This window comes from Erpetoichthys calabaricus, chromosome 3 (genome assembly GCF_900747795.2).
Source record: "Erpetoichthys calabaricus chromosome 3, fErpCal1.3, whole genome shotgun sequence".
Lineage (NCBI taxonomy): Eukaryota > Metazoa > Chordata > Cladistia > Polypteriformes > Polypteridae > Erpetoichthys > Erpetoichthys calabaricus.
The window spans coordinates 9303698-9433925 of record NC_041396.2 but is presented as its reverse complement, the minus strand read 5'-3'; the positions used below and the strand labels follow the sequence as shown (position 1 = coordinate 9433925).

The following is a 130228-nucleotide window of genomic DNA, read 5'->3' as shown; positions in this document are numbered from 1 at the left end:
GCGGCACTTCTTGTGTAATTTTGGGCTATACAGAAATACATTGTATTGTATTGTATTGTATTGTATTGTATTGTATTGTATTGTATGACCGAACTGCCATGACATGCATGGTGATTCCTGTCCATCAAGCTATAGTGGTGAAGTAGATGTGTGGCAAAAAGGCAAAATGATTGCAATGAAATGGAAGGACAAATAAGACGTCTGCCTCCCAAGCATTGCTCACAATCAGCAACTGTCAATGTTCATGTTAGGAAAAATGTGGAGGTCACTAAGCCTGGTGCTATGGTAGGTTATAATAGGTAAGTGGCGTTGACCGTGCGTGTCAGGCACTAACATTCTACTGTATGTAGTTGGGCGAAATAATAGTACAGAAAAAAAAAAACAAAACAATATGCTGCTTGAGGTCCCAAGTGGGTGAAAAAACCCATTTAATTTCAACAAAAAGAAAGTAAAGGAGCAAAACTCAAGCACTTCAACGTGTGATCACTTGTCAATAAATAGTCATTTCAATAGATCGTTTTAGATGGGTGTAGTACTTGCTTTGGGTAGCGTAGAAGCCTGGTCAACATCTAAACTGATATGCCATCCTTCAGGAGGGTGGTCTCCTTTTATATCGGGTGGCTCAGAACAGGGGGGGCTCCTTTCATGTCGGTGCCTTCCAGTGGCAGTTTCTCAAAGGCTGTGAGAGAAGAAGAAGAGAAGTGGCGTGCCCCCCCTCATCCTAGGGTGGTATTACTTAATTTAAGAGAGCCTGGAAGATGACCCTCTGGTGTACATGCATGATGCCTGTCATGCAGCGGCAACATAAAAAAATATTACAAAAAAATCTTTCGATAGCTGCTTGAACAGTGTCTGTGTGTACTGGTGACCGTGTCAAGAAATGTCACACAAAGGACGTGTGGACACGTGACTTATATTTCCTACTTTGATTCTGCTAACATTTTGGTATTTATATGTTTCTCTGACACAAAATAACATTTTTTATTGATGAAAATTAAAATCAATCATTTTTTCTAAACCTCTGTTCTCTGCTCTGCTTTCTGCCCATTTTTGCTGCGCTAAGGAGGCTAACCAAAGTTGACTGGGACACAGACAGAGCAAAAACAACGATAGACTCTTAAGGTATCTTACACTCAGTGCCTTACCTGTCTGGATTGATACACATGATGCTTATAAAACCCTCTGTAAGAGAAATAAAGCATTAAAATAACATACTCTGATAAAGAAATGACCAACATTCTACTGAGGAATAAAATAATGAAAAAATAAATTAAAAATATCTGACTAAAAGTGTCTTCACTTGATAATATTAATAATAATAATAATAATAACAATTTTTTACATTAATATAATGCATTCCTCACTACTCAAAGTGCTTTACATAGTGAGTAGGGAGCCACTTCAACCACCACCAGTGTACAGTATCCACCTGGAAGATGCCATGGTGGCCATTTCTACTCCAGTATGAACAGCACACATTAGCTGTTCGGTGCTAACAGGGTGAGAGATAGTTAGCCAGTTAGGGGGCCAGCATGACTAGGCCATGGTAGCCAGTTTAATAAGGACATCGGGATACACCCTACTCTTTACGAAGGATCTTTTATGAGCACAGAGAATCAGGACCTCGATTTTACGTCTCATCCGTAGGACGGCGCCATTTTTACAGCAAATCATTGCTACTGTCACTGATTGCAGAAGATCACAGTTCCATATTTCCCATTTGCTTACAGAACCTTCTTCAAAGAAAAACTCATATCCTCCATGAGTCCTGATAATTATACACAAAGATATTGCACTCTTTCCACATTACACTCCACAGACATTTTCACTGTCTCTTATTATCTTCTTTTTCCATTGTAATCTGCAGTTTTACGCATCTTGTGCAGAATAACAAAATTGCTCAGTTATGCTGTAATAACATTGAATTGAACTGAAAAAAGAGCTAGCAGCCCAAGGGTAGGCCCGGCTAAATAAGTTAGTCCAGAAGAAGAAGAAGACTGGGGAGTGGAAAGAAAAGAATAAGTTAAAGGTAAGAGTCAGAGCACTGAAAGTTGGGACAATGACTGGGATGTGGAAGACATTTGCCAGATTTGATGGTATGACGAATGGTGCACATGGCCCAGTATGATGCCTGAACAGGGAGAGACAACCTATCAGGAATACATGCTCCCCCAATATGCTAGGTGGATGCATCCCTGGGCAACGCTACCTGTGCAGGCATTCAAAACATGCTTGAAACTGGAGCGCAAAAGGGAAGCTCTGTTGGGTTCCATGTGAGCAGCCAGGGGGTGCTGCAGTGACACAAGATTCCATTTGACCTGGAAGTGCTTCCATCAAGTTCTGCCCTGGCACCTGAAAGACTCCTGGGCCTAAGATAAAAGGAGGTATCTCATCCAGGTGAGTCGGTGTTGGGTGTGGAGGATGGACAAAGCTCACCTGGGAGGTATGGAGAAGAAGAAAGAGACAGAAGAAGAACATTGTTGTGTTTTGACTACAAATCTTTTATAAGGGATTTTGCACACATAAACCTTTTTATTATAAAGGGGTCTTGTGTCTGTGAGGTTGTGTCTGGAGTTTGGGGTGCTGCAACACTGCTTAGTGGTCACAATGGAAAGTGGTAAAGTGGGGGAGCTGTGTATGCAGGAAACGAGGTGGAAGGGGAATAAGGCAAGAGAATTGGGAGGAAACTTTAAATTGTTGTACAGTGGAGCAATGAACAAGGGAGGAAATGGTGCAGGTCTAGTAGTGTCCGAAGAACTAAAAGATAGTCTTGTCAGTATGAATAGGAGTGATAGGGTGATGAGTGTCAAGCTGGGCCTTGGTGAGACTGTAGTTTATGCATATGTGCATATGCTCATCATGAGAGCTGTGAAAAAGAGGAGAAGGACGTTATCTGGGTACAAGTAGATGAAGAGCTTAGCACAGTACAGGAGGGAGAAAAGGTGATTGTTAGTGGGGATTAAAATGAGCTTGTGGGAAAGAGTAGAGAGATGATAAAGAGGGGACATGGAGGGTGGAGATTTGGGGTGATAAATGATGAAGGGGAGAGGATAGTAGATTTTCCCATGGCATTTGATCTGATAATAGTTATGAGTATTTGATAATAGTCAGAGTAATGATTATGAAGCTGGAAATTGGAGATGTGATGATGAATATTGTTAGTGCATATGCCCCGCAAGTTGGGTGTGCAATGGAGGAGAAAGAAGATTTTTGGAGTGAGTTGGATGAAGTGATGAACAGTGAACCCAAGGGACAGAAAGTGGTGATTGGGCAGATTTCAATGGACATGTTGGTGAAGGGAAGAGAGGAGACGAGGAGGTGATGGGTAGGTATGGTGTCAAGGAGAGGATTGAAGAAAGTCAGAGGATAGTGGATTTTGCCAAAAGGATGGACATGGCTGTGGTGAATATGTATTTTAAGAAGAGGGCGGAACATAGGGTTACTTACAAGAGTGGAAGAAGATGCACATAGGTAGATTACATCCTATGCAGAAGAGTTGATCTGAAGGAGATTGAAGACTGCAAAGTGGTGGGAGGGGAAAGTGTAGTTAAGCAGCATAGGATGATGGTCTGTAGTATGACGTTGGAGATCAAGAAGAGGAGGAGAGTGAGGGCAGAGCCAAGGATCAAATGGTGGAAGTTGAAAAAGGAAGACTGCAAGGTTGAGTTTAGGGAGGAGGTGAGACAGGCACTGGGTGGTAGTGAAGAGTTAGTAGAGAGTTGGGAAACTACAGCAGATGCAGTAAGGATGACAGCAAGCAGGGTGCTTGGCGTGACATCTGGACAGAGGAAGGAGAAAAAGGAAACCTGGTGGTGGAACAGTGAAGTACAGGAGAGTATACAGAGGAAGAGGATAGTGAAGAAGAAGTGGGATAGTCAGAGAAATGCAGAAAGTAAACAAGAGTACAACAAGATAAGGCGTGTTATGGTGTATAAAATCTACAAATTATTCTCTATATTTTTATTATTATATTTTGCTCAATACCAACAAGATGAATTCAGATGTGTAGGACACTTGTATAGACATTATAATAAAAAAGGCACATCCTCTTCCCTTACACCTCACTTTTATAACAGTTGTTCACAGCATAGTGCTAAAATGGTTTTAAAGCCTGGGAGAGGAAGACTGAGCCGATACTTGAGGATATTAATTACTTTATGGATGGACATCTGGGACAACAATTTGGTTTACAGCCTGGGAAAGGAGGACATGCCGATGTTTAAGGCAATATCAAAAAACTTTATTATCAGGGAAAAGATAGATTAAAGAGTTTGAGCAAAATTCATCCATCATATTGACAGCCAACCAATCACGTGCATGCAACAATCATGTGTTGTGAAACCACGGCATGACATTTTATAATAAATATGCCTCAGAAGATGAGAAACAGTGATGATGGAACAGCAACGTCAGAAGAGAAAACAAAGACACGTATGACCAGTTTTCATCCGATCGTCAGTTAACATCATTGTCATGAACATCGATTGCTAAATAAAACGCTGCCCTGGGACATTCATCCTTGTCATCTGTAACTTTTTCATAAGCTTTTTCTAAAGACTATATATATCCAGACATTTGTATCAGTCCTATTTTCTGGTGAAATGGTGAAGTACAGGAGAGTATACAGAGGAAGAGGATGGCAAAGAAGAAGTGGGATAGTCAGAGAGATTGAGAAAGTAGACAAGAGTACAAGGAGATAAGGCGCAAGGTGAAGAGAGAGGTGGCGAAGGCTAAAGAAAAGGCGTATGATGAGTTGTATGAGAGGTTGGACACTAAGGAGGGAGAAAAGGACCTGTACCGATTGGCTAGACAGAGGGACCAAACTGGAAAAGATGTGCAGCAGGTTAGGGTGATAAAGGATAAAGATGGAAACTTACTCACAAGTGAGGAGAGTGTGTTGAGCAGATGGAAAGAATACTTTGAGAGGATGATGAATGAAGAGAACGAGAGAGAAAAGAGGTTGGATGATGTGGAGATAGTGAATCAGGAAGTGCAACAGATTAGCAAGGAGGAAGTAAGGACAGCTATGAAGAGGATGAAAAATGAAAAGGCTGTTGGTCCAGATAACATACCTGTGGAAGCATGGAGGTGTTTAGGAGAGATGGCAGTGGAGTTTTTAACCAGATTGTTTAATGGAATCTTGGAAAGTGAGAGGATGTCTGAGGAGTGGAGAAGAAGTGTACTGGTACCGATATTTAAGAATAAGGGGGATGTGCAGGACTGTAGTAACTACAGGGGAATAAAATTGATGAGCCACAGCATGAAGTTATGGGAAAGAGTAGTGGAAGCTAGGTTAAGAAGTGAGGTGATGATTACTGAGCAGCAGTATGGTTTCATGCCAAGAACGAGCACCAAAGATGCAATGTTCTCTCTAAGGATGTTGATGGAGAAGTTTAGAGAAGGCCAGAAGGAGTTGCCTTGTGTCTTTGTGAACCTGGAAAAAGCATATGACAGGGTGCCTTGAGAGGAGCTGCGGTATTGTATGAGGAAGTCGAAAGTAGCAGAGAAGTACATAAGAGTTGTACAGGATATGTACGAGGGAAGTGTGACAGTGGTGAGGTCTGCTGTAGGAGTGACGGAGGTGGGATTACATCAGGGATCGGCTTTGAGCCCTTTCTTATTTGCAGTGGTGATGAACAGGTTGACAGACAAGATTAGACAGGAGTCCCCGTGGACTATGATGTTTGCTGATGACATTGTGATCTGTTACCAATAGTAGGGAGCAGGTTGAGGAGACCCTGGAGAGGTGGAGATATGCTCTGGAGAGGAGAGGAATGAAGGTCAGTAGGAACAAGACAGAATACATGTGTGTGAATGAGAGGGAGGTCAGTGGAATGGTTAGGATGTAGGAAGTAGAGTTGGAAAAGGTAGATGAGCTTAAATACTTGGAATCAACAGTAAAGAGTAACAGGGATTGTGGAAGAGAAGTGAAGAAGAGAGTGCAGGCAGGGTGGAATGGGTAGAGAAGAGTTTCAGGAGTGACAGATGGGTATCAGCAAGAGTGAAAGGGAAGGTCTACAGGACAGTAGTGAGACCAGCTGTGTTATATGGGTTGGAGATGGTGGCACTGACCAGAAAGCAGGAGACAGAGCTGGAGGTAGCAGAGTTAAAGATGTTAAGATTTCCACTGGGTGTGACAAGGATGGACAGGATTAGAAATGAGTACATTAGAGGGTCAGCTCAGGTTGGACGGTTGGGAGACAAAGTCAGAGAAGGGAGATTGTGTTGGTTTGGTCATGTGCAGAGGAGAGATGCTGAGTATATTGAGAGAAGGATGCTAAGGATAGAACTGCCAGGGAAGAGGAAAAAAGGAAGGCCTAAGAGGAGGTTTATGGATGTGGTGAGAGAGGACATGCAGGTGATGAGTGTAACAGAACAAGATGCAGAGGACAGAAAGATATGGAAAAGGATGATCTGCTGTGGCAACCCCTAATGGGAGCAGTCGAAAGAAGAAGATTTGATTTAATAATAATTAACATATTTTTTGAAAAGAAAGTAAGTACACTTGTGAAATATGATTTTGGAAAGCCAAATAGACTTTCTAATGCATAGAAGAGATAAAGAATTGTAAGGTCATAAATGAGGAAAGTCTGTCAGTGCAGCATAAAGTGGAGGTGATGGACTGAAAGATCAGTATAGCAGGAGAATAAAACCAAAGCAAGCAGCACCAACAATAAAGTGGTGAAGATTTAAAGATGAAGAGGAGAAAGTTTGAAATGAAGTGCAGTCATGTGAGAGTGTGGAAAAATTCTGAGAGATTAATAGCAAAGTTGTATCACGAGCAGACAAAGAGATGTTGGGTAAGATGACAGGAAGGAGCCCACCTAGGGACAAAGATATCGTGGTGGATCAGAGAGGTGCAGAAGACAAAGAAGACAATCAGGGAGGAAGGAAGAGAAAGAAATGTATTGGCAGACAAACAAGGAGCCAAAGAAATCGGTGGGAAGATAGATAGATAGATAGATAGATAGATAGATAGATAGATAGATAGATAGATAGATAGATAGATAGATAGATAGATAGATAGATAGATAGATAGATAGATAGATAGATAGATAGATACTTTATTAATCCCAAGGGGAAATTCATAAGAGCCCAGGGACAGATTTTGGAGGAGATGTATGAAAAATTGGAGACAGAAGAGAGGGAAAGAGAAGAACGTCTGGAATAATGAAGATGAGGAACAAAGCTGGGAAGGATTTTAGGCAGATAAAGCAGATGAGCAAAATGGAGTCTGAAATGATCATAGGATCAAATATAGATGGAAGAGATACTGTGAAAAGCTTTTGAAAGAAGACAACCCAAAGGTGGTATTTGGAGTTGGTGTCCCAAATAAAGGAATAGTACCAAGAATAAGGAGGGAGGAAGCAAAGGAGGCATTACAAAGAATGAAAACTAGAAAGGCAACAGGATTGGATGATATAGCACTAGAGGTGTAGATGTGTTGTGGGAATCTGATGTTGATGATTCTGAACAGGGGAGAAAATGAGAGGAGTGGAAGAACGTTGAGATTGTACCCATTTATAACGAAAAAGGTGATATCCAGGATTGTGGAAACTACAGGGAGATAAAGCTTATGTCACACAGAATGAAAATTTGTCAAATTGTTAAAGAGAGAAGGCTTAGGGAAGAGACCAGCATAGGAGAGGAGCAGTATGGTTTTATGCCAAGGAGAGGAACGACTGATGCAGTCTTTAATGAGAAGCTCATTGAAAGCATTGGGAAAAACAGGAAGGTTTGCATATGGTGCCACGTCAAGAGGTCTGGATGTGCATGAGAAACAAATGAGTACCAGTATGAAAGGATTGGGCAGTAAAGGGAGCACAGCAGGAGAAAAAGTTGATGTGTCAGAAATGAGAATTTTGAGATGGGTGTATGGAGTTAAAACGGCAGACAAAATTAGAAATGAGACGATCAGTGATTGGAATGAACATGGGAGAAATATCTAAGAAGGCTTTGGGTACCCCAGCGGATAACTGCTGAGGTGGCTGGGATGAAAGCTGATTTTGGTTGACCACTCTTGTTGGTGTCCTCAATGCATTAGTCCATCCTCAGTACATGACTATTGATTGGTTCCTGTCTTTTTTTTCAGTATCTTTTTAAGGAGTGTCTCGTTTGGCCTTTGTCATTGGAATTTGACAAAACAGGCAGTTGCTGATGAGATGGCTGCATTAGAGGCTTAGCAGAGCATCACTAGAGAAGATCATCATCACCTGGTGAAGTCTATGAATCGCAGACTACAAGCGGTCATTGCATGCGACAAGGTCCTAAATATGACAGCTTTAATAGACCTGCCATTGTGGTTTCTCAAACATTATGATGCACTGAAATGGAGTGACCATGTAGAAAGTGTTGTCATTTCTACATGGTGTGACTGAAATGTATGCAAATACCCTAACATGAAAGTCTACAATGAGCATTTTTATCACATCTGAATTGTTTGATTTCTAACTTTAAACTGTAAAGCAGAGGGGAAAATCAAAGAAAAATGTGTCTTGTCCCAAAAATTATGGAGAGCACTAAATTTGCTTTTCTCTTGTCAAAAAATTCAAGGGAACACATTACAAATCAAAATGAGAAAAACATCTTACTTCTACAACGGTTCTCACTCAGAGGGGCCTGAAAGAGAATAATATGTGACTGATCAGAAGACTAAAGCATTGGACTTAGGTTTTCAATATCAATGATAACTTCACATGGTAATCACAGAGCATTGAAAATGAAATAAATTAAAAATAAAGAATCCCTGACTAGCACTCAGATGACTTGAAAGATGTTTACATCTACAGTATAAGAGAGAAGCTACTCCATGATGGGTCTCAGTGCATTTTAAAAGCTTGTGGTGATCAATCAGCTACCATTTTTGCTCACATTTTGAAGACTTCACTGATAGAAGCGATGTCCCTGCCTTCTGTGTAATAACAACAATTTCCCTTTCCAAAAGAAAACAATTAAATTCCTTGAGAAGCCGACATATTGAAAATTAAGTGAAATGTGGACTTCTGGAATATCATCAACAGGTCAATACATTTCCCGTTTACAGTGGATTCAGAAAGTATTCAGACTCCTCCACTTTTTTACATTTTGCTATGTTGCAGCCTTGTGCTAAAATCGTCTCGATTAATTTTTTATTCATCAAGCAACACCCAATACCCCAGAATAACTAAGAGTGAAAAATATATTTTGGCAAAGTTATTAAAAATACAAACCTGAAGTAGCACATTATTGTAAGAATGTATACCCTTTATTCAGTACTTAGTTGAAGAACCCTGGGCAGCAATTCCAGCCTGCAGACTTCTTGGACTTGCTACAACGAGCTTCACCACCCTATTTGAGGATTTTCTGACATTCTTCTGCGCTGATCCTCTCAAGCTCTGTCTGGCTGACTGAAGATCGCTGTCATTGTCCTGTTGAAAGTTAAACCTTTGTCCCAGTCTGAAGTCCAGAACACCCTGGAGCAGATCTTCATTAAGGAAATCTCTGCACTTTGTGTCAGCTTTAACTCAACCCTGACTTGTCCCCCATCCCCAACCCCACAGCATGATGCTGCCACCAGTCCATACTTCACTATTGTATTCACCAGTTCATGAGTGGTGCCTGGTTTCCTCCAAACATGATGCTAATCTTGGTGTCATTAGACCAGAGAATTTTATTTCTAATAGTCTGAGAGTCCCTTAGGTGCTTTTTTGCAAACACGAAGCAGGCTTCTGTCTGTCTACTCTGTCATAAAGTCCACATTGGTGCACTTATTTCATTCTGTTAGTTTCTGTCATCTCCACACATGTTCTCATCAGGCTCTTGGTCACCTCCCTTACTAAAGCCTTTCTCGTACAATTGCTCAGCTTCTCCAGGTGGCTCACTCTAGGAAGAATTGTGGTTGTTCCAAACTTCTTCCATTTAAACATTTTGATGGCAACTGGGTTCAAGGGATCATTCAATGCTGCAGAATTTTTTTCTAGCTTTCCTCAGAACTGTGTCAACACCATACTGTCTCCAAACTGTTCAGGTAAGTTCATTGGTTTTTCATTTTTTGATTTTGATATACTTTATTAATTCCCAAGAAGAAACTGTCTTTTCACACGACCTTTGGGGGTCAGAGTGAAGGGTGACCCATCGTACAGCGCTCCTGGAGCAATGTTTAGGTGAAGGGCCTAATGGAGTAGGATCCCTTCTGGCAGTAACACCATTTGATCTGGCAACCTTCCAGATACCAGTGCAGGTCCTTAGCCATGGGACCACCACTTCTGTTCATCTGTGGGACCTTTTATAGACATCTGTGTGTGCCTTTACTAATCAGTCAAATCAAATGAATTCACCACAGGCGGACTCCAAACAAGATGTACAAATAACTCAGTGATGATAATAAAATGAGGTGCAGCTGAGCCAGATTTCTAGTGTCATCGCAAATGGCCTGAATACTTGTCTCGATGTGAGATTTTAATTTATTTTTATTACATTTTTTAAAATGTCGAAATCATTGTTTTTGCTTTCATTCTGAGATACTGAGTGTTGCTTGATGTAAGAAAAATGTGATGCAAATGATTTTAGCAACAATAAAACAAAATGTGTAAAATGTAAAAAAGGTCCGAATACTTTTTGAATCCTCTGTACTTCTCACCATTGTGGAACACTTGGAGAATAAAGGCTGCTGTGCCAGACTACCATTAATAGAATTTAGTGTTTAAAGGATGTTTGGTATTTTCCAACTTGAATGTATTTCTTCACAAACATGATACAGACATGGACACATTTGTTGGTACCCTTCCAGCTCATTGATAAAGTGCTGTATTCCCCCTGAAAAGTGATGACATGTCCCCTGTGAATCTGCATGCCTTTGATATGTCATCAAGTAAAGTTTGAAAAGAGAATAACTGGTGCTTATTCAACAGCGATCTTCTAAAATGGTCTGGACACATTTGTTGGAACCCCTAGAAAAGACCCTAAATAATTGGATTCAAGTGGTTTTTCAAACTTCCTCTTTTCTTGAATGCGCACCACACGTCTCTAATCATGCAATCCCACATTCAGCCGATTTAAATGGAGAAAAATCGTCACTCTGCTGTTTGGCGTAACAGTGTGACACGCACTGAACATGGACCAGAGAAAGCAAAGGAGAGGGACGTTTGAAGAGACCAGAAAGAAAATGATAGACAAGCATGTTAAAGTCAAAAGCTAGAAGAGCATCTCCAAACAGCTTGATGTTCCTGTGACAACAATTGCACATATTATTAAATGTTTAAGTGTATAAGGTCCTGGGACTGTAGCCAACGTCCCTAGATGCGATTGCAAGAAGAAAATCAACCCCAGATTGGGCAGAAAGATAGTGAGAAAGGTAGACTAAAAACCAAGGACAGCGTCCAAAGAGATAAAAACTGAACTCCAACATCAAAGTCCATCAGTATCTCCTGGCACTATTTGAGTGACATTGGGCTCAATGAAAGAAGACCAGGAGGACTCCACTGTTGAACAAAAAACATAAAAAAGCCAGACTAGAAGTTGCATAAATACATATTGACAAGCCACTATGCTTCAGGGAGAAAGTCCTTTGTACAGATGAGACAAAACTGGAGCTTTATAGCAAGTCACTTCAGCTCTGTGTCCAAAGACAAGAAAATGAAGCTTTCAAGGAAAAGAACACCAGACCTACTGTGAAACATGGAAGAGGCCTGGTTATGTTTTAGGGCTGCTTTGCACTGTTCCCTGCACAGGGTGCCTTAAGTCTGTGCAGGGAACAATGAAATCTCAAGACTATCAAGATATTCTGGAGTGAAAATTACTGTCCAGTGTCATGAGAAGTCAAACAAAATTACACCTTTTATTGGCTAACTAAAAATATTACAATATGCAAGCTTTCGAGGCAACTGAAGAAGAGGCCTGAGTTGTCTTCACTTCTCACTACATTCATAATGGCTAACATGGTACAACACCCTACTGCCCAGTGTCAGAAAGCTCTGTCTGAGTCGCAGGTCCTGGATCCTCCAATAAGATATGGAGCTAAAAACACACAGCTAAACGCACCCAGAAACAGCAAAGAACAAAACATTGGACAATTCTCACGTTGCCATCTAGGAGCCCTGATTCAAATTCTATCAAACATCTGTGGAAAGTATTGAGACATGCAGTGTGGAGAAGACCCTTCAGGAGCAGTTTGAGTGGACCAAACAACGTGTGGACGGGTGCAGAAGCTGCTGGAATTGCTTGTTTGCAGTTGTACAACAGGTTAAGGGTCCCATCATTTCTGTCCATGCCTTTATCATTTGTGTTATTATTTGACATATTCTATTGAATTAAAACTCTAAAGCAAAGTCTGATTTTTGTTGTACACAGAATAAACAATGATTGTTGCCAATTAGTTTTGTCAGTTTCAAGTTATTTCAGAGACAATTGTGGGTTCATCTTTTTTCATAAAGGGGTACTGACAAATTTATCCATGTCTGTATATTTGTATTTACCATATGAAATTGTGTTCTGAAGTTTAGTGCTCTCTATATTATAAAAGAAATATCTTGCCCACAGTGGCCCTTTACATTGTAGTGTACAGGGCACGGAGGAAAAACTTAAAAACGTTCCAAATATGTTCATTTTCTCAAGCCAAGACATTTGTGAGTATTGACCCATGCCTTTCCTTGTTTGAAGAGAATATTTATGACAACAAAAGGGATCTGGAAATAATCGTTTTATCTCATATTCCTGGTATGTCATTTTCTTATGGTAAGGGTACATTTTCTATTCTCTTGTGCGAGTTCTCACATAAATACAAAAGTAAATTAAAATAAAACCAACCATGTGGTGTGAAAAGTCAACTTTGGTCTGTTGAGAGGAAACGACAACCAGGAACAGGTGAAATGATGTTGGGCAGGAAGAGTAAGCGGTGAGCCATCTCACATGGCTGGTCTTCTTTAAGGACAGATGATTCGCATAATTCCGGTGTTTTTTATTTGAAAGGGACATGTATAAACTATTTTGCAATGTGTGGGTAATCACAAGATGCAGATCAATACTTGACAATTATCTTAGCTTGAAAAATGGTCGTATTCTGTAGGTTTTTAAGAGTTTCCTTCATACCCCCCAGCCAACAATGTAAAGTGCCAAGTCATGTCAAGTCAAGTTGGGGAGCATGCACTGGTACAGTGAGTTGCCGCACCCACGACGAAACAACTCAGGATCCCGTTTTGCAACCCCCCAGGCAGACACGCGGTCCAGTATCACCCTCCGGAAATTACCCTCTATCTGCCGCCACCAGGTGTTACGTGGGCGACTCCTTGGCCTAGTCCAGCCACTCGGGTCCCCAACAATGAGGATCGTACGAGTCGGATCACCCTCAGGGAAACGCGCCACATGGCTGTAGTGATGTAACTGTTACTCCCTCACAATGCAGGTCATGTGCCTCATTCAGGACTCCATGAGCAGCCGCTCATTCGACACAAAGTCAAACCAACAGTACCCAAGGATTTTCCGGAGAGACACAGTACCGAAGGAGTCCACTCTTCATCACAGGTCACTGGACTGCGTCCAGCAACCATATAGCAAGACAGAAATCACCAGGACTCTAAAGACTTGGACCTTCGTCCTTTTGCATAGATATCGGGAGCGCTACACACCCCTTTTCAGCGACCTCATGACCCCCCATGCTCTCCCAATCCGTCTACTGACTTCATAGGAAGAGTCACCAGAGACATGAATGTCACTGTCAGGGTAAGTAAACCTCTCGACAAGGTTAACACTCTCTCCACAAACAGACACACTGCTGATGGCTGTGCCCAAGGGGTCATTAAAGGCCTGGATGTTGGTTTTTATCAGGACACTCACAAGCCCAGACACTCAGACTCCTCGCTCAGTCTCTCAAGCGCCCCAATCAGAGCCTGCATTGACTCCGTGAAGATCACAGCATCTTCAGCAAAGTCAGTATTAGTGAATCTTTCTTCACCAACAGATGCCCCACAGCCGCTGGACCCCACGACCTTGCCCAACACCCAGTCCATACAAGCATTGAACAGAGTAGGAGGAAGAACACACTGCTGACGAACCCCAGAATCAACTGGGAAAAACACAGAGGTCCTGCCTCCACTCTGCACAGCACTCAAAGTTCCAGTGTACAGGCCGGCCATGATATCCAGCAACCTCGAGGGAATCCTGCGAACCCTCAGGATGACCCACAAGGGCACCTCGATCAACTGAGTCGAACACTTTGCGAAAATCGACAAAGGCTGCAAAGAAACTCTGCCAATATTCGCGTTCGTAAAGTGCCAGTGTGGGCAAAATATTTTTTAGAAATTTATAGAAAGCACTTAATGTTAGAAGACAACTTCTTGTGCCAAATGCATGCACACCACGTTTGTGAAAAATTACTTTAACTTGAAAAATATCAAACTTTTCCTTTAACACCTTACTACCAGCACTTTATGTGTCACTGGATTTTAGACGCCATCTGTGCTCACCGTGGAGTCCATCCTCACTGGTTATGTAACATGATGGCCTGGCACATGATCAGTCCATGGAGTTGTGTGGTCTGTAATGAAATTGTGGTGAGGCACAGATCACAGCGAGGGGATCACACCATTTCTAAACTGATTTTGAATCAATTTCCAAACCTTTCTGAACACACGTCTCCACTTTGTCATTATGGATTATGGAGAGTAGATTGATGGGCAAAATATCAAAACCTCTCCATTTCAGATATTAAATGTATGACGCAATAATGTGTACAGAAAGTGAACGGAGTCTGAACACAATCTGAACCCACTGTAACAACAAGGCAAATAAAATATGCAGATGTCCAATGTACACAAGTACTGCTCTCCTGCTAACTCCATAGTTGTTTATACAGTATATGAACTAAAAATTGAAAATCAGCAAGAATTTAAAAGCATTTCATTCAGTTAATTGTTGTGTCTGAGAAGACCCTGCAGTATTCATTTCAGGTTTAGAGTAAATCAACTAAACTGAGCAGAAATGTGGAGCATTAATACTCACCGCAGCCACCATTGCAACAAGCAGAGCGACGGTGGCGAGGAGGCAAACTGCTTTCACGGCAAACATTGTGATTGTCTCGGAGGTTGAGGTCTCAGGATCTCTAAACACTTAGCCGTGTTATGGACTTTTATATGTTTAGACAAATGCAAATACACCAATCATAAAATAAAAAAGTGATCTCACTAATTTGGATTTGTGTGTAAGGTGGGAACATAATAAATAATTTGGTTCTTTATCACCAATGCAGAAAATTTGACTATACAGGACCTGAAGGTAGTTTTATTAAACCACTTCTTTATTACACGAGTTTTACAAAGGAGAAAAAATAATACACTTTAAAGTGCAGAGGCGGCTTTTACATCTGAAAAGATCAAGGCAGAAACCTAAGGAACAATAAAATCAGTCAAAAAGCCTAAATAACTCAATTAGTATTAGATAAGGCTGTCAAATTTTTCAAAAGAGCAGTGGGCCTGACTGGAGTGGGAGCCGAATGTCCTGACCTGAGCAGTCGCTCAAGTGGAATAAACATCTGGCAGCACTCCTTGTGGTGTGCCATGCATAGCAGGGGGAGTTGTCCTCATTCTGTGACCAGTAGGGGACATTGCAGTACCCCAAACACAACCACAGTGACACAAGCCCCAGATTCATATAAAAGGTTTATTATAATAATTACCTAAACAAAGGACTTCTTTGTAGTAATAACCCCACCACAAGCACAATTCTCCTCTTTTCTTTTGTTCCGTTCCTCCCGGGTGAGCTTTACCCTCTTCCAGCCAACTCCAACTCACCCAGAGGAGGTCCAGCAGCTCTTTTCATCTTAGAGCCAGGAGTGCTTTCAAGTCTGTCACATTGCATCTAGGAAGGTCAGTGACAAGAGAGCCTGCAGCTTCTCCTGGTGGCACCCAAGGACCCCAACAGGGCTGCCCACCAAAACTGCAACTCCCATACAGCCCTACAGGTGTTGGAGTGGGAAGAACACCAGAAGGTATCCATCCATCCATTTTCCAACCCGCTGAATCCGAACACAGGGTCACGGGGGTCTGCTGGAGCCAATCCCAGCCAACACAGGGCACAAGGCAGGAAACAATCCTGGGCAGGGTGCCAACCCACCGCAGCCAGAAGGTATGGAATTTTTAATAAACGTATAATAATATTTTACTATGTATTATAAGTGCATATATTATACTGTATATATTGTGGCGGAGAGCTAGGGCCCTGATTATGGAAGGACCAAGGGGGAGAGTTTTTTCAAGCCCATTTCTGTAGGGGGCACATGGACATTTGCTGGGCCCTATTTGGCCGCACTTCTGCCACACCCGGAAGTGCAGCCGGAAGGAGATTGTTGGGCACCTGGAGTCCTCCCTGGCACCCTATAAAAAGGGGCCTTTTGCCATAAGTTGGCGGCCAGAGTTGGGAGGAAGAGAGCAAAGCCTGAGGAGGAGTGAAGGCCTATGGACTGGCGGCAAAAGGAACTGTATTATGGTCTGTGAGTATTGAGTGCTGTGTTGGTGATTTGTGTACTGTGGATCTATAAATAAACCGGGTGTGGTTGTTAAACCTGTGTCCTGCCTGTCTGTGTCGGGGTTAGGGCGGCTGTGCAAGCTGCAGGCTTCACAATATATATATATATATATATATATATATATATATATATATATATATATATATATATATATATATATATATATTTTGGGGGACTGCCAAGGCCTTTAATCAGCCAGGATGCCAGGACAGTTTCTCCCTGGGGCCGACAGAGGGCAGCCCCCTTGGTTTTCAGTGGGGCCACAATTCTTGAGCTTGGGAGCTCAACCCTACTGGGGGCCATGGTCACCACCAGGGGGAGCGTATGGACTTTTACAGGCCCCTATTTGCCAGAACTTCCAACACACCCGGAAGTGCTGCCGGAAAAAGCTCGTTGGCATCTGGAGTCCTTCTGGGTCCCCTATAAAGGGAGCCACTTATCACCACTCAATGACCAGAGTTAGGAGGAAGAGGAGAAAGCGTAAGGAGGAGTGGAGACGGAAGGACTGGCGGCATGAAGGGACTCTGAGCCTTGTGTGGTGTTGGTGTACTGTGCACAAGACTGTAAATAAAGTGTGTGCTGGGTGCAAAACCTGTCTCCTGCCTGTCTGTGTCTGGGTTTGCTTTCACAATATTTTTATATATACACACACACACACACACACACACACACACACATACATATATACTGTATATAGTAGGGGGTTCACCCCCTGCTCACATCATTCGCCAACCTCCCCGGCCTGCACTACGTGCCAGCCACTTCGCATCTCTGCCACTCGCGTTGTGAAGACGGGGGGCTGAACGTACCCTAAGGAGACGCGGTCGCTCCTCCGAAACTCCCTCTTAAACGGTGATACAATGGGAAACAAAGACAGTTTTTTTTTTACCTCCTGTTTGCTCGATGAGCTGCTGGTGTAGTGCTTCGAACATTTTAAAGCCTGTACAGCTGCTGTCCTACTCTTTGTCTTTTATTTCCGGCCCTGGGCATGGTTAAATTTCTTGGCACAAAGTCTTGTCTCGCGGGATGTGAGTTCTTGATATTTTTTAGTTTATAATCTAAAAACGGAATAAGAATCTGAAAATCTAACATCACATTAAAGTTCAATTAATTCTGAAAAGAATGATACTAAACAGGGCGGCACGGTGGCGCAGTGGGTAGCGCTGCTGCCTCGCAGTTGGGAGATCTGGGGACCTGGGTTCGCTTCCCGGGTCCTCCCTGCGTGGAGTTTGCATGTTCTCCCCGTGTCTGCGTGGGTTTCCTCCGGGCGCTCCGGTTTCCTCCCACAGTCCAAAGACATGCAGGTTAGGTGGATTGGCGATTCTAAATTGGCCCTAGTGTGTGCTTGGTGTGTGGCTGTGTTTGTGTGTGTCCTGCGGTGGGTTGGCACCCTGTCCAGGATTGGTTCCCTGCCTTGTGCCCTGTGTTGGCTGGGATTGGCTCCAGCAGACCCCCGTGACCCTGTGTTCGGATTCAGCGGGTTGGAAAATGGATGGATGGATGATACTAAACATATATATGTAGGTTTTAAAATAAGCCCAATTTAAAGCGTGGCAAAAAACGTGACATAAAATCGTTGCACTTATAGGCTTAGGAATTTATATGTAGAGAGTAGATATATATATATTGTGACAGACAGGGGGCGCTATCGCTCCCTTGAACCCTCAGATCAACCCTCAGACACCAGATAAAAGTCCAGATGTTTATTTGTTATAATAATAAATGTGCACAAGCACCTCCACCTCCACTATACTCAATAATAAATCACTAATAATCACAAATAGACAATAATCATAATCCTCCACACCTCCCAGCAGCTCAGTCACCCTTCCTCCCAACTCGGCTCGTCCGTCTGTGATTTCCCAGAGTCCTTTATAGTCCTTGACCCAGAAGTGTTTCTCTCCATCAGCCCATGTGACTTTCTATCACTTCCGGGTCAGGTAAAAACTTCTCCTTTTCTTCAGCCCGGAAGTATATAATTTCTTGTGTTCCTGTGACTTGGAAATACGTCCGGGCTATATGGAAAGTACAAGTCTTTGGGCCTCCCTGCAGCGTCCCCTGGTGGCCCCCACGGTATCCAGCAGGGCTTTGAAGAAAAACTCCAAGGTCCATGATGCTCTGCTGGAACTCAGGGCACCTCCACGTTGCCGGGAGGGCTCCATCTGGCAGCATGGGGGTATTGGCCAGGATGAATGGTATATATATATATACTTATATATATATATATATATATATATATATATATATATATATATATATATACTTATATATATTCTTATACAGTATATGAAGCTGTAACAGAATGAATTATTAAACATTAGGAAAAGCATTTACTGTAACTCAAGGATTAACTATATGTAACTTAAAGCTTAAGCACATGACATATCTGCCACCAATGTAATTTTCCAAAGGTCAGAATGATATAAATGAGTAACCAACACCACTTTAGAAAGCTGGGATAAACTGATGGAAAAGCCCATACACTTCTCCTATCAAGCATTGCTAAGATCAATGGGAGAGTCCTTCTAAATCCTTCTGGACTGAGATAGGTACCACTAACAAACCCACATCATTCTGTTGAAAAGATCTCTCAGCCAGGTCAGGAACCATCCATCCAAACCATGCCAGCCAACCTATGTTGTCTATTATTATATCACTAGACCCTATCTTCGAGCCCATGGTTTTATTATCAGTGCTATTGTGATGATACACATCTGTACTTGTCGTTCCCTGCACAGGACCACACGGTAATTGACTAGAATCTTTGCATGTCTCACTGATATAGCAACCTGGATGAAAAAACACCATTTTCATCTCATCCTGGCAAAAAAGACCTTGTTTCTCAGAGTCTGAGAGTCCTTTTGGTGCCTTTTTGCAAACACCAAGTAGAAATTTCTGTGTCTTTACTGAGAAGAAGCTGCTATCTGGCTACTCTTCCATTAAACTCAGATTAATGGAGAGTTGCATGAAGGTTTTTCTTCTGGGTGTTTCTTCCATCTCTACATGTGTTCTTTGCAGCTGAGCTAGAAAGGCCATTAGGGTTATTTTCCAAAGATTTCACAGTTCTCCTGGGTGGCCAACTCTAGGAAGATTCAACGTTGCTCTAAACTTCCTCTATTTGTAAATTATGGCTGCTGTTGTGCTCTTGGGCACCTTCAATGCTGCAGAATTTTGTGCAGCCTTATGCAGGTCTGAGCCTCGAGAAATCCCTGTCTCTAAGCTCTGCAGGCAATTCCTTTGACTTCATAGCCTTTTCCTTATCACCTGTGGTACTGTCTATAGGCAAGTGTGGGTTTCTCCTAATCATTTGCAATCAACTGAATTGACTACAGGTAGACTTCAGAAAAGGTGCAAGAACACCTCAATGATCATTATACTCCTTGGTTTTAACCCTGAGAGTGACTCGGGCTTGGAATTTTATGTAAGTACATTTAAGCCCGAGTCAGACATGGGGTGACATGTAATGACCTACTTTACTGTAGGATTTCTTACACTCAATCTTGCCCTTCTTACCTTCATAGTGGGAGTGGGTTCTCCTTTGGAGAATCGCTGCTAACACTCTTTGCAGTGAGGGGAGTGCACCTTAAAGAATGACTGTTGACGTCCTAATGGAGCTAAGTCATTGCTTACACAAACCAAACCACAGGAATCCATCACAAGACTCTTTGCCCATTTGCGTTTCACAATGTAAACACTATAACCCCAGGAGATTATGGGTCGTGACCCACAGATTAAGAAACTGTGCTTTACAATGTTGGTATGAATATCTCTCAGGGCCGCCTTCTACTGGATATATAACATCATACTACAAAAAATGTGAGTATTTCTAAACATTTTATAACTCATCATTATTCACAAGTGGGGTGGAGCCCTTGACCAAAACACAAAGGTGTATAAACGAGTAGCTGTAAAGCCAGTTTAGAACAAACTGAAGCTGAACCCTTAGTTGAATCATGCAATAGGGATGACTTACTGATCACATGTTGACACATGGGTTTTTAGACTGATGCATACGGAAGTGTATGACTAATACACCATGATATCTCTGGTGAATTTAGTTGGCTGAAGGTTCAGAACGGTGCAAGTAGCTGTGTGGCAAAAAGGCAGAATAATTGTGATTGAGTTCAAGGACAAGAAAGACATTAGTCCCCTTAGCACAGTTTAAATGTAGTCCTGTCCTACTTATTGTTGTCCATCATCCCCCAAAATACAATGAGTCTTTCTTAAGTGAATGAATTCTTGCTCTTTCTGGACTGTTTTGATTTGGTGCATCATGTTGATTTTCCTACTCACTCTGGTGGTCATATATGAGACCTGATCTGTACATCTGGCTTATCTGTTGCCAACAGTGTAGCAGTATAGCAGTGATCTGGGCCTCTGTGATCATAAAGTCTTACTTTTCACTGTCTCATATCCTCTTTCTCCTGTTATCTCTAAACGTAGTATTTCTTTCAGAAACCTTAAAAATATCTGTCCCTCTATCCTTGCTGGATTCATTTCTGTCTTCTCCTATTCCACCAACATTAGATAGTCTTGTTGACTAGTATAACTCAGCACTTCATTCAGCACTAGAGAAATCAGCTCTTTTAAAACATAAGGAGATTTCTTTTAAGCATTCATCTCCATGGTACAACAGAGAATTAAGTTATATGAAAGCAGCTGGCTGACACCTTGGAAGAGCGTCACGTAACTCTGGCCTCACTGTGCACATCCAGGCTTTCTCTGACCCCTAAAGGGCTTACAGGGATGCATTAACTGCAGCCAAGAACACGCATTATGGGCAGAATAATAGACAGTGGCCATGATAACCCAAGGGTTATGATTTCTGTAGTTAATAAACTACTTCAACCTGCATCTGTCCTGTTTACCTTCTCTACTCAAGTCTGTGAAAAATTCCTCCACTTTTTCTGTAATAAGATTAAAATTCTAAATAAATCCACTAACATAAATCCATCATCTCTTTATATCTTTCCCTGTCTTCCCTCAACATCCAGCTCCTTTTTTAAATTCTCACTAATCAACTCAGCATCTGTTAATGACCTGCTTTGTAAGATGACGCCGACCATTTGTGTACTGGAACCCATCCACACCATACTTCTTAAATCCTAACTTCATGCCATAATCCTAACTGTTAAAACAATAATCAATACATCCCTGGGCACTGGCTTTGTGCCAGTCACGGTTCAAATCAATTTTGTAACCCCAGTGATAAAAAAGTCTGATTTTGATACTGACTGCTCTGCTTCGGGTAACCAATGATTTGCTTATGGCAGCAGTCTCCTGACAAACCAACGTATTAATTCTGTCAGAGCTCAGTGGAGCTTTTGAAACTTTCAGACATGACCTTCTACTGTCCAGAATGGAGAACATGCTGGGTATCTCTAGCACTGCCCTCCAGTGATTTAAGTCCTGTCTGACTGATAGGCAAGAGTTTATTAGTCTTGGCAACAGAAGATCCAGCTCAGCGCCAGTCACACAAGGAGTCCCTCGGGGCTCTGTCCTCGGCCCTCTGCTCTTCTGTATCTTTTATGCTTCCCATTCACCATATTATTTGTAGCTTTGGACTGGATTGTCAGTTTTATGCAGATGATACTCAACTCTATTTCAGTCTTAAAAGTGTTAAAAGCTTTCTCAGCTCAAACTTGCCTGAGTGAAATTAAAAACTGGATGGAGCAGATCTCTTTAAAATTAAACTGTAACAAAACTGAACTTCTACAAATTGGCACTAAGGTGCAATTTAAGAAAATGAGCTCCTTCTCATTCACTCTTGATGATGATCTCATCAGACCTTCTTGTAATGCAAGGAATCTTGGTGTCATTTTTGATTCCTCCCTTTCTTTTTCAACCCACCCAACTTTCTTACTTTCACCTCTGCAACATACCTCATGTTTGCTCATTCTCCTCTTTTTCTAGCACTTGTCCCTGCTTTTTATCACATCCCACATCGATTATTGTAACTCCCTACTAGCAGGTACCACTTCTAATCTTACATTAAGGCTCCAGTGGATTCAAAACTCTGCTGCAAGAGTCCTGACATGGACCAGCAACAGCGAGCACATCACAGCCATTATGCTTTGGCTCCACTGGCTCCCTGCGTCTTACAGGATTGAATATAAAATTCTATTATTAACCTACAAAGCTTTAAATGGCCTCACACCGGACTACATCAGTGACCTTCTCCATCACTCTGCTCCTGTTCGCTCTCTAAGGTTCTCTGATGCTGGCCATCTTGTTGTGCCCTATACTAACCTGCACTCTATGGATCACAGGGCCTTGAAACTTTGGAAAGACCTCCCGAAATTAATGATATCAGCTGACTCCATTCATTCCTTTAAAAACAACTTAAAGCTCATCTGTTCAGGAAGTAACGTAACATTCTGCCCGTTTCTTTCTATTTACCTCTCTGTCCAGATGCTCAGGGTAATTTATGTGTGTGTATTGTGTGTATGATAATTGATGTGATTTGTTCAGGCTTTTCTTTTAGTATTGAATTTAATATTTTACACTGCTTCATATCTCCTGTATTTATCTGTTTAGTGTTCTAAGCAGAAATATTTGTATTCACTGTTACATATTCCTTTCTGTTTCAATAAGCACCTTGATCATGGGAAAGGAGTTATGTAAATTCTTCTTTGTTTTTCTTTTGGTTGTTCCTGTTAGGGGTTGCCACAATGGATCATCTTCTTCCATATCTTCCTGTCTTCTGTATCTTCTTCTGTTACATCCATCACCTGTACGTCCTCTCTCACCACATCCATAAACCTCCTCTTAGGCCTTCCTCTTTTCCTCTTACCTAGCAGCTCTATCCTTGACATCCTTTTCCCAATATACTCAGCATCTCTCCTCTGCACATGTCCAAACCAACACAATCTTGCCTCTCTGACTTTGTCTCCCAACCGTCCAACTTGAGCTGACCCTCAAATGTACTCATTTCTAATCCTATCCATTCTCATCACAACCAATGCAATTTTTAACATCTTTAATTCTGCCACCTCCAGCTCTGTCTCCTGCTTTCTGGTCAGTGCCACTATCTCCAACCCATATAACATAGCTGGTCTTACTACTGTCCTGTAGACCTTCCCTTTCACTCTTGCTGATACCTGTCTGTGACAAATCACTCCTGACACTTTTCTCCATCCACTCACCCTGCCTGCACTCTCTTTTTCACTTCTCTTCCACACTTCCTATTACTCTGTACTCTTAATCCCAAGTATTTAAACTCATCCACCTTCGCCAACTCTCCTACTTTCATCCTCACCATTCCATTTCCACCGCTCTCTCATTCACACACATGTATTCTGCCTTGTTCCTATTGACCTTCATTCTTCTCCACTCTAGAGCATATCTCTACCTCTCATCGACCTGCTCCTTACTATCACTACAGATCACAATGTCATCAGCAAACATTATAGTGAACAGGGACTCCTGTCTAATCTCGTCTGTCAACCTGTTCATCACCATTGCAAAAAAGAAAGGGCTCAGAGCTGATCCCTGATGTAATCCCACCTCCACGTTGAATGCATCCGTCGCTCCTACCGCAGACCTCACCACTGTCACACTTCCCTCGTACATATCCTGTACAATTCTTACATACTTCTCTGCCACTTCCGACTTCCTCATACAATACCACAGCTCCCCTCGAGGCACCCTGTCATATGCTTTCTCCAAGTCCACAAAGACACAATGCAACTCTTTCTGGGCTTCTCTATACTATCACGTCTGTGGTGCTCTTTCCTGTCATGACAATATACTGCTGCTCACTAATCATCACCGAGCTTCTTAACCGAGCCTCCACTACTCTTTCCCATAACTTCAGTTTTATTCCCCTGTAGTTACTACAGCTCTGCACATTCCCCTTATTCTTAAAAATCGGTACCAGTAAACTTCTGCTCCACTCCTCAGGCATCCTCTCACTTTCCAAGATTCCATTAAACAATCTGGTTAAAAACTCCACTGCCATCTCTCCTAAACACCTCCATGCTTCCACAGGTATGTCATCTGGACCAACGGCCTTTTAATTTTTCATCCTTTTCATAACTGTCCTTACTTCCTCCTTGCTAATCCATTGCACTGCCTGATTCACTATCTCCACATCATCCAACCATCTCTCTCTCTCATTCTCTTCATTCATCAACCTCTCAAAGTACTCTCCTCGCTTGTGAGTACGTTTCCATCTTTATCCTTTATCACCCTAACTTGCTGCACATCTTTGCCAGGTTGATCCCTTTGCCTAGCCAATCGGTACAGGTCCTTTTCTCCCTCCTTAGTGTCCAACCTCTCATAAAACTCATCATATGCCTTTTCTTTAGCCTTCGCCACCTCTCTCTTCACCTTGCGCCTTGTATTATCGTAGTATTTCCCACTACTTATCTTTACCTGTTTTCTCAAGGGTAAGTGTACTCATCATGTCCGTTATCGGGTTGGTCTACTTTTGCACTTTAAAATTATCACACACATACATAGCTATACACATACACACAGACCTTAACCACAACAGTGCCCCATAAATGACACACACACTGATTAACCTCTAGCACTTTAAACCAGACAAGTGCTTTAGGAATAACACAGCCTGTCACTCTCTCAGCACTTCAAGAGACTTACTTATTATCAGCACGAACAGCATACGATGTTTTAATAATATCTCAGACCCAAATATTACTTTTGGTCTACAAGAATACATTTAAACATACAAAGGCTCAGCATTCTTGACAATAGGCCATTTATCTGTCAAGAATGCCTTACTTTACATACTGTTCCCAACTATTGTGTGGAGCTCTCACCCTCAGCCTTAATACACCTCGCAGCACAAAGTTAGTGACAAATCTCTGGCTGCACCAGGTGCTCAAAGAAATCTTATTACTTCAATCACTCTATAGACATTAAGACAAAGCATAGAAAGTTAAAAGTAGCATGGTATTTATTACAGGAGTAATAATAATACCACTGAAACAAAGAATAATAGAAAATAGGACTGATAGAAAAGTCTGGATATATATAGTCTTTAGAAAAAGCTTACAAAAAAGTTACAGATGACAAGGATGAATGTCCCAGGGCGGCGTTTGATTAACAATCGATGTTCATGAAAATGCTGCTAACTGACGATCGGATGAAAACTGGTCATACGTGTCTTTGTTTTCTCTTCTGATATCGCTCTTCCATCATCGCTGTTTCTCTTCTTCTGACGTTGCTTTCAAATGAGGCATATTTATTATAAAATGTCATGCCGTGGTTTCACAGCACATGATTGTTGCATGCACCTAATTGGCTGGCTGTCAATATGATGGATGAATTTTGCTCAAACTCTTTAATCTATCTTTTCCCAGATAATAAAGTTTTTTGATATTGCCTTAAACACCGGCATGTCCTCCTTTCCCAGGCTGTAAACCAAATTGTTGTCCCAGATGTCCATCCATAAAGTAATCAATAGCCTGAGGTATCAACTCAGTCTTCCTTTCCCAGGCTGTAAAACAATTTTAGCACTATGCCGTGAACAACTGTTATAAAAGTGAGGTGTAAGGGAAGAGGATGTGCCTTTTTTATTATAATGCCAATACAAGTGTCCTACATCTGAATTCATCTTGTTGGGATTGAGCAAAATATAATAATAAAAATATAGAGAATAACTTGTAGATTTTATACACCATAACACCCCTTATCTCCTTGTACTCTTGTCTAATTTCCGCATCTCTCTGACTATGCCACTTCTTCTTCACCATCCTCTTCCTCTGTATACTCTCCTGTACTTCCCCATTCCACCACCAGGTTTCCTTTTCCTCCTTCCTCTGTCCAGATGTCACGCCAAGCTCCCTTCTTGCTGTCACCCTTACTACATCTGCTGTAGTTTCCCAACTGTCTTGTAATTCTTCACTGCCACCAGTGCCTGTCTTACCTCCACCCTAAACTCAACCTTGCAGTCTTCCTTTTTCAAATTCCACCATTTGATCCATGGCTGTGCTGTCACTCTCCTTCTCTTCTTGATCTACAACATCATCCTACAGACCACCATCCTATGCTGTTTAATTACACTTTCCCCTGCCACCACTTTGCAGTCTTTAATCTCCTTCAGATTGACTCTTCTGCATAAGATGTAATCTACCTGTGTGCATCTTCCTCCACTCTTGTACATCACCCTATGTTCCTCACTCTTCTTAAAATATGTATTCACCGCAGCCGTGCCAATCCTTTTTGCAAAATCCACTATCCTCCGATCTTCTTCATTCCTCTCCTTTACACCATACCTACCCATCACCTTCTGATCTCCTCTGTTCTCTTCACCAACATGTCCACTGAAATCCGTTTCAATCACCACTCTCTGTCCTTTGGGTACACTGTCCATCACTTCATCCAACTCACTGCAGAAATCTTCTTTCTCATCCATCAAACACCCAACTTGTAGGGCATATGTACTAACAACAATCATCATTACACCTTCAGTTTCCAGCTTAAAATGCAATATTATTATTATTGTTTTTATTATTATTATTAACTGTCAATGTTCATGTCAGGGAAAATGTGGAAATTAATAGCTTGGTGCTGTGGTAGTCTAAAATAGCACAATGGGCTTGTCGATCATTTGGGTCAGACACTGACATTCTACCCTCTCATGTGCAAACAGCAAAAAGATTATAAGAAAAGTGTGCAAAGAAACACACATCTACTGTACTGATGGTGACATCGGAATGTGTTAAGATCAATGTTCAGTTTGTTATTAATGATTGTTCCTAGATATTTGTATTGCTCTACCATCTTCACTGTCTCCTCTTTAATTATGGTTAAGACAGTGGATGGTGGGGAGCACCTGAAATTCACAACCATATCTTTTGTCTTAGAAATATTAAGTTGTAAATTAGAGTGATCATACCATTGTTCCATTTCATTGACAATAGTTCACTGTCTGTCTTCCTTATCTTGTAAAAGACTGAAAATGACAGAGGTCAGGTCAAGTTGGATAGCATTCACTGGTACTGCATGCTGCCGCAACCAACACACAACAAAACAGCTCGGGATCCCAGTTGGCAATCCCCAATGCAGACACACAGTTCAGTCCCATCCTCCAAAAATGATGCTAAATGGGTGTTCCTCTTGGCCTAGTCCAACAGCTCAGGTCTTCAAAAATGAGGATCCTGCGAGAAGGATCACACTCGGGGAATCACACCACATGGCCATAGTGCTGCAATTTACGCTTCCTCACAATGCTGGTAATGTGCCTCATTCAGGACTCCATGAGCAACCACTCATTCGACACAAAGTCAAACCACTGGTACCGAAGGATTCTCTGAAGAGACACAGTACTGAAGGAGCCAAGTCTTTGTCTCAGGTCACTGGATAACATCCATGTCTCACATCCATTTCGCAAAACAGGAAGCACTAGGACTCTAAAGACTTGGACCTTCGTCCTTTTGCACAGATATTGGGAGTGTCATACACCTCTTTCAAGCAACCTCATGACCCTCAATGCTCTCCCCATCAGTTTACTGACTTCATAGGAAGAGTCACTAGAGACATGAATGTTGCTGCCGAGGTAAGTAAACCTCTTGACGAGGTTGACACTCTCTCCACAGACAGACGTACTGTTGATGGCCATGCCTAATAGGTCACTAAAGGCCTGGATGTTGGTTTATATCAGGACACTCGCAAGTTCAAACTCTAAAAGTCCTTGCTCAGTCCCTTGAGAGCCCCAATCAGAGCTCCATTGACTAAGCAAAGATCATAGTATCATTGGCAAAGTCCAAATCAGCGAATCTTTCTTCACCAACATATGCCCCACAGCAGCTGGGCCCTATGACCCTGTCCAATACTCAGACCATGAAAGCATTGAACAGAGTAGGAGCAAAAACACACCCCTGACAAACCCCAGAATCAACTGGGAAAAACGCAGAGATTCTGCCTCCAGTCTGCACAGCACTCACAGTACCAGTGTACAGACTGGCCATGATTTCCAGCAACTTTGGGGGGATCCTGCGAAGTTTCATGATGTCCCACTGAAGTGCTTGAACACTTTACGAAACTTGAAAAATGCTGCAAAGAAACTTTGCCGATATTCACATTTGCGCTCAATGAGAACCCTCAGTGTTATGATGTAGACTTCTTAGGTGTAAAACCAGACTGCTCCAGTCACTGGTAGGTGAGCAAGTGATCATGGATCCTATTGAGGATGACTCAAGCAAGGACCTTCCGTGGCACTGGGAACATTGTTATCCCCCTGTAGTTGACACATCCAGGTGATTACCCTTCCCTTTCCAGATAGGGATGACAAGTCCCATTTTTCAGTCAGTGGGGTAGTGCCCCTTCTCCCCAAATTGAAGCAAATATTGTTTGCAATGCCACCCTGGAGAATTTCAACTGGATACCACTGATCCCTACAGCCTTCCCTACCCACAGCTGGTTCACCACCTGTGCAGTCTCAGTGAGATTAAGTGGTTCACAGCTAATTAGAAGATCATTCTCAAGAACCATGGACCCAGAGATGTCCAGCGTCCTAGCCGGAGGATCAGCTTTAAACAGAAAGTCAAATTAGCCAGCCCAGCGGGTCACAACTGTCACCCGCCCTAACTATGATTCTCCGAGGATGACATAATCATCTGCAAATTTCAGGACATGTCTATCCTTGTGTAAACTCCTGCAGTCATTTGTATACCTCCAGGATAAACAAAAGAGGAGATGAACAACAACCTTGTGGAGTGCCAAAAGGTGTACTTATCAGAGAAAGAGCCACTGACACTCACTCTTTGTGTTCTGTTTGTTAAAAAGTCCAGAATCCACTCCACCAAGTTAGGGTCCTAACAGAAATGATTTATACTTATCTCAACTAAAATGTGGGGCTGGTGTTAAAAGCTGACAAAAAGTTTATAAAACAGCAATATTTAAAAAAAAAAAAAAAGACAAAAACATTTTATTGAATTTATTAAAATCAATCAACATTCCATGTAAGCAAGTCAAATTTTACAAAATGTCAAACCCCACCCATCCTTCCAAGTGCTCATACAGTAAATTCAGATGTGCTGTTGTGGCGTCCTCCATGCCCCTCGTTGCTCTATAAGCAAATTGGTGAGGGTCCAGAAGAGCCTTAGTTTTGTTAAATATTAATTAACTGCACAAAGGATTTTATGATAAGAGAAGTTAATGCCACTGGTCTAAAGTCACTTAATGCTTTGGGGTGTGCAGTTTTTGCCAATGGAATAACAATGGCCTATTTAGCTGGGCACTTTTTGTAAATCCAAGGACATTTCAGATATGGAGTGGAATATTGGAGAGAGTTCCTCTGCAGAGTAGTGAAGCAGAAAGCCACTTATTCCGCATGGACCTGAGCTTTTTTTGATTTTTGTTCATATAAAGACCTTTCTGCTTAAAGAATAGCTGAGTCCTGGCTCCAATCCTCCGTCTGTTCTTTTGCTGACTTAATTTTAAACCAAAATCCTGTGTTTCAAATCTTGAATAGAACTCATTCAGGTTTTGTGCCAACTCATAGTCAATTTAGACCCCCGTCACATCGACGCAGTTTTTGTTTTTTGTATGAATGCCAGCCATTATCTTGATGCCACTCCATAATGAGCCCTGGTTATCAGTCCTCAGTTCATTCCTGTCCTTATACTTCAACTTTGCCTGATTTATTTCACGTTTCACCTCCTTCTGTAATTCTTTCTGTTCAGTTTTATATTCCATGTTGAAATGCTCTATCTTTTCAGGTTATTGATACTTTTAGATCTCTGGTAATCCATGGCTTGTCGTTAGAGTATACTGTATTCTGGCTGATTTTATGGGTATTACGATGTCCTCGCAGAACTGCATGTAACAGCTTACAGTGTTTATCAGGTCATTAATGTCAGCACAGGATTTTTCAAACATTAACCAGTCACTGCACTCAAAACAGAAGCACAGGCACTCAATAGAGTCCTCGTCCCAGACTTTCATTGTTTACTTTCTGGCTTTGCTCTCTTAAGGACGAGTTTATAGATTGGAATAAGATGGGTACAGTAATGATCTGATGAACCGAGTGGTGGGTTTGCTCTCAATTCATAAGCACCTTTAATGATCCCGCAGTACTGATCAAGCACTCAGTTGTCATGAGCTGGGCAAGTGACATATAGATAGATAGATAGATAGATAGATAGATAGATAGATAGATAGATAGATAGATAGATAGATAGATAGATAGATAGATAGATAGATAGATAGATAGATAGATAGATAGATAGATAGATAGATAGATTGATAGAACTTTATTTGACCCCAGGGGGAAATTTGGCTTTTTACAGAAGCTCTTTAAATACATACATAGATACATTCTGCTCAAAAAATTAAAGGAACACTTTTTAATCAGAGTATATCATCAAGTCAATGAAACTAGTGGGATATTGATCTGGTCAGTGAAGTAGCAGAGGGCCTTGTTCATCAGTTTCAGCTGCTTTGGTGCAGCTTTTGATTTGAGCCAGCACATTAGTCAGCCTACACACAAAGCAGGTCATACGTTATACTTAGTAATTACAAAAGGGCTAAAAGTTGATGTGAAGCAGATTATTGATATTGGTCTATCAGACCATTTTCTCTTACTATTTAATATAGAAATAATGATAGAAAATATTCACGAGAAGCATATTGTTAAAAAAAACTTCTTTGATTCATCAGCAGCTTCAAAGTTTACAAACATTCTAAGCAACCAGTCCGTTTGTAGTGCCTACTACAATAGTGAGAGTAATGTACATAGTAAGGTGGAAAATTTTAACACTACGGTGAGAGCTGCTGCTGACATAGTCACACCTGAAAAGACAGTTAAAAAATCTTCTAGCACTGTTACACCATGGAAGACTGCCATCCTTTTCTTCCTAATACATTACCATATCAGTCCATATCAGTAGAGATAGCCTGGTGGATTTTTTTTTCCCATTGAGATCTGATGTGTTATTAAAGTGCTCCTTTAAGATTTTTCAGCAGTTTATAAATAAATACATATATGCACACACTATGGTTTGAACACACACCAGATTGACTGAAAAGGAAAAAAAAAATCAAAAGAAAGAAAACTTGCTCAGTGACAGACCGTCATTTTTGAACCCCTGCTTCCTTTTTCACTGATGTCGTTCCATGACAGACCCATACAAATTAAAAAAAAAAATTATCCACTACATATTTTTTCTTTTTTTGCTTTTAATGTTTTTCAGTAAGCCAAAACTTAGGGTTAGGGAGGCTAAGGCTGAGGCTATGAATCAGTGTTGGTATCTGGAAGGTCTTTTTACTGCCAGAAGGGATCCTACTACGCTGTGCCCTTGAGAAAGGCCCTTAACCTGAAATTTGCTCCAGGAATGTTGTACAATGGCTGACCTGCACTTTGACCTACAAAGTCCATGCAAAAAGACAATTTTCCCTCTTGGATGATTAGCGTCAGTAGGCTTTGTGCCCTAGGAACCAAGTTACCCAAACTGTTCTTTAACATTTCGGTAATTATTTACTGCTCTGATGCTGAGCTTTCTGATCATAAAATAGGTCATTATGGTAGCAATTCACAAGAAGAATTCATAATTCATTGCAGAATTACAGTATCTGAGAATTCCTCTACAGTGCCTGTTTCTCTTGGATGATTTGGCTGAAAAACTAATCAGCACATCGTCATCTCATAACAGGCTTAAGTTTTAAGTTTGGTATTTTTTCATGCAGCTGTTTTAGCTCCTGACCATCCTCAAGATATTGTTACACACACACACACACACCCATCATCAAGATATCGATGCTTTTGGCATCAGGGTACCCTAAAACTTCAAGATCAATCGAAAACCAGAGATTGATATTTTTGATGAATCTGTGGGGGTGCATAGCAAACATATCGAGTTGTCTGCACCGTATGAAAGTTTTTGATTCATTCAGGTTAGCAAAACTCCATTTTTAAGGGCTCTGTGGTGAGTGGCTAAAACAGAACATTTTAAGCCACAAGGCTACCAACTTGACAGCTTTACTTCAGTTTGTGGTCCCGAGGGGGTCACCACACTCTGTAGGGCTGAAGTTATACAAGAATGATGTAAATAGTTCAGAACAATGAACCGGAATAAAATTTCAATTCAAAACCACATTAATAAAAATGAAATGGTGCAGCTTTACAAAACTCGCTTCAGGTCTTTAATGACACAATGAACATGAGCAATATTGAAATAAAAGGTCTGTGAGGAGGCCACAGTGGAAGCTGATGCAAATTCAGCAGTTGATTCTTTCTCTTACACCCTTGATGTTTTTTGCATCTTGTTGCTATCTACTGTACAATGTAACTGCGTTCATCCAAAATTACCAAAGTTCTGCAGCTTTTACTTTGCTTCATATGACAATTCTAGCAATAGTGTAACACATTTTCAAATAATTCCACATACCAAATGTGCTCATTATCAAAAAAAATAATAATAATAATTGCCTTTAATGTTCCCGTAGCACTGATCAAGCCCTCAGTTGTGATGAACTGGGCAAGTGATAGATAGATAGATAGATAGATAGATAGATAGATAGATAGATAGATAGATAGATAGATAGATAGATAGATAGATAGATAGATAGATAGATAGATAGATAGATAGAATTTTATTTGACTTCGGGGGAAACTTGCCGTTTTTACAGAAGCTCTTTAAATACCTAAATACATACACCGTTACATAAATAAATACATATATGCACACACTATGGTTTGAACACACATCAGGTTGAACTGTTATGATCAGGTCTATGTAATCACTGCTTTCTTCTTCACTGATGTCATTCTTTGACATATCACTACAAATTAAAATACAAACAATAACCATTATACATTTTTTCTTTCTTTGTTTTTAATGTCTTTCAGTAAGCCAAAACTTGGGGTTAGGGAGGCTAAGGCTGAGGCTATGAATCTGTGTTGGTATCTGAAAGGTTTCCAGTTCAGGTCTTCTTACTGCCAGAAGGGATCCTACTACGCTGGGCCCTTGAGAAAGGCCCTTAACCTGAAAATTGCTCCAGGAATGTTGTAAAATGGCTGAAAAAAAACATTCTAAGCAAAACAGCTAACACAAAAATAGATCAAAATTGATATTACAAAAAAAAGAAAAGTTCTTGTTTAAGGAAAATTCTGTTCAAGCTTATTTATCTTATTTCATTTGTGTGTAAGTTTGGTCATACAGTCATATTATTATATTATTATATAGCAAAATACCCGCGCTTCGCAGCGGAGAAGTAGTGTGTTAAAGAGGTTATGTAAACATATATATATACATATACATATACATATATATACATATCTACATATACACATATCTACATATACATATACATACATACATATACACATCCACATATACATATATATACATATACAAATTTACACATCTACATATATATACATATGTACATATATATACATATAAATATATACATATCTACATATATATACATATATATACATATATATATACATATACATATGCACATATATATATATATATATATACATTGAACACTCAGGTACCACTCTTCAGACCAGGTGAAAGTACAACAATATTTTATTTTATTATTGTACAGTAGTGCACAAAGCACTCTCCTCCACACTCTCATAAACACAATTCTCTCTATAAACCACAATCCTCCACTCCCAGACACTTAGCCCACCTTCCTCCCAGCTCAGCTCAGTGTCTGGGCTTACCCATAGTCCTTTTATAGCCCCCGACCCGGAAGTGGTTCCAAACCAAACCCACAAGTCCATTTCCTTCCGGGTCAGGGCAAACAGTCCTCCTCTTCATCCCGGGAGCACGTCGCTTCCTCAAGTCACGTGACTGACATGCACTCCCGGGTTATAGGGCATACAAGAGTCCATGAGGCCCTTCACAGCGACTCCTGGCGGCCCCCAAGGTATCCAGCAGAGCTGTGTATAGAAACTACAAAGTCCATGAGGCCCTGCTGGAACTCGGGGCACCCATATGCTGTCCGGAGGGCTCCTCCTAGCGACCTGGGGGTGAGGGCCGGACTGGAAAGCCGGCAATCCTCCACAATATATAAATATAGACATACATATATACAGTACATACATACATACATACATACATTCACACACACATATATATATATATATATATCAAGATACCCGCTATATATAAAGAGGTTATGTAAACATATATATACATATACATATATACACATATCTACATATACATATATATACATATATATATATATATATATATATATATATACACACATATCAACATATATATACACATACATATATACATATACATAAACACACACATATACATCCATCCATCCATCCATCCTCTTCATATATACATATATACATACATACATAGTGTGTTGTAACACGGGCTGTGATTGTTACATGGGAGGGTGATGACAAATCACAGCTTCCTGCTTTCTAATCGGGCCTGTGATTGGTGCTTTGACTGATGCCCAGATCCCACAGTATGTCCCCTTAGGAGAGGTGTTAGGCAAGTGTAATTGAATAGCGGTGTTGCAAGTTTAGCTTTACACCTGTTTTTAAGGCTTATTGACTGAAAGGGGCTTTCATGAAAAAACTTAGGGCTTTGCTACAGGATACACCCTCCACAAGTTAAGGAAGTAAAAATAAAGGTATATATTTCTGTTTTATTTAAACCTTTTAAGTTTGTATGCGGGCGGCATGGTGGCGCAGTGAAAGGTGCCAGTTAGGAGACCCGGGTTCGCTTCCCTGCGTGGAGTTTGAATGTTCTCCCCGTGTCTGTCTGGGTTTCCTCCGGGTACTCCGGTTTCCTTCCACAGTCCAAAGACATGCAGGTTAGGTGCATTGGCGATTCTAAATTGTCCCTGGTGTGTGAGTGTGTGTGGGTGTGTGTGCCTTGCGGTGGGCTGGCACCTTGCCCGGGGTTTGTTTCCTGCCTTGTGCCCTGTGTTGGCAGGGATTGGCTCCTGTATTTAGGATATAGCGGGTTGGATAATGGATGGATGGACATTTGTATGCATAGCCCTATTTGCCCGTTTTCGTTTTTTTTCTTTCTTCAGTAATATTTCAGCAAACCCGGAGCTTGTCAGTTCAAATCCTGGTACTGACACCACTGTGTGACCCTGAGGAAGTCACTTCACCTGCCTGTGCTGCAAAAAACAAAAGTAATGTAACAAATTGTACCTAAGATGTTGCAAGTTGCTGGAATAAAGGCATAAGTGAAATAGGTAAATATGTATTATACACATAGGAACTATTCAGGGACGCCTCTGCTACATCTGTTCCGGGGGAGCAGCCATGGACTGTTCAGTACCTCCCCCGGGACGCTTGGTGGCAGCCTCCCTGGCGGCCAATGATTCCCCAGTCCAACGCATGGCTCCATGGGAGATGGAGTCCTCCACAGCCTGGTTGGGGGCTCGGATGGCCGCCAGGGGGAGCTGCGCGGAGTCAGCAGCCTGACTGGTCATACCTTCAGCCCCACCCGGAAGGGCAATTAGGACCAGGTGGCCAAGCACCTGGATCGCTTCCGGGTGGGATATAAAAAGGGCCAGCCACCACCACTCAGGGAGCCAGAGTCGGGAGGTGGAGGACTAAGCCTGAGGAGGAGTGGTGGTGCTGAGGTGGAGAGAAGTGTGGTTTGTTGTGCTGTGAGTGTATTTGGGACTGTGTTGGGCCTGTGGGACACGGGGAAGGCGTGCCCCACGGCTGAAGAGAGAAATAAAAAAGTCTTTTATTTGAGTACGTGCCTCTGCCTGAGTCTGTGCCGGGTCGGGCGCTATATAGCGCCTTTTACAAAAGAAAAAAAAAACTAAAACAGCCAAATGGGGCTATGCATACGAACTTAAAAGGTTTAAATAAAACAGAAATATATACTTTTATTTTTACTTCCTTAACTTGTGGAGGGTGTATCCTGTAGCAAAGCCCTAACTTTTTTCGTGAAAGCCCGTTTCAGTGAATAAGTCTTAAAAACAGGTGTAAAGATATTGACAATAAGCTACGCAAACCCACCAAGACATGGAATCGTTTAAATCAAGTATCATTACATCTTCCTTTCTTAAAGAGAAGTAAGGTAGTACTTATAAGCTTACATATATATATCTATAGACATACATACATATATATATATATATATCTATATCTATATATGTATATGTATATCTATATATATCTATATCTAAATCCCTCGAAGTACTGCTTTTAAATTTTTATTAAGAAGAAAAGCTTTTTAAATTGAGGGAAAATATCCCAATAACAATTTGTTAAGGATCTGTTTTTTTGTGAAGCAGCCTTAACACAGCTTTTCCGCTGTTTTATAAACGAACGCCATATAAGGTCTTCCTTTTTCCTTGCTTTGCCAAGGAAGGAGCCTTTTTATTAAATCCAAGGGTTCTTCACTTTTTTTTTTTTGTTCGTTTATTACGATTGTTATAGTTCTCTTTGTATACCACGTTGTCAGATCAGCACTCCGGTTGTAATATGACCAAGCTGTGCAAGCTTACTGTTAAGAATGCAACGTATAGTTGTACAGGAGAAAAGCAATCTTGCCTCAAATCAATGGCAACCTTTTGTAGGTCTATGAACTTAATTTAAACTTTAGGTTTACACGGTGCTTTCTTTCCGAAGTACCTGCACTCATGAATATGTCTGTATGCGTCAGTCGCTCAAATCCCCGTGCTTCGCATCACCGAAGTACTGCTTTTAAATTTTTATTAAGAAGAAAAGAAAACCTTTTAAGATTGACGGAAAATATACCAATAACAGTTTGTTAAGGATCTGTTTTTTTGTGAAGCTGCCTTCACTCGAGTGATCACTTCGAGCTGACTTGCTGGCTAACCATAAGCGTTACTTGGTAGGTAACCACCCATACAATCAGATTGTGAATCAGACTACGAATGCCGTGAATGTAATTACCCCGATCTATATGCTGTCAAATAAACGAACCACACGCCGTGGCGCAATTTTAGGGGCTTCGCTTGTAGCGCTGACGTCCGAGGTTCGATTCCCGTAAGGGAGTGAAGTGAGTGGGTGGTTACCTACCAGGTAACGCTTATGGTTGGCCAGCAAGTCAGGTAACATCAGCCACGGTGCCTTCAGTTGTGAGAAGCAGATCATAGAATGGATGAAAATAGTTTACTGTCAAATAATGCAAAGAGTACGCGACACGTCTTTCCCCCTTATTCTTTGCTCATCAGGCGTACACACTCACTGCACTCGCTTACGGTAATCGAACCTCGGACGTCAGCGCTAGAGGGGCTTCGCAGCGGTGAAGTATTGCTTTTAAATTTTAATTAAGAAGAAAAGAAAACCTTTTTAAATTAAGTCTTAAAAAGAGGTGTAAAGATATTGACAATAAGCTACGCAAACCCACCAAGACATGCAATCGTTTAAATCAAGGCATGAGTCGAAAAACACCATCCCATAATATTAGTTAACGATTAACACATTTCTATATGTATTGTAAGCATACAATACAACTGATAATATGTTGCGCTTATTTATCTGGAGTACCGACATTTTTGCGCGTTTAACGGCTGAAATCTAACGTGGTTTCTGCGCTTCAGAATGAAAAGAGTTTGCATTTACCTTTTTAATAAAAGGTGAGCTTTGAAGCCTGAGAGATCACCCCGTAAATGCACACGTTTAATTGCACATGTGTTAATACTGTATGCTTACACAGTATTAAAAGACACTCAACAATTAACGTCATTTACCTTCGTTCCCGCGTTTGACTCGTGCTGTAAATCTCTTCCTCGTTTTCAGTTCACGTGATTACGTAGGAGGCGTAATACGTGAAGACGCGATACGTGACTCCGCCTCCTCCATTAGAGTATATGGACAAAAAACAGGTTCCAGTTATGACCATTACGTGTAGAATTTCGAAATGAAACCTGCCTAACTTTTGTAAGTAAGCTGTAAGGAATGAGCCGGCCAAATTTCAGCCTTCTACCTACACGGGAAGTTGGAGAATTAGTGATGAGTCAGTCAGTCAGTCAGTCAGTCAGTCAGTCAGTGAGGGCTTTGCCTTTTATTAGTATAGATTATTAGTTTGTATATCAGGAGAAGGTGAGAGCGGAGGATGCCATCATCTATATGCTACACCGATCCCTCTCCCACTTGGACAGAGGCAGTGGTGCTGTAAGAATTATGTTTCTAGACTTCTCTAGCGCCTTCAACACCATCCAACCTCTGCTCCTTAGGGACAAGCTGACAGAGATGGGATTAGATTCATACCTGGTGGCATGGATCATGGACTATCTTAAAGACAGACCTCAGTATGTGCGTCTCAGGAACTGCAGGTCTGACATTGTGGTCAGCAACACAGGAGCGCCACAGGGGACTATACTTTCTCCGGTCCTGTTCAGCCTATATACATCGGACTTCCAACACAACTCGGAATCCTGCCATGTGCAAAAGTTCGCTGATGACACTGCTATCGTGGGCTGCATCAGGAGTGGGCTGGAGGAGGAGTATAGGGACCTAATCAATGACTTTCTTAAATGGTGCGACTCAAACCACCTACAACTGAACACCAGCAAAACCAAGGAGCTGGTGGTAGATTTTAGGAGGCCTAGACCCCTCATAGATCCCGTGATCATCAAAGGTGACTGTGTGCAGATGGTGCAGACATATAAATATCTGGGAGTGCAGCTGGATGATAAATTAGACTGGACTGCCAATACTGATGCGCTGTGCAAGAAAGGACAGAGCCGGTTATACTACCTTAGAAGGCTGGCGTCCTTCAACATCTGCAATAAGATGCTGCAGATGTTCTATCAGACAGTTGTGGCGAGCGCACTCTTCTATGCAGTGGTGTGCTGGGGAGGCAGCATTAAGAGGAAAGACGCCTCACGCCTGGACAAACTTTCATTCTTTAATTTAATATTATTTATTGTATCAGTATGCTGCTGCTGAAGAATGTGAATTTCCCATTGGGATTAATAAAGTATCTATCTATCTATCTATCTATCTATCTATCTATCTATCTATCTATCTATCTATCTATCTATCTATCTATCTATCTATCTATCTATCTATCTATCTATCTATCTATCTATCTATCTATCTATCTATCTATCTATCTATCTATCTATCTATCTATCATGTGTAGAAAGATAAGCACAGTCAGAACACTGTATGCCATCTCCTATTTTCAAACTTATCTAACAGTCCATGCTAGCAGTGGGATGATTTCCTAACTGGCTTAATGAACACTCAGTTTAACAAACAGAGCAAAGAAAGTTCTATTTCATGTTAACTAATGGGGGTAAAAGACTAGACCATATTCATAGTAACTATGAGAAACTGATATTCTATTGAAATTAGGCAGACTATATGCAAATTTAATATTTAAATATTAGCTCTTACATACAAAATTAGTAAAATAAATTTTTAAAACCTTGGTGCCCCGTGTTAGCCACCATTCACCTAATGGCCACCCTGGCTCTGCTTACAACAGTTATTGCTGGTGTGAGTGTTAAAACTTCACTAACATTCCTCAATCTCTCTCATTTAGTAAGATTCACATATTTTTTTAGTAATGTAAAAGTTGAAAATGTTTATAAAAGTTTGATTTGAAATTCAGCAAATGGACTGTTTAACAGTATTCTGAGTCCACCTAACATGAATGACCCCAACTGACTTCTTAGGTTCTTTCCTAAGAGGTGGATATGAAAAAATGTCAAAACCAGTTACCTGTAACCTTTGACCTGTCTCACTGTCTGTGTTGTACCCTGTGGGACCCCCAGTGGCAGGCTGCTTGCTGACTGGGACTGTCTTTTATTTCCAAACCTTTACTTCAAGCTAGCTTTACCACCAATGAAGGACTTTCACCTGAGCATCCTCAAGTGCCCTTATGGGACTTCAAATAGATAAGGAATGGACAATGCAGCCTCTCAACAATGACAATAACAAAAAGACAAAGGCATTCAGTTTTAAGCTTTTAGTTTTAAATTATATTTGTTTTTTGGTGAAAGCAATAACAGCCACTACAGCACCCTCAATAATGTTTGGGACAAGGACACATTTTTCCTTGAATTCCCCTTCTGGGCAATCAAGCAATTCAGACCTGATTAAAGTGCACATTGCAGGCTTTAGTTTAAGGGTCTTTGCATACATTTCGGTAACAACATATAGAAATGAAAATGTTACAGGCCAAACCCGACTTTAGGACAAACTAGTTTAGACTAGGCCAAGCCAGTTTGTCTGAAGCCTGATAGGATGAATTGGTTTGACCTAGGAAAGTGTGATTGCAGGCCTAACTAGTTTAGACTAGGACAAATCAGTTTGTCCTGGGAGCTCTACATTAATTTCAGAATAATCTACTTTGGACCAAGTTCATCCTATCCATGGATGTTGGCCTGGGGCAGCTTTTGACTTAGTGATCGATATTATTCATAAGATGTTTTCGTTGACGTTCAGATGAAACGGTCACACTTTGTCTTCACTTTCTCCTGTTGCTCTTTTTTTATGCCGCTCTTTATTTTTCGGGTCTGTTGGACAAGCCATAGTTAGGATGTCTGCAAATAATTTAGCACCAGGTTCTCCACCAACGTGCAGTGCAGAAGAGGACAAAGGAGCGGCTGCTCATCCGGGCTGTTCCCCAACCCTGTCTCGAATAGCCCTTTGTACACAGAAAAATTTTCTAAGCACCGAACCCGAACAAACCTTCAGGAGGGCTACCAGGCCAACCCAGATTCTGCCCAGGCAGCACAGTTCTCCCCCAGGCATGACCAGCCTGGCCACGGCCCTTTAGGACTTCCGCTCCACGTCCCAGGACGCCTGATAACAGCCAAACTAGTAATATGCAGAAATATATCAGCTGTAACCAGACTTCCAAGAAGGGTACCAGGTTGCCCTTCTGACTCTGCAGAAAAAGGTGAGCCAAAGACCTGCCACTATGGCCACCAGCGCTCCCTTAGATGAACCATTTAGACACTTGTATTGCAGGAGGCTGCTGTAGGCCTTTCATTGGCTTTTGTTTCTGCATGCAGGTATAGCTCAGTGGAGTGAAGCTAAAGAAACGTTCACATCCAGCAGCTTCTGAGGTCAATGTGTACTGTAGATGCACGTGTGTACCATGGAAGGAAAAGAAAGTCAGAATATTAATACAAAAATGAAGATCTTTATTTAGGCTTACATGCTTGCTCCGGGCGGCACGGTGGCGCAGTGGGTAGCGCTGCTGCCTCGCAGTTGGGAGATCTGGGGACCTGGGTTCGCTTCCCGGGTCCTCCCTGCGTGGAGTTTGCATGTTCTCCCCGTGTCTGCGTGGGTTTCCTCCGGGCGCTCCGGTTTCCTCCCACAGTCCAAAGACATGCAGGTTAGGTGGATTGGCGATTCTAAATTGGCCCTTAGTGTTTGTGTGTGTCCTGCGGTGGGTTGGCACCCTGCTCGGGATTGGTTCCTGCCTTGTGCCCTGTGTTGGCTGGGATTGGCTCCAGCAGACCCCCGTGACCCTGTGTTCGGATTCAGCGGGTTGGAAAATGGATGGATGGATGAATGGTTGTTCCACAAGGCTTATTCTCATGTGGAAAAAGCTGGCAGCACTGTGTTTTTTGATTTCTCCATTGTTTTCAGTACCATCCAGACATCTCTGTTAAAGGGTTTAACAGAGGGTCTTGGTGCAAAGAGAATTGTCTGCATCTTAACATCAGCGAAACCAAACAACTGGTTATTGACTTTTGCTTCACCAAATAATCTCTACGTCTGATCACTATTCAAAGGGTGGATGTGGAGGTGGTCCACTCCTACAAGTACTTGGGGGTTCACATTAATGACAGGTTGGACTGTTCTCAGAACACAGTGGAACTATATAAGAAAAGACAGAGCAGGCTATTTTTTTCCTTAGGTGATTGTGTTCCTTTAAGGTGGGAAGTGAAATCCTTCACATCATCTATAAGTCTGTGATGACCTGTGTGATTTTCTATGCTATGGTGTGCTGGGCTGGTAACATCACCTTAAAAGAGGTCCACCGAATCAACACACTGGACCTCATAGAGGTTGAAACGAAGGAGAGAATTAAAACAAAACTGAGTGCCATTATGAACAATGCTGTACATCCTCTTTTTGACACACTGATACTGATGCTTTTCAGCTAACAAATTGCTCAACAGAAGTGAGTTAAGAAATGTGACTTTATACTTTATACCAACAGCAATATGTCTGCATAATGCCTCACTGTGACTATGACAGCCAAGTCAGAATTTTTCTTTCTTTTGAATTTTTCTTGCTTTATTTTATTTCCAGTAAGTGTTCAGGCAAAAGTGTGTGTGTATGTTGTGGCACGCGGCTGGGGGTGGTACCCAGCTGGGACGCCCAGTAAGACAGGAGGAGGGCTCGTGCCTCCTCCAGACCACGAGGAGGCGACCGCCCTGGTTATATTGAGGGCCACGGGTACAGGGCTTGGAAGCTCAAACCTGTAGGGGCCCATGGTCACAGCCAGGGGGCGTCCTTATGCCTGGAGGACCCGGGACCCCAGCACGTCCGCCACACGAGGAAGTGCTGGGGGGAAGAAGAGAGGGGACACCTGGAGTGCTTCCGGGGAGACAGCCAGCACTTCCGCCACACTGGGGCGTGTCCGTGGGAGATTGCCGGTGCACACCTGGAGCACATCCGGGTGGAGATAAAAGGGGCCGCCTCCCTTCATTTGGGGCTGGAGTCGGGTGGAAGAGGACAAGGTCTGAGAGAAGAGAGAAGGAGGCGGTCTGAAGGTACACTGTGGCTTTGGCCTGGACTGTTGGGGTGATTGGTGCTGCGGCACTGGGTTTGTGCACTTAATTAACTGTAAATAAACGTGTGTTGGACTTTTAAAAGATGTCCGTCTGTCTGTGTCCGGGCTATTTCCCACAATGTATTTATTTATTTATGTACCTATTTAGGTATTAGGCTAAGTGAGGGATGAGACAAAGTGCGGTTCAACATAACCCCCTATGATGAATAAAAAATTTGGATGGCGTTTTCCCTCGCCCGGACGCGAGTCACCGGGGCCCCCCTCAGGCCTGGAGGTGGGGATCGATGGCGAGCGCCTGGTGGCCGGGCCTGCACCCATGAGGCTCAGCCGGACATAGCCTGAAGAGGCAACGTGGGTTCCCCTTCCCATGGGCTCACCACCTATGGGAGGGGCCAAGGAGGCCTCCCTCCGCCTTCGGGTGGGGGGACGGGTCCTAACTGTTCTTTGTGCGTATGCACTGAACAGCAGTTCGGAGTACCCACCCTTTTTGGAGTCCCTGGAGGGGGTGCTAGAGGGCATATCTTCTGGGGACTCCCTCGTTCTGCTGGGAGACTTCAATGCTCACGTGGGCAATGACAGTGAGACCTGGAAGGGCGTGATTGGGAGGAATGGCCCCCCCAATCTGAACCCGAGCAGTGTTTTGTTATTGGACTTCTGTGCTCATCACGGATTGTCCATAACAAACACCATGTTCAAGCATAGGGGTGTTCATATGTGCACTTGGCACCAGGACACCCTAGGCCTCAGTTCGATGATCGACTTTGTGGTCGTGTCGTCGGACTTGCGGCCACATGTCTTGGACACTCGGGTGAAGTGAGGGGCGGAGCTGTCAACTGATCACCACCTGGTTGTGAGTTGGCTTCGATGGTGGAGGAGGATGCCGGTCAGGCATGGTAGGCCCAAACGTGTTGTGAGGATCTGCTGGGAACGTCTGGCAGAGCCCCCTGTCAGAAGTAGCTTCAACTCCCACCTCCGGCAGAACTTCGACCATTTCATACTCCCCGTAAAACCCCAAAGGTGCATCGGTCGGTTCAGAAAAATGTCTTTTAGAAAAGGCATCGGCTATTTCACGTATTTTCGAGTAAGAGGGATCGTCCATGTTGTGAAAGGCTTGTACAATGGCTTCGCTAATAGAATGTTCTTTTTCCAGTTCATCGACGGCATTTTGCACAAATGAATGAACCTTGTGAAAAGGCGGAAAGATGTTGAAGCAACCCAGAGTCTTTATGACCAGGCTCCTGAGCCATGGTTTGCGGAAAACAGTCAGAACCTCTTGAAAGCGGCCAACCCGATAAACAGAGTCAGGCTCAAACAGACACGTATGCTGCGTCTGGCTGGGGTGATCTATGAAACAGCCATGACAGGTGCTTTTTAGGTCCCGATCGACTATTATGTCCAGCAGAGCCGCAATCAAACTCTTCACCAGTTTCAGAGTCTTTCGAAGTGTTTGACCCAGGGGCCCGTCAGTTTGCTCAATGTCCATACTCTCATAATCAGCATGCCGGGACGATGGCTTCCATGCGGACAGAGCATCTACCAGGTTGTCCATGGCCTCTTCTTGCCGCATTGCCTGCACGGCTATCTCCTCAGCTCCCGTTAGGCTCCTCCGAGCATCCTCAGCAGGGACAAAATGGTCAGGTACTGTACGGTTCTCCAGGAGACAGTCCAGCCAATACATATCATCAGGGGCGGGTAACTGAGGTTCAGGCCAATAGATCTGGTCGTTTGAGGGCATCAGAAGATCCGGCCAAGACGGTGGGTCTGAAGGAGAGTTGTTAGGGACAGAGTACCCGGAGTTAGGTACGATGTCGTCGGGCCAAAACAGGCCGTCGCAGAGCGCCGTCTGTTCCATAGACCAACAGGTCTGATCAGGAGCGTAGCCGGCGGGGTGTTGGTTGTCACCCGACCAAAACACATCGTCGTCTGTCAGCATCTGGTCAGCAGCCGAGTAGCAGGGCTGTAGGTTAGTGTCGATCATCTCGTCGGGAGTAGAGTAGGCAGTGTTGGCTTGAAGGTTGGCCGGCCAAAAAAGGTAGTCAGCGGCGGACGTATGTTCCATACCTCCGGAGCTTGGTTCTTCGGAGCGCATCAGAATGTCGAGGACTTCTGCCACCTCAGAGACCGAGAGAACAGGGAGACGACCGGACCAGCTAGCACCAGCTTCAGTAGGGTAAGTATTTGAAGACATCTCGATAGGTTTTTAGGTTAATGTAGACTGGGGGGAAAAGATCTCTGTATTTATCCCCACTCACTTAGGGGTGGTTGCCTCCCAGTTTTCCTCCTCCTCCGAGCATGAATTATTCAACATGCTAAACTCCTCCTCCAATTTTCTTTTAATTCTTTCATCTGGTCAGACAGTTTCCCTTGGTAAATAGCTTCATCAATATTTGGCATAAGAGCTTTAAAAAAAGTCCAGTCTTTTATAGAAAAATTAATTTCAGTCACTCGCTCCTTTAGCACATTTTCTTTATCTTCCTCCTCTTCGTGACTGGCCTCGTTATATTCGGGAAGGATAGGCTCCTTCTTGGAAACAGCGATCGTGAGCTGTCCATCAGCATTTCTTTTCAACTCTACCCGGCACAAAGCACAGTTAGAGTCGTACCAGACTGAGCTGAAGCATGGTTCCCGTAACTCCCGTAACGTTCTTCTGGACACCCTGTTTGCTTTCTTAGGAGCGTTCACAAGACCGTCCATTCTGTTTGCTTTTGTGTGTCGTGGCGTTTTCACTGAATGTCTAGAATTTTATACAACAACTCTTTCGGCTCCTCCCACAGTTGGTGGTGAGAGACACGCCTCACCCCTAACCCTATAGGCGGATTGAGAGATAAAGGCGAACCTCAGGGGCGTGAGTATTGTTAATGGGGCGTGATAGGTGTCCGATTTACGAAAGACCCACCCTAAAAGGTGTGGTTTAGAGATGATCAATTATGACGGTGGGCCAACCCCGCATGGGCGGGGTATAGTTCATATTTTTTATAGTTTCATAAATTTTCATATTTTTATATTTTCATAAATTATATTTTTTATATTTTCATATTTTCATATTTTATATTTTCATATTTTCATATTTGGGGGCGGGGCTTAAAGGTCATAAATCAATCTAACACCTCCTTTGACAGTTGCTTTCTGTATGTACTACTTATCTCAGTGACATGCCATGAATAAAACGACTAACTGCAGTGGTCTCATCATCACAGATGCACTGCCAGAGTTTCATAACTAAAGTCACGTCAGTAGAGCAGCTGCGCCAGTCCTGATAGCACAACTTGTCCAGGATTCCCTTATCAGGTGCACAACGGGTTAATAAAGTCGGTCAGAAAGCCAAGAACATTGAGTTGTCTGCACTGTATGCAAGTTTTAATTTCTTCAAGTTAATAAAAGTCCATCTTTAAGAGCTCTGGGGTCAAATCCTGTACCTAGTTAATGCCCACCATTTCACATTTAATGTGTTTACTTCACTTTGTGGTCCTGAGGGGTTCACCTAACTCTATAGAGCTGCAGTTATAAAAAAAAATATGTAAATAGTCTAGGAGTGTGATCCTGAATAACACTACGTGTCACATACAGAATAATAAAATAAAAAGGTGCGGCTTCACAAAACTGGCTTTAGGTCTTTAATGACACAATGAAAATTAGCAATATTGAAATAAAAGATCTAAATGTTCTGTGGAATAGGCACAGTGTAAGCTGATGCAAATTCAGTAACATGTTCTTTCTCTCACACCATTGAGGTTTTTTCATTCTTATTACTGTCTGCACAATAAATAAAATAAATCGTAAAACGCTCGTGCCCCATGTCCGAGTGCTACGTTAGCCACCATTGCAGTTCACCTCAAGGCTGCCCAGACTTTAACCAACAGACTTCATTCTGCATCGTTTCTATGAAGCTTGAGCCAAGGTGTAGAGTTCTTTTTTTCTTTTTGCCTTTATTGTTTCTTGAACTGATAGATAGCCAGTTTAATGAATTATTTTTTTTCTTTGTGATTGAGCTTTAATTTAAAATTCAACAAACAGACTGTTTAATGTTATTATCAGTCCACCTAACACAAATGATACCAACTGAACTCTTAGGTTGTTTGTAAGTGGTGGATATGAAGAAAGGTCAACACCAGTTACATGTAAGCTCTTATTTGTCTCACTGTCTGTTTTACTGGGACTGTCTTTCATTTCCAAACCTTTACTTCAAGTTAACTTCACCATTAATGGTGGACTTCACCTGAGCATCTTCAAGTGACCTTAGCTAGACATGGACTTGACAATCCAGGCTTTTGTTAGGGCTAATACGAAATAGATAAAGGAATTGAGTTTTAAGCTTTTTCTTGTAAATTGTATTTATTTTCATTAAAATCAAAAACAGCAGATATGCAGAGATACACAAAATTATACAACATGGAAACTTTACATCTTTATTCAAGCCAACCAGAAGTAGTAAGATGCAGATGATCATTCTGATCCTAAGCATCTTCTTCTCCTACAAGTGATGTGCTCTCAAGCAAAGCAAAGACATGCAGATAGAGAGAGAGACAGAGAACTCTTTATCAGCTGAGAACGTGTCCTCATTACATTTACATTTACATTTACATCATTTAGCAGACACTCTTATCCAGAGCGACTTACAACAGTGCTTAGTAGTCTACGACTGTTCTTCAGTCTTTAAGGCTAGGATTAAATCTACTGTCATTAAACAAGTTACTGCTGACCAAGTTGTACACAAAACCATGCTAGAAGAAAATAATAGTAAGTTGTTAGTACTAGGAGTTAGTACAATTTTTTTTTTTTTTTTGAGAAAAGGGTAAAAAGAAGTATGGGAACTTTAGTCCCCCAAGTGCTGTTTAAAGAAGTGTGTCTTCAGATGCCGTTTGAAGACAGTGAAGGTCTCCGCTGTTCGTACAGCAAGAGGAAGTTCGTTCCACCACTGAGGAGCCAACACTGCAAAGAGTCTTGATGCATGTCGTCCTCTTCTTTTACGTAAGGGTGGTTCGAGACGAGCAGTGCTTGATGTTCTGAGAGAGCGAGAAGTGACATGCTGCTTAACCAGTGCTGATATGTAAGGTGGTGCAGTTCCAGTTTTGGCCTTAAAGGCAAGTGTTAGGGTTTTGAACCTGATGCGGGCAGCCACAGGGAGCCAGTGCAGGTTCCGCAGCAGAGGTGTAGTGTGTGAGAATTTGGGAACATTAAAAATGAGTCTTGCAGCTGCATTCTGGATCAATTGAAGTGGTCGTGTTGCCTTTAGTGAAAGTCCAGGCATCAGAGAGTTGCAGTAGTCCAGCTTAGAGATGACCAAGGTCTGGACGAGAAGCTGAGTAGCCTCTGTAGTGAGAAAGGGGCGGATTCTTCTGATGTTGTAAAGAAGATATCTGCAGGACCTGGAGAGGTTGCTGATGTGTGGAGAAAAAGACAATTCTTCATCTAGAGTGACACCAAGACTTCTTGCTGTTTTTGAGGGGACAATAACCGAGTTGTCAAAAGAGATTGCAAGGTCAAGATTCGGAGATGAGTTGCCTTTGATGTACAAGAGTTCAGTCTTGCTGGGATTCAACTTGAGGTGGTGGGATGTCATACAAGAGGAGATATCAGCAAGGCAGTTTGAGAGTTTATCGGGTTGAGACCTGCTGGTCATCTGGTGGAAAGGCGAGAATGAGTTGAGTGTCATCTGCATAGCAGTGGTAAGAGAATCCATGTCCAGCTATTACCTTCCCAAGAGAACCTTTGTATAAGGAGAAGAGAAGGGGTCCTAGGACAGAGCCCTGAGGAACACCAGTGGTCAGTCTTCGTGGAGCTGACTGGGAGCCTTGCCAGGCAACCTGATATGTCCGGTCAGCAAGGTAAGAAGCAAACCATTGCCAGACAGTGCCTGAGATCCCAAGACTAGAGAGAGTTTCCAGAAGTATCTGATGGTTGACCATGTCAAAGGCTGCAGATAGGTCCAAAAGTATGAGAACTGAGGACAGGTTGGTAGATCTGGCTGTGTGAAGTGTTTCAGAGACAGTGAGAAGTGCAGTCTCGGTAGAGTGAGCTGCTTTGAATCCAGACTGGTGAGGGTCAAGAAGGGCATTATTAGACAAAATGCAGATGATGATGATGATGATGATGATGATCCTCCAGCATCAGCTCCTCATCTCACCCAAACAGGAGAACAAACACACTTCTCACAACCCTGTGAATGCTTCAGACACTGTTGTCAGCAGCTCAAGGTTAGATAAGATCCCCAGCTAGGTAAACAGAATGAAAAAAATACCCTTAAAGTGCTGCTTCATGTTCCTGTTTCCCCAGAATGCAACTGCACTTCAGTTCATCTTGGCAAGAAACTCACAAAGGCCTCTTACTGGAACAGTGAAAAATATCTCCTATGCATAGACTGATATGACAGTGACTGTCCATCTTCCTATTTTAAATTCATGCAACATCTTGAAGCTCCTCAAATATGATAAAGTATGGGATGTGCAGAAGACGACAAAGCAATAACTTCTCCACTTCACAACAAGTAGTCCATTTAAAGCTAAGCATGTTTAGGTCTGGCGAGTCCTTAAAAAATTAAAATGTATTCTAATATACAAAAACAATGTGGACATATCTTGCAATAAAATGTAAATCTTTGTAGTTCAACTATATATTTCAAGATTATATTTGATCTATAAGATAGATAGATAGATAGATAGATAGATAGATAGATAGATAGATAGATAGATAGATAGATAGATAGATAGATAGATAGATAGATAGATAGATAGATAGAGTCATATGAAAAGGTTTGTGAACCCCTCTCAGCCTGCGTAATAATTGACTCTCCTTTAAACAAAAAAGATGACAGTGGTATGTCTTTCGTTTTCTAGGAACATCTGAGTACTGCGGTGTTTTCCGAAGATTTTTAGTGACGCAGTATTTAGTTGTATAAAATTAAATCAAATGTGAAAATCTGGCTGTGCAAAAATGTGGGTCCCCTTGTCATTTTGATGATTTGAATGCCTGTCACTGCTCAATGCTGATTACTTGCAACACCAAAATGGTTGGATGAGCTTGTTAAGCCTTAAACGTCATAGACAGGTGTGTCCCATCATGAGATATAAAGGTATTTAAGGTGGTCAATTGCAAGTTGTGCTTTCTTCCCTTTGACTCCTCTGAAGAGTGGCAGCATGGGATCCTCAAAGCAACTCTCAAAAGATCTGAAAACAAAGATTGTTCAGTGTCATGGTGTAGGGGAAGGTTACAAAAAACTATCCCAGAGGTTTAAACTGTCAGTTTCAACTGTAAGGAATGGAATCAGGAAATGGAAGGCCACAGGCACAGTTGATGTTAAACCCAGCAGGTCTGGCAGGCCAAGAAAAATACAGGAGCGGCATATGTGCAGGATTTTGAGAATGGTGACAGACAACCCACAGATCACCCTCCGAAGACCTGCAAGAACATCTTGTTGCAGATGGTGTATCTGGACATCGTTCTACAATTCAGCACAATTTGCACAAAGAACATCTGTATGGCAGGGTGATTAGAAAGAAGCCCTTTCTGCACTCACGTCACAAACAGAGTCGCTTGTTATATGGAAATGCTAATTTAGACAAGCCAGATTCATTTTGGAACAAAGTGCTTTGGACTGATGACACAAAAATGGAGTTATTTGGTCATAACAAAAGAGCTTTGCATGGCAGAAGAAGAACACCACATTCCAAGAAAAACACCTGCTACCTACTGTCAAATTAGGTGGAGGTTCCATCATCCTGTGGAGCTGGGCAGCTAGTTCAGGGACTGGGGCCCTTGTTAAAGTCGAGGGTCGGATGAATTTAACCCAATATCAACAAATTTTTCAGGATAATGTTCAAGCATCAGTCACAAAGTTGAAGTTACGCAGGAGTTGGATATTCCAACAAGACAATGACCCAAAACACAGTTGGAAATCTACAAAGGCATTCATGCAGAGGGAGATGCACAATGTTCTGGAATGGCCGTCACAGTCCCCTGACTTGAATATCATCGAAAATGGGATAATTTGAAGCAGGCTGTCCATGCTTGGCAGCCATCAAATTTAACTGAACTGGAGAAATTTTGTATGGAAGAATGGTCAAAAACACCTCCATCCAGAATCCAGACACTCATCAAAGGCTATAGGAGGACAGCATCTAGAGGCTGTTATATTTGTAAATGGAGGCTCAACTAAGTATTGATGTCATATCTCTGTTAGAGTGCCCACATTTATGCACCTGTCTAATTTTGTTATGATGCATATTGCATATTTTCTGTTAATCCAATAAACTTAATGTCACTGCTGAAATACTACTGTTTCCATAAGGCATGTCATATATTAAAAGGAAGTTGCTACTTTGAAAGCTCAGCCAATGATAAAGAAAAATCTAAAGAATTAAGAGGGGTTCCTAGACTTTTTCATATGACTAGAGATAGATTGATAGATAGATGTGAAAGGGATAAAGACTAATGGATCAACTGGTGGAGTTCATCTAACAAGGACAATTCAACCTGTAGTACAATATGTGACAATGGCAGTGCCCTTCTGGCATGGTCCCAGGTTAGATACCAGCAGAACTGCGAGTAACCAGTAATTTTGAAGAGTAGCCCTGTTGGGGACCCTGGGTGCCACCAGAAGATGCTGCCAGCAGATGACCTCCCTGTTTTGGAGTACATCTTTTTAACCCTGAAATGCTTCTGCTGTGCAGTACTATAGCATCAGAAGTACTCCTGGATCCAACGTAAAAGAAGGCGTCTCACCTTGATCAGAGAGTCAGAGTTGAGAGGCAGTGGGCAACCCTCACCAGGGGCCTCATGTATAAACAATGCGTACGCACAGAAATGTTGCGTACGAACCTTTCCACGCTCAAATCGCGATGTATAAAACCTAAACTTGGCGTAAAGCCACGCACATTTCCACGGTAACTCATACCTTGGCATACGCAATTTCTCTGCTCGGTTTTGCAGACTGGCGGCACCCAGCGTCAAAGCGGTGCTACTGTTCCTGTGTGATCATCCTTTCTTTATTAGACCCACATTCCTGACACAGCTTTATAAATACACTGAAATTAACTGCATATTGTTTATTAGTGTAATGCATCTGAGCGTAATTAACCTGTAGCAATATAATGGGCAAGGGAATAGCCATAGTATTCCAAATACCATAACTGCTTTAGCGTTGTTACTCTCAATGCATCTTCTTCTTCTTTCAGCTGCTCCTGTTAAGGGTTGCCACTGCGGATCATCTTTTTCCATATTACTCTCACTGCACCACTCAGAGTATTTATATCACTGTATCTGAGTATCTGAGTGTGAATCACAGCAGCAGATGATCGGAAAGAGAATTATCGGCATACAGTTTCAAGTACACAACCACAGCAAAAAGCGTCAAAGCCTATCCTGTACGGACCTCGCGTTTCAGAAACAGTTTCATCCCAAGAGCTATAAACGCACTCAATCAGTCCATCAAGTGCTCCTTGCAGAACTGTTTGGACTTATAAGTACAATCACCTCACTGTAAACTTACACTACAGTTATAATATTGCACAACCTGCGCTACTTTATAAAGCGCGTATGATGACAATATCATTTTTAAGATGAAATGCAGCAAAATATGTTGCTTATAGTATACAGATAAAACTTTAACTTCATTTAAATAATCTGTATTGTTAATAATTAAACATGTGAGGACACAGTGCCGCAGCGTATAGCTAGTTCAAGGATAGCTCCTGCCTTGCGCTGTATTCTTGCTGGTGCTGACGTGACACTGGAAGGATAGACGAATAGAATAATGAAACATGTCCCAAAATCATATAAAGTGGGACTAATAGCTCTGAACAGAAGTAGAAGAACAGTAACAGTGAACAACAGTGTTTAATTTAAAACTTACCTGTATAAAACAAAATGTGCTATTTATGGCTTGGACAAAAGGGAGCTGTTCACAACTAATATTCAGAGCTTCCTTCACCTGCCTTTGTAGTGCCCGGTGTCCCTGGGCTGAGCAGGTGCCCTAACAGAATGTCACACAGCCAGTCAGGAGAGAGGAATTAATGAGGAGGTCTGATGTTTTTGTGCTTCGTGCCCCGAATGCCAACTTTGTCAGATTCCTAGGAGGAACCTAGGTCCTCTCATTCCTTTTCCCCTTATTGATATTCCCTTTGAACGAGTCGGTATTGATCTCGTAGGACCATTAGAACCCTTGTTAAAAGGTTTTAAATATATTTTAGTCTTAGTAGATTATGCCACTCATTTCCCAAAGCTGTTCCCTTGCGCTCAGCTACTTCAAAAAATATCTCACAGGAATTAGTAGAGATATTCGCTCATGTAGGAATCCCCAAAAGGGTTTTAACGGACCAAGGGACTCCCTTCACTTCGGAGACGTTCAGGGAAGTCGCTAAATTACTCAAAATAAAACATCTACAAATGGATGGATTGGTAGAACGATTCAATCAAACTTTAAAACAGATGTTACACAAAGTAGATAACGATGATGGGAGAAACTGGGATCAGTTACTTCCTCTCATCTTGTTTGCATATCGGGAAGTCCCACAGGCCTCTACTGGTTTTTCCCCTTTTGAACTATTATATGGAAGACAGCCCCGTGAGCTATTGGATATGTTAAAAGAAGGTTGGGAAGAAGAGGTCCTTCCTACCTCAAACATACTGGAATATATTGAACAATTATGCGATGGATTAGAAAAAAATTACACCTATTTTAAAAGAAAACTTGGAGAAAGCTCAAGCAGCGCAGTCCAAATATTACAACAGAAACACCACCATTCGGGAATTTTTCCCGGGTGTTCGTGTAATGGTTCTCGTTCCAACTTCATATTCTAAATTATTGGCCCATTGGCAAGGGTCGTACAAAGTTAAGGAAAGAAAAGGACTCATTGATTATTTGTTTAAACAATTGAATTGTTGACCAAGTGAACGAGTATATCATATAAATTTGCTGAAACCGTGGAAGGATAGGGAAATCGATTCCTCCTCCGGACAGCCTAGTTCCCTTTTCATGTCTCATTCACACCTTAACTTCGGAGATGATTTGACCCCCGAACAACGAAAAGACCTAGAGATGGCTATCTTGTCTATACCAGAAGTTGTAAATGAGATACCAGGACGGACTGCTCTGATTGAGCATGATATCATTACTGACCCTGGGGTAATTGTCAGGGAAAGACCTTATAGGCTCCTGGAGGCAAAGAAGGCGGAAGCAGAGTTGGTAATTAGACGAATGCTAGAATTGGGGGTTATTGAGGAAAGTTACAGCCCCTGGTCTAGTCCAATTGTCTTAGTTCCTACACCTGATGGCTCATGGAGGTTTTGTAATGACTCATAAGCTTAATCAGGTCTCTAAGTTTGACGTGTACCCCATGCCGCATATTGATGATCTACTCGACTGGCTTGGGAGAGCACAGTTCCTAGCTTCTCTTGACATGACAAAAGGGTATTGGCAAATTCCCTTAACAGCCTCCGCTAAAGAAAAAAATGTGTTTAGTACTCCCAGTGGACATTGGCAATACAGGGTTCTTCCATTTGGTTTGCACGGAGCACCAGCAACCTTGCAACGTCTGGTTGATACACTACTAAGGCCCCACAATTCATATAGTGCCGCCAACCTGGATGATGTTGTCATTTATTCCGGCACATGGAAAGAACATGTAATGCAGGCTACTGCAGTACTTTCCACACAAGCGTTAGCAGGGCTTCGTATTAATCCAAAAAAATGTCACACACGTGCGATTACGAGGCAGTCAAAAAGCCTAAAGGTGAGTGAAACATCGCGAGATGAAGGGTTGTCACATGGTATTTGCCAGAATCTCTTCTCTCCACAGAAAAACCGCCATGACGTCATTTCCTGTCACACGAGCTGACGTCACTTCCGACACTTCCAAAAGACATCACTTCCGGTTTCATCAAACAACGTTGTTTCCGCTTCCTGTTGCAACGTCACCTCCTGCCAACCATTTCCTATTCCCATAATTCAACTCTGTATAAAAACGCCATTTTGTGAGATAAACAGTGTCAAATGTTACCTCTTTGGTTCTGTTTGATCATTTATTTTGCTACTTTGACCGCAGGACAATATACGGGGACGTTCCCCAGCACTTTGTTTTTGTGAACACTTCGTTCTTTATTTGAAGATTCTCCACAACAGTTAATCGGCAGCTCTAGTCAGGATATACTAAGATGAAGTAGTGAGTCTTCAGCCGGGATTTGAAAGCTGAGACTGAAAGGACATCTCTTATAGTAGCAGGAAGACCATTCCACAGTTTAGGGACTTTGTAACTAAAAGCTCAACCTCCCACTGTTATTTTATGAATTCTTGGAATCATAAGCATACTGGAATCTTGAGATCTTAATGTGTGCTCTGGTTTGTAAATAATAAGTGTCAGATAAGTAACCCGGACCTTGGCCATTTAAGGCTTTGTATGTTAAAAGGAGGATTTTGAAATCTGCCCTAAACTTAACCGCGAGACAGTGTAAGGATTTAAAAACTGGAGTTATGTACTTGTGTTTTCATATTTTTGTAATATTTCTTGCAGTTACATTTTGGATTAACTGGAAGCTGTATAAAGAACAACACCGCATTGCAGTAGTCAATCCAAATAGAAATAAATACATGATTTAATTTCTCAGTATCCAGCATATTTAGAAAACACCTTAATTTTCAATATGGAACAAATATATACAGTAAAAACATTCTAAAGTCCCTTCCTTTCAAAGATCCCAGAGTGCAGTTGGAAAAAGATTTCTCACTCAGTATTTCAGAAAAGGAATGGAAGGCAGCCATGCACAGAATTCACTCAGACTACATATGCGCAAAGCATACAATTATTCAACTTAAAATCTTTTATCGAGCACATCTGTCTCACTATAATTCTGGGCCAAAATCTTTAAATGCCTTTCAGACAGCCTTGGTGATACAATCCCTCCTAATCCACTTACAGCTGTGTTTGGTGGGCTCAAAGAGAGACTTAAAGTGGAGAAGGACAAACAAACTGTAATTGCCTTTACTTCACTATGAGCACGTAGCTGCAAAGTTGGAAAATCCTAGCCCAAATCTTTAAAGTCAGTGGACAACTGATGTAATATACTATTTGAAATTGCAAAAAAGTAAATTCTCACTTAGAAGATCTGTTTAATTTTTTTTTAAAACCTGGCAGGATCTCATGAATAACATTTTAGAATAAGCACTTAAATTGGGGAAAACTCTCTTAGAGTTTTATTCCAGCTGTTGGCCTTGGTCTCTTTCTCATGGGTGGGGACTGATTTGAACTTAGTTTTGTCAGATTTTATTTGATTGTATAGAATGTTGCTTGTTTTTAATAAATTCAATAAAATGTAAAAAAAAACTGATGAGCCACAGCATGAAGTTATGGGAAAGAGTAGTGGAGAATAGATTAAGAAGAGAGGTGCTGATTAGCGAACAGCAGTATGGTTTCATGCCAGGAAAGAGAACAACAGATGCGATGTTTGCTCTGAGGGTGTTGATGGAGAAGTAGAGAGATGGCCAGAAGGAGTTGCATTGTGTCTTTGTGGACCTGGAGAAAGCATACGACAGGGTGTCTCGAGAGGAGCTGTGGTATTGTATGAGGAAGTTGGGAGTGGCAGAGAAGTACATAAGAGTTGTACAGGATATGTACGAGGGAAGTGTGACAGTGGTGAGGTCTGAGGTAAGAGTGACGGATGCATTCAAGGTGGAGGTGGGATTAGATCAGGGATTGGCTCTGAGCCCTTTCTTATTTGCAGTGGTGATGGACAGGTTGACAGATGAGATTAGACAGGAGTTCAGTGGACTGTCATGTTTGCTGATGACATTGTGATTTGTAGCGAGAGTTGGGAGCAGGTTGATGAGATCCCGGTGAGGTGGAGATATGCTCTAGAGAGGAGAGGAATGAAAGTCAGTAGGAGCACCAAGACAGAATACATGTGTGTGAATGAGAGGGAGGTCAGCGGAATGATGAGGATGCAATGAGTAGAGTTGGCGAAGGTGGATGAGTTTAAACACTTGGGAACAACAGTACAGAGTAATGGGGATTGTGGAAGAGAGGTGAAAAAAAGAGTGTGGGCAGGGTGGAATGGGTGGAGAAGAGTGTCAGGAGTGATATATGTTAGACGGGTATCAGCAAGATTGAAAGGGAAGGTCTACAGGATGGTAGTGAGACCAGCTATGTTATATGGGTTGGAGACGGTGGCACTGACCAGAAAGCAGGAGACAGAGCTGGAGGTGGCAGAGTTAAAGATGTTAAGATTTGCATTGGGTGTGAAAAGGATGGACAGGATTAGAAATTAGTATATTATGAGGGTCAGCTAAGGTTGGACGGTTGGGAGACAAAGTCAGAGAAGGGAGATTGTGTTGGTTTGGACATGTGCAGAGGAGAGATGCTGGGTATATTGGAAAAAGGATGTTAAAGATAGAGCTGCCAGGCAAGAGGAGAAGAAGAAGGCGTAGGAGAAGGTTTATGGATGTGGTGAGAGAGGACATGCAGGTGGAGGGTGTGAAAGAGCAAGATTATGAGGACAGGAAGATATGGAAAAAGATGATCCACTGTGGCAACCCCTAATGGGAGCAGCCAAAACAAGAAGAAGAAGAAGAAAAGTTTAAAATGGAAAGAACAAGTGTAACCTACAAAGCATAGTATTGTTGACCATTAACATAGTGCATACAAGCCCACATCGACATTGTAAACTACTTAATCGAAAAAGACAGGTGGATTACGTAGTCTACTGTGGTAGCATATTTGGGTATCAGCCATGGAATTGCACATGCCACAGTTCATAATGACTTGGGGTTCTGTAGAGTTTCTGCAAAATGGGTAGACAAACAGCTTACTGATCTGTACAAGATAAACTCTTTCGATGAGTACGGTCGCACAGAATTGCATCAGCCCTATTTTTGCAGTGTTTGACATATATGGAGTCTTTTGTGAGAAGAACAGAGCCAGTGATATGCTGTTCATTCTTCACCACCACTTGTAATGATCTCTTCTCCTGGGCTGTGGTGTTCTCATACCAGACTGTGATCCATCCTGTTCATACTCTCTCAATTGGGTTGTGGTAGAAGCTCACCAGTGTTTGCTCCTGCATACCACAAGGAAACTAAAGCAGCTGCTGCACTTTTTTAATGATAGCAGTGGTGTTTTGTGACTAGTGAGTGGTTCAGCTGTTCCTTGCTGAATTTCAGAATCATTTCTTTAGTTTAGCTTATTTTCAAGGTGAGGTTGTTGATCCGACACCAGTTAGCCAAACTGTTAATCTCCTGAAGATACGTAGTCTCATTGTTGAGTGTAATGTGACCAATAACTGTTATGTCATCAGCAAATTTTATGAACACATAGATAAGAGACAGAGAGCTTTATAAGATCTGATGAAGATCTCATCAGGATAAGAGACAGAGATAGACAGCAATGTCAGAAAACAGAGACACATCAGAGAACAAGACAGAGGACACCTCATCTGACATACGGAGTCTGGAGAAGGAAGGTAATGCTCACCTGGGGAGGTGTGGAGGAAAAGAGGAGAAGAAAAGAAAAAGAAATAATTAATAATAAGATGCCGTGGACTCTTAAGACATGGTAAAAAAAAAGTATTCTATACAAAAAACATTATTGTTTGCACCTGGATATGTTGTTGCAGTGATTGTGTCCGAGGTGTGGGGCTTCAGTGACAAGTCTAGTGGCGACAGGATAAACATTCTTAAAACTGTGGGAATGACATTGGACTTCAGGAGGGCCCACCGATTATAACGTACCCTCTCCATACCTAACAATAATGTGCCAGTTGTAGAAATCTTCACATTTTTTGGATCTGTATTCACCCAGATTCCATTATAAAAAACACACTGCAGTGGATGTATTTCTTATGACAGTTGAGAGAGTTCAACTTAACACAAGAGGTGCTGATTCAGTTCTATACAGCAATCATCAAGTTGGTTCTTAGCTCATCCACTGCAGTGCGTTATGGATCAACAACTAAACATGGTGAAGCACAGACTACAACCAATCGTCAGGTCTGTGAGAAGATCACTGCCACTAGTCATCCCACATTACAGGACATGTCCTATTCCAGAGTCATATAGAAGGCAGTGAAAATCATTCCCGGCCTCTCACATGCAATGCCACAATCTTTTTGAACTTCTTCCATCTGCCAGGCATTTTAGGCTAATCTACATTAGAACAAGCAGCTATAAGGACAGTTTCTTTTCACAAGCCATCAAGTATACAAATGTTTAATTCAGCTGTCCTTCCTCAGTCTGGAAACCAACACACTCCCCAAAATCTTGCAATAGTCTTACATACACCGATCAACCACAACATTCAAACTACTGCCAGGGGAAGTGAATCACATTGATTATCTCACTCCAATGGTATCTGTCAAGGTGTGGAATACAGAAGGCAGCAAGTGAACAGTTCTTGATGGTGATGTGTTGAAATCAGGAAAAATGGGCAAGTGAAAGGATCTAGCTGGTTTTAACAAGGTCCAAATTGTGATGGCCGCACGACTCTGTAAAAGCGTCTCTGAAATAACAGGCCTTGTGGGGTGTTTCCAGTATGCAGTGGTTAGTACTTAGCAAAAATAGTCAAGCTAAGGACAACCGGTGAACTGGCAACAGGGTCATTGGCACCCAGTACTCATCAAAGCGAAGTCTAGTCCACCTGTCCCATCCTGCGTCGGAGTTACTGTAGCACAAATTGACGAGAAACGTAATGCTGGCCATGAGAGTACACAGTCAGAGCACACAGTGCATTGCAGCTTCCTGCGTATGGTGCTACATAGCTGCAGGCTGTTCACAATGTCCATTCTGATCCCTGTCCACCACAGAAAGCACTTACAGTGGGCAAGTGAGTGTCAGAACAGGACCATGAAGCAATAGTACAAAGTAACCTGGTCTGATGAAAGATGTTTTCTTTTAGATTATGTGGATGGCCTGGGGAAGAGATGGCAGCAGGATGCACTATGGGAAGAAGGCAAGCTGATAGAGGCAGTGTGAAGCTTGGACAATGTTCTGCTGGGAAACCTTTGGTCCAGGCATTCATGTGTATGTTACTTTGACATGTACTATCTACCTAGTGATTTTTGCAAACTACATACACCCCTTCATGTCAACGGTATTTCTTGATAGCATTGGCTCATTTTAGCAGGATAATGTGTCTTTCCACACTAAAAAAATTGCTCAGAATTGGCATTGGGATATGCTGGTGCCCTAGTCAAATCCTTTCCATGGAGGCCTCACCCTGCAACTTATAGAAAACATCATGGTGCCAGATGCCATGGGACATCTTCAGAGGTCTTGTGGAGTCCATTCCTCCATGGGTCGTAGGTGTTCTGGTGGCATGAGGGGGACATACACAATATTAGACAGATGGTGTTAATGTTGGGGTGATCAGTATATAGCAGCAGTTCATAACAAAGAGGAGGGGGATGGCAAGAGCTTCGAAGTCTGAGATACACTGACATTTGATTGAAGGATTGCCAATACATATAAAACACTACCAATAGGCAAAGTATAAAAATTGAGAAGTGTAACAGCCCACTTTAAGCCCTAGACTAAATTAGCAGATATAAGAACAGTTTACTCAGGCCATCTAGCTCACAGTTAATTCAGCTGGCCTGCTCAGTCTCATTACCACCACCCCTCACGTCTTGCTATATTCTTACATACAACTGATTCTTAATTCTAGATTTATTTCAGTGTTTCTTTCTCTGTCTTGCCCTTTGTATGCATTTTGTCACATTGGCTAACAAATTTGCACAATAATCAGTCAAGCAGATTTTATTCTTGAACTTAGAGAAACAAAACTGGAGCCATTGTTAAACACACAGACAACTTCTTTAGTGTTTCTGCTCCAGTGACAAATTCTTCAATTTAAGATATCTAAGGGCTTCAACACAGGTTTCTCAAGTGGATCAGAACAAGGATTTGCAGTTCTCATCCACATCTGAAAGACAGAAAAGTGAAACTATTAATGGGTAAGTTCCACAACTTTAAAGCTTCCTATCACCATGAGATATATGAGTTCATATAATAAGCTGGAGCTGCAGTTGTCTGAAGTGTTACATAATCACAATGAGGAAACCATCAGTATTACTGAAGGTCATGGAATGCAAGTGAATAGAAATGAGTCTTTAATCTTGTTTTAAACAGTTCAATTGTAGACGACTCCTTTATGTGATGAGGTAAAGAGTTTCACAGGCGAGGAGCAGCAGCTGCAAAAGCCCATATATTCAGCATCTCTTCTCTGCACATGTCCAAACCAACGCAATCTCGCCTCTCTGACTTTGTCTCCCAACCGTCCAACTTGAGTTGACCCTCTGTTGTCCTCATTTCTAATCCTGCCCATCCTCGTCACACCCAGTGCAAATCTTAGCATCTTTAACTCTGCCACCTCCAGCTCTGTCTCCTGCTTTCTGGTCAGTGCCACCGTCTCCAACCCATATAACATAGCTGGTCTCACTACCATCCTGTAGACGTTCCCTTTTGCTCTTGCTGATAACTGTCACAATTTACTCCTGACACTCTTCTCCACCCATTCCACCTTGCCTGCACTCTCCTTTTCACTTCTCTTCCACAATCCCCATTACGCTGTACTGTTGATCCCAAGTATTTAAACTCATCCACCTTCGCCAACTCTACTCCCTGAATCCTCATCAATCCACTGACTTCCCTCTTATTCAGACACATGTATTCTGTCATGGTGGGCATATCCATCTCTTCAGGGTCTACTCAACCTGCTCCCAACTCTCGCTACAGATCACAATGTCATCAGCAAACATCATAGTCCACAGGGTCTCCTGTCTAATCTTGTCTGTCAACCTGTCCATTGCCATTGCAAATAAGAAGGGGCTCAGAGCCGATCCCTGATGTAATACCACCTCCAGCTTGAATGCATCCATTACTCCTACCACAGACCTCACCACTGTCACAATTCCCTTGTACATATTCTGTACCACTCTTACATGCTTCTCTGCCACTCCCAACTTCCTCAAACAATACCACAGCTCCTTTCGAGGCACCCTGTCATATGCTTTCTCCAGGTCCACAAAGATGCAATGCAACTCCTTCTGGCCTTCTCTATACTTCTCCATCAACATCCTCAGAGCAAACATTGCATCTGTGGTGCTCTTTCCTGGCATGAAACCATACTGATGCTCACTAATCATCATCTCCCTTCTTAACCTAGCTTCCAGTAGTCTTTCCCATAACTTCATGCTGTGGCTCATCAGTCTTATCCCCCTGTAGTTACTACAGTCCTGCACATCCCCCTTATTCTTAAATATCAGCACCAGTACCCTTCTTAGATAGATAGATAGATAGATAGATAGATAGATAGATAGATAGATAGATAGATAGATAGATAGATAGATAGATAGATAGATAGATAGATAGATAGATAGATAGATAGATAGATAGATAGATAGATAGATAGATCTTTATTGTCATTGTCACTTTTACAAAGGAACAACAAAATTGAAGGTGCAGTCGACTAAGTGTGAGGAATAAGAGTTAAAAAGACAAAAAGACAAGAAGAGAGAAAATAATAACAAACCGAATAGTAATAAATATACAAATTGCACTTGTTGACTTAAGGTCTATATTGCACATTGGTAGAATGATACGGAGCAGTTTTATTCTGAGTTCAGGGCCATGATTGCTTTTGGATAAAAGCTGCTTTTAAGGCGGTTTCTCCTGGTTTTCATTGCTCTGTATCTCTTGCCCGATGGCAAAAGCTGGAAGAGGCAATGACCGGGATGTGATGAATCCTGTGAAATGTCTATTGCTTTTTTGCGGCATCGGGAGGTGTAGATTTGTTCCAGAGTGGGGAGGGTACAACCAATTGTTCTCTCCGCTGTCCTGACGACCCTGTGGAGCGCTTTCTTTTCTGAGGAAGTGCAGCTGCCGTACCACACACACAGTCCGTACGTGAGCACACTCTCAATGGAACAGTGATAAAAAGCAAGGAGCAGATTTTTTGGGAGATGGTTCTTTCTGAGAATTCTCAGAAAATACAGTCTCTGCTGCGCCTACTTCAGCAGCTCCTTGGTGTTGGCACTCCAGGTCAGGTCATCCTCCAGCTCAATACCCAGAAACCTGAACACCGGGACCCTCTCCACACAGGCCCAGCCAATGATGAGTGGCTGGATGTCAGTTTTGTTTTTCCTAAAGTCAGTAACAAGCTCCTTCGTTTTTTTGGTGTTGAGGAGCAGGTTATTGACTGTGCACCACTCTGACAGTCGCTCCACCTCGTCCCTGTATGCCAGCTCACCCTCCTTGCCCGAGATGAGTCCAACCACCGTTGTGTCATCCGCGAACTTTATAATCTTGTTGCTATGGTGAGTGGGGACACAGTCATATGTGTAGAGGGTGTAGAGGAGCGGGCTGAGCACGCAACCCTGCGGCGTCCCGGTGTTGAGGCTGAGAGCAGTGGATGTGTGGAGACCCAGCCTGACCCTCTGGGGGCGACCAGACAGGAACTCCAGTATCCAACTGCAGGTGAGTGATGGAAGTCCCAGATCTGCCAGTTTGGACACCAGTCGTTGTGGGAAGATGGTGTTAAACGCCGAGCTGAAGTCTACAAAGAGCAGTTTGGCGTAACTCCCCTGCTGCTCCAGGTGGGTCAGGGCAGCATGAAGGGCTGTGGCCACAGCATCCTCCATGGATCTCTTTGCTTTGTAAGCAAATTGAAATGGGTCCAGGCCTGCTGGCAGGCAGGCGATGATATGACTCCGCACCAGTTTCTCAAAGCACTTCATGATGACAGATGTGAGTGCCACTGGGCGGAAATCATTCAGACTGTTCGTGATGGATTTTTTCGACAGCGGAACAATGATTGAGGACTTGAGGCAGGATGGGACGGTGGCCTTCTCCACTCCTCAGGCATCCTCTCACTTTCCAAGATTCCATTAAACAATCTGGTTAAAAACTCCACTGCCATTTCTCCTAAACACCTCCATGCTTCCAAAGGTATGTCATCTGGACCAACGGCCTTTCCATTCTTCATCCTCTTCAAAGCTGTCCTTACTTCCTCATTGCTAATCTGTTGCACTTCCTGATTCACTATCTCCACATCATCCAACCGTCTCTTTCTCTCATTCTCTTCATTCATCAGCCTCTCTTTTTGGCTGCTGTTTACATTCCCCCACGAGCTAACTCCCCGGCAGCGCTTGGCAAACTCCATGACGTCATCAGCGCCTTAGAGATGGCTCATCCCAATGCTGTTTTAATTGCAGCTGGCGACTTTAATCAGTGCAATTTACGGACTGTACTTCCTAAATACCGCCAACACTTGAACATTCCCACCCGTGAGAAGAACACACTGGATCATATTTACAGCAACACATGCGGTGCATACAGCCCCCACTTCAGATAATCAGACCATGTCACTCTCTTCTTGTACCCAGCCTACAGATAAAGGCTGAAACAAACAAACCCTATCATTAAGCAAGTTAAACTTTAGACCCCAGAGGCTGAGAGCACCCTGCAGGACTGTTTGGCTCAGACTGGAATGTGTTTAGGGTTGTAGCCACTCTAGAGGACTCTTCTATCAGCATACAGGACTATGCTGAGTATGTGACTGGGTACATTAGCACCTGTATTGACAATTTCGTGCCCACAACACCAGACGGGTAGTTCCCCAACCAGAAGCCCTGGATAAACAGTCAGGTACGCCACATGCTGCGTGCCCGCTCTCTTGCATGTAGATCAGGCACTGAGATGGAGTAAAAAGCTGTGAAGTATGGACTAAGAAAAGCCAACACAATCTGCTCCACTGACAGTCTGCCGGATGATCTCAACACTTTCTACACCCACTTTGAGACATCCAGCAACAGCACAGAGTGGAAGCACACACACACCTGGACCAAACAACCCCCTCCCCTCCCACAACAGTCTCTTCAGGTCAGGTACACAAAGCACTAAGGAAGATCAACACCTGTAAAGCAGCAGGACCAGACAACATCCCTGGGTGGGCTCTCAGAGCATGTGCCAACGAGCTAGTTGATGTTCTCTGCTCCATCTTCAACCTTTCCCTCAGTCAGCGCATTGTTCTGCCCTGCTTTAAGACTACGATCATCGTTCACCTTGCTAAAAAAAGCCCACCCGCCTGCCTGAATGATTACAGGCCGGTAGCACTTACTCCAATCATCATGAAGTGTTTTGAGAGAGTGGTGCTGGCCCACATTCAGAGCAGCATACCGGACACTCTGGACCCCCTGCAGTATGCCTACTGGCCCAACAGGTCTACCTCAGATGCCATCGCGGCCGCACTACATCATTCCCTCTCCCATCTGGAGAAGAAAGACTCCTACATCAGGATGCTCTTTGTTGACTACAGCTCTGCCTTTAACACGGTTATCCCCCATAAACTCACCCATAAACTGTCTGCACTTGGCCTGCACCCCACCCTCTGTGACTGGCTCCTAGACTTTCTGACTGGCAGGCCCCTTTCTCTCAGGATTGGTAATAGGATTTCAGCCACCATTATCACAAACACAGGCACCCCACAGGGATGCGTCCTCAGCCCCATCCTCTACACCCTGTTCACCTTCAACTGTGTTGCCTACCTCAAAGATAACATCATCCTGAAGTTTGCAGATGACACCACAGTGATTGGACACATCACTGGTGGGGGTGAGGCGGCCTGCAGGAAGAAGGTGGACAGTCTGGCGTCATGGTGTGAGGACAACAACACCCTTAACACAGACAAGACGAAGGAGATGATAGTGGACGTGAGGAAGGAGAGGAGACCTCACAAGCCACTGTTCATCTGAGGGCTTGAAGTGGAGAGGGTGAACAGCATTAAACACTGTACCTGGACGTCTACATCAGTGATGACCTCACTTGGACACTTAACACCATACAGCTGGTTAAGAGGGCTCAACAGCAGCTGTTTCTTTCTGAGGAGGCTGAGGAAGTTTGGTATGTCGACTAAGATCCTCAGCAACTTTTACAGCTGCATTGTTGAGAGCATCTTGACCAGCTGCATCACTGTGTGGTATGGCAACACTACTGCTATGGACCGCAAATGCCTGCAGAGAGTGGCGAAGACTGCTGAGAAGATTACCAGGACCCCATTGCCCTCACTACAGAGCATCTACAACTGCAGAGTCCGCAGGAGAACTGCCTCAATCCTCAGGGACCCCACCCAGAGAACTGCCTCAATCCTCAGGGACCCCACCCACCCCAAACACGAACTGTTCACATTTCTACCCTCATGCAGGGCTTCCAGGCTAAACAACTCTTTCTTTCCCAAGGCCATTAGACTCCTAAATAACTGACTGGAGTTTATAACCATGGTCCACCTCATTCTATCTTCTTCATACAACTGTATTTGACTTGTCCATCACACACCTACCTGCACAATTACACTTTATACTTCTATTCTGTTTTTATACTTTATGCTGCCTCTGTTACTTATTATCTATCTGCTACTTATTATTTATGTTTATCTTTATACGTTGTGTGATAAGAAGTCACAAAAACCAGTATAAAGAGTTGGGGATTGGCCCCGTATATTGCTATGGTAAGTATAGCAAATTGGTCAAAACTGTTGTAAATTCAGATATTCGACCAAGTACAGAGGATTGAGGGTACTTTTATACGAAAATGGCTGCTGAATAATTAAGGAGGAAGTGATGTCATCACTGGAGGACTGGATGTGGCATGATCATCGTAAGCCGGAAGTGACGTCATCAAGGGATGACCGGAGGTGATGTCATCAATGGAAGCCGGAAGTGATGGGGAAGATGAAATAGTGGATGGACAGCCATTTTCTGGAATGTGAAGTGGTAATTGCTTATTTGTCTTCTTTGGTTCTGGAAAGTTAGAGAAAGAGATATCAATACCATCAAACAAGCCTTCATCCTTTATACCTTCACTCACCTCTGGGCTTGTTGACAGTCTCCTAAGCGCTCGTGTATGACAGTTGGTTTTGTCATTTGGTGTGGACAGCAAAGAAACAATTTCATTGTGCAGGGAAACGTGTTTCCTTACTGTGCACATGACAATAAACTTTGAACTTGAACTCTCAAATTACCCTTTCCATCTGCTCAATACATCCTCCTCACTTGTGAGTATATTTGTGAACTGGCGCAGTGAGTCTTTTCGACATCAGAATCAGAATCCCTTTTATTCACCAATGCTTAATTTGCAGGAATCTGACTTGGTAGATTTGGAGCTGCTTATAACAGAACACAACATCATATACAAATAACATAACTGGCACACTGCAAAAAAATGAAATCTAAGCCAAATGAAAAGTGTTTAAATCAAGACATTAAGTCTAATTGTCCTTATTTTAAGAATTATTGACTTATCCAAATGTTGTTATTTATGATTATTTACCTTACTTTAAGAAATCTTGTCAATTAAGTTTTGCTTGCCTCTTTGGCAGTTTTTGTTTGCTAAATACAAGTAAAACAACTCCAATTTAAAGTTGTTTTGTCTAGTTTTTGCATATGCATTTTGTGCACTGCATAATTTAAGAATAAGAAAAAAAGCTTGAAAAAAGTTGCAGAATAGTGCAGTTATAAAGCAGACATGCAAATGATGATGTGAGTGTGCAGTGTATATGTACATGCACACACATACATGCACACATACTGTACACACACACACCTTCATACAGAATATGACAGAACACATGAATACACAAAGAAGACGGCTAAATTACTGGTTTGAGAGGGCTATGGGTTTGGGAAAGAAAACATCTTAGTTTCTATTAGTTTTAGTTTGAATTGACCTGAAGCGTTTACCAGAAGTCAGTTTTTAGAAAATGTGATGACTGTGGTGAGATAAGTCCTGGTGATCCTTTTGACACGGTTAGAAGATGTCTACAAATGGATGAGTATAGCCAATTATTTTCTCAGTAGACCTCACAACATGCTGTAATTTAGTTTTGGAGTGTGCCATTGCTGAACCAAACAAAACTACAATGGAGAATGTGATTATGTTTTCAATTATGGCTTTGTAAAATTGTATTAGGATTGGCGGGGAGTTTTTTAATTTCTTTAGTTGGCATAAAACGTGCAAACGCTGCTCAGCCTTCTTAGTAATGGGAATGGTGTTAATGTCCTGGGTGAGAAGGTTTGTGATAGTTGTGTTTAAAAGTCTGAATCATTCATTTTTAGTGGGAGAGGTTGTAACTATTTGCAACAGTCAATGATCATTTCCACTGTATTGGTGGTATTGAGGACCAGGGGCCTCATGTATAACGCCATGCTTATAAGTCACACTAAAACATGGCGTACGGACAAAAACAGAAATGTGTGTACACACAAAAAAATCCAGATGCATAAATCTGTGCGTACACCAACTTCCATGTTCTTCCACTACATAAATCCTGGTCAGCGTGAAATGTAATGCATGTGCATGCGCCTACCGCCCCATCCCGACTCTTTCCAGAATTTTGCATATTTTAATATGCAAGTCAGTATAAATAGCCCTTTCCATTCAGTGTTTGGTTAAAGACAATGGAAAAAGTATGTGAAAAAAAGAAAAAGACAAAAGAAAAACATACTATTTGTTGGCTTAAGCAGTGGTATAAACAACAAAAGGGAGTCTTTCAAGTGATACAGAGTGCGAAGAAACTGAAAAATTCAAGTTCAGAAAGTCACACAGTGCCCAAAATAAAAAAGAAGTGGTCAGATATCAGAGTCGCCGTAAAAAGGTGAGTCGTTGTCCAAGTGTCATACGGAGGTGTATTACGCTACAGCAGGGGTCTCCAACCTTTTTTCCCAGATAGCTACTTTTACGAAATGTTTTCTAATGTTTATTCTCATAGTTTATTTCAACCCAAACAAACTGAATACGCTTGTTTTGACTGGATATTTACAAAATATTGGTGTCCACAACAAATATTTTGCATTAAAACATCACAAAAATATTTAGTTCACCTGCAAATGCACTTTGTATGCATTTTCTCACACTGTTGAATTAAAACATGAATGCTGTCAAAACAAACAATGCAATTACATATACACAGATATTACTTATTCATTTGTCATTTTGTTACATGTAACTGTTTCACTTTATTCACATGTCCAGTTGCATGTGTGATGTGTTTTTTAGTTAGTGAGAAGACTGGCACTGCAAGTAGTCAACAAGAGAGTTGTATGGTGGAGTGTAGCCACTTAGGTTCACTCTTATGGAGTCATTTAAATGTTCATCTGTCCGTCTTGTTCTGAACTTTGACTTCATGACATTCATGTCAGAAAAGGCAGACTCACAGAAGTATGGAGACCCAAACAAAGCAGACACTTTCAGAGCTGCTTGGTGAAGATTCTTATAGTTATCTGGCTCTGCTAAGCTCCAGAAATGCTGAGAATGCTGTTGAGACTTTAACTGCACATTATTTTGAAGGTTTACTAATATATAATATAGAAAATCAATATCTGCATGTCTGTATGTTTGTCTTTTCATGAGAGAACTACTTAACGGATAACTATAATTTGCTTGAACGTTTTGGCTGATTTTGCGATTTCTCTCATTTCGCTTGCAGTACCGATTTATTTGCGTGAATCTGAGATCCACGCAACTTGGAGTGCTCTCCTCTCTCACTCGCCAGCTTCGGGGCATGTACCTAAACTCCGGTTAGCTAGTGAACGACAGAACAATTGAATTCAACTTGGTTTGATATTTAAAATAAAGTGCTACTTAGGTCTTGATGAGTTTGTGTCCGGATATTTTTTTAACTGTAGGCCACATTGAAAAGATAGATTGCAATTCAGATAGATTTTTTGGAAAGATTGCCTAACCCTAATTTGACTAATAAAGTTTTCAAATTTATATAGGATTCATTAACCCTTTGGCGAGCTACTTGGAAAGGGGTTGCGAGCTACCGGGAGCTCACGAGCGACGTGTTGGAGACCCCTGGGGTACAGAGAAAAGAAAAAAAAATAGGGACACAGTGAAGAAAAGGTCAAAATGTCCAATTCAATCTTAAAATCATTTAATTTACTAGTTTCTCAAATCCCATCGTAACTAAAATAGGACATTAAATGTTTCGCATTCTATGTGTTCTTCTATGTGCTCTATGTGTGTGAATCACTATGTACTTCTTAAACGGGCTTTCTCTTACATAGATAGGACAAAGAATATATTTCATTCATGATATTACAGCTCTCTGAACAATTTAAATACTAAGATATATACTTCATATAATTTTCATGATGATAGGATTTAAAGCATGTATTAAACATGAGGGCATGGTGGCACATTGGTGGCGACATGCTGGCACCCCGTCCAGAGATCGTTCCTGCCTGCTGCTTTCTGTGCCGTGTGCGGCCCTTTGATGAAATAATTTATTGCAGCAGTAATGTCTCTTTCAAACGTACTAACCACCAGTTCCTGTCCTTCCTTTTCTTTCTCCAAGTAACCAATCGCCACACAATAAGTTCTTTAATAAATGTAAAACCATCTCTGAGCTTAGAACCTTTATGGAACAATGAAATATCTTTGTGTTTAATTATTCCATCCATCTATCCATCCAGGGTCACACCAGTCCCAGCAAGCATACTGTACAGCGCGAGGCAGGTACAATTCCTGGACTGGGTAGCAGCTCTTTGCTACCGCTTCGCCACCATGCCCATATGTTTATCAACAGTATACAATATTTAAATGAAGTTAAAAATGTATCTGTATAATGTAATATACATACTTTACTGCATTTCATTTTAAAAATAATATCAAGAGCGCTTGGAAATCTAAATCAATTTTTTAAGCCAGTCGTCATTATCTTTAAGTACTCTTTCTCATCTATTGAATTGAATTGAATTCCTTTATTGTTATTGTATGGTATAATGAGATTCACTATGCAAATCCTCCATAAATGCATTTTCCTATAAAATGATAAAGTAACAACAACAACAACAATAATAATAATAATAATAATAATAATATGATGATGATGATGATGATGATGATGATGATGATGATGATGATGATGATGAAAAACAAATATACTATACAGTATGAAAGCATAAGTGGCTCAGGATGTACAATATTACAACAGTAGTGCAAGTTTAAATTGAGGTAATTGAACTTATGTGTACAGTTCTACCGGGAGCACTTGATGGCCTGATTGAGTGCATTTAGAGTTCGATTAAACTGTTTCTGAACCACAGGGTCCATACAGAAAAGGCTCTGAAGCATTTGCCGTATGTGAGAAGTTCAAATAGGCTGTGCACAAGGCTGAGGCAGCGTGTAATAGATGCTGTATCCCGATAGTCCTCTTTCCGGTCAGCTGCTGAAGAGCTGTGATTCCACACTCAGATATAGTGGGTTAAAATACTCTGAGTGGTGCACTGAGATTAACAATGCTAATGTAGCTATGATATTTGGAATAGTTTGTCAATTCCATGGACCATTATATTGTTACAGGTTGATTACAATAAGATGCCTTAAACTAATAAACAATATGCAGTTAACTTCAGTGTATTTGATAAAGCAGCATCAGGGATGTAAATCTAAAAAATAAAGGCAAATCACACAGGAACAGTAGCACTGCTTTGATGCTGGGTGCCGCCAGTTTGCAAAACCGAGCCAGAAACTTGTGTACACAATGTATTGATCTGGCGTGAGAATGTGCATGGCTTTTCACCAAGTTTAGTTTTTATACATCGCGAAGTGAGCGTGGAAATGGGCGTATGCAACATCTTTGTGCGTATGCACCATTTATACATGAGGCCTCATGTTATTGGTAGCACACCAAGACACAAGATGAGACACCTCCTTTCAGTAAGCTGTTTCATTATGTTTAGTAATTAGACTAATAATGGTGGTGTCATCAGCATACTTAATGATTTTAATTGAAGGATCAGTGGACCTCCAGTCATTGGTGTACAAGGAATAAAGAAAAGGGGAAAGTACACAGGCACCTGTGCTAATATGGACATAGTTTGAGAGCTGGGAGACCCCACACAAATGTATTGCTTCTGGTTTGTCAGAAAACTGTAAATCCATTTAAAGATGGAAGGATTCAGTTCAGTTTGCAGAAGTTTAGTTTTAACAACAGTTCAGGGACAATGGCAGTAAAAGCTGAACTGAAGTCAACAGATAGTATTCATGCATAAGTTCCTTACAGTCCAGATACTCCAGCTCAAAGTGAAGCTCCATGTTGATGGCATCGTCCACAGATGTACTTGCTTCATATGCAGACTGGAGAGGGTCGAGATCAGTACCAGTAATGGATTTCAAATGGGTTAAAACAACGCTGAAACGCTGAAATATTTTCATTAGAAAGTGATGTCAGAGCAATAGGGCTGTAATCAGTGAGGCAGCTTATTTTAGCAGTTTTGGGAACAGAAATAATAACAGAAGTTTTAAAGCAATCAGATATGATGCAGTGTACAAGAGACGGGTCAAAGAATTCTGTGAAAAGAGGAGTGAGCAAGCAAGCAAAGTGTTTGAATGTTGCAGGTGAGACAGAATCAGGACCGGCTGACATGTTGCAGTTCTGTGTTACAAACAGGTTCCAGATGTCATATTCCTTGATAGAAAAGGAAGAAGAGGGGTGTGGCGTGTGTGAAGAAGTGGCTGGTGCCAAAACCATTTTAGAACGGGAGGAATAGAGGGATTGTTGATACTCAGCACCTTTATGTTCAAATCTACCTAAAACTTGTTACGTTTATCAGGGAGGGAGGAATCTGAGTAAGTAGTAAGTAGTGAGAGATGTCTTTTTGTGATTTGTAACAGACTGAAGACTTCTCCATACAAAGATCAAGTTTATTTTTGTGGTTTCATTTGGCATATCTTATTGCATTGTTTAGCCTGTTCCTGGCTTATTTGTAGGCATCTTTATCACCAGTTATAACAGCTTATTTTTTTACTTGATATGGTTCCTTAATTCCTTTGGTAAACTATGGCTTTCCTTTCTTGTAAATCACAAGTGTTTCGCTGGGAATGCAAACCCCTTCACAGAAGCTGATATATGAAGTAACAGCATCAGTCAGCTCATGAATGTTTTCACAAGCATTTTTAAAATTATCCCAATCAGTCCAATCCAAACGATATTGTAATGATTCAACTGACTTATCAATACATGAACATAAAAGATTTTCTTGCTGGTTTAACTAATGCTGCAGATAAGTGAATGATTGGCTCTCATAAGGACAAAGTTTTGAGGCTTTCCTTTGCACTGCGTACTATGAACAATAATGAGAATAGGACAAAACTCTTCCATGGTGAAATAACATTCAAGTCCACTAGATGGCAATCCAAGACTGCACATCAAAGAGAAAGTTAACCAAAGTAACTCAAACAAGTAAATATTTGTAAGGCTATACAGGAGCTGTTCTAGACATAGGTCTCCATCTCTGGTCAAGCAAGTCTGACCCCTTCCTTCCCGATGGCGGTTCTTTTATAGTAGGGGAGCAGAAAGGGGCAGGGCTACATTCTTTCTGGGGCCATCTTCTCAGAGCTGTGGAAGGAAGAACAGACAGACATGTTAGTGGCAGCCCCCCTCCTAGCTCTTTCAATGCAGCACTGCAAATTTATAGAGCTAAAGGCTCAGGAACTACCTGTTCACCGTGACATTGGAATCTTTCCGTGAGTGACAACATTGGAAGGGGTGTGTGATCCATCACCAGGGTGAACTCCCACCCCAGCAGGTAATATCGGAGTTGCGTAATCACCCACTTTATGGCAAGGGCTTCCCTTTCAATGGATGCTTACCTAATCTCCCGGTCCAACAGTTTCTGGCTGAGGTATAATATGGGGTATTCAGCTCCATCGACAATCTAACTCAACACACCTCCTAGGCCAGTCTCTGATGCATTGGTCTCAAGAAGGAAAGGCAGTGAGGATTTAGGGGTTTTTAATAAGGTTGCTGCTGTAAGGGTCGATTTTAAGTCAGTGAATGCCACCTCAGCATCAGGAGTCCATACCATTGTAAGGGGTACCCTTTTCTTTGTTAATAAAGTTAAGAGCACAACTGTTTCAGAGAATTTGGGCACAAATCTTTGGTAGGATCCAGCCAGCCCTAAGAAAGCTTGTATTTGCCTCTTAGTTAGTGGCCGGAGCCAGTCTTGAATGGCAGCAACTTTGGTCCACTGAAGCTTGATCTGCCTACCAACCACTACATACCCCAAGTATTTGGCTTCCGTCACCCCAAAGTAACACTATGCTGTATTGACCTTAACCCCCGCAGTGTGCAATGCATGGAGAACAGCTAAGACATGTTGCAGATGGTCCCATCAGTTATGTGAATATATGACTATGTCATCAATGTACGCCGCACTATAGGCAGTGTGGGGCCACAGCACTTTGTCCACCAGATGCTATGAAGGTCATGGGGGCCCTACAAAAGGAAGAACTCGATACTGCCAATGACCATTAGGAGTACTAAATGTTGTGTTTTCCCCTGAAGTCTGCCAGTAGCCTTTCTTCGTGTTGAGGGTTGAGAGATACCGGCATTCCCCACTTGCTCCCAGAGATCGTTCACCCTCGGCATGGGATGGGTGTCAAAGCAAAAGACTTAAGCTAATCTCCCGTCATGCTTAGAGATCAACATTATTGGGCTGGACCACAGGCTATAATTTTCTTTGATAACGCAGAGGTCCAACATCTGCTGCACTTCCAGTTTTAACTCTTCCTTCTTCACTTCTGGTAGGCTATAGGGGTGTTTCCTGACTACAACCCCACAATTCAGTCACAATGCTAATTAGACCCTTGTCCCAAACTATCTGTTTAAGCATATGCAGCTGTACAATTAACATCAAAATTTGAAAGGTAACATGCCACAGGTACCAGTACAACCACTTCTGCCCAAGTGAGAGCACATGTGCCACTGCATAAACTGTTCACAAACCAGCCTTTGTGGCCCTCTTTACACATTTGGGGTTGACTTAGTTGCCTCTTGTGCTTTCCTACGCATGGTGCAACTCTTGACTGCCATCAGCCTTTACCAGTATAGGCTGGCATCACCACCATGAGATATCAAAGCTATGCAACTCTCATCATTCCCCCTGTAGGCCACCCCTAGAGTTGTTTGCTCACCATATGTGTACTCGTTGTGCTAAATACCTCAGTTCAGAATTGGTCCACTGGTCCTCTGCTTGTACCACAGCTGACAACCTCAGCAGGGCTTCCTTATTTTCCCAATTAGACTATACCTAAACATCGGAGCCCATATGACTTGCAAATGTACCAGCTGCAGCTGCTCGTTAATCAGCCTACACATAAAGCAGGTCATACGTTAGACTTAGTAATTACTAAAGGTCTAAAAGTTGATATAAAGCAGGTCATTGATACGGGTCTATCAGACAATTTTCTTCTACTTTTTAATATAGAAATAATGATAGAAAACACTCATGAGAAGCATATTGTTAAAAAACGCTTCTTTGACTCATCAGCAGCTTTCAAACTTACAAACATTCTAACCAATCAGTCCGTTTATAGTGCCAACTATAATAGCGAGGAGAATGTAAATAGTAAGGTGGAAAGATTTAATACTAAAGTGAGGGCTGCTGTTGACTTAGTTGCCCCTGAAAAGACAGTTAAAAAATCTACTAGCATTGTTATACCATGGAAGACCCAAAGAGTGTCTGATTTAAAGAGAACATGCCGTAGAGCTGAGCGTAAATGGAGGAAAACTAAACTAACTATTGACTATGAAATATTAAAAGTTAAAATAACAGAATACAATAACACAGTCCGTCTTGAGAGGCGCTGCTATTTCTCTAAGATTATAAATAACAATGCTAGTAATCCCAGTCTTATTTTCGACAATTGATCATCTGTTAAACCAGGTAACTCAAACGAATGCCTCCTAAGTACTTCCAATAAAACCCGTGAGGCTATCGCTGTATTTTTCAATCAAAAAATTAATGATATTAGAAATAACATAGTATATCTCCCCAACACTAAGGATCCTCCTAAACCCCAGTACTCCATAATAAACAAATTAAAGTCTTTCACTAGGATAGATTTACCTGATTTACATAAAATAATTTCTCAAATGAAACCCTCCACCTGTGCCCTTGACCCAATACCAACTAATTTTTTCAAAGAAGTATCGGACGTGCTTATTGATAATGTTCTTGACATAGTAAATTCGTCATTAGATACGGGAGTCTTCCCAGACTGTCTTAAGACTGCTGTAGTTAAACCTCTACTTAAGAAAAATAATCTCGATCCCTCTGCTCTTGAAAATTACAGACCCATCTCTAACCTGCCTTTCTTAAGTAAAATTCTAGAGAAGGCAGTCATTATACAGTTAAATGAGCACCTCAATAAACATGCTATTCTTGATAAATTTCAGTCAGGTTTTAAAACAAATCACAGCACAAAAACTGCACTCGTTAAAGTAGTAAATGGCTTGCGGGTAAATGCAGACAGAGGCCATTTATCTGTTCTCATCTTCTTAGATCTGAGTGCCGCATTTGACACCATTGATTATAATATTCTTAAGAATCGCCTTAGTCAATGGGTGGGCCTCTCTGGCAGTGTCTTAAATTGGTTTGAATCCTACCTGGCAGGGAGAAAATTCTTTGTTAGTTGTGGTAATTACAACTCAAAGACACATGATTTTCTATATGGTGTTCCACAAGGCTCTATCCTGGGTCCGCTGCTCTTCTCAATCTACATGCTTCCATTAGGTCAGATTATCTCAGGGCACAACGTGAGCTACCACAGCTATGCTGATGACACACAGCTGTATTTATCAATAGCACCTGATGACCCCAAATCTCTTGATTCGCTAACACAATGTCTAACCTGTATGTCAGAATGGATGAATAGTAACTTTCTCAAATTAAATAAAGAAAAAAACGAAATCTTAGTGATTGGCAATAATGGATACAATGAGGCTATTAGAAATAAACTGGATGCATTAGGATTAAAAGTCAAATCGGAGGTAAAAAGCTTAGGGGTAACCGTTGATTGTAATTTGAATTTTAAATCGCATATTAATCAGATCATTAGGACAGCATTTTTTCACCTAAGAAACATAGCAAAAGTTAGACCTCTTATATCATCGAAAGATGCAGAGAAATTAGTTCATGCGTTTGTTTTCAGTCGGCTAGATTACTGTAACGCACTCCTCTCAGGACTACCCAAAAAAGACATCAATCGTTTGCAACTAGTGCAGAATGTAGCTTCTAGAATCCTTACCAGGAAAAGAAAATCCGAACACATTTCTCCAGTTTTGATGTCACTACACTGGTTACCTGTGTCATTCAGAATTGACTTTAAAATTCTGCTTATGGTTTATAAAGCTTTAAATAATCTCGCCCCGGTTTATATATCGGAAGGTCTGACACCTTATATTCCAAATCGTAACCTCAGATCCTCAACTGAGTGTCTCCTTAGAATTCCAAGAGCAAAACTTAAAAGAAGTGGTGAGGCGGCCTTCTGCTGTTATGCACCTAAAATATGGAATAGCTTGCCAGTAGGAATTCAGCAGGCTAATACAGTGGAGCACTTTAAAAAACTACTGAAAACACATTATTTTAACATGGCCTTCTCATAACTTCACTGTAATTTAATCCTGATATTCTGTATATCCAATTCATTATAATAACTATCCATCCATCCATCCATTTTCCAACCCGCTGAATCCGAACAGGGTCACGGGGGTCTGCTGGAGCCAATCCCAGGGCACAAGGCAGGAAACAATCCTGGGCAGGGTGCCAACCCACCGCAGGACACACACACAAACACACCCACACACCAAGCACACACTAACCTGCATGTCTTTGGACTTTGGGAGGAAACCGGAGCCCCCGGAGGAAACCCACACAGACACGGGGAGAACATGCAAACTCCACGCAGGTAGGACCCAGGAATTGAACCCAGGTCCCCAGATCTCCCAACTGCGAGGCAGCAACGCAACCCACTGCGCCACCGTGCCGCCCCTATTATAATAACTTTTCATTCAAAATCTGTACTAACCCCTACTCTCTCTTCTGTTTCCTTTTCCGGTGTCCTTTTGGTGGTGGTGTGCGCCACCACCATCTACCCAAAGCACCATGATGTTCCAACAATGATGGATGGATTAAAAGCCAGAAGTCTGTATGACCATCAGCATCAAGTGACTCCATGAAAACCCGAACTACAAAGAGGACTATTTCATTTATGTTAGGTAGAATGCCCAGAGGGGACTGGGCTGTCTCATGGCCTGGAACCCCTACAGATTTTATTTTTTTCTGGAGTTTTTTTTTGTTTTTTCTGTCCACCCTGGCCATCGGACCTTACTCCTTTCTATGTTAACTAATGTTGTCTTATTTTAATTTCTTATTTTGTCTTTTATTTTTCTTCTCTTCATTATGTAAAGCACTTTGAGCTACTTTTTGTATGAAAATGTGCTATATAAATAAATGTTGTTGTTGTTGTTGTTGCTTTCCTGAAATGTTCACCAATTTTCTTAGTATACATTTTCCTTAATAATAGTATTAATTATATTAACTATCCCACTTAATTAATTAATACCCAGAATGTATACTTTATGAACACAAAGTTAATCCCCTTATTTTGGCATTCCTAACTGGTTTGTTCAGTTTCCACCCCTTGAAATATACATTTTCTACAGTAATGAACAAACCTTTCCTATTAAACTATAGCTATTCTGACTAGCCTTCTTATTGCATGACTCATGGACGTGTTACTCACTTAAACCCCAGTAAGCGTCTTTTCCTTGCTGTCTCTTGTTCTTCTACACATCTTTGTCTTTAGTCTTTGCTTGTTGTCTTTTCCTGTTTCTTTTTTTCATTCCGCTATGAAGGCAGGTCTGCAAAATGGAAGGTGACAAAGCAGTTTCTGTCCATCTCATCTTTTGGTTGTTAAACCTGGTGCCAAAACTCAAACTTTGCTTCCTGGCATTCATTGGAACAGCTTGACCACACTGCCACTCTGCTCCAATGTGCTAGTGGTAACCCAATCTCCTGCATGTATTTTACTCTGCTAATTGCCTTCACTATTTATTACCTGCACAAACCCAAAGTCCGTAAAACCTTACAATAGAAGTTGCACTATTACAAAAGGCCAGAAAATGGAAACAGAAATAACTATTTTCCCTTTCCTGTCTTCCTGCGCTACCCTTATATTTTTTTCATTTGCCTGTGTCCTTTTTTATTTTTTTTTATTTTATTGTATGGTAACTGCTACCTGAAAGTGTGGGTTAAATCCTCTCCAAAATCCGAGTTCTAAATCCAGCATCTCTCCTAAAACTGACCTGTGTTCTTTACTAAAGACCAGTTCACTTTTCTCCATTTTATTGCATGGAGATTCATAGGCTGTCTTTTTAAACAACTGGTCAGTCAGGTTTCGAATTACTGAACCTAAGTGTGTGTGCTTTTTAATTACTGCTGGCCCCAGCACAGCTGTTAGGACCTTCACACCCCTGTGCATTCCTGACTTGCTGTCTGAGCTTGGAATCCTTCCTGCTGCACCATCCACCATCCTTTGTTCTTTGGATTGTCCTGATTCATTCAAACCAAATCCTAAACTGGTGAACCAACTCAACCATTCTTGCATTAGTACATTCAGACCATTCACACACAAGCACTCGAATTTCTTTTATTTCCACTGCTCCTTGTTTAAATTCCACACTTTTTTAAATCAGTATCCTTATGCCATTATCCATTTCATGCCCTCTAGTCAACAATTGCCATTCACACTCACCAGCTTCTCTGCCTTCTATCTGATTTCTTTGTCCTAAATCAAATTTCAGTTCAGCACTGGTTACCTTTCTTAACAGTGGTGAAATATCTATCGGTGTAGCATGTTCTTTAATTACTGGACAGACCTCAGAATCACCTCGAGATTGTGGTGCAGTGGAGAAAAATAATGGAAGGTAACACCCTTTCTGTTTTCCCTTCCTTTCATCTCTCTCCATCTCCTCACACTCACATTCTCACACTTTTTCTGAGCACCCATCTGTCTCAGGTAAGTCACCCACCCATGTTTTATGGTTCCAGTAAGATCCCATTACTATTGCCATAACTTTCACCATGGGTGGTTTTCTCTCCTTGTTCCTCCTGCTTTCTGTGCTTTCCACTTCAGCAGTGGGTGTTCTACACGCTAGCACTTCACAATTTTCACACCAACTGTTACATCTTTCAAAACTTCACACATTTCATTTTCACTTTCATTCACTTTGCTATTTTCTTTCTCACACTGATCTTCCTTATTACCAATAATACAAGATAGTAAACCTCTTATAACAGCAGCTGTCTTCTTTATACCTGATCTCTGTTTTCCTGATTTTAATCCTTCCAGCCCCCTTCCATTTTGTGGCATGCTCAGCTCAGCTTCTGCTTTCTCTACCTGCACTACAGGTTTGCATTTCCTAGCTTTAGCCTGCTTGCTTCTGCCACTCCACTGGAAGATGGCTGACTTTAATATAAATTTAGGCATTTCTGAGTCTACAATTATAATCTAATACAATTTGCCACCTTCGTTATGGGTTGGCCTACTTTTGCCCCTTTAAGCAAACATACACATACATACACCAAGATTCTAAACAAATAAGTGCCGTATGAATGATGCATGCATGTCCCATCACTCCCTAGCATTTTAACCACTTAAATGCCGTATGAATGACGCATGCGATGTTCCACCACTCTCTAGCACTTTAATTAGGGACTCACTACCACCAGCATTAACAAACATGCGGGTGTCCTCGTGACACACATGAAGTCTCTACACTTTGTTGGTTATATTCCATTCAGCAACCAAACAATGTTCACTTCCACCGCATTTGTACACTGGATGCCCAAAAATTCACATTCTCATTGTGTACATAAACACACATATACATCAACAGTATTTGCAAACAGGGTGCAAAACATGGTTACCCCAAAATCCTGCCCGACTACACCAATTGTTTTGTCTTGGTAGAGTAATATATATTGCTCTACTTTCCCCTATTGTATTATTAATATGTAGCCTTAGAATGCCTAATCTCACAGACTTACCACTGTTTATAAGGTATTATTGTATATAACTTATCCCCACCTTCCCTACTATATCTATAACCTCAGGCAATTAGATGTAGTAAAAAGACAAGCAGAAGTTAAGTTACAGTTTAAATAATGTATTATTGATAATATTTATAAATAATAACAAAATGCCAAGTATATTTGAATATTGGCAACCATACAACCTGATTAAATGGTGATATGTAGTTCAGGCGGCACACAGACTTCTAGTTATTTAAATGTCTCTAGTTAAGGCATCATTGGTGCTCAGCTTACAGCCACATGTCTGTTCAAAATGGCTGCTGAGCTGTGCTCTTCATTGTGTTGTCTTCATCACAGGTTAGCAAGAGAGATACTTCTTTCAGATGTTGGTTAGTAAGAGAGAGAGATTGTGAGGTTAAACAAGTAAATATATAGATGTTCTGTCCAACCCCGAGAGCCAATAGGACATCATGGTACTTAAAGGCCTCTGAGACAAGCCAATTCGAAACAGCCATACCTCAGACCAATGGGGGAATAGAACATCTTAATACCTGCCATCCCCAAGACCATATGTCTTTAAGTATTTCTTGCGGGGGTAGAAATGAATTAAACAAAGAAACACTAACCAAACCAGTTTAAGGCACATCTTCCCCCAAATCCTGTCGTAAAATTCAAAGAGGCTCAGTCGTAAAAGGGGGGGAAAACACGAATGCCTCACACCAAAGTAACACTAAATTACATTGCTTTGTCTAAAAATCAAATAAAGATACAAAATATTCATCAAGTTATATGTAAAATCTCACATCACAACATAGAGTAAATACTATATCATTGTTTGGAACACATGCATTTCATGTGTGTTCTGTGTCTACAACAATCTACACATTGTTAAAACAGAAATGTTTCTCATGTTTTAGTAATAATTGACAAAATGTAGACATGAAGTGTATAATATGTGAAGCCTGAAGTCCAAATATCAAATAAACACTTTCACAAAAGGTACAAGTATAACAAAACAAGTGTGCTTTTATTTAAGAATATACTCTAACTGCAGAAAAAGAACCCGCGTTAGGGTGTGACATTGACACGTCTTTAACCCGACTGTTTTGGTGGCGTAACAGTAAGAGCTGCTGACTGGTAATCAAGGGTAACAAGTTCAATCCCGCACAACTCCGTTTTGAGAAGTGAACTGCTTTTATTCTTACTATTTTAGAATAAAAACATACATTTGATTTAAGTCTGTAACAGCCGGTATAAATGTATGGTACTTATAAAGGTTAGCGTTGTTTTTTTTATTCAGTTTTATCTCCCAGTTACGTTCACACTCCCCCCGATCTGACAATGCTGTTTTCACATAAAGACATGCTATAGCAGAGGTGAACTCAGATGATAAGAAGGGTTCTACATCGGAGAAAGAATGAACGTCACACTTTTGCTATCGCTGTAATTTGTATATAAAAGCCATATCGAATGTTATTGCGCAGTGGTAGTGCTGCTGTCTTGCAGTAAGGAGACTGTGGAAGATTGTGGGTTCGCTTCCAAGTTCCTCCCTGTGTGGATAGCGCTTTCAGTACTGAGAAAAGTGCTACATAAATGTAATGAATTATTATTATTATTTACCTTGATTTATTTACTTACTTCCTACAGCGTAAAGTCACAAGTAGACTGCAGAGCTTCCCGTATACATATACAAATTACAGCGATGGCAAAGTGTGACGTGCATTCTTTCTCCGATGTAGAACACTTGTCATCATCTGAGTTCACCTCTGCTATAGTGTGTCTTTTTGTGAAAACAGCAGTGTCAGATCGGGGGGAGTGTGAACGTAACTGGGAGAATAAAACTGAATAAAAAAAACACTAACCTTTACAAGTACCATACATTTACACCGGCTGTTACAGACTTAAATCAAATGTATGTTTTTATTTTAAAATAGTAAGAACAAGAGCAGCTCACTTCTCAAAATGGAGTCGTGCAGGAATGAACTCGTTACCCTTTGATTACCACTCAGCAGCTCTTACTGTTACACCACCAAAGCAGTCGGGTTAAAGACATATCAATGTTGCACCTTAATGTGGGTTTTTTTCTTCAGTTATATTCTTGAATAAAAGCACACTTGTTTTGTTGTACTTTTTTTTTTTTTGTTCTTTATTTCGCCTTATACAATTTCTTGTATTAGGAATTTGTTAGTTTTCGCATACCCCTTGGGGTCAGAGCGTAGGGTCAGCTATTATACAGCGCCCCTGGAGCAATTACAGGTTAAGGGCCTTGCTCAAGGGCCCAGAAGAGCAGGATCTCTTTTTTGGCAGTGACGGGGATTTGAACCGGCAAACTTGCCAGGATGCCAGCACAGATCCTTAGCCTCAGAGCCGCCACTCCGCCCTACTTGTACCTTTTGTGAAAGTGTTTATTTGATATTTGGACTTCAGGCGTCACACATTATGTGCTTCATGTTTACATTTTGTCAATTATTACTAAAACATGAAAACGTTTCTGTTTTTACGATGTGTAGATTGTTGTAGACACGGAACACACATGAAATGCATGTGTTCCAAATAACATTAGGAATGTGGGTCACAGCATTGACTCAATGATAATCTACACAAAACCTCCATCTGCCATCGCTTTTAGGAATGAGAACCACGGGAGAGCACCAGGGTGACTCAGAAAGCTCAATAATCACAGCAGACAGAATCTTTTGGGAGATTTTCTCAGCAGTAGCTTGGCAAACCAGAGAATTGTGTCGTGGTCACTGTTTTATGGGAGGAACATCACACGTATCTATACAATGCTCTACCAAATGAGTCTGATCCATGTCCTCAGGAGAATTGGTTAATCAGTCACTGTATTTCAACAGGAGATCACACAGCTGCTGCTTCTGGCCCGTTGTCAGACCCTCCTGATTTGACAACCAAAGGAACTCCAAAGTGTTGTTCCAAGTGTTGGGAATACTCGTCAGAGGTAGTGCAGGGCTGGAAGCTGCCTGAACTGCCTGATGGCAATGTTTTTCTGGATACTGCTGTGGTCCTTGCTACACATGCATGGGCACCCCAGGAAATCGCAAGATACCCTGAATAAAATCCAGATGTTCACCGGTCCTCTGCAAAAAGTCCATACCCAGTATGCAAGGGTTATGTATAGAAGCACCCAGAACTTGCTGCGTTCATTGCTTGGATGGCGGTAATGACACATAGTCACACCTACTTGAGGAAAACCAAACTGGAAGGTTTATTTTGAATGAACAAAACAGCCCTCCAGATACATCCCAAACCTTTCTGTTTTTTTTTTGGCCACAGGAAACGCCTGATAAATGCTTTAACCGATCTCGATAGCTCAAAGTTAAAGTGCTAATAAAGAATAAGTAAAATACTAAAACTTGAGTATTAAGAATAAAATAAATGAGTTGGAATTGTATGTAGCTGCACCTAAGTTTGATGTAATAGAAATAACACAAACCTGGCTACAAATAGAGAAGAGCAGGAGAATAGCAAAGACAAGTACATATTATTTAGGAAAGACACGGAAAATAGAAAATGTGGGAGAGTCACCATTAATGTAAAGCAGTCGTCTACAGTTAGATGGTGAACCACAGCTTAGTGAGATGTTTGGAGTTGACAGGACAGCATTAGGGATCGAAGAATCATAGTGTGTGTTATAGACCCCCTGATGCAGACAATACTTTAAATTTACATGTATTTGATAATATTGGAAAGGTTTAGAGGTGGACATTAGGATTATTGACTCTAATATAATATATTTCACAATGTTTTAGCAGAGCAAAAATCTCTCTATTATAAAAGAAAATGTAGAGATGAGACTTTTAGCAAGAGATTTTTTCAAGTCCCGCCCTCCTCTCAACCATTTACGGTTAACGGCCCACGCCCTTGGTCCTCTCACCTCTCATTTGTGTGAATACTTTTGTCAGACACAGTTCCTGCTCTCTCAGCTCTTATGAATTTTTATGTTTTTGCAATTAAAGAAGACTTATTATGATCCAAATCTTATTGGAGAATTTCATCCTGAAGGATTATCAACAGAAGAAATGAGTACACGGGCAATCCTAGCCCCAAGAAACGATGAAGTCAAATGAATTAACACGAAAATTGTCGATCGTTTACACTGCAAATTGGTTAAATGCGTGTCAATAGACTATGCTGAAACAGTTGGTGGCGATTGTGTGGAAGATGAAAACATCAACTTACAATATCCTGTAAAATATCTACAACCATTAACACCGTCCGGTCTTCCACTGGCCTAATTACTGTTGAAAAGAAGGAAGTATCATAATGTTATTGCATAATTTATGTATGAGTGAGGTGCTATGCAATAGGACAAGATTAGTTGTATTCAAAATTGAACAATTCTGACATGTAAAATTTTAACAGGCGACAAGAAAGGTAATGTAGTACATCTTCTGGGGATAACATTAGACACCAAAGGAGATCTTGATATGCCGTTCGTATTAAAATGTTTACAGTTTCCTGTTAGAATAGCTTTTGCTATGACAATTAACAAATCACAGGGACAAACATTTGAAAAAGTCAGTTTATTTATTTGAGAGAAAGAAACGATATTCTCTCACGGGCAGTTATACGTTGCATTGTCATGACGTAACTCCAAACACGGAATTAAAATTTAAAGCGATATTGACGAAATGTTAATTCCAAATTTTGTTTTTGCTGAAGTTTTATAGTAAAAGTTTAAGTTTTAGTATTTGTAGGTTTATTTCAAAGACAAATAGAACAAAAACATATAACGCAATGAATACCTCTAACGTGAAACATAATTTTCTTTCAATATATTACATTTTAATATTTTTTGCTATGGTCGATTACTCCCTGTAATGTAAAATCGTTAGGTCTATTATGCATATGTAATAATTCCCATAAAAATAACAATCTCTTTAAATTGTGATCCACTTCCCCATACGCGAGCGGCAGTGCCGTGAAGTGGCTAATGTGTAGCGCCCACCCGGGGGTTGGCGAGCGAAACAAGCAGGGGGCAGTGCCCTCTAGTACAATTAAATTTAATTTTAGTAGGGCAAACTTTAAACAGATGCAGCAAAGCCTCGATAACATAAATGTAGAAAAGAGTTCAAGTGTGGAGGCAGTCAAGGAGATGTGGGGTAGGTTTAAAAAATGTTTTATGTATAATGGAGGACAAGATCATCTCAAAATTTAGAAGCAGTAAGAAATGAAAGAAAACTCTGAAGTACATACATAAGAAGCTAAAAATGAAGCTGCAAAAGAAAAACAGCTTAATTAAGTATATCAGACTAGTAACTCCAGTACTAACTGTAGATCCTATGAGCACAACAGTTAGAAAGAACATTAGGAAGGCAAAAAGGCAGTTGGAGGGAAAAACTTCAGAAAAAGTAAAAGATGGCCCATAGAAATTCTTTCATTATTTGAGTAGTTAACAGAACAGTGAAGGAAGAGGAGAAGAATATTAGGAATGCAAAAGGTGAGCTGGAATATAGAGAAAGTGAAATAGTAAAGGCTTTGATCTTGAACTTTGTTGAAGTTTTTGCATATGGTGAATTTGATAACCTACTAAAAGTAACAGGGACTACTAAGGAGATACTTAATGATTTGGAAATTGTAGAGGGAGAAGTGCTGCTAATATTAAATAGGCTGAATGCTAACAAAACACCAAGACCAGATAAAATTCATCCTCCAGTGTTTAAGGATGTTCATGAGTACATATATAATCCCTTGGTACAATTTTTCTTTTTTAAAAAAAAATTCCTAACAACTGGAGCAAAAAGTATGCATTGATCAGATTGACTCAAGTAACTATAAGCCAGTAAGCTTACTATGCATCACAGGTGAATTAATGATAGGAATTTTTAAGAAAAGACTGAGCAGCACATGTCTGGAAATACTCAACATTCAGGTGAGGGAGGTTGTGTTTTATTAATATGCCTGAATTGTAAGAGGAAGCTACAAGAGAACACAGTCAGAGAGGTTCATATTATATTGTTTAAATTGATTTTAGTAGGATTTTGAGAAGATACCACATGAAAAGCCAGCGATTAAATTAAAAGAAGCGGAAATTTAGTGTGCAGTCTGTAGATGGGTACAAAGTTGGCTCAAAAACAGAACGTAAAATGTAATGGTGAGGGGAACTTCTTCAGAATTAGGTGATGCTAAATGAGGTTTCCAGTAGAGGTCAGCTTGCTGATGCTACTGCTCTTCTTAATATATTTCAAAATCATCTGTACAGGAATATAATCGATAAGCTATTAAAACTTGTAGATGATACCATAGTAGGTGACAGTCAACGTTCAATCAGCTAAATTGTTACAGAGGGGACTTGGTCAGCATACTGGCTTGGGGAGTCCTGTGGCAGATTAATTTTAACATAAGTAATTGTAACAGATTAAATGTAGGAAGCAAAAATGGTAGATTATGTCCTGGGATACCCATCTGGGAACAGTTGTAAGATAACTTTGAGCACACCAGAATAACTAAAAGTCCTCAGAGTTGGTGAGTCACAAAGAGGATGTGCAGCATAGTTCATTATGGCACTCGTCATCTAACTCCATGGGGTCCAGAGTGCATCCCATAAATGAGCCTGCCCTTTTAATTAGCTTGATGATTTGGTGGGCCTCTCCTGAAGTTATGTTTCCAGCCCAGCACACCACAGCTTTGAAAATCTCACAGTCCATCACAGAGTTATAGAAGATGTGAAGGATGTCACTACCCACATTAGGATCCGGTGACTTCTGAATTAGAAATGGATCGAACAGGTTTAAGAATCGTTATGTTCTGTTCTGTTACTTGTGTAGTTGACGACCAATATTTGGGCAAACTCTTTTCTGGTGTAGAGCATGGAAAAGGAAAAGCAACAAGGCTGAATGAAGACTCCAACAAGCCCCTGGGTGACTTAGCTCCTTCACAGAGAGTTGATCATACTTTTAACAATGCAGCATGTGGACAGTAGCTTGTTTACTGCTGTATGGTACGTTTCATTCTTGATTTCTCCACACTTGTAGATAATTATCTAATGAAATGGGTGCGGGGATCTCCCGTGATCATTTCAACTCTCAGATACTTGATTGTTTCATCAAGCAGAAGAGGAGCTGGCTTTCCCACTCGATGATTTCAGCTCACAGAGATTCTGCTGTTGTGACATTGAGAGGAAGGGAGCTGGTTTTATTAAAAAGGCCTCATGCCATCACGCGTCCCTGGGTCTGTACCCTGAATCTGTTGATGGTAGATCCACCCTGGGAAATGGCAATATATACAGGCAGACAAGTATACTAAGAACAAACAAAGTGTGTTGAGCTGTATGGAATATTGGGGCAACATCGAAAAAAGAAGATGGTTTTGGCTGTGGAATGAGCCTTATGGACCTCTGTTTCTTGCTTCTAAGGCCAAAAAAAATCCTTTTAGTGAGTTGCACATTGCTCAAATTGTGAGAATGCATGCAACAGGAATTTGGCAAAACTTTATGTGAAAATTACTGTATATGCTGTCTTTTTTATCCCTAAAGCAGACATACTGAATTTTCCAAGAAGACAGTCAAGATCTTGGTCTGAAAGTATCTGCTTCTGCTGCTATCATCCTCATGATTAAAGAATGTTTGATATCTCCCTAAAGAATATTAGCACAAGGTGCTTACAGTAGTTCTTTAACAGCCATCAAACATGATAATTCTAAGGAAATTGTCTAAAATCAAAAGAATCCATGAGAGCCATCATGGCGGATTGACAAATCTATGTTATCAATCTGGATTGTCAATTGAAGACACAAGGAATAGGTATGCATGACTACTTTATTTAATTTGACTACATTGGGTTTTTAGTGATTAAAGTCTTCAGTGGATGCTTGATGTCCCTTCATCTGAGAAGATAAAAGAAACAAAGATGAATGAGCAGATTACAGCAAATGCAACAATTAAACATTCAGTCAAAGGACTGCAGGACGTCGAATGGATAAGAAGGACCAGTTGTCAGGAGAGGGGATGAGACTAAGGGGCAAAGATGGGTTATGACACACAAGAGAAGATTTTTAGCAAACATAAGTAGAAATTTCTGAAACAATTCACACAAAATAGAATTTGCCGAGAACGTAGGAAGCATAAGGAATTTGACAAACAAGAGGAGACCACTCAGTCCATCAAGCCCGTTTATTTAGCTCATCAGTAATCTGCTCCAACTCCGTGTGAAATGGACTCGATTCAGAAAGTATTCAGTCCCCTTCACTATCTGCTCACTTTATTGTGCTGTAGACTTCATTTTCATTGTGTAATTTTGCCACTTTTGCCCATCAGTCTACACTCAGTTACACAAAATGACAAAGTGAGAACATATTAATTAGAACGGTTTGCCAATTTTAAAACATCTAAACCTGAAATCTCTCATATTTTCCTAGAGTACTCAGACAATTTGCTGTGTCACTTCACATCGTGATCAAGTTCATCCTGGTTTGCTATAATGATCCTTGAAATGTGTGGAGAACTTGATTGGAGTCCATATGTGGCAAACTGACTGGATTGGACATCATTTAGAAAGGGACACATGTGTCCCTGTGTATAGAAGGTCCCAGAATTCACAATGCATGTCAGGACAAACACCAAGCCTTGAAGTCCAAGGATCTCTCTGTAGACCTCCACAAACAAATTGTGGAGACACATAAGTCAGGGCAAAGTTATCAAACCATTTCTAAAGCTGTGAGTGTTCAAAGTGACCTCATGAAATGTGAAATGCAAGAAATTGGGAACCACAGGACTCTTCCTAAAGCTGGACGTTCAGCTGAACTGATTAACCTGAGGAGAAGGGCCTTAGACAGCCATGAAAGCAAAATACCAATGGTCGTCTGCTGAGATGTGGGAACCTGTCAGAAGGATGAACACCTCGGCAGCCCTTCATCAATCAGACATTTATGGTAGAGATGCATTACTGAAGTCACTCTTGAGTAAAAGGCATATAACAGTTTAAAAGACTTTTGGAGAAACATTCTCTAAACTCATGAGATAAAAAACTGAACTCTTTTAACCTGCCTAATTCCATCCCTGTGGTGAAACATGGTGGTGGTATCATTATGCTATGGGGACAGGCAGACAGATTAGAATTGAGGTAAGGATGATTGCTGCGAGGTCCTTGAAGAACACCTGCTCCAGAATTCATGCCACCGCAGACCTTTCAGCATTACAATGACCTCAGGACACATCTCTGAGTGTTCTTGAGTGACCCATCCAATGCCCAGACTTGAACCTGGCAGAACATGTATGGATAGATTTGATGACGACAGATGATTTCCATCCAGTCTAATCAAGTTGGAAGGGATCTACCAGGATGAATGGGATGAACTGCCCAAATCCAGGTGTGCCAAGCTTGCAACGACTTACCCAAGAAGACTCAAACCTGCCAAAGGAGGCTTCTACAAAGTACTGAATTGAAGATTACAATTCTTCTATGAATCAGTTTTTGATTTTGATTACGTTTTCCAAATATTTCGGGAAACATGCTTCTGTTTTATTATTATAGATTATTGAGTGTAGACTGATGGGCAAAAATGCAATATTTATCCATTCAAAATGAAATCTGCAAAATAATAAAATGTGAAGTAAATGAAGGAATCTGAATACCTTCTGAAGATCATGTACGACACTCAGTTCTCATCTGAAAACAGTTCTTTCATTTTTAGAGTCAAAACTTACTGCCAGTAAGATCGTGAACTAAGAAAAGCAGAACAAATTTGAAGTGTGAACAAATGACTAGCAAAGACAAAGCAAACGTATTTGTGAAATGTGAAACAACAAACTAAAAATATTTAAAGGTGTCATTAGGAAAAAAGGAAAAGTGAGTTAACCTCCTTGGCATACACCCTGAGAATGACTTTGTCTCAGAATTCTATGTAACTACGCTGTCACACACGTACACATTGGAGGCGGATTAAAGGCTCATTGATCTGCAGGGTGGCACTGTACTAAAGCCTCTTCTTGTCCTTACAGACTGCATCTCTGTTGTTAGTCATTAGCACTAAACATAAGTAATATGATCATTATAATTTATTACTAACCCTCACCTATTCTGTTTCTCTTCTCTGTACTCACATGTGGCACTTGGTGCCACTGCCCACCCGACAAGTTGTTCTGCCTGCCTAAGGTAAAGTCATCTCTGATGGAGGTTCACAGGAATCGTCAGGTAGAGGGGTCCTTGACCCAGCACTGACTCAGCTGTGGAATGGCCAATAGGGAGAGGCAGCTTGATGGCCGAGATCTCCAGGACTCTGAACAAATCCAAGTCCTATTGTGTGGTATCATCTACTGTTGAATTCTGCTTTGTACTTGTAATATTTCTATTGCACTATAATTGAGGATTACTTGTGTTCTGTTCTGTGTATTGTATTGTATTGACCCCCTTTTATTGACACTCACTGCACGCCCAACCTACCTGGAAAGGGGTCTCTCTTTGAATTGCCTTTCTCAAGGTTTCTTCCATAGTTTTTCCCCTACAAGGGTTATTTTGTTTTGGAGTTTTTCTTCTTAGAGAGTCAGGGATGGGGGGCTGTCAAAGGGCAGGGCCTGTTAAAGCCCATTGTGGCACTTCTTGTGTGATTTTGGGTGATTTAAAAATAAATTGTATTATATTGTATGACTGAACCGCTGTGACATGCCTGGTGATTCTTGTTTAGTGAACACATCAAGCTGAGGCGTGGTGAAGTAGTGTGGCAAAAAGACAAAATGATTGCAATGAATTGGAAGGACAAATAAGACGTCTTCCTCCCAAGCATTGCTCACAATCAGCAACTGTCAATGTTCATGTTAGGAAAAATGTGGACGTCACTAAGCCTGGTGCTATGGTAGGTTACAATAGGTAGGCGGCGTTGACCGTGCGTGTCAGGCACTAACATTCTACTGTGTGTAGTTAGGTGAAATAATACTGCAGAGAAAAAAAAAAGGCTGCTTGGGGTCCCAAGTGGGCAATAAAAACATTTAATTTCAACAAAAAGAAAGTAAATGAGCAAAACTCAAGCACTTCATCTAGTGATCACTTGTCAATAAATAGTCATTTCAATCGATCGTTTTAGGTGGGTGTAGTACTTGCTTTGGGTAGCGCAGAAGCCTGGTCAACATCTAAACTGATATGCCATCCTTCAGGAGGGTGGTCTCCTTTTATATCGGGTGGCTCAGAACAGGGGGGGCTTCTTTCATTTCGGTGCCTTCCAGTGGCAGTTTCTCGAAGGCTGTGAGAGAAGAAGAGAAGTGGCGTGCCCCCTCTCATCCCAGGGTGGTATTACTTACTTTAAGAGAGCCTGGAAGAAGACCCTGTGGTGTGCATGCTTGATGCCTGTCATGCAGCGGCAACATAAAAAAATATTACAAAAAAATCTTTCAATAGCTGCTTGAGCAGAGTCTCTGTGCATTGGTGACCGTGTCAAGAAATGTCGCACAACGGACGTGTGGACACGTGACTTATTTTTCCTACTTTGATTCTGCTAATGTTTTGGAATAGATATGTTTGTCTAACACAAAATAACATTTTGTTTTGTTGATGAACATAAAAATCAATCCTTTTTTCTAAACCTCTGCTATCTGCTCTTCTTTCTGGCCATTTTTGCTGCTCTAAGGAGGCTAACCAAAGTTGACTGGGACACAGACAGAGCAAAAACAACGATAGACTTGAATGGTATCTTACACTCAGTGCCTTACCTGTTCATATTCAAACACTCGGGTTTTATGGTAAACCCTGTAAGAGAAGTAAAGCGTTAAAATGACATACTCTGATAAAGAAATGACCAACATTCTACTGAGGAATAAAATAAACAAAAAATAAATCAAACATATTTGACCCAGGAAATTAATCAACCACTAATACTACTAATAATAATAATATTATTAACAATTTTTTACATCTATATAGTGCGTGGGCGGCATGGTGACGCAGTGGGTAGCGCTGCTGCCTCGCAGTTAGGAGACCCGGGTTCGATTCCCGGGTCCTCCCTGCGTGGAGTTTGCATGTTCTCCCCGTGTCTGAGTGGGTTTCCTCCTGGCGCTCCGGTTTCCTCCCACATTCCAAAGACATGCAGGTTAGGTGGATTGGCGATTCTAAATTGGACCTAGTGTGTGCTTGGTGTGTGGGTGTGTTTGTGTGTGTCCTGCGGTGGGTTGGCACCCTGCCCGGGATTGGTTCCTGCCTTGTGCCCTGTGTTGGCTGGGATTGGCTCCAGCAGACCCCCCATGACCCTGTGTTCGGATTCAGCGGGTTGGAAAATGCGTGGATGGATATATAGTGTGTTCCTTACTACTAAAAGCGCTTTACGTAGTGAGTAGGGAGCCACTTCAACCACCACCAGTGTACAGCATCCACCTGGATGATGCCTTGGTAGCCATTTCTGCTCCAGTATGAACAGCACACATTAGCTGCTTGGTGCTGACAGGGTGAGGGATAGTTAGCCAGTTAGGGGGTGAGCCTGACTAGGCCATGGTAGCTAATTTAGCAAGGACATCGGGATACACCCTACTGTTTATGAAGGATCTTTTAAGAGCTCAGAGAATCTGGACCTCGATTTTACGTCTCATCAGAAGGATGGCACCATTTTTACAGCATTACACAAATCATCGCTACTGTCACTAAATGCAGAAGCTCGCAGTTGCGTATTTTCCATAGGCTTACAGAACCTTTTTCAAAGAAAAACTCATATCCTCCATGTGTCCTCATAATTACACACACAGATATTGCATTCTGTCCCTTATTATCTTTTCATTGCACTGTAATTTGCAGTTTTACACATTTTGTGCAGAATAACAAAATTGCTTATTTATGCTGTAATAACATTGAATTGAACAGAAAAAAAGCTACCAGGCTAAGGGTGGGCCCGGCTAAAGAAGTTAGTCCAAAAGAAGCAGAAGAAGAAGACTGGTGAGTGGAAAGAAAGGAATAAGCTAAAGGTAAGAATCAGAGCACTGAAATTTGGGACAATGACTGGGATATGGAAGACATTTGCCAGGTTTGATGGTGTGACGAATGGCACACATGGCTCAGGATGGAGCCTGAAGAGGGTGAAACAATCTATCAGGAATTCTTGCTTCCCCAATATGCTAGGTGGATGCATCCCAGGGCAACGCTATCTGTACAGACACGCAAGACATGCTGGGAATTGGAGTCTAATTTACTGTCGGTTTCCATGTGGCCACCAGGGGATGCTGCAGTGACACAAGATTCCATTTGACCTGGAAGTGTTTCCAACAAGTTCTGCCCTGGCATCCGAAAGACTCCTGGGCCTAAGATAAAGGGAGGCATCTCATCCAGGTGAGTCAGTGTTGGGGGTGGAGGATGGACAAAGCTCACCTGGGAGGTGTGGAGGAGTAGAAAGAGACAGAAGAAGAAAAAATGTGTTGTGTTTTGACTACAAAAAAAACTTTTATAAGGTATTTTGTACAAATAAACTTTTTTATTATAAAGGGGTCTTGTGTCTGTGAGGTTGTGTCTGGAGTTTGGGGTGCTGCAACACTGCTTAGTGGTCACAATGGAAAGAAGTAAAGTGGGAGAGCTGTGTGTGCAGGAAACAAGATGGAAGGGGAATAAGACGAGAATTGGGAGGAAGCTTTAAATTGTTGTACAGTGGAGCAAATGAACAAGGGAGGATATGGTGCAGGTCTGGTAGTGTCCGAAGAACTAAAAGACAGTATGTTCTTCCAGTATGAAAGAAGAATGTCAGTATGAATAGAAATTATAAGGTGATGAGTGTCAAGCTGGGCCTTGGTGAGACTGTAGTTTATGCATATGTGCATATGCTCCTCATGAGAGCTGTGAAAAAGAGGAGCTTAGCACAGTACAGGAGGGAGAAAAGGTGATTGTTAGTGGGGATCAAAATGGGCTTGTGGGAAAGAGTAGAGAGATGATAGAGAGGGGACATGGAGGGTGGAGAGTTGGGGTGATAAATGAGGAAGGGGAGAGGATAGTAGATTTTCCCATGGCATTTGATTTGATAATAGTTATGAGTATTTGATAATAGTCAGAGTGATGATTATGAAGCTGAAAACTGGAGGTGTGATGATGATTGTTGTTAGTGCATATGCCACGCAAGTTGGGTGTGTGATGGAGGAGAAAGAAGAGAAAGAAGAGAAATAAGAGCTGGATGAAGTGATGAACAGTGTACCCAAGGGACAGAAAGTGGTGATTGGAGCAGATTTCAATGGACATGTTGGTGAAGGGAACAGAGGAGACGAGGAGGTGATGGGTAGGTATGGTGTCAAGGAGAGGATTGAAGAAGGTCAGAAGATAGTGTATTTTTCCAAAAGGATGGACATGGCTGTGGTGAAGAAGAGGGCGGAACATAGGGTTACGTACAAGAGTGGAAGAAGATGCACACAGGTAGATTACATCCTATGCAGAAGAGTTGATCTGAAGGAGAGAGAAGACTGCAAAGTGGTGGGAGGGGAAAGTGTAGTTAAGAAGCATAGGATGATGATCTGTAGTATAACGTTGGAGATCAAGAAGAGGAGGAGAGTGAGGGCAGAGCCAAGGATTAAATGGTGGAAGTTGAAAAAGGAAAAGAGCAAGGCTGAGTTTAGGGAGGAGGTGAGACAGGCAGTGAGTGGTAGTAGAGTTTGCAGACAGTTGGAAAACTACAGTAGATGCAGTAAGGGTGACAGCAAGCAGGGTGCTTGGTGTGACATCTGGACAGAGGAAGGAGAAAAAGGAAACCTGGTGGTGGAATGGGTAAGTACTGGAGAGTATACAGAGGAAGAGGATGGTGAAGAAGAAGTGGGATAGTCAGAGAGATGCAGAAAGTAGACAAGAGTACAAGGAGATAAGGCGTGTTATGGTGTATAAAATCTACAAATTATTCCCTATATTTTATTATTATATTTTACTCAATACCAACAAGATGAATTCAGATGTAGGACACTTGTATAGACATTATAATAAAAAAGGCACATCCTCTTCCCTTACACCTCACTTTTATAACAGTTGTTCACGGCATAGTGCTAAAATGGTTTTATAGCCTGGGAGAGGAAGACTGTGCTGATACCTGAGGCTATTGATTACTTTATGGATGGACATCTGGGACAACAATTTGGTTTACAGCCTGGGAAAGGAGGACATGCCGATATTTAAGGCAATATCAAAAAACTTTATTTTCTGGGAAAAGATAGATTAAAGAGTTTGAGCAAAATTCATCCATCATATTGACAGCCAACCAATCATGTGCATGCAGCAATCATGTGTTGTGAAACAACGGCATAGCATTTTATAATAAATATGCATCAGAAGAAGAGAAACAGTGATGATGGAAAAGCGATGTCAGAAGAGAAAACAAAGACACGTATGACCAGTTTTCATCTGATTGTTAGTTAACATCATTTTCTTGGACATCGATTGCAAAATCAAACGCTAACCTCGGTCATTCATCCTTGTCATCTGTAACTTTTTCGTAAGCTTTTTCTAAAGACTATATATATCTAGACTTTTCTATCAGTCCTATTTTCTGGTGGAATGGGGAAGTACAGGAGAGAATACAGAGGAAGTTGATGACAAAGAAGAAGTGGGATAGTCAGAGAGATGGAGAAAGTAGACAAGAGTACAAGGAGATAAGGAGCAAGATGAAGAGAGAGGTGGCGAAGGCTAAAGAAAAGGCGTATGATGAGTTGTATGAGAGGTTGGACACTAAGGAGGGAGAAAAGCACCTGTACCGATTGGCTAGACAGAGGGACCGAGCTGGGAAAGATGTGCAGCAGGTTAGGGTGACGATGGAAACTTACTCACAAGTGAGGAGAGTGTTTTGAGCAGATACATTGAGAGGCTGATGGATGAAGAGAACGAAAGAGAGAAGAGGTTGGATGATGTGGAGATAGTGAATCAGGAAGTGCAATGGATTAGCAAGGAGGAAGTAAGGACAGCTATGAAGAGGATGAAAAATGGAAAGGCTGTTGGTCCAGATGACATAGCTATGGAAGCATGGAGGTGTTTAGGAGAGATGGCAGTGGAATTTTTAACCAGATTGTTTAATGGAATCTTGGAAAGTGAGAGGATGCCTGAGGAGTGGAGAAGAAGTGTACTGGTGCCGATATTTAAGAATAAGGGGGATGTGCAGGACTGTAGTAACTGCAGGGGCATAAAATTGACGACCCACAGCATGAAGTTATGGGAAAGAGTAGTGGAAGCTAGGTTAAGAAGTGAGGTGATGATTAGTGAGCAGCAGTGTGGTGTCATGCCAAGACAGAGCACCACAGATGCAATGTTTTCTCTAAGGATGTTGACGGAGAAGTTTAGAGAAGGCCAGAAGGAGTTGCCTTGTGTCTTTGTGAACCTGGAAAAACCATATGACAGGGTGCCTCGAGAGGAGCTGTGGTATTGTATAAGGAAGTCGGGAGTGGCAGAGAAGTACGTAAGAGTTGTACGAGATATGTACTAGGGAATTGTGACAGTGGTGAGGTCTGCGGTAGGAGTGACAGAGGTGGGATTACATCAGGGATCGGCTCTGAGCCCTTTCTTATTTGCAGTGGTGATGGACAGGTTGACAGACAAGATTAGACAGGAGTCCCCATGGACTATGATGTTTGCTGATGACAATGAGATCTGTACCGATAGTAGGGAGCAGGTTGAGGAGACCCTGGAGAGGTTGAGATATGCTCTAGAGAGGAGAGGAATGAAGGTCAGTAGGAACAAGACAGAATACATGTCTGTAAATGAGAGGGAGGTCAGTGGAATGGTGAGGATGCAGGGAGTAGAGTTGGAGAAGGTGGATGAGTTTAAATACTTGGGATCAACAGTACAGAGTAATGGGGATTGTGGAAGAGAAGTGACAAAGAAAGTGTAGGCAGGGTGGAATGGGTGGAGAAGAGTGTCAGGAGTTATTTGTGACAGACGGGTATCAGCAAGAAGTAAAGGGAAGGTCTACAGGACAGTAGTGAGACCCGCTACTGTATGTTATATGGGTTGGAGACGGTGGCACTGACCAGAAAGCAGGAGACAGAGCTGGAGGTAGCAGAGTTAAAATGCTAAGATTTCCATTGGGTGTGACGAGGATGGACAGGATTAGAAATGAGGACATTAGAGGGTCAGCTCAGGTTGGACGGATGGGAGACAAAGTAAGAGATGCAAGATTGTGTTGGTTTGGTCATGTGCAGAGGAGAGATGCTGAGTATATTGAGAGAAGGATGCTAAGGATAGAGCTGCCAGTAGTCATTGATATGTGACAAGGTCCTAAATATGACAGCTTTAATAGACCTGCCATTGTGATTTCTCAAACATTACGATGCACTGAAATGGGGTGACCATGTAGAAAGTGTTGTCATTTCTACATGGTGTGACTGAAATGTATGCAAATACCTTAACATGAAAGTCTACTATGAGCATTTTTATCACATCTGAATTTTTTGATTTGTAACTTTAAACTGTAAAGCAGAGGGGGAAATCAAAGAAAAATGTGTCTTGTCCCAAAAATTATGGAGAGCACTGAATTTGCTTTTATGTTGTCAAAAAATTCAAGGGAACAAATTACAAATCAAAAAGTAAAAAACATCTTACTTCTACAACCGTTCTTCTCACTCATAGGGGCCTGAAAGAGAATAATATATGACTGAGCAGAAGGTAAAGCATTGGACTTAAGTTTTCAATATCAATGATAACTTCACATGATAATCACAGAGCATTGAAAATGAAATAAATTAAAAATAAAGAATCCCTGACTAGCACTCAGATGACTTGAGAGATGTTCACATCTATAAGAGAGCAGCTACTCCATGATGGGTGTCAGTGCATTTTAAAAATGGTAGATGATCAATCAGCTATCATGTTTGCTCACATTTTGAAGACCTCACTGATAGAAGTGATGTCCCTGCCTTCTGTGTAATAACAACAATTTCCCTTTCCAAAAGAAAACAATTAAATTCCTTGAGAAGCCGACATATTGAAAATTAAGTGAAATGTGGACTTCTGGAATATCATCAACAGGTCAATACATTTCCCGTTTACAGTGGATTCAGAAAGTATTCAGACCCCTCCACTTTTTTACATTTTGCTATGTTGCAGCCTTGTGCTAAAATCGTCTCGATTAATTTTTTATTCATCAAGCAACACCCAATACCCCAGAATGACTAAGAGTGAAAAATATATTTTGGCAAAGTTATTAAAAATACAAATCTGAAGTAGCACATTATTGTAAGAATGTATACCCTTTATTCAGTACTTAGCTGAAGAACCCTGGGCAGCAATTCCAGCCTGCAGACTTCTTGGACTTGCTACAACGAGCTTCACCACCCTATTTGAGGATTTTCTGACATTCTTCTGCGCTGATCCTCTCAAGCTCTGTCTGGCTGAATGGAGATCGCTGTCATTGTCCTGTTGGTAGGTAAACCTTTGGCCCAGTCTGATGTCCAGAACACCCTGGAGCAGATCTTCATTAAGGAAATCTCTGCACTTTGTTTCAGCTTTCCCTCAACCCTGACTTGTCTCCCGTCCCCAACCCCACAGCATGATGCTGCCACCAGTCCATACTTCAGTATTGTATTCACCAGTTCATGAGTGGTGCCTGGTTTCCTCCAAACATGATGCTAATCTTGGTGTCATCAGACCAGAGAATTTTATTTCTAATAGTCTGAGAGTCCCTTAGGTGCCTTTTTGCAAACTCCAAGCAGGCTTCTGTCTGTCTACTCTGTCATAAAGCCCACATTGGTGAAATTATTTCACTCTGTTAGTTTCTGTCATCTCCATACAGGTTCTCATCAGGCTCTTGGTCACCTCCCTTACTAAAGCCTTTCTCGTACAATTGCTCAGCTTCTCCAGGTGGCTCACTCTAGGGAGAATTGTGGTTGTCCCATACTTCTTCTATTTAAACATTTTGATGGCAACTGGGTTCTAGGGATCATTTAATGCTGCAGGAATTTTTTTCTTGCTTTCCTCAGAACTGTGTCAACACCATACTGTCTCCAAACTGTTCAGGTGAGTTCATTGGTTTTTCATTTTTTGATTTTGATATACTTTATTAATTCCAAAGAAGAAACTGTCTTTTCACACGACCTTTGGGGTCAGAGTGCAGGGTGACCCATCGTACCCATGGAGTAGGATCCCTTCTGGCAGTAACACCATTTGATCTGGCAACCTTCCAGATACCAGTGCAGGTCCTTAGCCATGGGACCACCACTTCTGTTCATCTGTGGGACCTTTTATAGACATCTGTGTGTGCCTTTACTAATCAGTCAAATCAAATGAATTCACCACAGGCGGACTCCAAACAAGATGTACAAATAACTCAGTGATGATAATAAAATGAGGTGCAGCTGAGCCAGATTTCTAGTGTCATCGCAAATGGCCTGAATACTTGTCTCGATGTGAGATTTTAATTTATTTTTATTACATTTTTTAAGATGTCGAAATCATTGTTTTTGCTTTCATTCTGAGATACTGAGTGTTGCTTGATGTAAGAAAAATGTGATGCAAATGATTTTAGCAACAACAAAACAAAATGTGTAAAATGTAAAAAAGGTCCGAATACTTTTTGAATCCTCTGTACTTCTCACGATTGTGGAACACTTGGAGAATAAAGGCTGCTGTGCCAGACTACCATTAATAGAATTTAGTGTTTAAATGATGTTTGGTATTTTTCAACTTGAATGTATTTCTTCACAAACATGATACAGACATGGACACATTTGTTGGTACCCTTCCAGCTCATTGATAAAGTGCTGTATGCCCCCTGAAAAGTGATGACATGTCCCCTGTGAATCTGCATGCCTTTGATATGTCATTGAGTAAAGTTTGAAAAGAGAATAACTGGTGCTTATTCTACAGAGATCTTCTAAAATGGTCTGGACACATTTGTTGGAACCCCTAGAAAAGACCCTAAATAATTGAATTCAAGTGATTTTTCAAACTTCCTCTTTTCTTGAATGCGCACAACACGTCTCTAATCATGCAATCCCATATTCAGCAGATTTAAATGGAGAAGAATCGTCACTCTGCTGTTTGGTGTAACAGTGTGACACGCACTGAACATGGACCAGAGAAAGCAAAGGAGAGAGACGTTTGAAGAGACCAGAAAGAAAATGATAGACAAGCATGTTAAAGGCAAAAGCTAGAAGAACATCTCCAAACAGCTTGATGTTCCTGTGACAACAGTTGCACATATTATTAAATGTTTAAGGTCCTGGGACCTCCTTAGATGCAGTTGCAAGAAGAAAATCAACCTCAGATTGGGCAGAAAGATAGTGAGAAAGGTAGACTAAAAACCATGGACAGCGTCCAAAGAGATAAAAGCTGAACTCCAAGATTAAAGTCCATCAGTATCTCTTTGCACTATTTGAGTGACATTGGGCTCAATGAAAGAAGACCAGGAGGAATCCATTGTTGAACAAAAAACATAAAAAAGCCAGACTAGAAGTTGCATAAATACATATTGACAAGCCACTATGCTTCAGGGAGAAAGTCCTTCGGACTGATGAGACAAAACTGGAGCTTTATAGCAAGTCACTTCAGCTCTGTGTCCAAAGACAAGAAAATGAAGCTTTCAAGGAAAAGAACACCAGACCTACTTTGAAACATGGAAGAGGCCTGGTTATGTTTTAGGGCTGCTTTGCAGTGTTCCCTGCACAGGGTGCCTTAAGTCTGTGCAGGGAACAATGAAATCTCAAGACTATCAAGATATTTTGGAGTGAAAATTACTGTCCAGTATCATGAGAAGTCAAGCAAAATGACACCTTTTATTGGCTAACTAAAAAGATTACAATATGCAAGCTTTCAAGGCAACTGAAGAAGAGGCCTGAGTTGCCTTGACTTCTCACTACATTCATAATGGCTAACACGATACAACACCCTACTGCCCAGTGTCAGACAGCTCTGTCTGAGTCGCAGGTCCTGGATCCTCCAATAAGATATGGAGCTAAAAACACACAGCTAAACGCACCCAGAAACAGCAAAGAACAAAACATTGGACAATTCTGACGTTGCCATCTAGGAGCCCTGATTCAAATTCTATCAAACATCTGTGGAAAGTACTGAGACATGCAGTGTGGAGAAGACCCTTCAGGAGCAGTTTGAGTGGACCAAACGACTTGTGGACGGGTGCAGAAGCTCCTGGAATTGCTTGTTTGCAGTTGTACAACAGGTTAAGGGTCCCATCATTTCTGTCCATGCCTTTATCATTTGTGTTATTATTTGAAATATTCTATTGAATTAAAACTCTAAAGCAAAGTCTGATTTTTGTTGTACACAGAATAAACAATGATTGTTGCCAATTAGTTTTGTCAGTTTCAAGTTATTTCAGAGACAATTGTGGGTTCATCTTTTTTCATAAAGGGGTACTGACAAATTTATCCATGTCTGTATATTTGTATTTACCATATGAAATTGTGTTCTGAAGTTTAGTGCTCTCTATATTATAAAAGAAATATCTTGCCCACAGTGGCCCTTTACATTGTAGTGTACAGGGCACGGAGGAAAAATTTTTAATCTTTCCAAATATGTTAATTTTCTCAAGCCAAGACATTTGTGAGTATTGACCCATGCCTTTCCTTGTTTGAAGCGAATATTTATGACAACAAAAGGGATCTGGAAATAATCGTTTTATCTCATATTCCTGGTATGTCATTTTCTTCTGGTAAAGGTACATTTTCTATTCTCTTGTGCGAGTTCTCACATAAATATAAAAGTAAATTAAAATAAAACCAACCATGTGGTGTGAAAAGTCAACTTTGGTCTGTTGAGAGGAAACCACAACCAGGAACAGGTGAAATGATGTTGGGCAGGAAGGGTAAGCGGTGAGCCATCTCACATGGCTGGTCTTCTTTTAGGACAGATGATTCACATAACTCCAGTGTTTTTTATTTGAAAGGGACATGTATAAACTATTTTGCAATGTGTGAGTAACCACAAGATGCAGATTAATACTTGACAATTATCTTAGCTTGAAAAATGGTCGTATTCTGTAGGTTTTTAAGAGTTTCCTTCATACCCCCCAGCCAACAATGTAAAGTGCCAAGTCATGTCAAGTCAAATTGGGGAGCATGCACTGGTGCAGTGAGTTGCCGCACCCACGACGAAACAACTCAGGATCCCAGTTTGCAACCCCCCAGGCAGACACACAGTCCAGTATCACCCTCCGGAAATGACCCTCTATCTGCGGCCACCAGGTGTTACGTGGGCGACCCCTTGGCCTGGTCCAGCCACTCGGGTCCCCAACAATGAGGATCGTACGAGTCGAATCACCCTCAGGGAAACGCGCCACATGGCTGTAGTGCCGTAACTGACGCTCCCTCACAATGCAGGTCATGTGCCTCATTCAGGACTCCATGACCAGCTGCTCATTCGACACAAAATGTCAAACCAACGGTACCCAAGGATTTTCCGGAGAGACACAGTACCAAAGGAGTCCAGTCTTCATCTCAGGTCACTGGATAGCGTCCATATCTCAAAACCATATAGCAAGACAGAAAGCAATAGGACTCTAAAGACTTGGACCTTCAATTTTTTGCACAGATATCAGGAGCGCCACACACCCCTTTCCAGCGACCTCATGACTCCCCATGCTCTCCCAATCCATCTACTGACTTCATAAGAAGAGTCACCAGAGACATGAATGTCACTGCCAAGGTAAGTAAACCTCTCGACAAGGTCAACACTCTCCGCAAACAGACACACTGCTGATGGCTGTGCCCAAGAGGTCATTAAAGGCCTGGATGTTGGTTTTTATCAGGACACTCACAAGCCCAGACACTCAGACTCCTCACTCAGTCTCTCGAGCACCTCGATCAGAGCCTGCATTGACTCTGCGAAGATCACAGCATCATCAGCAAAGTCAGTATCAGTGAATCTTTCTTCACCAACTGATGCCCCACAGCCGCTGGACCCCACGACCTTGCCCAACACCCAGTCCATACAAGCATTGAACAGAGTAGGAGGAAGAACACACTGCTGACAAACCCCAGAATCAACTGGAAAAAACACAGAGGTCCTGCCTCCACTCTGCTCATCACTCACAGTTCCAGTGTACAGGCCGGCCATGATATCCAGCAACCTCGAGGGGATCCCACAAACCCTCAGGATGTCCCACAAGGGAAGCTCGATCAACTGAGTCGAACGCTTTGTGAAAATCGACAAAGGCTGCAAAGAAACTCTGCTGATATTCACGTTCGTAAAGTGCCAGTGTGGGCAAAATATTTTTTAGAAATTTATAGAAAGCACTTAATGTTAGAAGACAATTTCTTGTGTCAAATGCATACACACCACGTTTGTGAAAAATTACTTTAACTTGAAAAATATCAAACTTATCCTTTAACACCTTAGTACCAGCACTTTATGTGTCACTGGATTTTAGATGCCATCTGTGCTCACCGTGGAGTCCATCCTCACCGGTTGTGTAACGTGATGGCCTGGCACATGATCAGTCCATGGAGTTGTGTGGTCTGTAATGAAATTGTGGTGAGGCACAGATCATGGCGAGGGGATCACACCATTTCTAAACTGATTTTGAATCAATTTCCAAACCTTTCTGAACACACGTCTCCACTTTGTCATTATGGATTATGGAGAGTAGATTGATGGGCAAAAATGTCAAAACCTCTCCATTTCAGATATTAAATGTATGACGCAATAATGTGTACAGAAAGTGAACGGAGTCTGAACACAATCTGAACCCACTGTAACAACAAGGCAAATAAAATGTGCAGATGTCCAATGTACACAAGTACTGCTCTCCTGCTAACTCCATAGTTGTTTATACAGTATATAAACTAAAAATTGAAAATCAGCAAGAATTTAAAAGCATTTCATTCAGTTAATTGTTGTGTCTGAGAAGACCCTGCAGTATTCATTTCAGGTTTAGAGTAAATCAACTAAACTGACCAGAAATGTGGAGCATTAATACTCACCGCAGCCACCATTGCAACAAGCAGAGCGACGGTGACGAGGAGGCAAACTGCTTTCAAGGCAAACATGGTGATTGTCTCGGAGGTTGAGGTCTCAGGATCTCTAAACACTTAGCCGTGTTATGGACTTTTATATGTTTAGACAAATGCAAATACACCAATCATAAAATAAAAAAGTGATCTCACTAATTTGGATTTGTGTGTAATATGGGAACATAATAAATTATTTGGTTCTTTATCACCAATGTTGAAAATTTGACTATATAGGACCTGAAGGTAGTTTTATTAAACTACTTCTTTATTACACGAGTTTTACAAAGGAGAAAAAATAATACACTTTAAAGTGCAGAGGCGGCTTTTACTTCTGAATAGATCAAGGCAGAAACCTAAGGAACAATAAAATAAGTCAAAAAGCCTAAATAACTCAATTAGTATTAGATAAGGCTGTCAAATTTTTCAAAAGAGCAGTGGGCCTGACTGGAGTTGGAGCCGAATGTCCTGACCTGAGCAGTCGCTCAAGTGGAATAAACATCTGGCAGCACTCCTTGTGGTGTGCCATGCATAGCAGGGGGAGTTGTCCTCATTCTGCGACCAGTAGGGGACATTGCAGCACCCCAAACACAACCACAGTGACACAAGCCCCAGATTCATATAAAAGGTTTCTTATAATAATTACCTTAACAAAGGACTTCTTTGTAATAATAACCCCACCACAAGCACAATTCTCCTCTTTTCTTTCGTTCCGTTCCTCACGGGTGAGCTTTACCCTCTTCCAGCCAACTCCAACTCACCCGGAGGAGGTCCAGCAGCTCTTTTCATCTTAGAGCCAGGAGTGCTTTCAAGTCTGTCACATTGCATCTAGGAAGGTCAGTGACAAGAGAGCCTGCAGCTTCTCCTGGTGGCACCCGAGGACCCCATCAGGGCTGCCCACCAAAACTGCAACTCCCATACAGCCCTACAGGTGTTGGAATGGGAAGAACACCAGAAGGTATGGAATTTATAATAAACGTATAATAATATTTTACTATGTATTATAAGTGCATATATTATACTGTATATATTGTGGCGGAGAGCCTGGGCCCTGATTATGGAAGGACCAGGGAGGAGAGGTTTTTCAAGCCCATTTCAAGCCATTTTCCGCCACACCCAGAAGTGCAGCCGGAAGGAGATTGTTGGGCACCTGGAGTCCTTCCTGGCACTCTATAAAAAGTGGCCATTTGCTAGAACTTGGCGGCCAGAGTTGGGAGGAAGAGAGCAAAGCCTGAGGAGGAGTGGAGGCCTATGGACTGGCGGCAAAAGGAACTGTATTATGGTCTGTGAGTACTGAGTGCTGTGTTGGTGATTTGTGCACTGTGGAACTAAATAAACCGGGTGTGGTTGTTGAACCTGTGCCCTGACTGTCTGTGTCGGGGTTAGGGCGGCTATGCAATATATATATTGTGGGGGACTGCCGGGGCCTTTAACCAGCAAGGATGCCAGGACAGTTTCTCCGCCGGGCTGACAGAGGGCATCCTCCTTGCTTTTCAGTGGTGCCACAATTCTTGAGCATGGGAGCTCAACCATACTGGGGGCCGTGGTCACCACCAGGGGGGGCGCATGGACTTTTACAGGCCCCTATTTGCCAGAACTTCTGCCACACCTGGAAGTGCTGCCCGAAGAAGCTTCTTCCGGGTCCCCAATAAAGGGAGCCAGTCACCACCACTCAATGGCCAGAGTTGTGAGGAAGAGGAGAAAGCCTAAGGAGGAGTGGAGACGGAAGGACTGGCGGCATGAAGGGACTGTGAGCCTTGTGTTGTGTTGGTGCACTGTGCACAAGACTGTAAATAAACTGTGCACTGGGTGCAAAACCTGTCTTGTGTCTGGGTTTGCGTTCACAATATATACACACACACACACACACACACACACACACACACACACACACACACACACACATATATATATATATATTTATATTTATATATATATAGTGATAGAAGGCGCTATATTGCGCCTGACCCAGCACAGACTGACGCAGAGGCACGTGTAAAATAACAAGACATTTATTTTTCTCCAGCTGGAGGGCACCTCTTCCCCGTAATCCCTCCAGCCACAACACAATCCCAAACCAAGCACTTAGCCAACACACAAACACTTTTCTCTCCACCTTGGCACCACCACTCCTCCCAGGCAACCTCGTCCTCTTCCTCCCGATTCTGGCTGCTGAGTGGTGTATGCTGGCCCTTTTTATAACCCACTTGGAAGTGCTCCAGATGCTTGATCACCTGATGCTAATTACACCTCCAGGCGGGACTGTAGTGGTGTCCAGCTGGACTCCGGGATCCATGCAGCACCCCCTGGCGGCCATCTCAGATCCCCAGAAGGTTGTGGAGAACTCCATCTCCCATGAAACCCTGCTGAAAACTGAGGCACCATCATCAGCAAGGGAGGCTGCCACCAAGCATTCTGGGGGATGCAGTGAGACACCCATGGTTACTCCCCCGGAACATATGTGTAAGGGGCATCCCGGCTGGGCATGGGACCCGGCCACCCAAAACAATATATATATTGTTTTGACTTGAACATCACATAAAGGGATCATTTTCCTGCAGATCATCTAATGTACGTAGTCTACCTAATTTTCTGCATGAAATGTCCTGACACTGCACTCTATGTGGGAGAAACTGGACAAACACTCCGCCAGAGAATGAATTTACACAGGTGCCACATTAAACATGGCAACACAGATGTTCCTTCAACAGCCATGGACACTGTGAGAGGGACTTTAAAGTCACAGGGCTTATGGGCAACTTCAAAACACAGCAAGAGAGAAAAGAATGGGAAGTTAAACTCATGCTAAAATTTAATACTTTACAACATGGATTGAATAAAGACATGGGTCTTATGGCCAGATATGAGGATTGTTTACATCTCTAAGACTGACAGACAACCTGACTACAGATCTACATTGTTTGGAAAAAACTCAAAAGACTTTGTTGGACAGTCATCTTATCTTGTTAAATTAACAATAGCCTGAATGAGTCTATTAAAATTTTACTTTTAAAATTTCTCATTTAAAGATTTACCAATGTTGTTTCTTGTCTTAGAGTGTGTATATAAACACAGGGAACTCCAGTCTCTGTATTACATCTCGCCTGAAGAAGGGGCCTGAGTTGCCTCGAAAGCTTGCATATTGTAATCTTTTTAGTTAGCCAATAAAAGGGGACATTTGGCTTGGCTGTTCTCTACATAGATAGATAGATAGATAGATAGATAGATAGATAGATAGATAGATAGATAGATAGATAGATAGATAGATAGATAGATAGATAGATAGATAGATAGATAGATAGATAGATAGATATGAAAGGCACTATATAAAAGATGGATAGATAAATGGATAGATAGATATGAAAGGCATGATAGATAGATAGATAGATAGATAGATAGATAGATAGATAGATAGATAGATAGATAGATAGATAGATAGATAGATAGAGTAAAGGCACTATATTACATAGATAGATAGATAGATAGATAGATAGATAGATAGATAGATAGATAGATAGATAGATAGATAGATAGATAGATAGATAGATAGATATGAAAGGCACTATATAAAAGATGGATAGATAAATGGATAGATAGATATGAAAGGCATGATAGATAGATAGATAGATAGATAGATAGATAGATAGATAGATAGATAGATAGATAGATAGATAGATAGATAGATAGATAGATAGATAGATAGATAGATAGAGTAAAGGCACTATATTACATAGATAGATAGATAGATAGATAGATAGATAGATAGATAGATAGATAGATAGATAGATAGATAGATAGATAGATAGATAGATAGATAGATAGATAGATAGACCCACATTTTTGGGGCCCTGAAGCTTGAACTGTGAGGGGGTCTCTACACAACCAGCAGTGAGGTCGGAGTCAGCACTGTTCTCTTCTTCACTCAGGTTGTTCCATGGCAGATCAACACAAACATTTTAAAAATGCCACCTGCCGTTTGCTCCAGGGCTGCTGTACAAAGGCTGACCCTGTGCTCTGACCTCCAAAGGTCATGTGAAAAGACAATTTCCCCTCTGGGATTAATAAAGCATATCAAATAAGAAGATGAAAAACAAAATATTCAGTTGTCTGCACCGTATGAAGGTTTTTGATTCCTTCAGATTACAAAACACCATCTTTAAGAGCTCTGTGGTGTCTGGCTAAGACAGAACATTTTAAGCCACAAGGCCACCGACTTCACATCTTTACTTCAGTTTGTGGTCCCGAGGGGGTCAGCTAACTCTGTAGAGCTGCAGTTATAAACATTGATGTAAATAGTCCAGGACATTGATCCTGAATAAAGCTGCAAGTCCAATGCACAATAATAAAAACGAAAAGGTGCGGCTTCATAAAACTTGCTTCAGGTCTTTAATGACACAATGAACATGAGCAATATTGAAATAAATGTTCTGTGAAATGGCCACAGTGGAAGCTGATGCAAATTCAGCAGTTGATTCTCACACTTTTGAGGTTTTTGCATTTTGCTGCTATCTACAGAATAAAAAATGATAAACTTTAAAACCTCAGTGGTTAATGCCTTGGACTTCAAGTTCTGAGGTTTTAGGTTCAAATCCCACCACTGACGACAACAACAACATTTATTTCTGTAGCACATTTTCATACAAATGATGGAGCTCAAAGTGCTTTACAGGATGAAGAAATCAAATATTTCCGACGAGATTAAAAAGCACATCACAGACTTTTGTTTAAAGGGATTTGCAGACATTTCAGTCACAGCTTGTAGAAATGACAACACGATTGTACTCCTACTGTTTTAAAATACACTGAGAAGTAAACTTTTACATTTTGGAAAATATACTGCAATATACACATATGGCTATAATTTACATATTTTACAGTACATTTATGTATACTTCAAGATATTGTAACGTTTTTATCAATGAAGTATACTGTAAGATATTTTAAAATATATTTATATTGGTAGCAATGTATACTGCTCAAACAAAATTAAAGGCACAGTTTGAATATCCATCAGATCTCAATGGGATAAGAAATCCTGCTGGCTCTCTCTACTGCTATGGACTGATATGGTGATGTGTGAGGAACAAAAGGATGGAAATGAAAAGGATCAACCGACAGAGGACACCCTGAAAATCAAAGGGAAAAAATGATGATGCAACAGGCAGGCAGACGAGTCCATTTGGCCGAAATTTCATTGCAGTAACTCCAAATCGTACTCAGTAGTTTGTATAAACCACGTGTCTGACAACGTCCAAACGAGACGACAGATGGTGTCCTGGGGGATCTCCTCCCAGATCTGGACCAGGGCATCACTGAGCTCCTGGACAGACTGAGGCATCGGATGGGCCGAAACATAATGTTCAACCCAGAGGTGTTCTATTGGATTGAGGTCAGGCGAGTGAGCGTGTGGAGGGGCCAGTCAACGGTATCAGTTCTTTCATCCTCTTGCCACATGAGGCCGGGCATTGTCGTGCACCAGGAGGAACCCAGGAGCCACTGCACCAGCACAGGGTCTGACAAGGGGTCCAAGGATTTCATCCCGATACCTAATGGCAGTCAAGGTGCTGTTGTCTAGCCTGTAGAGGTCTGTGCGTCCCTCCATGGAAATGCCTCCCCAGACCATCACTGCTCCACCACCAAACCAGTAACGCTGAATGATCCTACAGGCAGCATACGTTCTCCACGGCTTCTCCAGACCTTTTTACGTTTGTCACATGTAGTCAGGTGCACAACTGTGAAAGCACAGGGCGCCAGTGGTGGACCTGCCAATTCTGGTGTTCTATAGCAAATGCCAATTGACCTCCACGGTGCCGGGCAGGCAGTGAGTACAGGTCCCACTAGAGGACGTTGGGCCCCCAGGCCACCCTCATGAAGTCTATTTCTGATTGTTTGGTCAGAGACATTCACACCAGTGGCCAGCCTGCCTGATGGAGGTCATTTTGTAGGCTCTGCCAGTGCTCATCCTATTCCATCCATCCATCCATTTTCCAACCCGCTGAGTCCGAACACAGGGTCACGGGGGTCTGCTGGAGCCAATCCCAGCCAACACAGGGCACAAGGCAGGAACCAATCCCGGGCAGGGTGCCAACCCACCGCAGGACGCACACAAACACACCCACACACCAAGCACACACTCGGCCCAATTAAGAATCACCAATCCACCTAACATGCATGTCTTTGGACTGTGGAAGAAAACCGGAGCGCCCGGACGAAACCCACGCAGACACGGGGAGAACATGCAAACTCCACGCAGAGAGGACCTGGGAAGCGAACCCGGGTATCCTAACTGCGAGGCAGCAGCGCTCTCATCCTATTCCTCCTTGCCCAAAGGAGCAGATATTGGTAGGTCCTGCTGATGGGTTAAGGACCTTCTACGAGGGGCATTGTTCAGCTTTCCTAGAGGAACTGCCTGTCTGTCTCCTCGAATCTCCTCCATGCCCTTGAGACTGTGCTGGGAAATACAGCAAACCTTCTGGCAATGGCACGTATGGATGGAGAAGCTGGACTACCTGTGCCACCTCTAAATGGTCCAGGTATGGCCTCATGCTACCAGTAGTGACTCTGACCGTAGCCAAATGAAAAATGAGTGAAAAAACAGATGAGGAGAGAAAAATGTCAGTGACCTCCCTCCAGCTGTTAAACCATTTATTCCTGTTTTGGGGGCTCATCTCATTGTGGCCCCTCTGGTGCACCAAAGTAGCTGAAACTGACGAACAAGTCACATTACGTAACTTCCCTCAAATCGTGACCACATAACGACTTTCCATCACATCTGCACATTTTCAAAGCATTGCGTGCTTTTCTCGCTTTATGACGTGTCATTTTACTGCTTTACTTAACTGTTATAATAAGAGCTTGAGAGCGAAGACTAAAGCCGATGTCACATTACGTGAATTTCATTCAGAAGGGATGTCAAGATGACTGAGTAACGACTTTCCAACACTGCCTCTGATTTCCAAAGTGTTGTATATTTTTAACCTTTCAGCTAATGTAGTTCTATTGTTTTTGTCACAGGATGCAGGGGAGCAGACCCAGCCGGGACGCCTGGAAGGACCGTGAGGCGGTTTATTCATTCCCCAGGCCACGAGGGGGCAACTGCCCTGGATAAAGAAGGGACCACAGGGACGGAGCCAGGAGGCTCATACCCATTGGGGCCCGTGGCTGCCACCAGGGGGCACCCTGTGCATCGTAGAGCCTGGGAAACCTGCACTTCCTCACATCTGGGCAGGTGGAAGAAGGACCTTCTAGAAACGCCCAGAGTGCTTTTGGGTGCAAGGGCAGCACTACCACCACACCAAGAAGTGCTGCCGGAAGAACATCAGCAAGCACATGGAGCACATCTGGGTGGAGATAAAAGGGGCCTCCTCCCTACAATCGGAGAGCTAGAGTCGGGAGTGGGAGCAGGACGAAACTCCAGTGAAGAGAGGAAAGGTGACCCATGGACAGTGAAAGGCCCGAAGAAGGGTGTTGTGATGCGGGAGCACTGTGTGTGTGTGCGGGACTGGTGTTTGGGGACATTAGTTTAATAAAAGCGTGTGTTTTTCTAAACTGTCGGTGTCCGTTTGGTTGTGTCAGGGCTGAGCCTCTCACACTTCATTTAACACTTATAATGGAAGACTCTGTGAGGGCTGCAGGAGAGCCTGTAAAAGTCATGGCAGGAAGTTGCTCCATCCTGCGGTGCGTTCTCATATTGAGTGAGGACCATGGGATATGTAGCAGGGGAACCAGAAGGGGCATATTGGTCATGTTTTAGGCCCAATAGTGGGAAAAAACAGAGGACAAGGTTAGCACCAGAGCCCCGTCTCAGCTCAGGGTGAAAGTAAATACCACAGAAACGTCTGGAGGATGATCTTAAGGATAGTAATAGCCTCAGCATTGATAGATAGATAGATAGATAGATAGATAGATAGATAGATAGATAGATAGATAGATAGATAGATAGATAGATAGATAGATAGATAGATAGATAGATAGATAGATAGATAGATAGATAGATAGATAGATAGATGTGAAAGGCGCTATATAATAGATAGATAGATAGATAGATAGATAGATAGATAGATAGATAGATAGATAGATAGATAGATAGATAGATAGATAGATAGATAGATAGATAGATAGATACTTTATTAATCCCAAGGGGATATTCACAAACTCCAGCAGCAGCATGCTGATAAAGAAAATATTAAATTAAAGAGTGATAACAATGCAGGTATACAGACAGACAATAACTTTGAATAATGTTAACGTTTACCCCCCGGGTGGAATTGAAGTGTCGCATAGTTTGGGGGAGGAACGATCTCCTCAGTCTGTCAGTGGAACAGGACGGTGACAGCAGTCTGTCTCTGAAGCTGCTCCTCTTTCTGGAGATGATCCTGTTCAGTGGATGCTGTGGATTATCCATGATTAACAGGAGTCTGCTCAGCGCCCATCGCTCTGCCACAGATGTCAATCTGTCCAGCTCCATGCCTACAATAGAGCCTGCCTTCCTCACCAGTTTGTCCAGGCGTGAGGCGTCCCTCTTGTTTATGCTGCCTCCCCAGGATACCACCATGTAGAAGAGGGCACTCACCACAACCATCTGATAGAACATCTGCAGCATCTTACTGCAAAAGTTAAAGGACGCCAGCCTTCTAAGTAAGTATAGTCAGCTCTGTCCTGTCTTGCACAGAGCATCAGTATTGGCAGTCCAGTCCAGTTTATCATCCAGCTGCACTCCCAGGTATTTATAGGTCTGCACCATCTGCACACAGTCACCTCTGATGATCACGGGGTCCATGAGGGGCCTGGTCCTCCTAAAATCCACCACCAGCTCCTTGGTTTTGCTGGTGTTCAGTTGTAGGTGGTTTGAGTCGCACCATTTAACAAAGTCCTTGATTAGGTCCCTATACTCCTCCTCCTGCCCACTCCTGATGCAGCCCATGATAGCAGTGTCGTCAGAGAACTTTTGCACGTGGCAGGACTCTGAGTTGTATTGGAAGTCTGATGTATATAGGCTGAACAGGACTGGAGAAAGCACAGTCCCCTGAGGCGCTCCTGTGTTGCTGACCACAATGTCAGACCTGCAGTTCCCGAGACGCACATACATAGTGCATAGTGAAGTCATTCAGTAAGCCAAGAACATTCAGTTGTCTGCACTGTATGAAGGTTTTTGATTCCTTCAAGTTAGCAAAACTCCATCTTTAAGAGCTCTGTAGTGTAATGGCTAAGGCAGTAGACTTTAAGCCACAAGACCACCGTTTCATTTCATGTGTTTACTTCAGTTTGTGGTCCTGAGGGAGGTCAGCTAACTCTATAGAGCTGCAGTTATTAAAAAAGTGGTGTAAATAGTCTAGGACAAGTGATCCTGAATAAAGCTGCAAGCCAAATACAGAATAATGGAAATAAAAAAGGTGTGGCTTCACAAAACTGGCTTCACGTCTTTAATGACACAATGAACAGGAGGAATATTGAAATAAAAGATCTAAATGTTTCGTGGAATTGCCACAGTGTAAGCTGATGCAAATTCAGCAACTTCTTCTTTTTCTCACACACTTGCAATTTTTGCATCTTGTCTCTATCTGAACAATAAAAAAAGCAAATCCTAAAAGCCCTGCGTTTCAAGATCGAGCACCACGTTAGCCACCATTACAGTTCACCTCATGGTCCATAACAGAGAGAAAAGCATCGCATGGTGCACTCCAAGCATTAACACTGAGGTATACGTTGATGACTTAGATTTCAGCCCATCTTAGATGGGTAGTTTAGCTTTTAAATATAAAAACAGATACATCAATAAATAAATACAGTCAGGTCCATAAAGATCAAGATCAAAGCAAACTTTATTATCATCTCAACCATATACAAGTATTTAGATGGACGAAATTGCGAAGCTCGGGGTCCACAGTGTAATAACATTACTATACTGTAATTACTGTAATGCTCTCTTTACGGGTTTGAGCAAGTCCTCTCTCTCACGTCTTCAGTTAGTCCAAAATGCAGCTGTCAGGCTCCTAACTCACGCTAACTAGCCGGAGTGGTCATATCACCCCCATTCTGGACACACTGCACTGGCTCCCAGTGTTTTATAGAATTCATTTTAAAGTTTTGGTACTTACTGTACTTTCAGAGCTTTGCATGGACAAGCTCCTGAGTGCCTAACAAGTCTGCTCCAACACTATACAGCTTGTCAGACTCAGATCTGGGCAACGTGGCCTTCTAGTTGTCCCACGCACTCAGTTAAAAATCCGTGAGGATCGTGCTTTTCAGTCCGTGGCACCAAGACTATGGAATGGCCTGCCTTGTGGTCTGCGTGCAGCCGAGTCTGTTGATTCTTTTAAAAAACAACTGAAAACATTTCTTTTTAAACAAGCTTTTAATCAGAGCTTAATAGTTCCAGTTTGTTTATTTATTATTTTTATTGGTTTTGTTTATGTTTTATGTTTTGTTTTAACTGTTGTATTTGTACTGTAAGGGCAGCACGGTGGTGCAGCAGTTCGCTTCCCGGGTCCTCCCTGCATGGAGTTTGCATGTTCTCCCCGTGTCTGTGTGGATTTCCTTCAGGTTCTACGGTTTCCTCCCACGGTCCAAAGACATGCAGGTTAGGTGTATTGGCGATCCTCAATTGTCCCGTCTGTGTGTGTGTCCTGAGGTGGGTTGGCACCCTGACTGGGCTTTGTTTCCTGCCTTGTGCCCTGTGTTGGCTGGGATTGGCGCCAGCAGACCCCTGTGACCCTGTAGTTAGGATATAGCAGGTTGGATAATGGATGGATGGATGGATTTGTACTGTATTTGCTGTTCAGCGCTCTGTGACCTTTTGTCTGTGAAGGGCACTATATAAATAAACTACTACTACTACTACAACAACATGAAGTGCAAATAAGAATTAAAATTAAAATTAAAACACAAACAAGACAAGACATTGTGCAAAGACAAGACAAAAAATAGCAGCAATATTGACATGTAGTAAGTAATATGAACATTGATGCAATGTATGGTATTTGAAATATAGATACATAAATATAGTCAATAAATATGTAACATAATAAATCAATAAGTGCGGCACGGTGGTGCAATGGTAGCGCTGCTGCCTCGCAGTTAGGAGACCCGGGTTCGCTTCCCGGGTCCTCCCTGCGTGGAGTTTGCATGTTCTCCCCGTGTCTGCGTGGGTATCCTCCGGGCGCTCCGGTTTCCTCCCACAGTCCAAAGACATGCAGGTTATGTGGATTGGCGAATCTGAATTGGGCTTGGTGTGTGTGTCCTGTGGTGGGTTGGCACCCTGCCTGGGATTGGTTCTTACCTTGTGCCCTGTGTTGGCTGGGATTGGCTCCAGCAGACCCCCGTGACCCTGTGTTCAGATTCAGCGGGTTGGAAAATGGATGGATGGATGGATTAATCAATAATCAATATAGATAATTCAGCACAGTATGAGGTAGTACAGAAGTGGCAGTGTATGATAATCGTTGTTTAAGACGTATAAACAGTGACAGGTCAGAATGTTTCAAAGCAGAAGGATATCAAAGTACAAAATCCTTAAAGGTCAGTATGATATGTTCAGTTCTTCTCTACATGCACACTCGTCTTTACAGGACAGTGGCTCACATGTATAAAAGTTCTGTTTTTGAGGTGGTTGAGGCCATGTGGAAGATCCCAGGGGGCAGCCTGGTGTTAAGGAGTCTGACAGCTTGGGGGTGAAAACTCTCCTGCAGCCTGGCAGATCTGGCTCTGATGCTGCAATATCTTCTCTTGGATGGCAGAAGTGTGAAAAGTCCATGTGAGGGGTGTAAGGGGTCCTACTCAATGCTGCAGGCCTTGCGGAAACTGCATTTGTAAAATTTGTCCTGTAGTGAAGGGAGAGGCACCCCAATAATGTTCTCTGCTGTCTTCACTATCCTTTGCAGGCGCTTGCGGTCAGATATGTTGCAGTTGACGTACCAGACAGTGATGCCGCTGGTCAGAACACTCTCAATGGTGCCTCTGTAGAACATGGTGAGGATGGCAGGGGAAAAACTTGCTTGCTTCAGCCGCCTCAGGAAGTGTAGTCTCTGATGGGCTTTCTTGATTAGTAATGATGTGTTATGTGTCCACGTAAGTTCCTCAGTTATGTGCACACCGAGGAACTTGGTACTGCTAACAGTCTCCACATCAGAACCGTTGATGTTGAGTGGGATGTGTGCAGGATGTGATTTTTTGAAGTCCACGATTGTCTTTTTTGTCTTGTCGACATTAAGAGATAGATTGTTGTCTTCACACCATGCAGACAGCCGTTCCACCTCGTCTCTGAATGCTGTTTCATCATCCCTGCTTATCAGTCCCAGCACCATTGTATCATTCCACAAACTTGATGATGTGGTTGGTGTTGTGTGTGGCTGTGCAGTCGTGAGTCAGCAGGGTGAAGAGCAGTGGACTAAGCACACAGCCCTGCGGTGCTCCAGTGCTCAGTGTGATGTTGCTGGAAGTGTTGCAGCCTATCTGAACTGACTGGGGTCTCTCTGTCAAGAAGTCCAGGATCCAATTGCAGAGGGTGGTGTTCAGGCCCAACCTGCTCAGTTTTACAACCAGATTTTGAGGGATGATTGTGTTGAAGGCAGAGCTAAAGTCTATGAATAGCATCCTGACATATGTGTCTTTTTTATCCAGATGTGTCAGGGAGAGGTGAAGGGCAGAGCATATGGCATCCTCAATTGACCTGTTTGAGCGGTATGCAAACTGAAGAGGGTCAAGGGAGGCAGGGAGATTAGTCTTTATGTGTGACATGACTAACCTTTCGAAGCACTTCATGATGATTGGCGTGAGTGCAACTGGTAGGTAGTCATTCAGGCATGTCACTGATGACTTCTGTCTGCACTGGTATGATGGTGGTCGACTTGAAGCATGCTAGGACTGACAACTGGCTCAGAGATGTGTTGAAGATGTCTGTGAGGACACCAGCCAGTTGACTGGCACATTCTTTGAGCACACGACCAGGTATGTTGTCAGGTCCTGCAGCCTTGCGTGGATTGACTCTGGATAGAGTCCTCTTCACATCAGTTATGGAGAGACAGAGTACCTGGTCAGTGGAGGGAGGTGCTGCTTTTCTTGCAGGCTCTTTGTTCTGCGCCTCAAACCATGCAAACAAGTTGTTCAGCTCATCCAGAAGGGAGGCATCATCATCACTGCTGTGTAAGTTGAGCTTGTAGTTTGTAATTGTCTGAACGCCCTGCCACATACGACATGTGTCTCTGGTGCTGCTGAATTGTTTGTTGATCTTCTGTGCGTATGCCCACTTAGCTCTCCTTATAGCGCAAGACAGTTTGGCTCTTGTCACCCTGAGGGCGGCCTTGTCTCCAGATCTGAAGGCTGCATTTCTGATCTTGAGCAGCTTGTGCACTTCTCTCGTCATCCAGGGCTTTTGGTTGGCTCTTGTGGTAACATCCTTGATAAGAATAACATCCTCTATGCATTTGGAGATATAGCCAGTCACAGAGTCTGTGTACTCCTCCAGATTGATGGAGTCATCATCCATAGCAGCCTCCCTGAAAATGTCCCAGTCTGTCAATTCGAAGCAGTCTTGGAGAGCTGAAACAGCACCAACCTGCCACTCTGATGTTCTTGTGGGCTGGTTTAGTGCGCTTCAGCAGGGACTTGTATGCAAGAACCATAAAAATGCTGATATGGTCTGAGCAGCCGAGGTGGGGGCGGGGTAGGGCCTTGTAGGCGTCAGGAGCCCTCGTGTAAATATTGTCCAGACAGCATCCCCCTCTAGTAGCAAAGTTCACATTTTGGAAGAATTTTGGGAAAACTGACTTCAAGTTGGCATGATTGAAAACTCCAGCAATAATGAAAAATGCCTCTGGGTACGTCGTTTGCAGTTTGCTAGCGCTAGCGCCTGGTTAACATTTACGCTACGTGGGAGGTGGACGTCAACCACCAGCATGCAGCTGTACTCCCTCGGCAGGTAGAATGGCCAACGCCTTACTGATAAAACCTCTATCAGCGGGGAGCAGTGTCGCACAACTGAGGCAGCATTCGTACACCACTCTCTGTTCACATAAACACACAGTCCCCCCCGCGGGTCTTAGCTGACAATTTAATTCTTTTAATTCTTCAATCACACAATTCTGCTGCATCTAATTTTCCATCTTGGGCTATCACTGATCCTTCATATTTAAACTTTTCCATTCTTTTCCATAGTTCTCCATGCAGGCTAACTTCTGAATCCTGATCATCATTAATCCTCAGATATTCTGCCTTCTTCTTCCTATTTATCTTCAACCCTCTATCTTTCAAAGTCCTTCTCCATTCTTCCAACTTCTTTTCCACTTCCTCTTTTCTCGTGCTACACAACACAATGTCATCAAAACAAAGCCTGTACCAGGGGGATCAGTGTTTCATCCCCTGACTTAACATATCCTGATCAAAGAGGTAAGGACTTCAAGAAGATCTCTGGCGCGTTACCCTGACCCCAGGTCTCCATTCTTTCAAACATATACTGGACAATCCTCACATACGTCCCTGGTCCTCATTTCCCCCTTATGCACCTCCAGACTGCTTGACGTGACACTCTATCATAAGCCTTCTACAGATCAATAAGCACCATATGCAAGCCTTTCTGTTTTTCTCTGTGCTTCTCTATCAGATGTCTCAATGCAAAGACTCCATCAGTTGTTTCTCTTCCTTGCATAAAACCAAACTACTCTACCCCTAAGGTTGCCTTTTCTCTATAACCCTTTTCCCAAATTTTCATTGTTTTTGACATCAGCTTTATTCTTCTATAGTTTCCGCATTCCTTATCATTTTCTTTCTCCTTATAAATTTGTTTTGTCCCACTGTTGCTCCACTCCTCTGGTATTCTCTCCTGTTCTTCAGCATGAGATCCCACAACACATCTACTCCCTCTTCTCCTAAACTCTTTTCAAACACATATTCCTCACATTTATTTTTTGTCTTCCCATAATCCTTTCTCATGTTACCAAATGAACCAAACACCTTGTAGGTAGACCGTGTCTTGTGTGATAGGGATGTGCAAAGAGCTTCACATCACTCACTGCCATGTTCTCTGTCTGTAACATATTTGTTTAACTTTGTTTTCGTCAATAAAGATTTTTAAAGTATTCGTCTTTGCCGTTTTTTATTTTGTTTTTTCTCCGTTTTTGTCACTGAAAAAATGTCGTTGACGAGTAATTTTCTTTTCAGTTTTTATCAAGAAATTTAACACTGCCTGTGCATTAAGGGAACACTGGTGACAGAGTGGATGAGAAGCTAAACCCTTTAGGAAACGGTCATGGTAAACTCTGTGGACAATATTATGTTGAAGAATTTCTAGAGGAGTGTGGCGTGTTTTCCAACATAATGGCATTGACAGAATCAGACTGGTGATCCATTTCTGGGTGACTTGGATAAGCGTAGCATGGGTGTACAAAAAGGAGACGCGTTTAGTGGAAAATGAGGGAAAGAAAAAGTAGTTAAATAATGGATGGTTGAGAACAGGCGCAGAAGAACTTACTCCACATGTCCTGAGAGCAGACTTGTAAACAGAAAAAACAAAAGTGTAGGAAGGCATTGCATGTTTGTCTTTTAGAAACTGGAAAGAGGTAAGCCTGGTTCCATCAAACAAATCATTGAGTGAGCTGATACCCCATGATGCCCAAAGTGAATAGAAGATGTGTTGCCCACCAATGTTTAGAGAGCTATTGTGGAGTGCTGGTGTGAGGGAGGGCCAGCACAGAATGGAGCCAAGGTGCTTTTCTATCCATCCATCCATTTTCCAACCTGCTGAATCCGAACACAGGGTCACGGGGGTCTGCTGGAGTCAATCCCAGCCAACACAGGGCACAAGGCAGGAACCAATTCTCGGCAGGGTGCCAACCCACCGCAGTGTGCTAAACATGCAGATATTAATTTATAAGAGGAATATCTTAATCCACACCCTTTAAAACCTAATAAATGGCACCTGCTGCAAAGAGTGAGGGGAGAAAACATTTGTTTCTATCAGTAGCCTGGATGGAGGGCAAAGTGGAGGGTTGAAGCTCAGGGAGATCGGACGTAGGACACACACCCAATGGTACAGTTCAAAATCAGGAAGAGAAATGCCTCCGCCTGATCTGGCTCGGATCAAAATAGTGTTTGATAGCAGGACTTTACCTCTCAATGAAAAGGAGCTTTCTGGCTGATCTGACCTGGCACCAAAGGGAAGAAGGTGGGACAGGAGGGAGAACTGACCTAACAAAATTTACACAAGGAGGGAAATTAATTTTAATGATTGCCAAATGCGTCTGGAAGGAGAGAGAGAGAGAGAGAGAGAGAGAGAGAAAGAAGTTATTCCAGAAGAGCATAGATAGATAGATAGATAGATAGATAGATAGATAGATAGATAGATAGATAGATAGATAGATAGATAGATAGATAGATAGATAGATAGATAGATAGATAGATAGATAGATAGATAGATGTGAGAGGCACTATATACTAGATAGATAGATAGATAGATAGATAGATAGATAGATAGATAGATAGATAGATAGATAGATAGATAGATAGATAGATAGATAGATAGATAGATAGATAGATAGATAGATAGATAGATGTGTGAGGCACTATATACTAGATAGATAGATAGATAGATAGATAGATAGATAGATAGATAGATAGATAGATAGATAGATAGATAGATAGATAGATAGATAGATAGATAGATAGATAGATAGATAGATGTGAGAGGCACTATATACTAGATAGATAGATAGATAGATAGATAGATAGATAGATAGATAGATAGATAGATAGATAGATAGATAGATAGATAGATAGATAGATAGATAGATAGATAGATAGATAGATAGATAGATAGATAGATAGATATGAAAGTGCAATCCAGTTTATCATCCAGCTGCACTCCCAGGTATTTATAGGTCTGCACCCTCTGCACACAGTCACCTCTGATGATCACGGGGTCCATGAGGGGTCTGGGCCTCCTAAAATCCACCACCAGCTCCTTGGTTTTGCTGGTGTTCAGCTGTAGGTGGTTTCAGTTGCACCATTTAACAAAGTCCTTGATTAGGTTTCTATACTCCTCATCCTGCCCACTTCTGATGCAGCCCACGATAGCAGTGTCGTCAGTGAACTTTTGCACGTGGCAAGACTCCGAGTTGTATTGGAAGTCCGATGTATTTAGGCTGAACAGGACCAGAGAAAGTACAGTCCCCTGTGGCACTCCTGTGTTGCCAACCACAATGTCAGACCTGCAGTTCTCGAGACGCACATACTGAGGTCTGTCTGTAAGATAGTCCACGATCCATGCCACCAGGTATGAATCTACTTCCATCTCTGTCAGCTTGTCCCTAAGGAGCAGAGGTTGGATGATGTTGAAGGCACTAGAGAAGTCCAGAAATATAATTCTTACTGCACCACTGCCTCTGTCCAAGTGGGAGAGGGATCGGTGTAACATGTAGATGATGGCATCCTCCGTTCCCACCTTCTCCTGGTATGCGAACTGCAGAGGGTCGAGGGTGTGGTGGACCTGTGGCCTCAGGTAGTGAAGCAGCAGCCACTCCATGGTCCTCATCACATGTGACGTCAGAGCGACAGGCCGGAAGTCATTCAGCTCATTAGGACATGATACCTTTGGGACTGGGGTGATGCAAGATGTTTTCCAAAGCCTCTGAACTCTCCCCTGTTCCAGGCTCAGGTTGAAGATGTGCTGTAGAGGACTCCCCAGCTCCAACACACAGGCCTTCAGCAGTCATGGCAACACTCCAACTGGACCCACTGCTTTGCTGGCACGAAGTCTCCTCAGCTCTCTGCTTACCTGGGGTGCTGTATTTGTGGGTAGGGATGTCTCTCCTATGCTGGTATCAGCAGAAGGATGGGTGGAGGGTGCAGTACTCCAAGGTGAGAGTGGGTTAGGGTGGTCAAACTTGTTAAAGAAGTTGTTCATTTGGTTTGCTCTCTTCACGTCTCTCTCGATGGTGGCACCCCGCTTTGAGCTGCAGCCAGTGATGATCTTCATCCCATCCCACACTTCCTTCATGCTGTTATTCTGCAACGTCTGCTCCAGCTTTCTCCTGTACTGCTCTTTCACCACGCTGAGCTGGACTCGGAGTTCCTTCTGCACGCGCTTGAGCTCATGCTGATCACCACCTTTAAAAGCCCTTTTCTTCTGGTTCAAAAGGCCCTTGATGTCACTTGTAATCCATGGCTTGTTGTTAGCATAGCAGCGTACAGTTCTTACTGGAACTACAATGGAGGATGTAATGGTGATTTCAAAATACACTATTTGGACAAAATTATTGGCACACACCTCTTAATTATTAAATTCAAGTGTTTCAATCAGCCCCATTGCCATAGGTGTACAAGATCAAGCACCTAGCCATGCAGTCTCCATTTACAAACATTTATGAAACAAAATGGCTCATTCTGTAGAGCTCAGTGACCAAGAGTGGTACTGTGATATTCTTTGCAATAAGGCAGTTCGTGAAATTTGTATATTCCATGGTTAACTGTAAGTGATATTATTGGAAAGTGGAACAGTTGAGGAACAACAGATACTCAGTCACAAAGCAGAAGACCACGTAAAGTCACAGAGCGAGCGGGGTCAATGACTACTAAGGTGCACGATGTGTAAAAGTCACCAGCGCTCTGCTAATTCCATAGTTGAAGAGTTGCAAACTTACTCTGGGATTAATGTAAGGACAAAAACTGTGCAGCGAGAGCTTCATGGAATGGGTTTCCATGGCCAAGCAGCTGCATGCAAGCCTCACATCACCAAGTCCAATGCCAAGCGTTGGATGGAGTGGCGTAAAGCACACCGCCACTGGACTGTGGAGCAGTGGAAATGTGATCTATGGAGTGATGTGCCACACATCTCTGTTTGGCAGTCGGATGGGTGAGTCTGGGTTTGGCAGATATTGGCAGAACCATCTGTGAAGTTTGTTAGAGCATGGGCTAATGGCATGGGGCTGTTTTTCAGGGTTTGGACCAGGCCGCTTACTTCCAGTGCAGGGCAGGGCAATCTTAATGCTTCAGCACACCAAGACATTTTGGACAACTCTACGCTTCCAATTTTGTGGAAACAGTTTGGTGAAGGCCCTTTTCTATTCCAGCATGACTGTGCCCCAGTGCACAAAGCAAGGTCCATAAAAACATAGATGGATGAGTTTGTTGAGGAAGGACCTGACTGGTTTGCACAGAGTCTTGACCTCAACCCCATCAAACACCTCTGGGGTGAACTGGAACAGAGATTGTGAGCCTGGCCTTCTCATCCAACATTAAAGTCATTAAAGTCCCCGTTGGTGTAATGGTCAGGCGTACCAATACTTTTGTCCATATAGCGCATCTGAAAGAATTAACAACAGGAAGAAGGGAAGGAAAAGAGAAAGTTTGACAAGCACAGTTTACAGGGAGAAATGGAGATTTGCTCCAGTTAATTTTAATAGCCCAATAAGGATTTGTATGTGCGAAATAATGTTAATACGTAGGGGTTGTCAGAAGGAGCTTTTCCTAAAAACAGAAGAATGTCATCAGCATATAAGGATATGTTATGGACTTTATTATGGACTAAGATAGGAGAAATGGTATCTAATGCATGGAGAGTGATGGCCAGAGGTTGCAGTGAGATAATAAAAAGAAGTAGATATAATGAACAACCGTACCTAGCACCCCATAACACCTGAAATGGACATGACAAATCTGAGTTCATTAAAACTGAAGTCATAGGAGAAGCATACAGCAAATTAATCATGTTAATAAATATGGTATTAAATCCTGTTTCGCTCATAACTCTCCACAAAAACTTCCAATCCATCCTGTCAAAGGCCCTTTCTGCGTCAAGTGAGAAGAACACTGCTGGGGCTGAGAGCGAAGGAGCAAAAAGAGGCGCATGTTGTCAGCTGCATAACGAGATGCCACAAAACCAGTCCGGTCAGAGTGAGTCAGTTATGGAATAATGGATTTGAGCCAGAGAGCTGTAACTTTAACTGATAACTTCCATCCATCCATCCATCCATCCATCCATCCATCAATTAGATAGATAGATAGATAGATAGATAGATAGATAGATAGATAGATAGATAGATAGATAGATAGATAGATAGATAGATAGATAGATAGATAGATAGATAGATAGATAGATAGATAGATAGATACTTTATTAATCCCAATGGGAAATTCACATTCTCCAGCAGCAGCATACTGATACAGTAAATAATTTTAAATTAAAGAATGATAATAATGCAGGTGAAAAACAGACAATAACTTTGTATAATGTTAACGTTTACCCCCCCGGGTGGAATTGAAGAGTTGCATAGTTTGGGGGAGGAACGATCTCCTCAATCTGTCAGTGGAGCAGGACAGTGACAGCAGTCTGTCGCTGAAGCTGCTCCTCTGTCTGGAGATGATCCTGTTCAGTGGATGCAGTGGATTCTCCATAATTGATAGGAGCCTGCTCAGCACCCTTCGCTCTGCCACAGATGTTAAACTGTCCAGCTCCATGCCAACAATAGAGCCTGCCTTCCTCACCAGTTTGTCCAGGCGTGAGGCGTCTTTCCTCTTTATGCTGACTCCCCAGCACACCACCGCATAGAAGAGGGCGCTCGCCACAACTGTCTGATAGAATATCTGCAGCATCTTATTGCAGATGTTGAAGGACACCAGCCTTCTAAGGAAGTATAGCCGGGTCTGTCCTTTCTTGCACAGCGCATCAGTAACTACAGGGTCAAGGGGGTCTGCTGGAGCCAATCCCAGCCAACACAGGGCACAAGGCAGGAAACAAACCCTGGGCAGGGTGCCAGCCCACCGCAGGGTTTAACTGATAACTTGAAGTCTGAATTCATTAAAAACAAAGGATAATAGCTGGAATATAGTGTGGGATCTTTACAGTGCTTGAGGAGGAGTGAAATAACACTGCACAGCAATTTTTTTGAAAAGTCTTTCTTCCTGAAAAGTTTATGCACAAATATAGTTTTGTTTTACTACATTGCATAGGAACTCTGAGAAATAGACATTTATATGTTCACTGACAATAACGTATTTAGTCCCGTTTATGTTTCGCATAAGCTATTAAATTCAACAGAATTAAAAGTGTTTTGCTCCTGATTTTCTTTTGCATTCAATGTCTGGTGCATCACGTTGCAGTGTCCAACAGTAGTCAACAAGCATTGACGGATTCCAGTTGCCCTGGTATCGTTTCTCCATCGTAGCAATGTCCTGGTGAAACCTTTCACCATGTTCATCACTGACAGCACCGAGATTTGCGGGGAAGAAGTCCAAGTGTGAGTGGAAGAAATGAATCTCGAGTGACATGTTGGCCTTCATTGTCTTGTATGCTTTGAGAAGTTTGTCTACCAGCTGAATGGAGTTTGGGGCTCTGTAATTGCCCAGAAAATTGTCAACAACATCTTTGAAGGCTTTCCGGCCCAACTAACAGATCTTCAAATTGCTTGTCACTCATAACATGTCTGATCTGGGGGCCAACAAAAATGCCCTTTTTGATCTCGGTGTCAGTTATTCTTGGGAACATCTGTCTTAAATAACAAAAACCTTCACCTTTCTTGTTCAGTGCTTTCACAAAATTTTTCATGAGTCCCAGTTTTATGTGAAGAGGAGGCAAAAATATCTTTGCCGGGTCGACAAGCGATTCATGTGCCATATTTTTCTGTCCTGGAACTAACTTTTTACGGAATGGCCAGTTCTGTCAAGAATAGTGCGACTCTTTGGCACGGCTGTCCCATTCACAGATGAAACAACATTACTTTGTATAGCCGAGCTGCAGTCCTAGTAACAGAGCAATGACTTTAAGATCTCCACAGATATTCCAGTTGTACCTGCTATACTGGACGTGCTTCAGCAACAGTTCCATATTCTCATACGTTTCTTTCATGTGGGCTGCATAGCGATCAGGTATTGAAGGATAAACATTGCCATTGTGTAGCAGAACAGCTTTCAGGCTTAACATTGACGAATCAATGAAGAGACGCCACTCTTCCAGGTTGTGACCACAACCCGGCAGAGAACAATCCTTCAATGTCACAACAGAAACAGACTGTCGACTTGTGCAAAGAATCTGGTTATATCATGATGTCGGCCTCGAAATACAGACATTTTCGTACCTGGTGACAGCAAACGCCATTCCTGCAGTCTCGAACCCAGCAGCTTGGCTTTTGCTTTTGACAGACCCACATCTCTGACCAAATCGTTCAATTCGGACTATGTTATCAGATGTGGCTCTCCTGATGAGCACGGGTCAAAATCTGGGTCAGTGTCACTGTCAGTACCCTGCATTGCAGTTTCTTCATCTGGTTCATCTAAGGTCCAATCCTCTGGTGGTTTCGGAATTGGAAGATTGCCATCATGTGGCACGGGTCTCATTGCTGAAGGCAGATTAGGATATTCAATTGACTTCTTTTTTTTGGCAGAGAAACCAGACACATTAGTCAAACAGATGTAACAGTCCGTCACATGGTCTTTCTGTTCTCGCCATATCATGGGGACAGCAAACGGCATCGTCTTTCGAGTGCCTCTGAGTCAGGCATTCAGACTGACAGTACATGTCGCACAGCAAATGTGAGGCAGCCATTCCTTGTCTTGATCACCAATTTCGCAGCCAAAATACAGATGATAAGCTTTCTTCACAAGAACAGTCATCCAACGTCTCTGAGGCACAAGTGTATATTTGCCACAGATATAGCAGAATGTATCACGGCTGTTACGACATTGATGAGACATATCGCCCGACACCAAAACGTCTATAGCATCAAGCTTACTTACTGTTAAATTACTACAGATACTATACTTTATTGTACTGATAATCTACATACACACTGACTATCGAGATTAACCAAATGAGCAGGATCAGTGTATGCAAGCCACCTTTATAGCACGCTGAGACAGCGTCAAGCTCGTTCAGACCTGCCCAGGATGTCAACTTCCACAGAACAGCTTCCAACCTGGCCTGATTCCATTCCTGGACATGCCCAGGCTGTACAAACCGTTGTTGACAAGTCACTTACGGGAGCGAAAATGTTTGGATACAATCATGACAAAACAGAAATGGTACGTGATGGGAAAATGTTGATGTGATATTCGTGATCAGCACCCAAAAATCTATAAGAAACACCCAACAGTGTTCAAGAAGCAAAAACTTTGTTGTGCAGTGTAATCAAAGAGTTATATTGTGGTGTAGATTAGAGGAGGACAGGGCTATGTTGGTCATTTGAAACAACGAGCTTGAAACTTGTGGCCAAAATGTACAGGTTATAGTCTGCGTGATCAGGGGCCTTGTATTTAGCAAATGAATTGTAGGAGGAGAACGGGCAACCCAGCCAGAGCAGAGAACGTACCATTAACTGAATGGGAGGACCACACAACAACACAAACAAATTGGACTGTGAGATGAAGAAATAAAATTGGGAAAAGCTGAGGATCAGGATTTGCTCCATCCCCTACACACTAGGTGGCAGTGGTCCTCATATGGTAACCCAATTTTGACACCCGCATGGGGTGCTTGGGACTTGGAGTCCAGAAGTGTAGTCCTGTCGGGGTCTCTGGGGATCAATAGAGGGCGCTGTCGGGGAAAAACCTCACCACTTTTTCTACAGCCTGGAAGTCCTTCCCGGAAGACATGGCTTTGCACTGGAAACATAAAAGGAGTCCCCTGCCTCACTTCTGGGTGTCAGAGTCGGGAGGCAGCAGACAAAATTCATCAGAGGAGGGAAGGAAAAGGATTTATTGATTTATCATTGATTTGTGTGGTTATTGTGGCCAATTGCTGGAAGAGGTTTAGGAAAAAGAGATTGAAGAAAATAAAATGCGATTACTTTATTCATATATTGTGTGGATTATTACTGTGTTTGTGGTTTGAGGCTCCCAGGCATCCCATTGTGGTCACAGAACTTAAAGCAGTTTCGATTTCTTCAGTTGAAGACCGGGGCCTCATCACTTTGTGAAAGTTTTGGAAGATCAATATATTTTGTTAACTTCTTTTACTCTAATAAGAAACAAACATTTTACTGATTCTTTTTTACACTTGCTTCAATATGGATGATTTAGTCTGCCCCGAAGTGCCTTATGGCTAACATTTATAACTCTTGTAACACATCCCTCCATTACTGACATCTAGTGGTCATTATACAGTACATAGCAATACATTTCCTTCCATTTATGTATAAACAACACAAAATATTAACAATAACCTTAAAGACATATTAGTGTAACATTAATCAGAATATGTGATATGAATTTACTTAAACAAATTAACAATCAGCTTGAAACTTCTTTTTTTAAAAACTAAGAGTCATTCCTTCACAAATTTAGTCTATCAGGATTTCTTCTAACTCTTGAGGATTTTCTTAACACAGGTGAGTTTGCTACACCTGTGTGTGTGTGTGTGTGTGTGTGTGTGTGTGTGTGTGTGTGTGTGTGTGTGTGTGCGTGTGTGTGTGTGTGTGTGTGTGTGTTACAGTTAGAATCAGGATGTACATTCATATTACAAGCAGTAAGAGAAGAAGATGCAGATTCAGATTCTGCAGCGCCATCCCTGATCTCATGGGCAGTTTGATTTGTTTTCAGAAGACATCAATGGTTTTGCCAAAGGACTTGTTCTTCTTCACTACTCATAGTGTAGGACCTCTGAGCTACGTCTTCAAGAACAATGGCTTTCTTGCTCCAATCATTTGGACCTTCAGTTCTAACCAATTTATTCCTTGAGATTGGTGGAAGACATTTTGCTGATCTATCAAAAAAGGATTTCTGCTTCACTTTCTGCTGTGTGAGTTTTTGTTTTGTCTTAGTGCACAGCTTTTGTTGCAGACTGAAAGGTAGTGTAGTGTTTCATGAACAGTTCAGCAGGTGATAGGCCATGATCTACAGGTAGTTGTAGCAAAGCAAGATACGGATCAGATTTACTATTGTGAGACATGCCCAGACACTATCAGACTGAGGCCACATCTTTATAAAACACACATTTATTTTTCTCAACACAACACTGTCCCGCACAGCACACAGTGCTCCCAGCACCAATTACCCTTAATATGGGCCTCACTCTCACTGTCCGTGGGCCGCCTTTCCTCTCTCCACGGGAGCCTCATCCTGCTCCCACTCCCGACTCTAGCTCCCTGATTGTAGGGAGGCGGCCCCTTTTATTTCCACCCAGATGTGTTCCAGGTGTCTGATGACGCCCACCTGGCAGCACTTCCTGGTGTGACAGAAGTGCTGGTCTTGCACCTGGAAGCATCTTCCTCCATCTCCCCGGGTGTGGCGGAGTGCACATTTCCCAGTTTCCACGAGGCTCGGAGTACCCCCTGGCGATGACCATGGGCCCCAACGGCTTGAGCCTCCTTGCTCCTCTCCCGTGGTCCTCTCCCGATCCAGGGCGGTTGCCCCCTCATGGCCCAGAGGACGAATATGCCACCTCCTGGTCCT

General features: G+C 42.1%; 1 long non-coding RNA gene across 1 annotated transcript; it reads right to left on the bottom strand.

The window, feature by feature from the left end:
* Positions 1-8623: 8623 nt before the first annotated feature.
* LOC127527044 (uncharacterized) lies at positions 8624-104915 on the bottom strand. The gene is made up of 3 exons (XR_007934408.1): positions 104831-104915; positions 98673-99308; positions 8624-8765 (listed from the first exon to the last, which is right to left on the bottom strand). It is a non-coding gene; the product is annotated as an uncharacterized LOC127527044 (long non-coding RNA).
* Positions 104916-130228: the final 25313 nt, after the last annotated feature.